This window comes from Malaya genurostris, chromosome 1 (genome assembly GCF_030247185.1).
Source record: "Malaya genurostris strain Urasoe2022 chromosome 1, Malgen_1.1, whole genome shotgun sequence".
In the NCBI taxonomy this organism is placed as follows: Eukaryota; Metazoa; Arthropoda; class Insecta; order Diptera; family Culicidae; genus Malaya; species Malaya genurostris.
This window is the reverse complement of record NC_080570.1, coordinates 89,041,304-89,154,053: the sequence shown is the minus strand read 5'-3', so window position 1 is coordinate 89,154,053 and position 112,750 is coordinate 89,041,304. Positions and strand designations below refer to the sequence as shown.

Below are 112,750 nucleotides of genomic sequence, written 5' to 3'. Positions count from 1 at the left end.
TTTGTTTAGGGTAGGGAGAGATTAAGTGTTTTCTATGTTTGTCTGTCCCCTGTGTGTAGGTAGTAACTTAAAGAGACAGGAAGACCTATTTCCTTGGTCTCTGTTTAGTGAAGAAGTGGAATTGTGTTTGAAAATTTCCAGACTTTCTGCCGAATCTAATTTCCATGGGTTGGAAATTTGTCTGTTTCACAGAATGCTAACATTACCCCTCAGAGATGCATCGGTAGTGAAAGAGAAAAATTTTATCTTCGAAATTGGAAAGCTCAATGGATATCCGGAGCGCTCAATCCAAACAATCCTCGATGAGAAATTAAGATCATTGAAAAAATTATCACTCACAACTTTGACCCCCCTATCAGAAACCTTGAAAAGAATATCGGTAGACTTCAACTCTAACATGGCATATCCACTTAAATCAAAATTAAAACCCATTTGGCTTGGATTTAGTGTTCAGTAGTACTAGCAACCAGTTGAAAACTTTACTAGGATCTACTAAAGATCCTACTGACAAATTGAAAAAATCGGGGGTATACAAAATTTCATGTTCTCATTGTGATAAATTATACATTGGACAAACAAAGAGATCATTAGATATCCGTTTCAAGGAACACATAGCGGAAATAGGGAAAGCATCCAAGGACCTGGAACGGGGTTTATCACACCATTTTAAGTCGAAAGTAGCTGAGCATGCCTTTTCCGAAAACCATGATTTCACTACAAATGACATAAAAATTTTAAGACAAATTTCCAACCCATGGAAATTAGATTCGGCAGAAAGTCTGGAAATTTTCAAACACAATTCCACTTCTTTACTAAACAGAGACCAAGGAAATAGGTCTTCCTGGCTCTTTAAGTTACTACCTACACACAGGGGACAGACAAACATAGAAAACACTTAATCTCTCCCTACCCTAAACAAATTAGATAATTTTTTCGAGGTGTTTATACCTGTTGTAGGAATCTACCTACTTCCGTTTCATATAAAAGGAACAACATTACAGCATTCTTTCAATAACTAAACAAAACTATCACACTGAAGATGAATATAAATTGTATTCGAAATGTGCATATGTGATGTGACGTTTATTATACAAGATTTATAGTGTCGTGAGATACATAGTGAATTTGTATAGTGACGTGATATACTTATAACAGAATTAAATGGTAATATTTAAAAATTTATCCTTGTAGTATTATGTTGCTTTATTTACCCTCGGTTTTAACCTTACGGTCATTCGCCGAAGTATAGAAAATATAAGTTATAGTAAAGAGACTTAATAAATATTTTCAAACAAGATATTTGGCAGCAATGGCAAGAAAATTATAGAGATCTCAACTGAAAAGGGAGTTTTCCACTATAAACATTAAAAAACAGTCAAGTCGACACCTTGGTTCAAATCAATGAACATTCAAACACTCGACGTTATAATCCTATCCAGAATTAGATCAGGGCATACTATTACAAAAGATAGACAAAAACACATACATACCTACATGTATTTCACAAGTATCATAACATTAGTAGAGTCGACATGTTATTTTACCGATTACTCGACTTTCAATAAATGAATCGTGATAAAATCAAATACAAAATCTTTGCTTCGTCTCTAAGAAGCAATAGCGCACAAAAGTAGTTCGGAAATGGCTCAACACTGCTGTTTTTGCCACGCAAAATGCTCCAAATTTCATGTTACTCTTGAAGTTAATCTATCAAACAGAGATAACAGATCTAACTATAACTAATGGATTTCGTATATGAAATGACTAATAGATTTGAGATGAATGGGGGTACCTTTACCCAACTTCTATCTCTTCTATTCGTGCATGCACTTACTCTTACATATCACTCACACATCATCTCACCCATCATATCCCAAACAACACATCCTCACAATATAAACTGGATGAACATCGTTTGACAACTATCAGTGGTTTGCTCATTGGTTCAGTCATTATTATTTTATTCTATTCTACAATATTCTATCTCATTCCACAGTATTCCATGGTACACAAACCAAATATAAACATCAAAGATGGACTCGATTCACCGTTCATTTTTTGTCATCGTATGAAACTCAACTGGGATACGTTCACTCCACTTAATTTCCACTTCACACTGGTAACAAGGGCCGGTAGTATCAAAATAAAACACAAAAACGTGTTTAATCCACCTAGCAGTGAGATGATACCTATTTTTATCAATCCGCATGTGTTTTGTTTGCATGAATATTCTTCTGTGTTTAAGTTTTCATGACATTATTTTAATGACCGTCGTTTTAAGCGACAATTTGAGATTTTAATCACTCATTACTCTGTAATGTCGAAACTGCAAATCGGATCGAATTTGAATCTAGAAGTGTGATAATCGATTAAACATGCCATGATATGTAAGTTCCACTCTAGAGTTTACGGTAATTTAAGGTACTTCCAGAGCCGGTATTCAGGAAGCAGCATAACCCAAACCGATTCGTATGGCCATATGACGAATAAATTACAACAGTTTTGAGTCCAACTTTGAAGCTTTTCGGGATTGTCATCTTCTATATCGGTTTGAATTTTAAAAATTCATCATCATGTAATTCGAGAACCGGAAGTCATAATTGGATAAAATTAATTAATTTTTGTATGTAAGTTTGTTTTAATTTGAATTTTTGTTTCTGAAATTTGATTAGGCTTATTTTGAGAAAACGATTGAGCTTTGAGAAACGATTTTATACTGGAACCGGAATTCTAAAAGCGGTATGACCGAAGTCAGATAAATTCACCTGAGTAGCTGTACAGTTTACATTTGTTTCAAAATATTTGAAAATCAGTTAAGACATCTTTGAGAGATCATAGCACGAATTAAATTTTTAGGTGCCTTCTGATCGACAACTGAATACCTCTAAAACTGAAAAAAGTTAATTTTTTTATCGACTATCCAAATCTGCTAACCCGATAAACCTGATTAATTTATGTGAAATAGACATTTTTATACTATCCCCGAAACCGGAAGTTGGATCTGACTGAAAAGCAAGATGTTTTATAGAATCTTGAAACTTTTCATTTGAATATTAGATGATTCTTAGATTTCATTTGAATCTTAGATCGGTTCAGCCATCTACGAGAAAAATGAGTTACACAATTTTGATTTCGTTTCACGTATCATCCTGTAGTTCCAGAATCAGAGGTCGGAACCAAACATAATGCAGGAACTTTGTTTGGGAGCATACGACTTTTCGTATGAATCTGAAGTTGTAGAAAAGAAATTTGCCGAGAAAATTAAGTGAAATTCTTTGTCACACACGCATTTGCTGATCTCGACGAACTGATTCGCTTTTATTTTTATCGTGAATGTAAGGATAAAAATAAGAATTATAACTAATCGCCTCGAAATAAATGCGGTTTTTGCGAAAGTCTCCATGATTTATGAAAATTATTTTTTTGTGATTTATCGTCATTTTTGTATAAAACTATTCTGTGGCGATAAAACTTGTGCATACGATCTGAAAATGAATCATGAAAGTCCAACATATTTCCTCGTTTTTGCATTTCAAAGTTTATTTGATGTCAATAAATGCTACGGTATAGAACATCATAATGGCGGCCATGAAATTCCTTTTAATGCAAATTACACTTAACCTAAGAAGCAATAAATCAAATAGCCTACAACTAATGTGTCATAAATGTACTTTAGAACCCTCAAATTTACTCTGAGTGAAATTGTCATAGAATGAACACGCATACACACAAAACTAGATTTATGAAAGAATTTAACTGGCAATAATGTTTTAAAGAAAATGTTTGAAAGCAATATTTAGAGTGTTTGCATGGTTTTATTCTAGTGCAAATTGTTTTATTTTTATTTTATTTTTAGTGCAGGTGAAGGGTTTTATAGAAGCTTTGAAAACTATGATATTACTGGTTAAAAGAGACACTTATTATAGTTGGCATAAAACAGGTAGTGATTGAAAAATCAATTACAAAACTCCTATAAATTATAATCAAAACCATAAGGCATTCGAATTGTTACTTGGGATAACACCACCACCGCTTTTTTAATGCTATTCTATTCGTTTCGATCTTGCCTGTAAACCGAATAACCACCTCCAAATATTTGTTTCGATAGAGTATTGTCATTCAGCCAAGTTTCGGTAAATATGTATAAATCGTATACACTATCTGCGCAAGAGAGACGATATTGATCAAGATTGCTATTCATTCCTCCGATGTTTCGATAAAAAATTTCTAAACCAAAGTCTGACTTTGTTGTGTTTGATAACGCAACGGCATTTGTTGGTGCATCACTAGGGAGCGAGGGTACGGGCGACGAATAGATAGAGGCATCGTTGCTCACGATCGTGGCGATTGAACTTGAGTGTTGCTGTAAAAGTTCTGCAGTCGAGATGAGGGATGAGACGGGTTCGGTTTGCGGAAGACCGGTTGCTCTAAAGGAGCAATTGTCACTCCGGATGGCCAGAAGTCGGGCGAAGAAAATAAATTTTCGAATTCACTAGGAACACTCAGTTTGAACGATACAAAAGAGAGCGGCCGATCGTTATTCTGGCGTACGAGCTTTGCACAATGGATCGAATTGCTGTCACATCTAATTCTAGTTTGTACATAGTGTGTAATATTCTGAACTGTTTCGCTAGGGAAGAATCTAGTGATATAATAACAATTTCGACTATCATGTATTTGATCTACTACGTACTAACAGAGGAGTGAATTGATTGTAAGGCTCGTTATTGGTGAAAGAAGAATTAAAAATCCTAAGCTGGCTAGGTCCTACATATGGTACATTAGAGAGTACAGATATAGTATTGGCTTGCCTGTTGGTGTTCATCAAAGCAGGTAATGGCTGGAGTGTTGCCGTTGTTCTAGACTCGGTTTGTGTGAAGTTGATGGGATGAGATGTAGCGTATGGAACTTTTACAGATTGATTGTTGAAGGCGGCACAGCTGGTACGATTGTCAGTGTAGAGTTGATTGCCGTTGATCTACTGTAGTAACATTTGGCAGTGGAGGGCTTGTAATTATGTTGCTAATAATGTTGGTGGCAATGGATGGTGGTGCATCAACATTAGCGGTGGTACCGATTGTTGGCGAGCGAGTGGAGTTAATAGCAGCATTTTCATCAATAACAGCAGTGATGTTTATCGGATTGTGTTATTCGGTTGGTCTGAAACGAGCGGAGCTATAGAGTTTGGAGTATTCTGAGTACATACTGGAACGTCAACTCTCGGAATTTTGTCAGGTTGAGATAAAGATGGTCTACTGGTGCTGCTTGTACGTGGCCGTTTGTTGTTGTCTTCAAGTGTCGATTCGAAGAGGTTAGTAAGATGAAGCTGAAGGTCGTCTAGTCGTTCGAAAAACCGAGCACCATCGTTGATAGAGCGCTCAATGTGATCTCGTTTTCCTGAATGATGAGTGCAGTTGCATAGTATCCGTCAGAGAACTGCTCAATTTTAAAGCTGAAGTGGTACGTTGAAGAATCAACTGTATAATTGCATCAGTTGAATCGTTTTGTTGCGATAATTCCCAGCACTGAGAGCATAACCAGTAAACTCCCGGATAATCCCGGATAGATTTGATTATCGAGCTGTTCAAATTAGCGCACTTAACATGGAAGCTTCCAGAGCAAACCCGGCAACCAATTTAGGTGCCTCGCGAACCGGACGAACCAAAACAAACATTGGCATCGCATTTACTACATTGTGCTAGTAGTTGGATGACAGATGTGAGAAACTTCGTGAGTGCCTGTGAGTGGTATCGTATTCGATGAGCGTCGCGCGAATGGTGGCTATTTGTTGTACGGAACGAATAACTTTCACTACGAAAAATATGCTTATCGTCGAAGAGAAATAATATGTCACCATTATGAAATGCACGTTTGCTAACTTAGCACGATTTGATTTAATAAGATTGTAAAAGTTTATCACTATTTATAATTGATTATTTGAAGAGCGAAAAGTAGAACTTTCTATTGACTCCGTATACACTGAACCAAAAAGTTTGTGTTGTTTACATCTTGTCTTTAATTCGAGTGATTCTTTTCAACTGTTTTGCACAGTTCTCTTTTGTTGTCAATCTACTTGATTTCCTTGATTATAAGACTTAGTTGTACACGCAGAGAAATGGAGCATGTTTAAAATAACAGAACAGAATTTTTAATATGATTTATGTTCATTTCAAGCTAGAATATGATTGTTTTGAACCAATTCCTTACTTAAATATAAAAAATGCTCACTGCTTGATTTGAATCTAAACTTTGGTTTAACCAAACAAAAAATTTATTTGCTCCCGATGAATTTTATTGTAGAAATAAATTAAATATTTATTACATGTCAACCAAAGTTGAATTGACGTTATCGAAATGTCCGTGCTGACTCAATCCTGCTGTATCTTTATTTCAAGAAAGAAACAGGCTCAATTTATCTATGATCTTATTTGTGTACTGATATAACTAAGTTTACTCTTCAAATGAACCGTAAAAGTTTTATTTCCAATAGACAAGAGCATTTTTCCCGTGAGAATAATCCAGGGCATTTTTTATCTCCCGCGGATAAAGTTTTTTACAAGTTTATCTGTTTATCTGCTTTTTTAATTTTCTAAAGGATTTTCAAGCATTCAAGCAAATGTATCGATTATTGGGAATATTTTGAAAATTGCATACCATTACAAAACACATTTTCTTTGCAAAAAAAATATTTCATGCAGGATCTCTATTTTGACTGATGGAGCACCGAATCGTTGGATGCTATAAAAATTAAAAAATCAGGGCTTAATAGTGGGGTATGTAAATAATTCGATCGCCTAGCGACAAAATGGCTAATAGTCTAAATATTGTATATTAGGAAATTGAAAACAAATAAAAGTAGTATCCAAAATTACTTTGTTAAATTAATTTGAAAGAAATCATTTTATTCCTGAAATCAAACAAAAATGTATTGTTTCAACAATCAAAAGCGTTAGTTAAAATAACTAATTTCAAGGAAATTTATTTAAACTAAAAGATTTCGTGAATTTAAAGCGTTACAATTATTGACTTTAACTAGAGTTCGTTTCATCGAAAACTATTTTTTTAAGTTGAATTTACTGCGAAATTGTTTGTCAAGAGATTTACAGGAACGCACAAGTAAAATTTTATCAAACTATTTATTGAAACAAACTAATCCACCGAGAAATATAATCGATCATGTTTTGTAGTTTCAAGTAGCAATATTTGCAATATTTTCTTTTGTCACTATTTCAACAAAAAAATTCGTTGGGTGAAACACAAATTTGGTTATTTTTACAATTTTTTTCTCTGTGTATATGTAGTATTTTTATCTGTATTCCATTCCGTGTCTGTTATATACAGGGCCCGCCATGTATTTTTTTAAACATGCAATAAAACACAAACGGTTCATCCGATTTCAAAATCTATTTTTTTCATATTAAAGTACAATCCTTTCGGTTAATTGTGGAATATAATTTCATTCAAATGGCTGCCTCGGCTGGCCTTGCAGTACGCCGTACGGTCGGTCCAGTTTTTTAGTACATTTTCGATTGTATACAGCTTTATTTCAGCTATGGCTGTACGAATGTTGTCCTTCAAGGCTTGAATTGTATCTGGTTTGTACACATAACACTTATCTTTGACAGCTCCCCAAAGATAATAGTCTAACGCCGTCAAATCACAGCTCCGAGGCAGCCAAACGACATCCGAATTTCGACTGATAATTCGATCTTCGAAGACTGTGCGCAGAAGATCGATCGTAGCGTTGGCTGTGTGGCACGGAGCGCCGTCTTGTTGGAACCAAATGGTGTCCAAGCCTTCCTCTTAAAGTAACGGGAAGAACTAATCGCTAATCATGGCGCGGTAGCGCTCGCCATTGACCGTGGCGGCGGCTCCTGCCTCATTTTCGAAAAGAAATGGCCCAATGATGCCGCCAGACAAAATTCGTCACTCTCTGAGGATGCATCGGCTTCTGCATGATAACGTGCGGGTTTTCCGTCTCCCAGATGCGACAATTTTGCTTATTAACATACCCGCCGAGATGAAAATGTGCCTCATCCGAGAAGATGATTTTTTTGGTAAAAATCGGCGTCCTCTTCAAGCAGATCGCAAGCCCAGTTGGCGAAGCGATAACGCATCGGGTGGTTTCGTGAGTTCAACTCCAGAACCAATTGAACTTTGTACGGTGTCATACCAAGGTCTTTATGCAATATTCGTATCAGCGATGTCTCCGAAATGTTCAATTGTTGATATCGACGCTTCACTGCTATTCCTGGCGTCTCACGCATACTCTTGGCAACAGCAGCGATATTCTCGGTTATGCGCACTGTTTTTGGCTTATCACGCGTTGGTTTGTCAATAATAGTGCCAGTTTCTCTCAATCTTTTCAAAAGAAAACGCACATACGGAGCTGATGGCGCCTCTTCTCTTCCCACTTTCATACGTAATTTTCGCACACATTCCGCAACATTACCATGATTTTCAAAATAAAACTGCACTATTTGCACGCGTTTCTCAAGCGTATACACAACCATTTTCGTTCGGCGGAACACGCAGAGAAAAATATAGTAATACAGTAACTAAATTTTGGTTTCTCGCAACGATTTATTTTTTTGACATAATGACAAAAGAAAATATGGTCTAATATAGCAAACATTGTTGCTTGAAATTACAAAACTAGAAGTTTTCTTTTGTCTCAGTGAATTAGTTTATTTCAATAAATATTTTGTTAAAAATAGCAAATATTTGACTTGTGCATTCCTTAACAAACAGTTTCATAGTAAATTTAACTTGCAAAATCAGTTTACAATGAAATAACTTCAGATGAAGGTAATCTTTATAGTGCTTGAAATAAATGATAAAATATAAACCTAAAATAATTATTCTTCCTACTTACACTTTTTGTTTCTTAAAATCCTTTTTTTTTTGTTGTTAAGAGTAAAATAATATTTTCAAAATAATTTAGAGGGTTATTTTTGATACATTCTTTCTCGATTTATCTTATTTTAGCAACTCTAATTACTTACATTAATGAAATTACAATTATTTCCAAACCACAATCATGGCGCGATGCCATTGCAGATCAGTTAAAAAACGGATATCCTGTAACAATAACAATACATAACAGAAAACGTGTTATGTAATATGAGGTTTCTAATATCATTGATTATCAATACTTACGCTTGGATTGTTGAAATGCTCCACGGAAAAGAAATGAGCAGATGAAATTTCACTTTTTGAAACACGTGCTAACTATTTTGTTTATTCACAGTTGAAAAAGTTTCTCTGGTTTGAAAGAAATATAACTGACACCGAGGGAGACGACACATAAAAACTTTATTCCTGATTCAAAAGGATTATTCCGAGGGGGAACGACAGATCCGGATAATGCCAAGAAAAACTTTTAGTCAATAGAAACTAATCAAATTGCATTTATCCTCATTATTACATTTAACCATTCAAAAGCGCATCCAACTGTTGATAAGAAAGTCGAAACACATGCGGTCTCTCCTAAAGTATTCTTGTATTTTCCTTAATGACATTTAACGAGTTGTCAACACAACGCAACCAATCAGGAAAATAAATTGCTGGATAAGAAAATACGTTTCTGTCGATACGGGACTGTAAGTGAATACCGTGGTGGCTAAGTACAGCGAAGCATGCTTAGTTTCGTCCAATCAATTGGACTTTCTCTTCATGTGTTTTCATATGCAGGGTAGTTTAATTGGTAAACCAATTTCCCCGGTTAGGAGTTAGCTACGGGTTCGAGTCCCGTTTCTGCGGTAACACTTTCGCGGTTTTCATTACATCATTGTGTTCATATGTCAGTTTTCCAATCTGTTTCCCCGTTAGATACTGATCATACTAAAAACTAGCTCGAACGGCTCTACGTCTCAACAAAGACTAAAACAAATTGTTGAACTATATTTGTGTTAATGAAGCTGCAGAATTGGCACTAGAAGAATGAGGACCGGAAGATATCCTAATTGTTTTATTATAGAGGATGTATATTTCAATCAGTTCTTTGTCTAAAGTAGAGAACAGCTACGGGTTCGAGTCCCGTTTCTGCGGTAACACTTTCGCGGTTTTCATTACATCATTGTGTTCATATGTCAGTTTTCCAATCTGTTTCCCCGTTAGATACTGATCATACTAAAAACTAGCTCGAACGGCTCTACGTCTTAACTAAGACTAAAACAAATTGTTGAACTATATTTGTGTTAATGAAGCTGCAGAATTGTCACTAGAAGAATGAGGACCGGAAGATATCCTAATTGATTTATTATAGAGGATGTATATTTCAATCAGTTCTTTGTCTAAAGTAGAGAACAATATCACATAATAGAGTGATAAATACTTCCGAGATTATCTGTTAAAATTTCTTTTCAGCCAAGAAGTCGATCGCTATCAAACCAGCTATAATCTCGACGCGAAGCTCTTCTGATGATCTTTTGAACAAACATCACAGTTAGCACAATCGAATTTAAGTCCTGTTGATTCAGACAACGCGAAGAGGACCATCCGGTATATATACGGTGGAAAAAATGCTCGCTAAAATTAATATGTCAACCTTCAAACAGTTCCATACTCTCTCAATTGTAATTGTAATTGTATTCAATACAAGTATTTTTATTGTACTACTATTTTTACGTTTCAATATTCATTGCAGAATTTAGTTGCGAAACATTGCTGATGTGGTACTCTACAGCTATGCGTAAAGACAAATAGACATACAAAAATCAAATTTAAAAAAGTACGGGTGTGTAATGTCAGAGACATAACTGGATGTGGTGAATACGAATATGACACGCTTTATTTATGCTTCCGGATTCGAAATGGTAGTTGATCGATTATTTGGATTGTGCAACTTTCCCCTCTTCCATTACTAGAAATTTAAACGATGCGCCTAGACTAAATTACAGATCAGTTACATTAAACATTCTGAAACGCAATTAAATATTATGAAATAAGCAGTATAGTTCTTTACAATAAAAAATGGTGGCTCTGAAAAGAACTTTTTATGAAAGCGTTCGTGATGAAGAGTGAACTGATATCTGAAATTTGAAATTCTCGTTACGACTACCGAAAAGCAAATGAGAGTTGCGACCTGAGCGTTTGAGGTTTTAACCACGCAGAAGGTGCACTCTCCGTCGCTGCTGGTTGATGGTTTAACTCCCGCGATGGTAGTCTGCTCACCTTGATGGCCAGCAAGAGAATGAGAGTCGCGGCCTGAGCGTTTGAGGTTTTAACCACGCAGAAGGTGCACTCTCCGAAACTCCTGGTCACACGACGTCTGCTTGCATCCAACGCACAAGAAGAAATGATCGAATTTCGACCACGGTTTCCCTTTTATATGCATTCAGTTGAAGATATGTGCCTGACTACCTCAAAATCGTCGTCCTTGCGCGAAAAACCCAAGCGAAAGTAAAGAGTTTTCCGCATCATTTTCAAATTTCGAGAAAACTTAATTTTTGAGTGGTTTGTGGTTATCTCACATTGTTCAAAATATTATCCTAAATTCCTGATCATATTTTTGATGAAATGGTGAAAGAATTATGTTGCTACCATTAATACAAGTCGAGATATTCACGATTAAGTTCTGCCCATTCTTCCATATGGCAAATTTTGAAAAGGCACCCCATAGTAAAGTAAGTCGTATTCACGACAAAATCTACTAATTGTTTTGTTCGTTCAAACAAGCTCCATTTATCTGCGTGAAGGATAAAACTAAGTTTCTGTCAAATCAAAAGTGACATTAAGGTTACCAATGTTGAAAAAACCGTTAGTTACAAAACTACAAGGATCAGTCCCATGGGGTTGTTCGAGCCATTGATGTGGAACAAGGCAACCAAAATTTCTAATGATCGACATTTTCAATTAATCGTAACACTTTTGAATCCGCAAATGCACGAGTCTGCTTAGTCTTTATTATAAACCAACACCGAACACGCGAACCCAGAATATAGACCATATTTGTCATGATTTGTATTTGTTTTTAGCCGACGAAATTACATCAATAGCCCAAATGTATGCAATTATATGTTTATACAAGCTTGAGATACATATATCGATATTTAAGCTTCTTTTCGCCAAGCTTGTGTTCAAGTTTTGTATGTAAGTAGTTATTTTTATAGCGTTTCTTTACCATTACTACCATTCTGTGATTTCGGTTGAAGCGATAAACTTTTTCTCATTATCAATCGAGTTCATCTTATATAAATAAGAAATTAATCTTATGCACTCAAAATTTACCCTGGGGTAGTTGTCAATTTCTCATGCGAAGCAACAACCTACCTCTAGCATGCTACGTGTAGGACTGAAAACGTTAACTATAATTTTGCTTATATTTATAGCTTTGCGTGCTTCCAACAGCTTCGCTTTTGCATCGATTGACCAATCAGAGCGATGTTTTCCTTTTGATATATCGCTTACTCCTTTAAATCCGTCGACTATGGCAGGGAAATCCGCCCAAGTAACATTTTTAATATTAATAAATATTTGTAGCTGTCTTCAATGCTACATAATACATCTTGCAATAAAACTTTAAACTCCACGAAAGCCTACTGAAAACATCTATAAGAGCATGTTCCTGCCAAGTGGACCATTCTTCATAAGGTTTAGTATAAATAAAAATGAAGAATCAGCATAAACCTGCTTTAAAACTCCAAATTCAAGAAAATTTTGAAACCAGCTTTACGATCAACATTAAATTTATTTGGATGGAATGAATTCCGCTATGAATAAACTGACGTTTTGATAATATTTTTCATGACTATGTGTGTGTCATGTCTACTTTGAATGCAATCAGTAAGAATATATTATACTTTTTTACGAGTTTGAAGCTTTTTCCGAAAGTACAAATTTCATGCGCATTAATTTTTATCGTGAATGTAGGGATAAAAATAAGAATTATAACTAATCGCCTTGAAATAAATGCGGTTTTAGCTAAAGTCTTCATGATTTATGAAAATTATTTTTTGTGATTCATCGTCATTTTTGTATAAAACTATTTCGTGGCGTTAAAACTTGTGCATACATTCTGAAAACGAATCTTGAAAGTCCATCATATTCCCTCGTTTTTGCATTTCGAAATTTATTTGATGTCAATAAATGCTACGGTATAGAACATCATAATGGCGGCCATGAAATTTCCTTTAATGCAAATTACACTTAACCTAATAAGTAATAAATCAAATAGCCTACAACTAATGTGTCATAAATGTACTTTAAAACCCTCAAATTTGCTCTGAGTGAAATTGTCATCCAATGAACACGCACACACACAAAACTAGATTTATGAAAGAATTGAACGGACAATAATGTTTTAAAGAAAATGTTTGAAAGCAATATTAAGAGTGTTTGCATGGTTTTATGCTAGTACAAATTGTTTTATTTTTAGTTCTGTTGTTAGTGTAGATAAAGGGTTTTATAGAAGTTTTGAAAACTATGATATTACTGATTAAAAGTGACACTTATTATAGTTGTCATAAAACAGGTAGCGATTGAAAAATCAATTACAAAACTCCTATAAATTATAATCAAAACCATAAGGCATTCGAATTGTTACTTGGGCGGTATGCCGGAGATTTTTTGCAGACAAAATAGGACACTGATAGCTATTAATCAACATTTCAATGATATACAATTAAAAATACATGGCTATGAACATTCAAATCAATACGTAGAAATATTTCCAATCAAATGGTGACATGATATTAATAATTGATACAAAATTAACTGAGCTGTAATTGTTCAAAACCTGACCACATTTCTACGTGTATTTTTCTTGTGTTTCTAGTTTGCACCCCTATATAGAAAACAAAAATGTGTTCCACATAAAAAAAGTTAGATGGCGGACCCTGTATTTCCTAGTGTTTATCATCCTTCTCATTTCGCTTTCCATCCGATTAACAGTGTTTATATGTGATATTATTCAAATGCATTTAGAAAAAACTTAAACACAAGATTGAACAATTAATAAAACCAAATGTAAGTTTCCACTTACAATTCCAAAAAAAAACTGCTGAAAACACAAAAGCAGCCGTTGAGCAAAAGTTCAAAAAGAAAATAGCAGTTCATGTAATATTGTTGTCGTGAATACGATTTACTTTACTATGGGGCCCCTTTTCAAATTTTACCCAGTACGAGATAATGGGTATTAGGGGCTGTTCATAAAAGACGTCACGCCGTAAGGGGGAGGGGGGTATTTCATAAAACGTGACCTTTTGTGACAGGTGGGAGAGGGGGAGGTTTTTGGAATGTGACGTCCAATATTTTCAATGAGCGCATTTTTGAAATACCTAATTATATTACTGCTTTGTCCTATTTCCAGAAAAAATCTCTACAAAAAACGTTTACATTCTATAGGAAAACGTGTATTTGTTGATGTAAAAGCTTCTTCTAGTAAATTCGGAAATAAGTGATGCAGGAAATCATTTCTGTTGTGATCAGCAAAAGTGCACGGAGGAGCGAGTAAATTAGCGAAATTAATAAATTTTGCCTAATATGAGTAAAAAAGAAAAAGATGCCTTCAAACTGTTTAACTTAAGTTATGCACTGACAATCTTTTCAGTAATTTGATTTTCTAGCATTGATAATAATATATCATAAGAATTTCTCTTATCTGATTCTGATGAAGTTTATTCAATTGTACTCCATTCGAAAAACGGCGGGAGATCAACGATTTCAGACGTAGATCATGTTATGTCTCATCTTGATCATATGTGATTTTCCTCCACCAACATCAAAGCTTATCGAATCATCCAATGATTGAACTTACATAAATCAGGCATCATTTTAGCTCAAAATCACTACCCATTGTGTGACGAAAGATCAGTACCGATATTGATCGAAGTGATTTAAAATTCACTGATCAACTGATCTTGAAAAAATTCTTCGGCAGTGATCTCGTTTTGATGAAGTTTTGGTCTTTATTTTCTCAGCCCTGTATGCTACACTAAGGAAATATTATTCTTTACCTAAAACAATAATATATCTGTGTACCCCTAGGAGAAATAAAACAGATGGTTTAATTGTTTCATCAATTCCAAACAAACACTTTTGTTAATTTATATAATTGATATTAATAAAATAATTCCGATGATTTTGTAGTTTTAGGGATATTTTTTAATCTGATGACAGCATGTAATAAATCGATTTTTCCCTCATATTTGTATGGTTTGAGAATGAATTGAGATGAATTTTATTTATTTTGAATTCGTGACATGTGACATAGGGGGGGGGGGGGGGGGGTGGGGGGTCTTTTCTTATGTGACAATTTGTGACAAAGGGGGGATGGGGAGTCTAAAATCGTCAAAAAAAGCGTGACGTCTTTTATGGACAGCCCCTTAGTAATCGTGAAAATCTCTTATACTTAACCCAACAATATAATATTTTTCTGCAAGCTATCAAATCAGGAAAATGTAATTAAATTTCCAGCAGTATGAGATTAGAATGAGAAAAAATCATCACACTTGCTTGCCTTTCTCGAAGGCGCAAAAATTTGAAAGAAAAGCGCGTCATTCACAATATTGACACTGTTTTAGCAAATTCTGAGAACGAAGTACTCTGTTGTTCATGGAACTTAATGTTTAAAAAATCTCCCATGGAGGGAGTTAAAGCCCCCAAAACGCTCCCTGTGCACGGCCCTGATGTGGAGTTTTAATCACAGCTGACATGGGCTTACTTAACCAGAATATTGTCGAAATAAACACAAATTACCACACTGAATTGAGTAAATAATTTTAAAAATACCACAAAGGCTGCAAATAGATATATTTGATATAAACAAATGATTACTTTAGCAGATGAAATTTTATTCTTAAGCAAGCTGGAATCGATAAATACTTGTTTTAATATAATTAACCGTGTGTTGTATCATCCTCTACAAAATCGCTAGCAATTTCGCGTGATACGCAATCAACATGGCTCACTTTGTTTCGGAAACGCACACCATAGAACTTGTGAGCATTCTCAAGTAACTCTGGTCTGAATGTCGTTGTGATAAATTGTGCTTTATCACTTAATTCGTGGATCATATCGGCCACAGCCTTTCTGTGTTGAGCATCTAGAGCCTGATCGATCTCATCAAATAGATAGAATGGTGCCGGATCACATTTCTGAATAGCAAATATCAAAGCAAGAGCTACTAAAGATTTTTGACCACCTGATAGTTGATTCATTTCTCGCATTTCTGCATCCACTCCAGTAAAAGATACTCTTATCCCTATTCCAGTAAAATCATCCGAAGTTTCGACTTCCTTTTCCATATCATTTCCTTCAGAATCGTTATGCGTTCTGAGAATCAAATGACCTGCTCCCTGAGGTACTAACTTTTTGAAAACATCTGTAAAATTTGCCGCTACCTGTCTGAATGTAAACTGAATAGCTTCAACCTTACGCATTTCCAAATTTTGCATAAGCTCGCGAATCTTTTCTCCACCAATATCAAGTTCTTCTTTTCTCTTGTATAATTTTTCTTTTTGTTCAGAGAAACTTAAGAACTGGTCCAACGCTTTTTTGTTGACATGGTTGTACTTTTTCAAATGATGATTTGCTTTCTCCAATTCTTTGAACAGCTGAAACAAAATAAAAAGTTACATTTTAAATTCAATTGATAAAATAAGGAACTCTAAAACAGCAATGGTGAAAATCATTCAATCTCCTGGAATTTAATTTTATTTTGACTATAGAGGTAATTCTAAGGAAATAATGTTACATAAAATATTCATTCAAACATGTACGTTTGAATTTATTAGCAATTTACCAAATGAACAAAAGGCTTCGCAAAAATCAGTAGCTAACGCAGGGTGGCAAGTGAAATAGCGATTTCAATTTTCCGTTTTTGCCGTTTTTTTTAAACAAAAATTCCAGGTTTTTAGAACAGGCCCAAATAGCCTATGTTTAGCATTTTTTCTCAATCTTTCTCTCATTCAAGCTTTAAGTATAAATTCCATGTCCAGTCGATGTTCTTTTGGCTAGCTGAGAAATGAAGTATTTTTATTCCTTGGAACTACGTTTAAAAATCTCATCTAGAGTTTGTCCAAACGTTCATCTTCTTGTAATGAAAACCCTATCTATCATTTAGTGGTGAATTCGATGTTTTTATGATTTACATTCGATGAAATTAAAGAAGGCTCATTCGAGTTTCAGCCGTTGATACAGACGGAGTCCATAAGTGCATGTGTCTTTATAATTGAAAGAAAGTTCTTGGTAACAACTATTTTAAAAAGTAATAAGCATTGGCTTATTACAGTGGCAACGGGAAAATAAGTGATAAAAGTAAACCTAATATTTTGTAAGATAAGCTCAAACGGAGAATAGTCAAGAGTGAGCAAGCGTAAGTAAAAAAAATAGAGTTTTTCGAATTAGCATTTCGAACAACTTGAAACTGAACAGGCAGATAATGCTTGATAATGCTTAGTATATAGTATGCAGGCATAATTAGAGCATCTAGGGGCTGGGGTCCACTTGATATTACCTATTAGCTCTCTCCGGACAGTACCAGCCTAGATGCCTAACAGTGGTCCAAAACTGGAAAAAGACGGTCAAAAGTTTGTACTGACTTTCACTGATTTTTAAGAGCTAACGTGTCTTCGAAGAAGTTTTACAAGATTATATTACGCTTCTTTTGAAAGTGGCACCTTAATTTTTGTTAAGGAGGTAGCACCAATTTCGACTAAAATTTTTTTTTTTCACGAAAAAATTTTTTTTCTATCTCATTTTGAAGAAAAAAACATTTGAAGTACTTTTGCTGAAGACATAAATAGTGTAAAAATGTTATGTTTTGAGATATATTCACTTTATTTTAAAAACATTTTTTTTGGATTTATCTACGTAGAATCTACTTCTATTACCTAAGTATCTACTATAAAGTGCGCGTAAACACGCATAAACATGCTTATGCTTGCACGCGCAACTTAAGCAAATTGTTGGGATTTTTATTTTGTTTACTTTTTGACAATTAACAATATTATAAAAAATCTAAGTGGAACTCGATGCATTTTTTTTTTGGCCTTTTCAAAGTGGGTTTTAAATATTGAAAATTCGAAAAATTATCATCACATATTAAAAAAAAGGAAAAATGTTTTCCAATCAAAATATGAAAAAGTATTGCAAAAGTACAAACCTTTACGAAGAGATTTCATTTTTAAATGTGTAAATAAATTGAGTTATTGCGAAGCAACACGTTTTTTAAGATGATATATTGATCGTGCGACGCTCACTTAGAGATGTGCAAAGCAGCTCATACCAGTGAGCAGCTCCGAACCGATCAGTTCACTAAAGATAATCTATTCAATGTATCAGCTGATCAGCTCATTTAAATTGAACTGAAGGTTTGTTTTGAGCGACGTTTTTTTTGCGCCGTTTTTCTTTCATGATGAAATCATTGATGCACAAAGAACAATGCTATGCGAACTAACTTGTTTGCGAATTATTCTTATGTCATGTATGAGAATATCAGCAAAAGTGGCATCCCTGAATGTACCTTAGCCTACTGAGTGAGAGGTAAGATTTCTTATTGATAATGGCTCATTCAATCTGTTAAAGAAGGATAGATACACATTTGGAAGAACGAACAAAAGCTCATGCACACATTTCTTCTCATTTATAACTCGCTCCTCAAGGGCCGAAGATCCGTTCAGCTCGTAGCTTGTTTCCACCTTACCAGCAGGGATGCGAGGTCATTTTTTTAAAAATCTGTGATCAAGCAAAAAACCTGTATGTGCAAAATCTGTGCACGTTTCCCCGTTTCCATAACAGCTGATCGGAATCATTTTGGTAATCAAAAACAAGGTCTCACTATTTCCTACAGCTCTGTAATTTTTGGTGCTAAACTGTGATCAATTTCAAAATTCTGTGATCGATTTCAGAATCTGTGTAAATCTGTGACCATTTTCAGAAATCTGTGAAAATCTGTGCAAAAGGTTGATAATCTGTGGAACACAGATCAATCTGTGAACCTGGCATCCCTGCTTACCAGTGCGGTGAACTGGTGAGCTGCGGTTCTTTTAAAAAGAGCTGTGAGCTGTCAGCTCTTTTTAAAGATTCGATTCACTGGAATAGCTCAGGAACGAATTGCCCATCTCTACGCTCACTGCAAAAGTGAGTTACAGAAATAGCAGACGCGTGACAACCTCCGTTTCTTAATCATGCATGGTTTCAGCACGGCCATAGTGAAAATGAGTCACACGAGTAGTACTCAGTATATTCTTATTATAAAATAAATTGGATTAGGAATATATTTTCCTATAAGTATTGTAAAAGTTTGCTGCATTAAGTTGCATATTTCCCTTCGGTACAAGGTTTCCTAGGTAAAAATAGGTAAAATGATGTATAACTTTTCCAGTAAAGAATAAACCTATGCATTACCTTCTATAAAATTATGGAATTTTATATTTTCTACAATTATTCCAAACAAAATACGTAAAATAAATAACTTGAAACAAGTTATGATTAGAAAACTCGTTTTAAGGGGGTTGTCATAATTCAATAACTAAAACTAACTTTGGAATGGCCTAAAAAAAAAGTTCCATCGAGTTCCACTTAGATTTTTTTTATAGTATAGGGCATATCATTTCCTAAAAATTCTGTAAAAATCAGCTGCATAAAGTTGCATATTTCGCTTCGGTGTAAGGTTTTGTCATAGGCAAAAAAAGGTAAAATGTTGTATAACTTTGCCAGGAAACAACAAACCTATGCACTACCTTCAACAAAAATATGGGATTTTTTATTTTCTTCAATTATTCCAAACAAAGTATGCATAAAAAGATAACTTGAAACAAGTTATGAATAAAAATTTGATTTTAAGGGGGTTGCCACAAAAACGCTTTGTATATCCAAAACGGTGCGACCTACACTTTTGGTATATTTGACAAAGTAAATTATTTTCAATAGTTCTAAAAGTTTGTCGAAGAAAAATTTTCTATCTGTTCATTAAAAAAAGTTATGGTTATATTTTTTGTCGAAGTAGGCCATGAACAATTAGGGATAGAATCAAATTACGCGGTATATATTTGTAAAAAATTTCTTCAAAGCAACTATATGCATAAAAAGAATCCGGCGGAAAAAAATTAACCAAGAATAGATCCACTGGGTTCCTGCTTCCATGTCGTAAAAGGCGACAATTGCTGGAGTTTCTTTTTCCTTTCAGTTATCAGAAATTTTCAATGTTTCACTTCTGATTACTCTATTTTACTAAATTATCTCTTCATTCAATCTATCAATTTCCGTCTAGCTTCGTTAGTTTCAATCTGTCAATTTCCGTCTAGTTTTATTTGGAATGTTTTCTTCTTCCATGTTATTGATTGTCTTTCAGGATTATAAATTGAATTGATAACTATTGCGCAAATCCGTTGATATTACAAAGTTAATAACAGAGATAACATATATCGGTATATTGAATACATAGTAAAAAACACTTGATATTAATATCAAATATTAATATCAAACAACAAATTAATATTTTTCTCGGTAGCCGGCTGCCCAGATCAACCAATATAACCAATTAATAATTTTATTAAATAATTAAAATAATAAAGCTGAAATAATAAATACGCGCGTGAAATCTTTTTACCTTTATTTGGTGATTTAGAATGACTTAATAACAACTGTTTAGAATATGTCAATGCAATGAATCAACTATTTTGTCTAAATCCTATTCACTCGTTTATTTTGTATCACGTAATTTCATTTAAAAAAATGGGGAAGTTTTTATTCTTTACGCGATAGTATTGCAAATTTTTCTTTAGTTTCCTCGAATAAGATCTGTGAATCAAGACTTCCCGGGACTTCAATATCGGATATTGTTGAAACGTTCACTCGGGAAGTCAGTGAGTTTAGTGGTGCATCCGAGCATCTTGAAACCGGAACATGCTGAGTCGCGCGCGAAACCAATACTGAAATTTTTACTAACAAATATCCTTCTCCCGTGACACTTGTGGAGTGCGCAGTAGTATATACGGCCTCTAGTAACAACAAGTGTTGGACTAACATCCCTTCCCATTCCTTAGACGATCTACGTTCGGGCCTGGCCGGCGCCGGTACTGATCAATGATTTCTGGGATTACCAGAAGATGTACATTGAAGGATGATTTACCAGTCCCAGGTCGGATCATCTAGAAACTTCCTGTACAATTTCAGCTAATCCCGATCAGTAACGGAGTAGCAACCAGAGGTGGTCGCTCAAGCTCAAGTATGCAGGCATAATTAGAGCATCTGTTGAAACATTATTAAATTTATCAGTTCATATATTCACGTGGCGTGGCGCTAACTCCATTTTGTTTTTCCTTTCATCTAGCATTTCAGAATCAACGCCATATTGGCTATAACCTATTCAATAGATTTATCTGGGAAGTATTTGCTAAGAAGTACACGCTTGGTACTCACACAAGAGCGTGCTGTTTTTTCTAATACCGCCATCTTGACAGTCCATCTGGCCATTCCTTTGAATTATCATTTAAATTTCATTGGCGGCTAACTAGGAAAAGGAAACCGATCAAATTGAAAGGGTACTGAACGAAAGCATTGGTGAGATAGAACTTCATTGGACGTGAGTAGCTGATTATTATTAGATAATATTGATTGCATACTGTAAATTCTACAATAAGGCCATACAGTGAATGCGCCTGGTATGATTGGGTCAATAGACCAGTATCAGCGGCACAAATCTTTTACACACTATGTTGAGAGATTTGAGGTTATGTGCAAATTAAATAAAGTAAATGCAGAGACTAAACAGTCTTGGTTCATTTCTGTTAGTGGAGATGAGGTATTTGAAGAGATTAAATTGATTTTCCCAAAAAAGGATGTTGTGAAATTTCTTATGATGAAATGATAAAAAAGTTAAAAGAGAGGTTCGATAAAGTAGAACCTGCTTTAATGAACAGATATGAATTTTATAACCGAGTGCAGAAGCCTAATGAATCAGCTGAAAATTTTGTGCTGGCTTTTAAATTGCTAGCTGAAACTTTCGTGAATTCAAAGATGAAGCCATCGGTCATAGGAAAAAAAACTTCTCATGGACGATGATGTTAATCTTGAAACTGTTGAAAAGACAATTATAACTAGTGGGAAGGCGGAAAACAGAGCAGATCAAATAGAGGATTTAGGCGAATCAAGTCGGGTTTTATCAATAAAAGAGCGGTTAGGAAGACGAAATTATGAAAATGAACGTAGAGATAGAAGAAATAATGGTAAGCCTCGTTATCGTAGTTGGAGTCGTGACAGTAGTAGAAGTTTCGAAAGAAGTGTTGATAACAAAGACTGGAATAAGGAACGTCATGATAATCGTTCAAAGCATATTCATAGCAGTGCAGTTTGCAACTACTGTAAGCGTAGGGGACATATTCGCAAAAATTGCTGCTTTTTGCAAAATAATAAGCGTGGTAAAATTGTTAATTTTATTGATGAAAAAGAAGACACTACCGAACCCACAGTTACCGATAAATTCGACAGAACTCGTGTTAATGATTCTAGTGATGAATCAGTAATTAGTTGCATGATGATTGGTAGTGTTGGTAAAATTTCTGAATCGTGCATCATAGAGGCATTAGTACAAAATTGCAAACTCTCTATGGAAATTGATACTGGCTCGGCAGTAGCTGTAATTAGTGAACGTATATACAGACGATTATTTAGCGAAGTTCAGATTTTAAAGTGTAATAAGAAACTAATAGTTGTAAACGGTTCTAGTGTAGCTGTTGTTAGGACAGCTTGTAGTCGAGGTTAAATTGAATGGTCGTTGTGCTACGAGGAAATTAATTATATTGAAAACCACCGAAGATTTCACACCGCTTTTGGGAAGAGATTGGCTAAAAGTTTTCTACCCAAATTGGAAGGATTGCTTCATGCAGATTCAATCAGTAAAAAATATAAATATTGCTGAAACCCCTGAAGAAGTATTGGGTACGATAAAAAAAATATGCTAAAGTTTTTGAAAAAGACTTCACTGTACCAATTGCAAGTTATGAGGCTGAGCTTACCTTCAAATCAGCACAACCGATTTTCAGAAAAGCCTACCAAAAACCGTATAAAATTAAAGACAAATTTTGTGAGCATTTGGATATGCTAGAGAGACAGGAAGTGATAACACCTATATCTGCGAGTGAATGGGCTTCACCTGTAATAGCAGTGATAAAGAAAGATGGAGGTCTAAGAATGGTAATCGACTGCAAAGTTTCTTTAAATAAGATATTAATAGCAAATAGTTATCCTCTTCCACTAGCAGAGGACATTTTTTCGTCTTTATCGGGATGCAAAGTTTTCTACTCTCTCGATTTAGCTGGTGCATACACCCAATTGAAAATCTCTCAAAGATCAAAAAAATATGTGGTAATTAAGGGTCTTTACTCATATAACCGTTTACCACAGGGGGCAAGTTCAAGTTCTGCAGTATTTGAAAAAGTCATGGACCAAATTCTCAAAGGATTAGATGGTACTTGTTGTTATTTGGACGATGTGCTCATAGCTGGAAAAAACTTTAAAGAATGCTTAGACAATTTGGAAAAAGTCCTCTAAAGATTATCCAAAGCTAACATACATGTAAATTTCAAGAAGTGCAAATTTTTCGTGTCCTCTTTGCAATATTTGGGACACTTGATAACAAATAATGGGTTATTACCAGCACCCGACAAAATCTCAACAATTCAGAAGGCAAAAACTCCTGAAAACGTGACCGAATTAAAAAGCATACCTTGGATTAATTAATTATTATAATAAGTTTGTACCAAATATTTCCAAAAAGCTTAAATGTTTTTACAATCTTTTGAGAATGGATGTTTCTTTTGAATGGACTAAGAACTGTGACGATGCATTTAAACAAAGCAAATCTAACCTATTGAACGCTAATTTGTTGGCTTATTATGACCCAAAATGGCCATTAATCGTTATTACAGATGCTTGCACTTACGGATTAGGCGGTGTGTTAGCACAAATGGAAGGAAAAACGGAAAGACCTATATGCTTCACTTCATTTTCCTTAAACGCTGCACAACAAAAATATCCGATATTACACCTTGAAGCTTTGGCTTTAGTATGTGTGACAGAAAAGTTCCACAAATTCCTCTTTGGTCAAGCATTTACGGTATACACTGATCATAAGCCATTAATTGGCATTTTTGGGAAGGAGGGGAGAAATTCCATATATGTTACGAGATTGCAGCGTTACATTATGGAACTATCTATTTATAATTTTAAAATTGAGTACCGCCCTGATTCCAAATTGGGAAATGCAGACTTTTGCAGCAGGTTCCCTTTAGATCAAAGCACCAGCACGACCATTCAACAGAGAACCGTACGTATAACAAACTATGTGTTCATCAAGCTGTCGTTCCAAATAACCAGTCAACCTTTCCTTTCGAAGAGGATAGCTCACATTGAATGTTTTGAAAGGAAAACTGCATGTGAGATTTAGGTCACTAGGAGCGAGTAAATACTCATCCCAGGTAACCATTTGAGACCACAAGCGAGTGTGGCTAGTAGTATAATCTATAGGGTCTCTGTTCCAAAGCCCTGTTATCTTAAGACGGTATTCACAAGATAATGCTTCCTGTTTTAAAAATACATGTAGTGGTTTAATTCATAGTAGCGCCTCTATAGCAGCAGTAGGAGTTGTCGTGAATGCTCCTATCATCGCCATCAGGACCATCCTTTGGAGATGATTTAGCTTTGACTGAACTGTCGCAACTTCTTGCCACCATAAAAAACATCCGTATGCTAAAATTAGTCTAACAATAGTTGTGTAGATTCAATGAATATACATTTGTAAACAACTTACCGCCATTGTTGCTGTGCCGTGAGCTCTAGTAAATTATTGTTTTTTTTTTGTTATTGAACGTTTATATTCTGTTTGTGGTGCGCTACTCGGTTGCTAATTTGATTGGCTTCTATCTGGTTCTGGAGTGCAGTGCTTGGAGAGTGTTTTTCGATCAGTTTTTTTGCAGCTGTTGGTGATTCATTGAGTGCACAATATAACTGATCTGGAATCGGTGTGTGCTGAGCTAAAGGTCGAAATTTCGAAAAATAGCCAGCAAATATCTCGTCTTACCCGCAAAGTATCTGTTTCCACACCGGGACGAAAAAACGATAAGAGTGTTACAAACTCTGATTTATCTCATCCCACTGCTAAGCGTCGTCGCGAAGACGGATACGAACCCGCCAATTCTTTATTTTCTGGGCGGAAACACGTTGATAACTGCAACATTCAAACGGTTTCATCATCTCCGTTAGTGTGGATATATTTGTCCCGGTTTCATCCTAGCGTTACCAAAGAAATGGTAGAACAGATCACTAGAGACGGTCTCAATTGTAAAGACGAGATTAAGGTTGTACCGTTGGTGAAAAAAGGAATCGACGTCAATAGCCTGAATTTCGTTTCTTTCAAAGTCGGGCTGCTTCCTAAATTTCGCGACGCTGCACTTGATCCAGATTCGTGGCCCCAAGGTGTACTTTTCCGTGAGTTTGAGGACAATCGCAACCAGAACATCTAGTGCCCGCCAATCAGTGTCCTACCGTCAACTCCCGACGATGCTACAGCCGCAGAAATGGTGCCCGGTTCTTCGCCATCGATGTCGTTGTTGCGAACACCACCTAGAATAACAAATGATTTGTGATCGTACGATAAGGAGAGTTTACTGGGACGCGATGTAGTTGCTACTGTGGAAGTTCTCGAGCCCCTCGCCACAGTCGAGCTATTCCAGCCAGCGTACTCCAGTCGTCCCGGTCCTGTGTGCGAGTGTGGTGAGAGAATCTTCCGAACATCACTTCATGGAAAGTATAGTTACGACGAGCCGCTTTCCAGTGTTGACCTGCTTCGCATTTCCAGTTGTCATCCTCCGGTACCTAATCTGCTGCCGTCTTGCTCTAGTGTTGAGCGTGCCGCACAAATAGATGTTGCACTGGAACGCACTGAAATCTGCTTCATGGAAGCCCCTGATACGCCCTCCACAGTCGAGCCTCTGCAGCCTGCGTTCACCAGTCGTCCCGGTCCTGTGCCTGGGAGCGTGGAAGGGGTCTTCCAAACCACTCTTGACTGCAAGTATGAGCCTGGTGTGAACGCTTCCAGCACTGACCCGCTTTCCGTTTTCAGTCGTTCTTCCAATTTGTATGTTTACTACCAAAATGTAGGTGGCGTTAATACATGCATTGACGATTACCGATTTGCATGCGCGGATGATTGTTACGACATCATTGCTCTTTCGCAAACGTGGCTCAACGAAAATACGATATCCGTCCTGGGATATGGATCAAATTATGAAGTTTTTCGTACCGATCGCAGCTCCCATAACAGTTCAAAGAGCATAGGAGGCGGAGTGCTCATCGCGGTTCACCGTCGTTTAAAAGCTCAACTGCTTGAGAGCACACCGGGACGTTGTGTCGAGCAGGTGTGGGTTCGTGTTCAACTGGCTGATTTCTCGCTTTTCATTTGCGTGATTTACATTCCTCCGGTCGATGTCGTGATGTGTCGCTGATTACGGCACATATCGAGTCATTGCATGAAATTGCATCTAATCAAGCGCTGCCCATCGACGAAATCCTGGTTGTTGGAGACTTTAACTTCCCTAGTTTGAATTGGTGTGCCACTTCTGATGGATTTTTATTTGTCGATCCCGCACTTTCAGCATTTCACGCTAGCATAACTATCTTGCTCGATGGTTATAACGACGACACGACCAGACACTCCGAAGAAAAATTACCATTAAATTTGTCCGTTGACGATTTACCACCAGTTACCATAAATTTTGCGACCCCTTGATAACGGTGAAAATGAATTTATCGTGCAACACTGTTTAGGTTGCTACGAGCTAGTTACCAAGGGACACCAGACTAAATAAACAAATAGTCTGCAAAAGAGACCACGGAATATGGGAAAGGCCTTGTATCAGGTATATTAAGTCTGATTGGACTAAAGTTGAATAAAAAGTACAACTAATTTTTAATCGGTAGAAACAACGTAGCAAATCTGGAAGGTTCTCCATTCGAATCTTGGCGAGAGATGTATATTAACCGACCACGCGTTTATTGCACGAATGCAACATCAGTCGCACCAGTAACTTGTACTTGGCAGAAAATAGCTTTCAGAATTTCAAATCAATCGATCAGTACAATTTGTGGATTTTTACAACAACTGATTTTTCGACGTTGAAAAAGTACTATTGCTGACTGGTCCTGAGGAACCGAAAAGTTCACTTACTAAGCTGAAAGCTGGATCTCCCGCACAAAATGAAATATTCAAAGGTCACAGGTACAACGAAAAATCATCACTACATTTCATTATTTTGTTCGTCATTCTGAAGGCTGCACAACGACGAAGCGAAATCGATCCAATGTACAAATTAACGACCAGGTCGAAAGAAAGAAATTGCATCAGAAAAATTACAATGAGAAATTGCATGAGCAAAGCGCAGCTTTAGCATTGTGCAACAATGGCCATTTTTCTAATACTGTTAATTACCCTTTAAACATGTAATAAAATTTATTCTTTCGTTTCAATACTTAACATAAAATAATTAGTTTTCCATTAGTATCATCTTGCCAAAAATATTCACAGTTTTTGTAAAACCACGAATAAATATGAAAGTGGGAATGTATATTCACTCGGTAAATAGTGTAAATTTATACCAAAATTTACCCCCATGTTCAAACTAAATGTAACACTATTAAACTGGCCATACTATTCATTTAATACTATTCAGAATAGTTCCGTTTTCTACATGATCTTTGACCCGACCAACTGCTGGGATATCTCTCCAATAGTACAATAACTGTTGTCACTGCAGTTGAGGTCTGGAAAACGCAAGCAGCGATAATCGTTTTTATCACGTTCATTGGCGAATAAAGCGCGACATCTTATATCCCACGTCGCACGTGATAATAATGATTGTCGCTGGAAGTATTTTCCAGTTTTCAACTGTAACGAGAATAAGCTGCCAATTCCAAGAATGCTTGCTGGCTTCCACAGGTAAAAAACCAACTTCGGACGAGCGCAAATCTTTCGGATAATTCCATGTAACATTAATCACATCACTCCACATGTATTTACATTCTACATGCCTTCAATAAATAGTAACCATGGTAGCTGTTATAAAAAATCAATAATTGTGTTGCCAGTTTCAACATTTTTATTTGTGATTTCGTTTTGACAGTACGAGTTACTGAGGGGTACTTAAATTTGCGATACAGTTTTGATAGACGAGTGGCAGGTCGTGTCGTCGGTTATAATCTCAACTTGCTGCGGCAATTCAACCACATCGTTAATGAGAATGACCGAATGCTCGACCTTTGCTTCTCCAGTAAAACCGATATCGCACCCACAGAGATGGCATTTCACCAGATTGATAAACGCTAGAGTCAGATTTCTGCCACACCGAGGATGAAAAAAACGAAGCACCGCACAAAGAGGAAAGCGCACTTCTTCTCAGTGTCGAATAGACAGCATTTGAGTGTGTGCTTGTGGTTAAAGCAGCTGGCGCGAGTGAAACACATTCTCTTCGCATGAATCGCTCACACGCGCTCTCGTCTAAATACACCCAAGTGACCACTGGCGCGTGATTGTGAGCGAACACTTCTGTGAACTTCAATTAATAGAGAGTAGATCTGGCCTTGCTATGAAAAATTTGCAAGGAAAACCGAAAATTTTACGATAAATTGTTTCATTTTGCTGATTTTGCGTGTCCACGCTTCATCTACGAAAACCATACAGCAGAGTGCTCACCGGCGTGTACACCTCTGTGAAAGTATCTGCATACACCTCAGAGAATTTATTAGCTAATGCTCTAGCACTTTGGTGCGATTCAGTGGAAGAGATAAAAGGAAATAAACAAACGCACTCATGATGCGTGCACACTTTACACAACAGTGGTGTATAAATGTGAAAGAGAAGAGCTCTCGTTGAAGTTGTCAGTGCGAGGGGAGAAATTTTGCTTGCTCTTCGTCACACAGAGGAGATAGACATCTCTGCGCACCCAACATTTGCGTTGCGTCGTCTCCTCTAGTGAAATGTGTTCGACATCATCCTCCGCTACACATCGTACTCGAGACTAAACGTTTACCTCATGACAGCGCCCCCTCCAGCATCATCAGCTATAATTTTAATAGAGCCAACTATAATAGCATGACTGCCTTCCTAATGAGTATCGATTGGGATGACATTCTCGACAATTATGATGTTAACGCAGCTGTACAGACCTTCTCCAATGTACTAATCTACGCGATTGATTACTTTGTTCCGAAACGATTCGTCCGACATTCCAAACATCCGCCGTGGCTAACCGCTGAATTGAAACATCTGAAAACATCCAAAAGAACCGCTCTGACACGATACTCCAAGTATGGAGGTTACGTTTTGCGCAATAATTATATTCAGATAAATAAGTTATACAAGAAAGCCGTGAAGCGCTGCCATGCCAATTATTCAAAGAAGGTACAGCATAGGATAAAGTCTAACCCAAAAGCTTTCTGGAAGCACGTGAATGAGCAAAGGAAGGAATTTGGATTACCATCGTTAATGCGATTCGTCGAGCGTACCGGTTCGAGTACTCAAGAAATTTGTCAACTCTTTTCGGAACAATTCGCTCTCGTTTTCTCTACTGAAGCATTATCCCCACAGCAAATCGAACGAGCGGCAATCAACGTTCCGGTATCTAATTGCTTTTTGCACTCCATTGACATAGACGTGAATTCGGTACAGATGACTATCGCTGGATTGAAGTCTTCGAGTTATGCAGGACCAGATGGCATACCGGCAGTTATTTTGAAGAAATGTTCGGCTGGAATAATATCACCACTTTATCGTTTATTCAGAACCTTATTAACTACAGCAGTGTTTCCGGATTTATGGAAAGTTTTGTTTATGTATCCGGTTTACAAGAAAGGCGACAAAAGCGATATGAAAAATTACCGCGGTATCACTTCTCTTAGCGCAATTCCTAAATTATTCGAAAAAGTCATTCTGACTCAAATTTTTAACCATTGCAAGCAGTACATTGATGATACTCAACACTGGTTTATGCCGAAGCGTTCAACAGATACTAACCTCGTATCTTTCACATCTTACATAACAAACGCTATGTCAGACGGGTTGCAGACGGACGTTATCTATACAGATCTCTCTTCCGCTTTCGATAAAATCAATCATGACATCACAATTGCAAAATTAAATCGACTCGGCTTTGGTGCAAACGTCATTCAATAGATACAATTATATCTCAGCAATCGACGTCTTACTATCAAAATTGATGATAGTGTTTCCGAAAAATTTGTTGCAACGTCTGGAATTCCACAGGGGAGTCATCTTGGCCCTTTGATTTTCTTACTGTACTTCAATGATGTAAATCTTTATCTGGATGGACCACGAGTTTCTTTCGCTGATGACCTCAAGATCTATAATACCATCCGCAGCTCAGAAGATGCGGCATTCCTTCAACGGCAATTGGAAATCTTTGCGAATTGGTGCAAAACCAATCATATGACAGTGAATCCCGAGAAGTGCTCAATCATTACGTTCACAAGGAAAAAGTTACCGTTTAAATTCGAATATTATCTTGAAGGATTTATGATTAGTAGATCGTCATGCGTAAAAGATCTTGGTGTCTTTCTCGATGAGCAGTAGGGTGGGACAAAACATTGATATCAGCTCCACCAAACTTTTCGTGTTCCTTTTGGGTCCCATAAGCATCATGCAAAATTTTAGCTCGATCGGAGAAACTATATTTTCGCGCCCAAGGTTTAAAGTTTGTATGGGATTTATAATGGAGAAATTTACTTTTAACAAAAAAATTAGCTGGAGATCAACCAATGAACTTTAAAAATCAGTCCATGTGTTATTTTAGTAGTAAATTTATCGAGGAGGAAAACTTTAGAAGACAGCAAAACAATACGACATTTGTAGAAAAAGTTATTAAAGGAAATCCGACTCAAGGTCCGAACAATGGCTGACTCCTTAATATATCTAGCACCACTGCTACTAGCGGTGGTAATATGATTGTGCTCTCTTTTATTATGTTATAACGGTTGATTTTAGTTGTTTGATGTCTTCACAAAAGTTTTTCAGCTGAGTATGAGGATTATTTTTAAGTGACAAGTCATGTTCCAAAACTCACTGTAAAGACACAAAAAAGTCTAACTTTCTAATTTGAAGAAATAGGGTTTTAGAATCTTCTACAATATTTTAGATAAACTAAAATCCAATAACTTTGGTGAATATATAAACTCTCTATCTCTTATAGTTTAGAAGATATAGATGGTACTATTTTATGCAAACAGAAACACAATTTACATGACTAGTTGTGTCTTTCCAGTAAGGTTTGGAGCATGTTTTGTCACTTAAAAATAATCTTTATACTCTGCTGAGTAACTATCATGAAGACATCAAACAACTCGGATCAACCGTTATAGCACATTAAAGGGAAGTCACATTATGTTACTTTCACTAGCAGCAGTGGTGCTAGATATATTAAGGAATGAGCCATTGTTCAGACCTTGTGTCGGTTTTCCTTTAATAACTTTTTCTACACATGTCGGATTGTTTTGCGGTCTTCTAAAGCTTTCTTCCTCGTTGAATTCCCTACGAAAATATCACATGCATTGATTTTTAGAGTTCATAGGTTGATCTCCAGCCGATTTTTTTGTTAAAAGTAAATTTCTCCTTACTAAATCCCATACAAACTTTAAACCTCGGGCGCGAAAATATAGTTTTTTCCGATCGAGCTAAGATTTTGCTTGGAGCTTATGGGACCCAAAAGGAAAACGAAAAGTTTGGTTGAGCGAGAAAATAAAGATTCTAATATTTTTCCCATACAACCTTGTCCCACCCTAATGAGCAGTTATCATTCAAACAGCACATTAACTACATTGTTGCGAAAGCTTCACGCTGTTTGGGATTCATATTTAGAATGGCTAAGCACTTCAATGATATTTATTGCCTGAAGACTCTATACTGTACACTCGTTCGTTCTACTTTGGAATATTGCTCAGTAGTCTGGAACCCTCTTTACCTCAATGGAGCTCATAGAATAGAATCTATACAACGTAGATTCGTACGTTTTGTTCTTCGACGATTACCTTGGAATAATCCACATCAACTGCCGAGTTATGAAAGTCGCGGATTGCTGATTGGTCTTGACACACTACAAGTACGACGAGAGCTGTCGCGTGCTTTGATGATAGCTGATATTTTGAATGATATGATTGACTGCCCCGCTTTGTTCCGTGAGGTTAATATCAATGTTCGTCCCCGTGCTCTCCGTAACAACGCCTTTCTTCGAATACCTCTACGTCGCACCAACTATGGAACAAACGGTGCCGTTATAGACTTGCAAAGATCGTTCAATCGTGTATTATCTGAATTTGACTTCAACCTTTCGGAAAACAATTCAAGTAAATTTTTTACTTGGTATTAGAAACTATCATTAGGACCACAATGTGTCTGTTGATTTTACAATAATAATAATAATACCTGGAATATAACTTGATCAACCACAGTAACAGTTACAGTTCTTTGGTCTGTAACTCCTGTGCTCCTGTGATTATCCTACGATGGTCCTGTGATTATTCTACGATGAGTGAAAAGCACCATTGATGTTCTGACCGGATTTACAGATAATCCAACCTGACAACACCATTGCTCAACATATCGCAGGACTTGCTGCATTTAATCAAAGAGAGTGTTAATGATTATACCGGTCATCAATATATGATAATCGTCGGCAAAACCGTAAGTCGGAAATCCAAGGTTATTAAGTTTCCTTAACAAACCATCAGCAACTAGGTACTATAAAAGTGGGAATAGTACATCTGCAACAGCCCTAATTTTATCATAGATCAAGATCAGGCCGAAATCATATCAAAAGATCTTCCAAAAACATAATTCGGTATACCTTAGCTAGTACAGTTAGTATATTACTGAAGCTTTTACGTTGCTCACGGTAGCCTATTTCAACATATTGCATCAGTGATTAAAAACAGTACCACGGTGCGAGGAAAGCATGTTCAACAATCGCATATAACCCTAGCAATGAAAACATGTAACATGTAACATAAACGTCAGTAAAGACATAGCACTTCGGTGTGATAATTGTATATGTGAACAGCATTACCTTTACGCCTGCTTAGCGGTTTATGTTGAACCGTTAGGTGGCGTTAGCAGTTCAACATAAACTGCTGACGCACTGATGAGCTGAAAGCGAAACATAAAAAATGAACTTAAGGTTGTCGGCAAATGATAATCGTGGAACTCTCAGAGACTATTAAAGTAAGACATGAAATAGAGTTTTAGTTTGAACATTAAGTTGTTAAGAGTTTAAATGGATAAATGGTTATCATAAGCTTACAATACTAGTGACCGAGGATAGAATCTTATACATGTTTACATAAGACAATTTAAATGGTAAGAGAAAGACATTATCACACCATTTCTTGGATATATATTGACAATGAAACCGTAGCCATGACTGGTAATAATTTTCTTCACTCGTTTCATTGAGAAATATTTAAAACCGAAAACCATAATCATAAAATTGTATTTGTATTGTTTTGTGGAATCCGAAAATCCATTTGAATCCATAATTGCGACTCTAAATTAATATATATCATCACTCACCTGCTTCAGTGACATTCGTTGAAACGACGGATCAACTTGTGGTAGTGCTCCGAGACTGGCAATTTTTTCAGTAGATTCCTCTATCTTTTGGTGCAATAAGTTCTCTTTTGCGGCCCATTTCTCCATGCGCTTTGAGTCCTCTTCAATTTTATCTTGAATTTCCTTTTCTTTACGCATCCATGTTTCTAGTTCTCTCTGCAAGTTCTTTTGTTGTTTGACTGCATCAGAAACCCTGTTAAAAATATACAGTATAATTTATTTAGTAACAATATTTAAATTATTAGTACTTCTTGTCAATCTCATCCAAGTCAGCCAATACTTTTTTTATTCTTTTCTCAGTCGATCCAAGTTCATTGCGACAGTTATTTAGTTGACGTTTACGATCTTCTACAGATATTTCCTGCAGAGCCTGTACAAGCTCGTCTTTACGCCGAAAAAGATTATTTGTCAACAAATTTTCCAACTTGTTTTTGGTAACTTCTAAACTCATACGCGCTGTAAACGCTTCTTTATTTTCTTGATTAAGCTTGCGTATTTCATCATTTAACTGATCTACTTCACGTTGATCTTGCACGGACAACTGTGACATAAGTTCCTGGTGTAACTCATTTTCTAATCCATCCTTTGTACTGTTCATAGCCTCTAGATTAGCTTTACATTGCGCCAAAGATCGTTCTTTTGGATTCCGAAATCTTTCGATTCTAGTTAATTCGTCTTTCATTAGTCGTACATCAGCCTGAATTTTTTCAAACGCATCTTTAGATTTTCCTTGTTTAGTTTCGGTTTTTTGCATTTCTGAAACTACACTATTTATGCTAGTTTCTGTCTGCTTCAAATCTGTTTTAAAGACGTTAAGTTCTTTCTCCAAGTCGTCAATCATTTGTAAATACTCAGATCGCTTTTTCTGCATTTCCAATCTGGATCGTGAAGTGTTGAAGTACCCTAAAATTATTCAATACGTTTTAATACTATACATCAATAATACACATCGTGTCTAAAAATAGCAAATTTGTATGAGATCTACAGAGGGAATGCAATGCTTCCAGGATTGTTCAAATTTTCAATGTTTAAAGTATAATGCTTTAGAACAGGGGTTCCCAAAGTGGTCGATATAGACCCTTTGGGGTCGATATCCTTTTTGCGGGGGTCGACGTAAATGAAAACTGACTATGGGGGTCGACGAGGTCTAGAAATCGACCTCCTTTTGTTTAATATAAGTTGTTATTTGAAATATTTACGCTAAAAAAGTTGTGTTTATTTGACCATCCACAGAAATTGGTAAGTATTTTACATCAATATCAAAAAAGCAAGAAATTGATTTTTCAAAGGAGTTTGTTGATGGGGGTCTGAGGCCTAAGTTAATTTAAGTAAAGGGGTCCATGACCCCAAATAGTTTGGGAACCCATGCTTTAGAAGATGAGCTTATCCTCAGATAACCCTCACAAATTTAGCAATTAATCAAAAACCAGCTAAAGTTGCACCGACCATAATATTTTGGAATAGTGTAAAGCTACATTAAAGCTTTGACTAAAATTTCTTATAATTTTCCTGCCCTTTTGCTCAGAGAGGGGAATGGGCGCGTTGTAATTTGGTCGTGATACAGTTCGATTGGGAGTCTAGGTTTACCTGATGCTCAAAAGAGCCTGAGTTTATGGTAAACACAGACAATGAACAATCGAAGATAACGAAATGGAAACATGTACTAAAAGTAATAGCTAAAGAATTAAAGAGTAAAAGTATAATTTCGTAGTACAATATTCCTAAACGTTAGCTTCATGTTCACATTTCCTTATCCGTTGAACCATTCTGAGTGGCAAAACATACATAATTTAAATAAAGTCCACTAACCCTTGACCTTTCTATTACACTTACTTTCATAACCCATCAACGATGAGGAGGACAAACGGAATGAAGCAGGAGCGCTTAAAAAAACAAGTACACAGGAGAAAAAGAGAGGATGAACATAACTATTCAGTACAATCAAAAACACTTTACAAGCTATATATTAGGAATAGCAGGACCCAAACAGGAAAGAAAACCATTCAAGGTATGGATTATTACCATCTATATGATGGGTTCAACAGTGCTGGTATGTTATATTGAAATAATTAACATATTTGGTAAATATTTCAGCAACACATATCCTAATTTACAAATGGGGAAAGGATCAATGCACAATTCCGGGCTAACGCCAGTGTTCAGTTGGTCAACATAGATTAGTTCGTCAGGCGTGGAATTGATATTGTATATCCTGGATCCATGAATGGGCCCGGTTCAGAATTTGCGCTATTTAGCTGCCAGACCGGTAAACCCATAAAAAGAAGACTAAAATTTCTTATAATTTCATTATATAACATTTTGGTGAGAAAAGGGTTTCGATCAGCTTTGTAGCCCTACCCAAAATGCTTTCCCTCTCCATTTTCCCTGTATATCAGACCAAATTAGCGCATGGAAATAATAAAAATAATAATAGGAAATAATCACTTTTTTTTGTAACACTTTTTATTTCTCATCTATATTTCATTTTGGTTGGTAAACGACTGGACAATGCGTAATTCAGGCCCCTGTGTGGCTCTTAGCCTCTTGTCCAGTAACTCCTATCCCTACCTCCCCGCGGTGTCTGCTGGGGTACGAGCAACCATAGGAAAGATCGGGTAACCAACCCCGGTGGGACCTTGGTCGTATGCTGACAGGGAAGGGGGTCCTCTTTAGAGGATGTCGGAGCGTCTGTACTCCATGTTAGGAGCGGCTTCAAACAACGTCTGTTCTGGTATCCAGCGGCTGAGTATGAAATGCTGCATCCGTCCAGCTAAATCCAAGGTGGCAACCCCACCAATGGGATCGTCCTAGTGGTAGTTGGGACGTTAAACAGAGCAAGCACGATGATCCTCCGGCGAGACAGGTGGTTGGCGTAGGCCTAATAAGCCGCCCATAAAACATTTATTACGAAAAATACAGGAGAGAATACGATCCGGAACAATCGGCACAGACCCACGCGACGAAATAAGGACTACGATTGGAAACTTGGAACATGGAACTGCAAGTCGCTAGGTTCCGCAGGATGCAACAGGATACTATAAGACGAGCTAAATCCTCGCAACTTCGACGTCGTATCGCTGCAGGAGCTTTGTTGGATGGGACAGAAGGTGTGGAAAAGCGGACATCGAGCTACCTTCTACCAAAGCTGTGGCAAAACGAACGAGCTAGGAACTGGTTTTATAGTGCTGGGCAAGATGCGTCAGCGAGTGATTGGGTGGCAGCCGATCAACGCTAGGATGTGTAAGTTGAGAATTAAAGGCCGTTTTTTCAATTACAGCATTATTAACGTGCACTGCCCACATGAAGGGATACCCGATGATGAGAAAGAAGCGTACTACGTGCAGCTGGAACAAGCCTATGACGGCTGCCCACGCAGAGACGCAAAAATTGTCATCGGTGACATGAATGTCCAGGTAGGAAGGGAGGCAATGTACCGACCGGTAATCGGGCCTAACAGCCTGCATGCCGCATCATATAACAACGGCCAACGGTGTGTCAACTTTGCGGCCTCCCGAGGAATGGCAGTCAGAAGCACCTTCTTTTCCCGCAAGGATATCCACAAAGCTACCTGGAGATCATCTGACCAACAGACCGAAAACCAAATCGACCACGTTTTGATCGACCGTAAGCCGGTTGCAAAATAATAAGGCCGCTGGCGTTGACCAACTACCAAGCGAGCTACTAAAACACGGTGGTAATGAACTAGTGAAAGCACTGCACTGGGTCGTTACCAAGATCTGGGAGGACGAGATTTTACCAGAGGAACGGATGGAAGGAATCGTGCGTCCCATCTACAAAAAAGGCGATAATCCAGCTTGCAATTACCGCGCGATAACTCTGCTGAACTCTGCTGAAAATCATGCACGACTACGGATTCCCGGACAAACTGATACGACTGGTCAAGGCTACGATGGATCGAGTGATGTGCGTTGTTCGAGTATCGGGGATTAACTCGAGTCCCTTCGAAACTCGCAGAGGACTACGGCAAGGTGATGGCCTTTCGTGTCTGCTATTCAACATTGCTTTGGAGGATGTGATAAAAAGAACGAGGATAGACACGAGTGGCACGATTTTCAGAAAGTCCATCCAGCTACTTGGTTTCGCTGATGATATTGATATTATAGAGCAAAATTCGCCGTCGTGCGAAGTTAACTATCTACAAAACGCTGATTAGACCGGTTATCCTCTACGGGCACGGGTCCTGGACAATGCTTGCAGAGGATCAACACGCACTAGGTGTTTTTGTACGGAAGGTGTTGCGAACCATCTTCGGCGGAATGCGGATGGAAGACGGTACGTGGAAAAGGCGAATGAACCATGAACTGCACCAGTTGCTGGGAGGACCAAACCTCGTCCAAACGGCCAAGGTCCGGTGGGCCGGGCATGTTGTTAGAATGTCGGAGAACAACCCGGTTAAAATGATTCTCGATAATGATCCGACCGGTATAAGACGAAGAGGCGCGCAGCGGGCGAGATGGATCGACCTGCGGACCCTTCGCAGCTACCGAGGCTGGCGGCAAACAGCCATGAACCAAGTTGAATGGAGACGCCTCCTGTATACAGCAGAGACCCGCGTGATCTACGACTGAGAGAGTAAGAGTAAGAGTAATATTTCATTTTGTGCCAGTTGCTTGCAATTTGTTCGTGAAAATTGAGAGCTGGGTATCTTGATAATATAATGCCGTTGATATTTCTTAGTGTGTATAATCCTCCCTAATCCGCATTTCACCAGTGCGGTGTTTATATGTGAGGATCATTCATGTGCAGTGTTTATATGTGAGGATCATTCATATACATTTAGAAAAACATAGTCTGAAATAAGAGCTTTGGTGAAATGACGTTCGCAGTAATGTGCCCATTAATGATTGGACCATGAATAAAAACAAAGTTAAGTTTTCACTTACAATTCTATGAAAACATCCAATGCTGGAAAAAGCAACTCTCCCTGCCGTCGTCGACTGGAAGTTCAAAAAGAAAACAGTTCATCTAGATTTTTTTCTTCAACAAACTGATGGTTTTTTCACGAAGAATAATCTAGCGGTTGAAAAAAGCGACTCCTGCGCCCCTCAACAACAATCGCTTTTCCAAGGTAGTAAGTAGAGCTTAAAGGAAGAGATAGAAACGCCTTATCTTGTGGGATCAGACTATGGGATGACAGTGACAGTTTCTTCCTGCTATTTCTTCGTTGTTTCTAATATATTCTTTGTGAATTGTATGATTCATTCATGATTTCTCCGTGAGTTCAGACATTAATTTTTGCCGGTAAAGAAATAATATGAATTAGTAGCTTTCCCACCCAAGTAGAAAATGTAACTTATCGAAATTTCAAGATGTTCTTCAATTGTTTTATAATTGTTATTTGTGTTAGATATGATTTTTTATTTGTGTTAGAAAGATTTTCAAACATATTAGATTCGGTTGAGCAACTTATCACTGTTAAGTTTCACAGTACTACCGAAAAAATCATTGCAGAACAATGTTGAACATCAAAAACAATTGTACATTGTTACTCTGCAAAATGAAAAATGATAGTCCGGATTGAGAACCATGCTGTAAAGCCAAAGCACCTCAAAATGTTACGGAGCTCAAATCCTTTTTGGGGCAGCATGCCTTTCTGCAGCAACAAGGCCAACAGCAGCAAGTTCCTCCAGATACTGATGATCTCCTTCGTCAGTGTTTGCACCTGATGACACAAGTTCTCCAGCAACAGCAGCACAGTCAGCAGTCACAAGAGAACTTCATCAGGCAAGTCGTTTCGGAAGTGCATGCGGGCGCAGCACCCAGTCCGGAACAAATTCTCGATTCTCTTGCTGGGAATATCAAGGAGTTCCGCTACGACGCGGACAGTAGCATCACGTTTGCAGCCTGGTTCACGAGGTACGACGAGTTGTTTGAAAAGGATGCTCCTCGGTTGGACGACCAAGCGAAGGTCAGATTGCTGCTCAGAAAGCTGGGATCATCTGAACACGAAAGGTACGTCTCTTTTATACTGCCGAGAACACCGAAGGAGCATACTTTTGCAGACACGGTCGCAAAATTGAAAAGTTTGTTCTGGGCGAAAGAGTCGGTGATCAGCAGGCGATACAGAACCCTTCAGATCGCTAAAAACCGACCGAAGACCACATCGCTTACGCCTGCCGTGTGAATAAGCTCTGCATTAAGTTGGATCTGGGAAAGCTCTCAGAATAACAGTTCAAGTGCTTGATGTTTGTGTGCGGACTAAGTTCTGAGCGTGATTCAGAGACTCGGACCCGACTTCAATCACGGGTTGAGGAGAACAATAACCTAACTTTGGGGCAGTTATCAAACGAATGCCACCATCTCATCAATCTCGAATCTGCTGTATCTTTCGATCAGGTTAATCAGCTTAAACAGAAACATGACGGTAATCGTAACAGACGTCCGTTGTCTCCCAGGTCAGATGCGAACAACACAAAGCGGGAACCCGATACACCGTGCTGGTATAGTGGTGCATTCCATTATGTTCGTGACTGCCCATACAAGAACCGCCAATGTCCCGATTATAGTCGGTACGGTCATCGTCAAGGATACTGTGCAAGTTCCAGGAAGAGAAGTGGATCTGATTCTCGGATCTGATTTGGTCGATAGCTTCGATTTATGGTTCGTGCCAATGGATACTTTTTGCTGCCAGGTATCTAGTTCTTCGTCTTCCATCGCAGCGCTCAGTTCTGCATTTACAGAAGTTTTCAGTGAGAAACTCGGGATCTGCAGTAAGGTAAAGGAGCGGTGGAAGCCCGTTTTCTGTCCCAAACGCCCGGTTGCGTACTCTATGTACAACGCAGTCGATCAAGAGTTGGACCGGTTACAGCAGCTGAACATCATTACACCGGTCGACTACTCAAAGTGGGCAGCACCAATCGTCGTAATGCGAAAAGCAAATTGTGACATTCGTGTTTGCGAAGATTACTCTACAGGACTCAACTTCGCTCTGCAACCTCACCAATACCTGCTCCCTCTTCTGGAAGACATCTTCGCTAAGCTGGTTAACTGCAAAGTCTTCAGCTAGATCGATCTTCTTTCGGATGCATTTATGCAAGTTGAGGTCGACGAGCAGTTTCGTCATCTGCTCACCATCAACACGTACCGTGGTTTGTTTCATTACAATCGTCTTCCACCTGGTGTAAAGGTAGCACCGGATATCTAGCCGGCACCATGCTAGCCGGGTTGGAAAAAGTTTCCGGTTATCTCGATGACGTTATCGTTGGCGGTGAAGACAAAGTAGCTCACAACCACAACCTCAAAGCAGTTCTTCCGCGAATCCAGGATTTTGGGTTCACCATTCGAGCCGAAAAATGTACTTTCGGCAAGAAACAGATACCATATCTGAGCTATACTGTTGACCACCGGGGTGTGTCAAGATCCAGCCAAAATCAAGTCAATAGTGTAGTTTCCGCCTCCCACTGACGTTCACGGTGTACGTTCTTTCCTCGGGCGATCAATTATTACGGAAAGTTTATTTTGAACATGCGAATGCTTCGCTTCCCGCTGGACAATCTACTGAAATCGCAGTCGAAGTTCTCGTGAACAACGGAGTGCCAGCAGGCATTTTAGCGTTTCAAACAGATTCTCACCTCAGATATTCTACTAAAGCACTACGATCCGAAAAAGGAGATCATCGTTTCTGCTGACATATCGTCAGTTGGTGTTGGAACCACAATCAGTCACAGGTTCCCAGATGGCTCCATCAAAACAGTACAGCATGCTTCCAGAGCACTTATGAAGGCAGAGCAGAACTATAGTCATCCGGAACGTGAAGGTCTAGCTATCATCTTTACCGTCACCAAGTGATGATCACAAAATGATCTTCGGACGGCGCTTCTTGCTGCAGACTGACTACGCTCCGCTGCTCCGAATCTTCGGGTCCAAGAAGGGCATACCGGTATACACAGCCAACCGACTACAGCGCTTTGCCCTCACTCTACTGCTGTACGATGTCACCATCGAGTACGTTCCCATCGATAAGTTCGGTAACGCCGATGTGCTGTTCCGGTTGATAAACCGATACGCGCGACCAGATGAAGACTACGTTATCGACAGCATCATTGTCGAACAGGATGTTAGGTCAGTAGCAGTTGATACATTAGATGCGTTGCCCTTTTACTTTCAGAAACGTCGCTAGAAGTACTCAAGCTGACCGAGTTCTCCGAAAGGTCTACCGTTTTATAACCGATGGTTGGCCTCAAACGAAAGCAATCGATCCGGAGCTAAAACGATTCCAAGTCAGTCAGGAATCCCTCACTACCGTTGAAGGATGCATACTGTTCGCTGAATGGCTCGTCATCCCAGCTCAGTATACCAAGCATTGTTTAGATCAGCTTCACAATGGTCATCCTGGTTCGAAGCGTATGAAGACCATCGCCAGGAGCTACATATATTAGCCATTTATCGACGAAGACATCGCCGGTTATGTGAAAACCTGTCGACACTGTGCATCGGTTGCCAAGTCACCGCCTCACGTCGTCTCAGTGCCATGGCCGATGGCATCGGGACCTTGGAAGCGTGTTCACGTAGACTTGCCCGTCCCATCGACGGTGAGTACTGCTTGCTAGCGGTCGACTCCTTCTCCAAGTGGCCGCAGATTGTGCAAACCAGACGAATCACTTCAGTAGCAACCTTCAGTATTCTTCGAAGTCTATTTGCAAGACTCGGTATGCCTGTAATGCTAGTATCGGATAGCGGCACTCGTCTAATCCCCGATGAAAGATCTAGACTACACCGACGCAGAGTTCCCCGGCGAAAGAGGCTCTCCCGACACCGAGTCCCCTGTTGCACCACACGGGATACACGAGAGAGTGTCGAGGTCGGTCCGGCGATTTCAATGGAGCATAGCTTCTGCTTCGCTGGCACCTCGAAGATACAAGTCGGTGTTGTGGTGGCTACTCGACTAGTCCCCGCCGAAGGATCTAGCCTACCGCGACAGAGAGTTCCCTGACGCTGGAAGTTCTCTCGAAACCGACGTTCCGAAACCGGTTTACGACGCGCTTACTCAACTAGCCCCCGGCGGTGGGTCTAGCCTACCCGACGGAGAGTTTCCCGGTGTTTGTTATCCCCCGTGGCAGCGCAAATTAAGCATTTCGGAGGCTTCGTGCAATCCTTTGCCTTGTGACCTTCCTCGCCACACCTTCTGCATAGTTTGCTCCTATCCGGCCCTTGACAATTCCGTGGGAAGTGACCAAAGCCCAGACACTTGAAGCACACGTCCGGTAGCTGGGAAACGCTCGGCGGGCACACAGACCAGCCCACACATACTTTCTCCACTTTCAACGCTTTATTAGCTGCATCTACTGGCAGCTTAATTGAGGCTACCTTGGTGCCGTCAGGTCCATTCCTGATACGGATGGTCATCTGGACCTCTCCTAGCTCGCATTGCTCCTTCAGGGCTAATTTTACATCCTCCTCCGTAGTAACCTCGTTCAGATCTTTACACCGGTGTCGCTTCCGGGCACAAGGCTCTTACTTCCACCTTGTTTCCGAGAGCTTTCTAGGTAAGCTCCTTGTACGAGATGCTGCCTGCTTTTTCTTTCAGCTCGAGGAGCATTTCACCATTACGAGTGCGCCTGACCTTTTGCACGTCTTCCCCTAGCTCCTTAAGATCCGGGTTCATCCGCATAGCGCGTAGGACTTCGGCGTACAAGTCGTCGCTCGCTTCAACTATGAGAGCCTCGCTCTTGTTCCTCGTCCTGACGACCTTGTTTTTTGGGCGGTTTTTTCTTGCTCGCTTTCTCCTTCTTTTTGTTCTTTTTGCCGACGACCTGCCATTCAGTGTGGCTGTTTACCGCATCGGTTGCTTCTGGTGGTGGTTTAGCTCTAGTGACACGGGCATCCTTGTGTCTCTTGGGACCACCTGGTCTGACATCTCCAGGCGATGCCCTTGGCCTCTTCGGTGTGAAGAAGAGCGTGGACTGCACCCCAGGTGGGATACTACTCGCCGTGTTGACCTTCCTTGTAGCTGTTGCGGCTTCTGCCTTTGCATTTCCGCTGCGCGACATGCCTCTAAGACAGTTTTCGCCGCTAACAACTCCTTCTCTCCAGCTTCTGCTCTCTGCACTACGTTTTTCCACTCCTTTACAGCTGAACCAAGAGCGCCTTGGAGCTTAATCACCAACGCCTTGATGTCTTTGTACACGTTACTTCTCTTATCCACATACTCGTGCAGCTCGTTCAAAAACTTTTTTGCTGCCTCTACCCTCGGTGGTTGTGGTGGTTTCGTCCACGCGCTATACTGCTGCTGAGCCTGCTGCTCGTTCGTGTCCTCACCAAGCCACTCTTGACAAACGGATTTGTCACCTCTTCCTCAATTTCAATTTCGCTTACTTCCATTCTTCAGGGTCCCCACTCCGGGTTGCTATCTCCACTCGTTGCAGTAGTCGCTTATGATCCCTAGGTTATCTTTGCGAGCAGGGAGGCCTAGCGAGGGTTGAACACGTACCTTCATCGGGTTCGTGTCTAGTGCTCTCAACTGGGCCTACTACCCACCTTAATTGGTGCGAGTATTGAACGTACCCGAAGGCCTGCCAAGGTTTTAACGGGACGGAGACAGACGTACTGTTGGCCCGCTCGCCGTTTCAAGTCGGTATCACCCATCCTTACTCAGGGAACAGAACAGCACGAATGTCAGCCCATCATCGTCATCCAATCCGTTATCCGCATCATGTCCGTTGTTGTTCGCCGTGGCCAGTATATAATAATCAGGGTCTTACTGGTATCGAAACCTGATGTACCGGTTAGCACTCCTGCTGGGCTTGTGTGCTTTGAGCGGTTTGAGCTTTTTATAGAAGTTCAACAGAGCCCACTGACGAACCCCACCACATCCTAGGCAGGCCCCCTAACTCGTAGAGGCCATGGGGAGGGGTCGTTAAGCCCTTGGAGTAGTCCCTGCTGCCCCGATGTGTGTGTGTGTGTATGTGTCAAATAATCTCACTAGGTTTCCTCGGAGATGGTTTGACCGATTTCTACAAACTTAGATTCAAATGAAAGGTCTCACGGTCACAAACGGAATTCCTGAATTTCACTCGGTTACTTGTTCCGGAGTTATAGGGTAAAGTCTGTGCAATATTGTGCACCGTCACTTAAACCGACAAAACAAGATAAGTAAAAAAAATTCAAAACTGGTCTTAAAACTACACAAAACGGTTCCGGAAGTACCGGAAATAGTGGTCATACATTCCAATAGGACCTCACTCACTTTTCTCAGCGATGGTTTGACCGGTTTCCACAAACTTAGATTCAAATGCAAGGTCTTAGTCTCACGGTCCCATACGGAGTTCCTGAATTTCATATGGATCCGACTTCCGGTTCCGGAGTTATAGGGTAAACTGTGTTCAATATTATACACCGTCATTTAAACAGGCAAAACAGAAAGCGTAAAAAATTCTAAACTGAACTCAAAACCGTTATTCCCAATCTTAGGGTCAAATGAAAGGTCTTATGGTTCGTCCAAAAATTACTGCATATATTTGAATACAACGAAAATTTCAATCGTCGTTTAGAGTACGATGGCAAAATCGTATAAAATCTTCAAAACTTGATAAAAACTAGTAGAGTTTGTACGTCATGTTAGTTGGTGGCCGTACGAACCGACTTCGATTACACCGGTACTAGTGTTCCGGTGCTGGAAGTACATATAATAGTGAACCCACTTCGTTTTCTAATGGATGGTCTAACCGATCAGCGAACAGTTTCATTCTTCATGTTATACTAGTTAATGCACAAACAATCCCTTGGTTTCTTTAAAAAATCGAAGAGAAACATTTTGAATAGAATATCGCAGTATTAATTTGAGAAAGGCATCACTACACCACTATGTGGATTAAACAGATTTTTTACCAAATTATAGAAATAACAGCATGACGTAGGACGGTAAATTTCCGTCAGAGAAAATTTTCTCATACTCACCAAAGACTTTATTGGATTTTTGCATCCAAAAAAGCATTTCAAGCAAAGAGACAACAAATATCTGTATTTGGTCGAATGTAAGCTAAATGAAATAACAATCGATTTGAATTCATTTGTAAATGTTCGATAACTTTCCTTTTAAAGGGGGAAGAGCTACACTCTTACCAGACGCTACCTAATTTTGGGTCAAAACCTACCCAAAATCAACTAAAGGCCATCTCCCCAATTTTGGGTAACTCAAAATTTAGGTAAATGTAAGTTTAGTACAAGTGTTATACCATAACAAAGCACGTTACCCATTTTTTACGATCAAGTCAAAGTTTGAGGAGATATCGACCAAATTTTTGGGTAGGTTATAGAAGAGCTCAACAATGAGTGGTTTCTCCTCAAAAAATAGGTAAAACAGATTTTCAGTGTATAGAACATAACAGATGTAAATCTGTATAAAATGTTCATTACGACCTAAGTAACAAAAGTAAACAAACCGAGATTTTTATTGCATTTTGTTAGGAATGTCCTAATACACGCACTACCCGAAAACCGTTTCTCGATTCACTATAGATTCACTAAAAAATCTGTCAACACATTTAACGTATGTCGAAATCAATGAAAAATAATCATTAACAAAAGTGTATGCGCGGACTTACGACAAAATAATTTTTCACGAAAAAGCAGATCTTGCTGTAGAGTTGGAGATATTTATTGGGATGAGTTGCTATTAAGCTTGTTGAAAAATACGCTGATTAATTTGGAAAGAAACTGTTTTGTTTCCAATCGTAGAAACCGTTATGAATCCTTCGTCAAACAAAAGCGAAAATTACCAAAACACACTAAAAACGAGTCGACTGTCATTTTTTCCACTTGATATACAAAACTAACTCTTGTTTTCGAACAAAACTGGCTTTCACACAAGTGCGAGTAACAAAACGACGAATGAACACTGTGACTTTCGCAAAACGACGTAACTAACAGAAGCAAAACGACTTATGTGTCAAGTCAACCAGGATAAAACGACCTATGCTACTGTCCAATGTACATGATCAAATTACAAAATGACGTAAGTGTCGTTTTTGCCTAAAAGTTATCTTTGCAGTTGAAAATTGTGAATTAGTCACTATGATACGTTGCACGCATACAAATTGGACGATTTAGTGAAGAGATGAAGTTGTTTCAATTACTCATTTTTAAATAGGATTTCAAATTGTGCGATTATTTTTCAACATCGCTTTTCTCGGTTCAGCTGAAATGTCACATACGTCGTTTTAAACATTTTATGCAGAAATTTAACGTGCTGTTTACTTCAGTGTAAGTTGCACACGGTACAATTTTAATACAATCGAAACATAACAACTAGAGCATAGATAAACATTAACCTCTTGTAGAAGAGCCATTAGAGTTTCGAACGTTAAACAGTAAAGTTATATATTTTTATAAGCCGATTTAGAAAACCCTTAAACTCCCAGAACTGGTTCAACTGGTATTCTGCTGGGAGTAGTTATTATTCGCCTGGTGAAAGATTCGTTGACGCTCTGCTAAAGTGAGACGATTGGATCGCTGTGACTTTACAGCTTAAGGTAGCGCTTCGCCGTGGTCAGGTCGAAGCTAGACAACTCACTGCTTCCTCTTGCTTTGTCGCCGAAATTTCACCTTAAATTTCAAACTTCTAAAATACTAACCCGATTCACGAGAAATCAAAAACATACGATTGTAGGGAAATGATTTTACTATGCATTTGGCGAAAAATATCAGTTAGAAAGCTTTTCTTTCGCGAGATTTCGTGCGAGTTTTGTTAAAATTTGGTTTTCTTTTTTCCTTTTCTCGCTATAAACAACTCGCATATGTAGGGATGTGCTACGTTTTCAACAAAGCGTCAAAGCTAGTAGCGATGAAAATCATTACTGATTCCTGGTTCTACTGAAACATGAATAGAAATTATTTTACAAAGTAGTAACACTTACTTACATTTTCTACTCATCTATATTCAACGTTTACGCAGAGAGAACGGACAACGAAAACAAAAGAAATGTTGTTAGCGTCTACCGCATGTAGCATTTTGCACACCCCAATGCATGCGTTGACATTGTGTGCGTGCGAAAGAATAAGGAAAAACTCATTTATTTTTATAACTCGCACGAAATCTTTCGATAAAAACGTTTATCAGGCACAATTTATATACGAATCGATAGAAAAATTAATTATCTAGAATCGTATGTTCTTGGAATTTCCGTTTTCTTCCCCGTTTTCTCACAATTTTGGGTAAAGTGCGTGAAACCCCGGGATAGGCAGCGAACTCCCGTGACCACGGCGAAGCGCTACCTTAATATATATTTCCATTTCCCTAAAAGTGAGTCTGTGAAATCTATAGTGAACTAACTGGTTTTAACACTGCTAAGATGGGTAACGCGGATTTTTGTTCGAGGTTCCGATTAGGGCAGATGGTACCTGAAGAACTTGACACAGAGTTAATTAGAAGCATCAATTTTAGTTAAGAATTACCAATATACTCTGTCTAACATTCTTTGAACAATACAAAATATAACAATTATTGTTATTATCATTACATTAACTTCAACCTCATAGGTCGTTCACCATGGTGATTAATATAAAAAAAATTCTCTGCTTACCTCCAGTCAAACATCCTTTAGAAGAAACTTGGTCACCTTCTAATGTTACACAATCCAATCCTGTACTTTTAGCTAGTTCGGTAGCCCTCTCCAAATTCCGGCATATTAAGGTTTTACCGAAAATATATCTTAACGCTTTGTCATACTGTTCTTCATATTTCAACTTTGAAATCATTGGAATTGAATCTGGATCTTCTGGATAGTCATGTATACGAACTTGTAAGCGATTCAGCGGCATAAATGTTACTTCTCCTGGAAGCTTCAATTTATTCATTTCTTTCAGAATCTGTGTTCCAACTCGGTCTGATTCTACTATATGATGAAATAACCTATTACCAGCAGTTACCTCTACAGCTGTATATATCGATTTATCGCAATTGAAATTTTCAATCACTGGACCGTAATATGCATTTGCGATTTCAGCATACTGACCACCACGTTGTGAGAAACTTTCTAGAACCTTCCGAACAGAATCACGTCCATTGAGGATTGGCTTACCAGCCATCGATCGCAATGCTTGATCTGCCTTGGCTAGTTCTTCCTTGTTTCCTGATAAAGTTTGTGTTACTTGAGTTTCTTTTTTCCATATATCGTTCCGAATAGTTTGGAAATGATCTTTTCGTTTCTTTAATTCATAATAATGCTTGTTATGTTCGTCGATCTGAACCCGTAGCTGCTCAAAAGCTTCGTTATGTTCTTCAATTTTTTTTTCTAACTCCTTTTGCTTGGTTGCATCTCGTTTTAAATCTTCCTGTAATTTACTTTGATGCGTGATTTTATCTTTTATTTGCTTAATTAATGATTTTAATTCCCCTTGAATCCATTTGTCTCGCTCTTCTTTGGATGAAAATTGAGATCCTCTACCCTGCTTCGCATAGAGCTCTTTTCGTTTTTGTTCTTTCAGATTAAGTTCACGGGAACATTCTTCTTCTTTCCTACGCATCGCTTCATAGCGAGGACGAACAGATTCCAGCTCCTTCTCTTTTTCGGCAATTGTAATCTTCAGTCGCTCTAATTCTTGTTCAGCTCTCTCTTTCGATTTATTATCTCCTTGCACTTCATCTGTGAGATCAGAAATTGTTAAATCAAGTTTTGTTTTTTCTCGTAGCAGCTGTTGATGCTCAGTTGTAAGTACTGATTTTTCATCTTTTGTCGTTGAAACATCTTTTTTTGCATCTTTGAGAAGCTTTTGTATATTTTTCGTTTTCTCTTGGGCTTTCTGGATATCCTGAGCAAATAGCTTTTGTTTGTCACCAGAACATTTTCTTTGCGATTCAAGTTCATCGAGCATTTTCTTGTTTTCTTTCATTTCGGTTTCATGTATGATGAACTCAAGTGTGCGACGAGCTTTGTCCCATTTTTGATATTCCTTCAACTCTTCTTTTTCTTCTTCCAAAGTTTTTAGTCTGTCTTCAATAGTTTTCAAGAACTCGGTGATTTTTTCAACTTTTCCTTCCGTCTCTTTCAAAATATTCATGGACTCTTCTTTGCGTTCATCGTAAACTCTAGTTCCGGCAACCTCACGAAGTAATTTCAGTCGATGCGAATCAGGAGCGGTAGCCATTTGATTGATTTTTCCTTGTTTGACAATGTAGTACGGGTTTGAATTAGAAAATCCTGCCGATTCGAGTAAATTAACTACTTCAGATCGAGGTACAACTTTTTTGTTAAGAAAGTATTGATCTTTTTTAGCGCCAATAACACGACGGAGGAAAATTTCATCCTTGTCAATCTGGAAATATAAACATTTTTAATATATATATATATATATATATATATATATATATATATATATATATATATATATATATATATATATATATATATATATATATATATATATATATATATATATATATATATATATATATATATATATATATATATATATATATATATATATATATATATATATATATATACATATATATATATATATATATATATATATATATATATATATATATATATATATATATATATATATATATATCTATATATATATATATATATATATATATATATATATATATATATATATATATATATATATATATATATATATATATATATATATATATATATATATATAAATATTGCTCTCTTTTGGATTACATTGTAGTATGCTTGGTGCTTGCTCAGGCATTTATTACTTTTACTTTGTACCATACTAATGGTCAACTAACTCATCAACCATCACCCATATTCTACTATGCAAATGCAAAACATACGTTCATTTCCACTCCCAAGATTATAGATTAAGTACACCATAAAGTCAAAGTATAATTTCTATTTAATATCTTCTTTAAATATTTCAGCAACGCATTTGCACATGGTGAAAGGATCAGTGCACAGTTCCTGGCCAACGCCAGTGTTCAGTTGGTTCGTCTGGTGAGGAATTGAAATTGTATATCCTGAATATATAAATGAGCCCGGTTTAGAATTTGCGCTATTCAGCCAACCCACGAAAAAAACCTTTTTAATCCACCTAGTGGTGTGATAATGCCTTTCTCTTTCTTCAATATGTTACAACACAGAAGAGGCTCTTTGAATGCATTTCTCTTTCTTCAATAACTGTAACACAGAAGAGGCTCTTTGAAGAAAGAGAAAGACATTATCACACCACTAGGTGATAATGCCTTTCTCTTTCTCTTATGGGGTATTCCACGTAAAATCAGCCCCCCAACATTATTTTTTTCATCTAACTATTTACTATCTATACTCGAAAATATTCGACACGTATTTTTTTATTTCAATATGGTACGTGGGATTTTCGAGATATCATTTTTTGAAATTTCGCGTTTTCAAAAAAGATCCTTTTTTTAACAGCCTATACTGTAAAATCTAATAAAGATACAAAAATTCATCCATGACATGAAATGTGCGTCTTGTCCTTAGCTTTCAAATAAGCGATTCCATAAAACAAGCTTTCAAGTTAATATATAGAAAAAAATGAAATCAAAAATTGTTGCTGCAATCCATTTAATTTTGAGACTTATGTTAGCAAAAATCAAAAAGATTCGTTGCGTCGGGTTTCTTTTTCCCTTCTTGAGAAATTCGATTTTTTTTTCAGGCAAATGATGTTTTGTGTGCACCGTGTAGGCAGAAACCCGGGTTGGCGGTCCAATGCATAGGGCGCTGGTCTTACAAACCAGTTGTCGTATGTTCGTGCCCCGACCTGGAAGGATTCGTAGTGTCAGTAGAATCATAGCACTAGCCATGCAATGGTTCTGTACACTCTGAATCGGCTGCGAAGTCTGTTGAAACAGAAGGTCAAATTCCACTACAGGAATGTAATACCAAGGCTTCGTGTAGGCAGAAAGCGAATAAAATTGGGGCGAAGGATTTACGTGAGTATTAAAATAATGATGACATACAATTTTTGAAAACTTGCAAAAATGATGCATTTTTTTCTATTCAGCTGTGAGGAAAAATTCTGCTGATGCAATAATGATCACAGATTCTGAATCCTCTGAGACTGATGACAATGATGACAATGTGCCTATATTCAGCGACTATATAGGAGTAATTCTTAAATTATAACATTGCATTTTAAAATATTGATTGCCTTTTTAAAATGAATCACATTTGCCTTTCGGTTATCTTACCGAATTGAAATAAAAATTCCATGCTAAAGATGCAACTAAATCGGAAAGAATGAGAATTTTGACTGTTTTGCCAAAAAACTAAGGTATTCGTAAGATAGCGCATACGATGAACACATCAAGATATTTTGTTACGAAAGTAGAGAATCTCGAGGGAAAAAAGAATTTTCGCGATTTTTTGGGAACAAAAAGAAAAAAACTTATTATTTAATCAAACTCTTGATGTCTTGATGATCATGAATATTTATATTTTACGGAAAAAACAATTTTCCCCTGAAATAGTAATTAAAGTCAAACAATTTTACGAACGTGATGATGTAGGTGTTATGATGCCAGGTCAAAAGGACACGAAATCTGTAAAAATTGATGGGAAAAATACATAATTCAATAATTTTTGGAAATCTTAAAGACGTTTATCAATGATCAGGGTGGCAAGTGAATTGCCGATTTCAATTTCCCGGTTTTTTGAGAAAAATTCCCGGTTTTTGAAATAGGCTCAAATCGCTCCTGTTTAGTTTTTTTTAAATAATTTTTAATTCAAACTTTAAACAGATATCCCATGTCCAAGAAGGATCATTGTAATAGGCCCGCTAATTGAGGTTTCTCATACTTTCCAGGCATTTAGATGTATAAATAGAAAATATTCACTATAACATGTGCATATAAGAAAAGTATAAAGCCTTTTTAAAGTCATTCAGGGGTAACCGATTTCTTCCGAGTGCACATGACTGTTTTTATTATTTTTTTGATATACATATGACTGAAATCAATAAGGAACAACAATCCCAAAAACGGACGCTTGCCACTCAGAAAAAACAACAACAATCTATGCTTGCAACTTCAAATCATTTTGAACATTTTTTTTCTTCGCTCCTTCCGGAAGTGAAAGTGGAAATCTCAGTTTGGCGGGAAAATTATAAACGGAATGATGGCCGAGGATGGCTTTTATCGTATCAAAGAACGCTTGCTAGCAACTCTTCACACGATTCAATCAGTGCCATCAAAGAGAGATGGATATCATCTCAGCAACAAAACACCGTCATGGTTCATATAACATAGAATGGACACCAGTGCGAAAGCGAATTTCTCTCGATGACCTGTCTGAGAATCAAAGGTTAGTTCGCTGCTGTGGGGATTCTCTCTGAAGCAACAAACGGTCGCTTATTCTCGTTTTGCGATCCGATTCTATACGGGCAGTGGATAATTGCGATAGAATCATTTTACTATTGCCGCTTATTCTAACTATGTGCATATAACCTTTGTATAAGTTGTATCTATGAAAATAGCTGCGAATGCTCCAGACCAGGGTTTTGAAATATTGTATATTGTGACCTAGTATGAGAATCACGTCGAATTATCTGCGATAATTATCAACTTGCGATTCTGTCTTGGTAAACTCCTCACCGCGTCGATCGTTACCGGACTGTACATATTTTGTTAAGGGCTGCGAAATACTCAGAGTATGAAGTGGAGTGGTTCATGCATTGAGAGACATCGAGTTCTTGTAGCATCTTCTACCAGATTGAAGATGTTGTATGCAATGTAGAGCAATATCGAGCCACTTTCTGCTAAATTATCGGCAATAACAAACACTGATGATGGCACAGCGAATCTAACATAATATCGTCATTGCCAATGCCATAGTACAATAAATTTTTATATGGACATATACTGTTTAAAGTATGTCGCTTGCAAGTATATTCAATGAACAATATCATCAGATGAATTATCATGCTGTGATTGTGATGAAAATCATAAAACCAATTATTAACAAAGTCCTGTCAGACCAAAGAATTGAAATTAAAATCATTAGATGTATTAGATGTGTGTATTAGAAGATTTCGCAAAACCGTTCGGCTGCCACGACTTGCTCTTTTAAAACACCAATTTTTTCTAATGTATCTGTTAGTCAATAAACAATGTTTACGATTTCAATGCGTTGATGGGCAAATAAATCAAATGATAGTAGTTAAAATGCACAATAACACATGGATCAATAAGTCCCGAGACTAACAATGGAAACAACATTTTTTTTGCAAATTTTTTTTTATTCATCAACATAATCACCTTTTAGGGTGATACAATGGTTCCAACGTTTTTCCAATTTTTCAATACCATGTTTATAAAAAAAATTATCTTTCGCTTTAAAATAAGCTTCAGTTTCAGCGATGACCTCCTCATTTGAGCCAAATCTTTTTCCCTGGAGCATTTTTTAAGATCAGCAAAGAGCCAGTAGTCTCTGGGGGCTAAATCTGGCGAGTATGGGGGAAGTAGATCAAAGCCCAATTCGTTCAATTTCGCCATTGTTTTCATCGACTTGTGGCAGGGTGCATTGTCTTGATGAAAAAGGATTTTTTTCTCTGCATGTGCGGTCCTCCTTCAAACGCACCAGTAAGTCAATATAAAAATCACTGTTGATCGATTTACCTTTTTCGAGGTAGTCAATGAAAATCACGCCATGCGTATCCCAAAAAACTGACGCCATGACTTTGCCAGCTGACTACTGCGTTTTCGGACGCTTCGGACGGTTTTCGCCAGCTGTGCGCCACTCAGATGACTGCCGCTTCGACTCTGGAGTGTAGTGATGTATCCATGTTTCGTCCATGGTCACGTAACGACGCAAGAAATCTTTTTTGTTGCAAGTAAATAGCGATAAACTGCTTTCTGAATCATCGACTCGTTGCTGTTTTTGTTCCATCGAAAGCAATCGCGGCACCCACTTGGAAAAAGCCTACCCGAACGTTCCGCGTCATTTGTGTCAGTACAACCACGTTTGAACTCGGTGAACCACCGACAAATCGTTGCTTTTGATGGACAAGAGTCCGGATAACATTTTTCAATCCATTGTTTCGCTTGCCAGTGTTTTTACCCATTAAAAAACAATGTTTCATCAAAACACGAAACTCGGTTTTTTACATTTTTTAAACAAACTACAAAACGACTTTACTCCAACCTCGATAACTCAGCTGTTTCTGGTCGGATCGACTTAAAATTTTGACCCGTTTCAAGCAAAGGTTAGTACTCTAGAAAGACGTGGTTACTGGTTTACTACGAGCGCCATCTCTGCTTTAGTCTCGGGACTTATTGATCCATGTGTTATATCGATCTGTTTTTTTTTTCAAATATGATTCTAAATGCTCGTAGAGTAATCAGAAAGAACGAGTTCTTCATGATAAACTCTCCGCTGGTTTTAAACCAGTTTTGTTTCCTATAGCTCAACTAATTTATCTATATGAGAAATTTTTCTACAATTGATCTGATTCTAGCAGATCAATCAATAACATTCAGGGTCTCAAATTAAGAAATTATTAGCTCAATTAGTTATACATTTTACCAGCTTAGAACTAATCGACAAGAATACTATCGAATGTAAACCCTGAAATTGTTTTGGAAAAAATAGATATGGCCGTATATAATTTAAATCATTACCTTATTGAAGTTCCAAAAGCTCAAACTAAATTTAATTCACCTTTATCTACATCAATATCAACGTTCTTGGGAAACTACTATGGAATAGTTGAGGACCTATAAAAGAAAATTAAACATAGATTCACTGAACAAATCAATCCATTTTCTAAATCTTTCTAAGATTCTAGTCCTCAGAAACCAGTTTCAACTCTCAAAAAGGAACTCAAATACTTCCTGTAAACGGTGAATACGGTTTGACGGTTTTGACATCTCACAGAAAAATAAGCATAACACAAAAAAGCAAAGTCCTGGCATTACATTCCTTTTGTGGAATTTGGCCTTTCTGTTTCAACAGACTTCGCAGCCGATTCTTAGTGTACAGAATCATTGCATGGCTAGTACTATGGATCCTACTGACACTAAGAATCCTTCCAGGTCGGGGCTCGAACATACGACAACTGGCTTGTAAGACCAGCGTCCTATGCATTGAACCGCCAACCCGGGACCCGGCATAACACAAGTATTGCCTAAAGATGACATTACTGAGACAAATTATGATGAAACTTAAAAACATGAAGGCTCCTAAAAATGTTCAATAATTTTATTAAAAATTTTCCCTATGTTACCCTGAGATTTTGTCATAAATTTTGCAAGTGTGTTGAATACTTATTCAAAAATTCAATAAAAATCCAACAGAAGCATCCAAATTATCCTTATTTTTCAAAATGAGCTTTCATTATGTTGTTATTGATAACAACTAAAAAAATCTGATGCTTCCTGTTTGATTTAAAACTGCCTGCAAGCCTCTAAAAATCGTTGGACGAAACATGGGGTGTTTCCCCAATTTCCAATGGACAATAAGTTATTCCAACACTTGTACTGAACATTTCGCTCAAACGCAAACTTGGGTATTGTCTCCTACTTTTGAATTGTTGAAAAAAATCATTATGCTAACAACTGTTACTCATAGGTGAGCTAGTAATACTTTTCCCGGGTTTTCACTAAAATTCCCGACTTTTTCCCGGTAAAATCAAATTCCCGACTTTTTCCCGGTTTTCCCGATTTTCCCGGTCACTTGCCACCCTGAATGATTCAAATGAAGGGATCAAAATAAGCTTTTCAAATTCTGCTCACTCCGACCAGAGCACTGTGTTTTTGCTGGTACTGGTGAGACGCACAATGTTTGTTTGTGTCCCATTCACGAAAACATGAGACTGATGACTTCTGGTAAAAAACGGAAACATCTCAGTTTGTTTCCTGTAACGTTACTATTCCCGTTGTTTTCAGGCAGTCAACTGGTCAAATTAATGATCAGCAACGATTATCGTGTTTGCCACTACCAAGATATACAGTTTTTATGTGAAAAATGCTTTTTAGGGCAACCCTAGTGAAAAATGTTATTGGAATTTATTGGAATATGAGTTAAAATTAAATTATTAAGATTTATATTGGGTTTTCAGCCACAAGTGATGACTTTTCAGCCCTATTATATAATTGATTTGGTCATTACCATGATGACATCATTTGCTTCCGCATTTCTGTGATTTTTGTGTAGGGAAAATTGTAAACCTACTTGTATTGTGTAATGGGGAAAAGGAACTTATATACTAACTTACTAACTAATATAGAGAGCGAATCAATTCAATTGAAGATTGCATCGATTTTTGTCGGAATTTGCTTATAATATTATATGACATTACATCTAATGGTTTTACATTTGTGAGTCTGTGTAACTTATTTGTACTAAACCAAGGAGGACGCTTCAAAATCATTTTCAAAATGTTTATTCTGAACTCTTTGAAGCGTTTTCTTCCTGGTGGAACAATAACTTGACCAAATTGGTAATGCATAAATCATGGCTGGTCTGAAAATTTGTTCATAAATTAATAGTTTGTTTTTTTTTAGACAGAGCTTAGAATTTCTGTTTATGAGAGAATATAAATATTTAATATATTTTTTACACTTTGCCTGGGTTCATCTCGGACCACTAATTTTCCTCCTGTATTTCAACGACGTGAACTTTTTACTGAGAGTTCCACGATTATCATTTGCCGACGACCTTAAGTTATTTAAAAATATTAGGACAACAGAAAATGCCATTTCCCTCCAGAGTCAACTCGAAATTATTTCGGAGAGGTGCGAGATTAACCGAACGACATAAAATATCAGTAAATGCTCGATTATCACGCCCACTTAGAAAAAAAAACGTTCAACGGTGGTCCTTCATTGGTCCAATACGTTGGATCATTGGTCCAATGAAAGTCCAATCAATCGTTCAACGGTAGGCCAACACGGGACCTTCGTTTGCCGATTTTGAAACAGACCGTTGAACCGAATGCCATTTTTTTCGTTCAACAAACCTGGCAGACAGAGGTCCATTGTTGAGCCATTTTTAACTTGAGGAGTTGGAGCCCCGTTAGACTAGTTTTACTGAAGAATTTCGGAAGTTTTTTCCACTTGTTTGTTTAAACTAACAATACATACCTGCACAATACTTCTACTTCACGTTGAATAACAACAAATTTTCTTTCTATGTAAAGGTAACACTTAATTTTCACACTATTTTTGCAAGACAAAAAACAACAACAAACCGTTCCAGCAAATTGAACGAATATTTCGTGCAATATGTCGTTCAACAAGCGCTCAAAAACCAACAAAATTGAACGGCCTGCTGAGAGGGCGTTCACACAGAATAGAATACTTGTACGTTTCGACTATTGTCTCCGAGGATCCGAGGAGTCGTTCTTTTATCAACTTCCTGGTAGCCCGGATGCCTGGATGTGAGACTGTGTGTAAAATTTCCATGATCCTATTGCGATTTTTTTCTGGTACGTACGGACGAATCCGATCACTAGGCGATACATCGCAATGAATCCCTGTTTGTGTGCTTGTCAATGCTTTCAATACCAACTGAATCGATGTTGGTCGGTCGGACGCCAATAACCTTTTTAACTCCGCATCATGGATTTGTTCAGAGCTAACTCCTCAAAATTCAGCGATTGCGGAAAGGAAATCGTTGCTATGCGGGATGGAGCGTCTGCTATCTCGTTTTTACTACTACTATTATGCTGGATGTCGGATGTGAATTGACAAATATAACCGAGAATTTCCTAGCTTCCACCAAGTGTCGAAAGTATTGTACTGCTAATTTTATGACGGTCAATTCTCACCCGAACGTTGAGTATATTGTTTGAGCCTAAGAGCATTTCTGTAAGAAAAAACCCAGCGGATGCCAGTGACCGTCGTTGTACTGCTGAAGTCCTGCCCCGGCCGATATATATTCGACGCATCTACCATCAAACTTAAACAGTTGGTTGGATTGGGATAATGCAAAAGAGTTGCATCGCGATGCTTTGCTTACAGTTTACGAAAGCTTTTTCAGTGTTGTCGCACCAGTCTAATTTTCTTGTATCATTGTTCCGGTTCCCTTGTATTAGATTGCAAAGGGGAGCTTGTTGATCTGTATCGTGCAGGAGAAAAAGTTTATAACCGTTTTTCAGAGCTAAAAATGGCGCAGCTCTTTGATTTATTCGTAGTTTTGGAGCGCTTGTATCCTGTCCGGCAGTGGTCGAATTCCGTAGTGATTCACGAGATAGCCGAGAAATTCCACTTCGCGCTGTGCAAATCGACTCTTCGAGAGATTTATAATCAATCCATGCTGGTGTAGACGCTGTAGCACGCACCGAATGTGATCACGGTGCTGTTCTTCGTTAGCGGAGGCGATACAAATGTCATCCACAAAAATAATGACGAAATCGAGATCGCCTAGAATCTCTAACATCGTCTCGAATCCTTGTTCAGCGGTTTTCAATACGTATCCCCCAGGGATTAGCATCTGCTTCTCGGCACAGCTCATTGTAGCAATTCGATTACGTTTGATCTCGCGATTAAAAGCAGCCCTAGTTTCCCGAAACGCCACCAAACGCTCCTCTCTGTCTGGCTCCATTCTTGCTCTCTGAAACCGCCTCCTAGCTCTGAGACAAGCACCGCGTAGCGTGCTGAGCGTCTTGTTAGCTCACCTGCATCAGTGTTCTCTAATCCGCTATCCGGCCAAAGTGCTTCAACGAAGAGATCCTTGTCGAATGTGTTCGTTTTCCATATTCGCTTACCGGTCATGCTTCTCCGAATCATCACAGTATGTATGTATGTATGTACGTATGTATGTATGCATGTATGTATGTGTATTTGTATAAATGCATGTATTTACAATATACATTGTATAAAAAACAACTAAATCCATAAGTCGCAAACATGAACACCCATTATAACAACAATTTTATAATATCTGTTTGAATCAGTACAAAAAAACAGTGACCAAGTGGGTACCATAGGTAGGAACGTAAAAAGCAAAGCCTTAGTATTACATTTCTGTAGTGGAATTTGACCTTCTATTTCACCAGACTTCGCAATCGATACAGAGTGTACAGAACCATTGCATGGCTGGTGCTATGTTCCTACTGACACTACGAATTCTTCCAGGTCGGGGCTCGAACATACCGCAACTGGCTTTTATGACATTTTTCATTACTCATTACATCATAAATATTACTGTGGAATTCGCAAAAAACAACTATTCATTGAATAGAAATAGTAAAGTTTGTCCGAACGTAATCTAGCAAAATCTACGAACAAAACACCCTACAGTTCTGAAATCGAAAGTATTATACAACAATCTTGCACATATTCTTCGTGTAACTAATCCATTGATCCTTCTTCGATGCGAACATACTTATATTACACACGCCCGTCTTGAAGAACGAAATAGAGAAGGGTGAAAATGAATAAGCTATAATCGTAGAGAACCCGATTCTACCAATGCATTCTCCGGTGCAGGTACACATCGTGCATGTTCGTTTTATACATTCACGCATACTCAGCAAAAACCCAATGTGTCGTTACAATTTAGTAGGCATATATATATATATATATATATATATATATATATATATATATATATATATATATATATATATATATATATATATATATATATATATATATATATATATATATATATATATATATATATATATATATATATATATATATATATATATATATATATATATATATATATATATATATATATATATATATATATATATATATATATATATCAAGAAATGGACCGGTAAGTTGGCCACCAAGATCATGCGATTTGACGCCTTTAGACTATTTTTTGTGGGGCTACGTCAAGTCTAAAGTCTACAGAAATAAGCCAGTAACTATTCCAGCTTTGGAAGACAACATTTCCGAAGAAATTCGGGCTATTCCGGCCGAAATGCTCGAAAAAGTTGCCCAAAATTGGACTTTCCGAATGGACCACCTAAGACGCAGCCGCGGTCAACATTTAAATGAAATTATCTCCAAAAAGTAAATGTCATGTACCAATCTAACGTTTAAAATAAAGAACCGATGAGATTTTGCAAATTTTATGCGTTTTATTGTTTAAAAAAGTTCTCAAGCTCTTAAAAAATCACCCTTATATATATATATATATATATATATATATATATATATATATATATATATATATATATATATATATATATATATATATATATATATATATATGTGTATATATATATATATATATCTATATATATATATCTATATATATATATATATATATATATATATATATATATATATATATATATATATATATATATATATATATATATACTTATTAATAATAAACCCTGTTATTTACCGGTACTCTGTTATCAGCATTATCAAAAATAATTTCCACGTAGGCAGACATAGCACGAGCACCGGTTCCTTCGTGCAACAATGCTTGTCGTTGTTCTGGCCTTAGGTGAGTAAATTCATCGCTTAGAACGAATTGTATGGCTGGAAATACAAAAGAGTAAAAAGGTATAAATCGTTTTTCAGTTTCTGTACCATTCAAGGTTCTATAGTTATTGTTACGTTTCAGTATTTTGGTCATACATAAGATATGTATGTGCTGAATATAAATTAAGCGAAAATGGATCAAATGTTCGAGAATGCAACAACTAATGTACAACTAAAAACCGCTTCCTTGTCGAATACACACTGAAACTAAACAGACACCAAATTTGGAAAACTGTCAAAGGCAAGAACATGGTTGAAAAAGGAAAAGTCACGGTTGTTTACATCAACGATGGAAAATGATTGTTCTATGTGTGAGTGCGGTTTTCATATTTTTCTGGAAAAATAGGAACATGAGAGAAAGTAAAATGTAAACATCTGCCGTTGCCGGATCATCCGTCGAATCACATCCTGTTATCATCACCGAGCACAAAGTTGTATTCCAAAATTTCCAAGAAACAAATACTTGATAACATATAAATTACAACTACATACACTGAGGTCTTTTTTACGCGACTTTTTTTTATGCGAATTTTCAGAGTTATGCGGTTTTTTTTATGCTAAGTTTCAGAGTTATGCGTTTTTTTTATGCGAATTTTCAGAGTTATGCGGTTTCCCTTCTGCGGTTTTTTTATGCGAAGTTTCAGAGTTATGCGGTTTTTTATGCGAATTTTCAGAGTTATGCGGTTTATTTTTATGCGAATTTTCAGAGTTATGCGGTTTTTAGGCTGTACTGACAAGCGAATTTCGACTGATAATTCGATCTTCGAAGACTGTGCGCAGATGATCGATCGTAGCGTTGGCTGTGTGGCACGGAGCGCCGTCTTGTTGGAACCAAATGGTGTCCAAGTCTTCCTCTTCAAGTAACGGGAAGAACCAATCGCTAATCATGACGCGGTAGCGCTCGCCATTGACCGTGGCGGCGGCTCCTGTCTCATTTTCGAAGAAAAATGGCCCAATGATGCCGCCAGAACAAAATCCGCACCAAACCTCTCTAAGGATGCATCGGCTTCTCCATGATAACGTGCGGGTTTTCCGTCCCCCAGATGCGACAATTTTGTTTATTAACATACCCGCCGAGATGAAAATGTGCCTCATCCGAGAAGATGATTTTTTAGCAAAAATCGGTCAAGCTGATCGCAAGCCCAGTTGGCAATATTTTCACGCGTTACTTAAGCGTATACACAACCATTTTTGTTCAGCGGAAGAATAAAACTAAGTTTCTGTCAAATCAGAAGTGACATTAACCCTTTGCGGACGAGCGGCGGATATATCCGCCCAAGCCTTTTTACCGTTGCGGACGAGCGGCGGATATATCCGCCCAAGCCTTTTTACCGTTGCGGACGAGTGTCGGATATATCCGCCCAACTCTCGCGCTGCGGCTAGCGTACGTCTGCCGTCGTAGGCGATAAGATACACATGGGTATACTAGCCTAAGACGTCAAGTGGCCTCTCAATGAAATTAGAGACTTTTGAACGATGAAGTCTTATCACAGACTAACAGACAGGACACTCAAATTAGATTCTTCAATCATTTTAACGGTCATTTCGAATATTCCTTTATTTGGGACAGTACTCACATGTGTCATAATGGCGCCACGTTACCCTATCAAAAACATGCTGTCTGTCATCTAGACTGTGTTTATTTTTTTCATTTACCAACAGAGTTGCCATTCATACAGAATTACCTGTAATGTATTGATTTGTATACGTCCATGCGAATTTCATGCAGGATACAAATTTAATACATATTGCCAAAACTATATACATAATTGTGCCTACTTCTCATCCTCCAACGCAATTCAAAATCGAACCCGTTTTGTTACAATATTTACTTGTTTCTGGTCTGCCGCCACTTAATTTCGGGTGACAATTACCAACACAACAAAAAATTGTCTAGATGAACAACGTTGAGAAAAATAAATGGTAACCTTCCAACATCGCGGAAAAGTTAAATATATTATCAACGTAATCCAATAATTTATTGTGGCGATTCATTTTCAAATATTTTGATGAAATCAGGCATCCCTGCAAGCAGCTGATCGGTGTTGACAAAAGAGGGGAAACCGACTAGTAAAAAAACTTGTACATAACACAAGGGGTGTACATATAGTAAATTTTCAGTGTACATATAGTAAAATTCAGTGTCACTGCCAGAGCAACCAGCAAAGTTTTCCGCATATTTTATATTTTATAACATCCTACACACGATGGCGAAAAGATCCAGAGATAGTACGTTCAATAGTGACAGTGATGATGAGTTCCAGTTTGACTCTGACAACACAGGTGTCATTAGTTCATCCAGTGGAAGTGAAATCCTTGCAACAAGCAATGCACCCAGGCGCTTCAATGTGGGCAGTGATAGCAGCAGTAATGAAGACATGATTATTCAGGAAAATGATGGCCGTAGTGATAATGAATGGACGAATGTTACAAATCACGATATCATTCCGCAAAAAATACAGTTTAGTTCTGGATCACGAACCCCTGGTTCACAACTACAATCAACTTATAAGGAACCGTTAGATTTCTTCAACTCGTTCTTTACGGAAGAGTTGATCAAGAAAATAGTTGAGGAGACTAATCGGTACGCAAATGATACGATACAAAGAAAACATGTAAAAAAGCGGTCCACATGGCGTACATGGACTAATGTCACACTAAAAGAAATGCGAGCATTTCTCGGGATAATATTGCTTATGGGAACAATGCCACTTCCGAGCCTGAAGGATTATTGGAGCACCGACAGGAAATGCAGGATCCCGTACTTTGCCGAAGTATTCAGGAGGGATCGATTTCTACAAGTATTCTGGATGCTTCATACAAATGAAAATACTGAAGGTAGACAAAACATGACAACAAGGACGCAGAAAATTAGCAATTTTTTGGATTACATTGATAGTAGATGTCGAGAAAATTTTGTACCCGGGGTGCAATTATCAGTGGATGAATCCATCGTCAAATTCAAAGGGCGAATAACTTTTATTACGTACAACCCACAGAAACCAACCAAGTGGGGTATCCGCGTTTACGTTCTTGCAGACGCTAATACTGGTTATATACAGACTATTTTACCATATTATGGCAGTTTTACTACAGAGAAATTACTTAGACCAGATCTGCCAATAAGTACAAGAATAGTCTTACAACTATACCACAATTTCTTGCAATCCAATCCTGGCGCTGTAGGATACCATATTTTCAACGACCGATATTTCACAAGCAGATGCACTACTAGAACTGAAATGTCATCTGACTGGAACTATCCAGACAAATAGGAAAGACCAGTACACAGGCACGTACTGTTTTATGAGAAAGTCCCAAAAATGGTGGCGAAAATTATTTTTTTGGGGATTGGACGTTTCTGTGATAAATTCCTATTTATTGTATCAGGAACATCACAAGAAACACAACTTAAAAAAGTTAAGCCATTTGGAATTTGTACGTCGCTTGGTAGATCAATTGGTTGGAGATTTTCGAGATACTGATCCCAAGCCTCCTTCGACTTCTACAACAGCGGAAAGGCTCAACGGCCTTCTACATATTATTCGGCGAAACGAGACAGGAAGAAGCAAAGATTGTGTCGTATGCTCGAATCGGAAGGTAAAGCATGGAAGGAGAGAATCGATGTACTATTGTGCTACTTGTTCAGCTAAGCCGACCTTGCACATAGGTGATTGTTTTGAGCGATACCACACAAAGGAACAATATAAAACGTATAATATGTAAACACAACTACATTTGTTTGTTTATGGTTTTGTTAGATTTTCATAAAAAAAGTTATTTGTTAGTAAATTTGTTTGTTTATAATTTTTACGATTTTTTGGATAATTTATTTGAATAAAGCCTTAATTTGTAAAACGCAAATATGCGACGTGAAAATTTTCTTTACTGCACGCTCCAATACCTGTCGTCCACAGCGACGCTCGCCCGTCGAGCGTCTCCGTCCGCAAAGGGTTAATGCAATGTTAGAGTAAGATTTCACTCCACACTTAATTTTTCTGAAATTTCACTAAATTTGATTACACTATATACTTAGGCTATAAAAAGCCCGCGCGCGATGTTTGACTACGCGTGCGAAAAATAAAATAAATAAATTATTACTTGCGGAGTGCTCGAAGAAGCGAATCGCGCCTGATGACTGTTCGAGGCGAAAAAAAGTTATTATTGATGATTAGATCATTAACCCAGATAACATAAAAGGTGAGCGTTCAAATAATAATTAATATATTATAAGAAACTTCACTTTTATCAATTGCCATAATTAATCGCAGAAGAGGACCACGATCCAGAATTGCGAAAATTAATATCGGAGTAGGGTTTGAGTTCGTCCATTTATGCAAGTTCTCTTGATGGATCTCCAATACATGTGTATAATGTAAATCTAAAAAAATTGTTAGACTTAATAAATTTTTCATTTGAATTGTATATGTATGTATGTATGTATATGTGAAGCCACCATCAGTTCAAGGCATTACCAATGTATGCGGGTAGACTTACAGTAGATCCGAATTTAATTATCAGATAGCTTTCATATTATTACTGTTAAGAAGGCCAAAATGGGTTATTTGGACCCGGCGCCTTCCAGCAATAACATCCAGCCATATAATAAAGATTTTCGCTGTACCAGCTTAAACCCGCCTGATGGTTTGTTTGTTAGAAGGGCGCGTCTTACTCATTTCAGACCTTCAGGGAGAAACACGAAGTTTCTCCCATGTGACTCAGGTTGGCAATCCACTCCATCATCCAGTCATTCACTTGTAAGATACCCTGATGCACTCCCTGCCCCTCACCATTGTAATAAAATAATATAATATTTGTGACGAAGTACAATATAGTAAAATAATAAGACATAATATAATATCATTTAATATAATACAATACAACAAATCGTCATACAATATAACATAATAAAATATAACATAGAGCAATATAATATCACATAATATAACATATATACTACAATATATTATCCTATAGAAGGGTTCCGTCATCATCCGTCATCTCCGTTCCGCTAGCCACTCATGTTCGAAAACTGACAATTATAGTAAAATCTGCTATCTCTTATCGATATGTTGACTATAGTGTTTGTCCGAAGAAAAGATGCCTACATTCCGTATCTCCTCGAAGTAATGACAGCAACATTATTATATAAGTAAAATCAAATAATATAACTCATTATAATATAATATAATATAATACAATATTATATAATATAATACAATACATATAGTATAACATAATACAATATAATACAATATAATATAATATAACATAATATAATATAACATAGTATAATATAATATAATATAATACAATATACCATACTATAGAAGGGTTTCCGTTATCATCCTTCATCTCCCTCCGCTAGTCAACTCATGCGCTAAAACTGACAATTATAGTGACATAAGCTATCTCTTATCAATATGTTGACTATAGTGGTTGGACGAACAAAGATGCCTACATTCCGTACCTCCGCGATGATATAACAGCAACAGTATTATATAATTAAAATCAAATAATATAACTCATTATAATATCATAAAATATAATACAATATTATATACTATAATACAATACATATAGTATAATATAATACAACATAACATAATATAATACAGTACATATAGTATAACATAATACATATAGTATAACATAATACAACGGAGAATTAGGTGGTAACCCTATTTATGTCTTATTTAAATAACATTTCCATTAGATTACCAAATTTTTCGAAATTGTGGGTCGTCCCCCTCGGCACGAAAAATTACCCTCTTGGGTTTAACGGGTTTGACATGTTTCACTGTTTCACTGGCCCTGCTACACACCTGTCTCTTAGTTTATCTATTACATCATCAATCTTTCCTTTCGCTTGCATACGATGTGTGATGTGATGTGATGTGAAGTTAAGCCACCATCAGTTCAAGGTCTTGCCAGTGGATGCGGGTAGACTTATAGTAGCCCCGATATGGTTCACCCATTCACCTTCTTACTATAGCTGTTATCGAAAAGCGAACAAAAAGGGGTGGGCGAATATGTCAGCAGAGTCACTTACACGTATTCCGCGGGAATAAAAGATGCTCTTCCAACCATAATATCCAATGCATGGGTGAAGCATATCGCTTTACATGCTTGAACCCTCCTGATGGTTTGTTTGAGAAGGGCGCGTCAGGCTCATGTCAAACCTTCAGAAGGAAATAAGATTCCTTCAAGTGACTTGGGCTGGCTATCCACAATCCCTCGTCCAGTCATATAATACATATATAATACAATATGATAAAATATAATTAAATATGATGTACTAAAATATATGATAAAGTAATGCAATTCAATATGCTATAATAAATAATATTATATAATAATATATTATAATACAACATGAGATCACATATTTCAATAATATACAATATGGTATAATATATTATATTATAACCTAGACGAACCTGCCTCCGGTCGAAAGTCAAGAAAACTGAACTAAACTATATTATAATATAATACAATATAATACAATATGATATAATATAATATAATACACTATAATATAATATAATACAATATAACATAATATAATATAATATAATATAATATAATACAATATAATATAATATAATATAATATAATATAATACAATATAATACAATATAATATAATATAACATAACATAATATAATATAATATAATATAATATAATATAACATAACATAATATAATATAATACAATATAATATAATACAATATAATATAATATAATATAATAATATATAACAAAATATAATTTAATATGATATAATGCAACACATTTTCATATCCTCTAAAATATAATGATATAACATGGTGCAGTTTAAAATAATACCACATAACATAATACACTAAAGTCTCTTTTAAATGCGCGTGTATGTACCGCATAACTCTGAAAATTCGCATAAAAGACCGCATAACTCTGAAACTTTAGAAAAAAGCGCATAACTCTGAAAATTCGCATAAAAAACCGCATAAAGAAGACCGCATAAAAAAGACCTTCGTGTATAACAGTATTATGTAATGTTTAAATTATACATATTTTGAAAGCACACATTTCTGTGTCCGAAGAGTATTACTTTCGTCAAGTAAATAATATGAAACGATCTCACCGGTATCCCGCATTTTCATCAATGCGCTCAGGTTCTTCCAGTACGTTTGCCAAAGTTGCCATCAGTCCTATTAATGAAATCTGCATCTAAATGGCGCAGCTATAACTTTTATCACGGTGTTTGCTACCCGCCACTAGATGGCGCACTACTACCGAAAAGGGATATTCACTCGAGATGGTCTTCTCTAATTTAGTAGGTAGAAACGATAGTGTCTCTTCTTGCTGTATTTACAAATAAAGAAAAACATACAAAAATGAATCCTAGACATTTTGCCATCTGCGCGGCGATTGTTCTAATCACTATCCGCTTCGCTCAACTAAAATCCTCGGACACTCGGAATGCAAGACCGAGTACAAGTAGAATTCCGGATGGCGTAGCCCGAACATAACACGCAATAAAACAACAAGGAGCAACTGCCCGCAACGAGTATTCTTTGCAATCTGGACTACTTCGATCTCTCCTCTACACACACAAAATCTTCCTTCATAACATAAACACTTGAACTTTCAAGAATCCGGGTGGCGGAAACCTAGCGCAAAAATTCGTCCGGTTGACGCAACCCAAGCGAAACACAACATAGGCGCACAGAGCGAGAGAAAAACACAACCGTGCGCGACGAATGTTATACACGAACTGCTTAATAAATTTTTCATTTGAATTAGTGAATAAATATGGTTGTTTAAAAGATAATCGCTGCTCCACCCTATCACAATTATACAATCATATGGTAAAAAGCATATCAAAAAGGATTAAATATACCTTGGACGAACAAAATCATAGGAACAGATAATTTTTTTAATTTGACTATGGTCAGATTTTAAAATAACTACCAAATAAGATGACTACAATACCACTTCGTTGTTTCGATGAATTCGAAACGTTGTCAGCTGAAAAACGTGAATAATTTGTGTTTATTTAAACCTCTGAAATAGAAATTTCGACCCGTAATCCTTTTTGAGTGTAGGGCATACGGTTATTAGGCATACAGTCAATAGGCATAACGAAATTTGACATAAACACCATTTGGCAAAAAACTCATTTCGCATACGGTGTAGAACAAGCGAGGGGCCGCCCCTTCCGATAATCGGAAACGCCGGCCCCTCTCAAAGCAAGGTCTTGGAATTACATAACTTGTGTGGAATTTGGACTTCGCAGCCGATTCTGAGTGTACAGAATTATTGCATGGCTAGTACTACGATCCTATTGACACTATGAATCCTTCCAGGTTGGAGCTATTTTCAAAGTGGTTTTACCCCGTTGGACTATTATTACTAGAATTTAATCACAACCTATTTTAGAATTTACTCACAACCTAGTTTCTTGTTAGCAACACTACATATCTTTAGAATACTTTTACTTCGGATAGAATAACGAAGCATTTTCTTTTTATATGGGGCGAACACCATATTTTTACATAACAACGAATATTTAGTTAGTTAGTTCAAATTTTTGAGATTTTTTATTTTTTTACGTATTACGAAGATTGTATTTTTTTGTTTATATATATTATTGTGAGACGTATTAAGTTAATATGTTCGGTATGATGATGATGGATTTTTAGTATGCTTGAGAGTTAAAAATAATGAGCAGTCTACAAACGTTTGAGCCTCGCGCGCGAAGCAGGTAGTGACTATTTGGAAAGCGAACAGGACTGGCCGAAGAGCCTTAGCATTCAGTGCGTTAAGTTTGCTCTTGACCTTGATCGCAAGGTTTGATTAATAAATTAAGGAATAGATTCGGGAAACTAATTGGGATCGACAGTTGTTGATGGAATTGGGCTTGGCTCTGCTCATCCGCAGTCTCGTTACTCCATCGTAGCTGATGTGTGTAGCGATGAACTTGTCCGGCGAGAAGGGCCAGGTGAATTACTGTCTGATACTGGTAACGATATCGGGTTCGATTCCTGATGTGATCAAGGATCTTCCCGGGTTGGAAATTTTCTTGATTAACCCTGGATAGTAAATCCGAAATATTTGAAAGTTATTTTGTTTGTCAGTCGTTCTTTTGAAGAAGAATCTATACCTGCCAGTTTAATCAGATCGTTTCCTTTTGTTTACTGGTTAAGATATGTGCAAAAATATTAATTATCATTTAGATAACTCGTTCTGCTCACACCTTTGTAGAGGTATGAGGTGAGACCATCTTCATCATCATCACTTAATAATCATAAAAAAATGACATTAATGTACGATTTCAACCTCTGTCACCGTCAACATTAATTACATGCATCCTTATGGAGACATTCACACGTTACGTCGCCGTCACGGAACGTCTTGATGGACGGAGCGTGTGAACGCTCCGGAAAAAAAGTATTCACCCTCTTTCTTGTTTACGGCCGTATGCGATACGATCGAAAGTATATCAAATTCGTATTCCCGTTTACGTTCGAATCAATCACGCTTTTAAACATCGTATATGCATAAAAACAACGCCCATTAAACTTTAAACTATCTACGCGACTCCTGTGCAAAAGAAGGATCGACATCGCAGGTAGTTTTTTTTAAGAAGATTCCAAGCATCAAGAAAGTGACGAATTCTACATAATAAATAAATATCGTACTCAGGACCAATTTTATTCAAGTCGGTAAATGAAATTTTCAAATTAAACTTCATGCAAAGTAAAAAACGCATTTAAAATGCAGTCCGATCAGTAGTATCTGCGAAAAATATGTTCCTTTTTTCGTGCAATTTTGTCATGTTTTTGATAGTCTACATATTTTTTATATTGGTAAAATCATGCATTTAATGTAAAATAAAACATGTTTGCTTATGGCGTATTTTCCATAAAGTACCTAATAGATGTATAAAATTTGATGCGTAAAAACTTGGAACCGCGCATATATTCGTCAGAAAAAAACAGCATTTTACTATACTGTTATGTTTCAAAATGTTTTTTTTAAATAAAATTTTATTGGGCTCATTTGCTTTAGCTTAACGTGGCCGATTGTCTTGTTGTTAGGGAGAGAGGAAGGGATGCCGTATTACGGGGCGGCATACTCCCCTAGAGTTAGTAAAGGGACATAGGGAGGGTGGGACCTACACAGTATTGAACGGAGATGCGCTCTGAGCATGTAATGATTAGACATAAGCCTTACACGAATAAAGTCTCGGCTCACGTCTAACCCACGGAACCAAGTTTTCGTCAATACCTGTGGAATTATAGAGTGTAACCATCGTCCCAGAGTTCTACTATTCAATGTATTTTACCACCTGACTAGAGTTTTCTGACGACAGCAACTGAAAAATTCATTGAAGCAGATTGGTCTTTCATAGATATCACCTTCTAGTGCGCCCACCTTGGCTAACGAGTCCCGTATGGAACAATGTGAGGGGACCAGGTAATCTGGTATACTTTTGCAGATAAAGCACTCAATTGTTCCCGTATTTTCCCCAGGAAATACGGTGAGTGCTTTCCAGGCTTCACTGAACGGAGAGCCTCAATGGAGCTGAGACTGTCCGATACAATGAAGTAGTGATCTGTAGGCAGAGTGTCAATGATCTCAAGGGTATACTGAATTGCAGTATCAATCAGTATCAGTATCTATTGCTAGTTCTGGGACGTAAACTGATATTTTTGAATATACCGAAGCCAGTGGTCCCGTCGAGATGTGATCCGTCAGTGTAAAACATTTTATTAGACTTCTTTAAATTTAATATTAAAAATTTTCGGGATCTCTTGAGGGCGTACAGGTTCCGGGATTTCACGAATTTCTGCTTTCATGGATGTGTCGAAAAACACAGTAGAATTAGAAGTATCCACAAAATGAGCATGGTTGGGAACAAACGAAGAAGGATTTATTTTCTGAGCCATGTAGTCATAATACAAGGACATAAAACGGTTCTGTGAATCAAGCTCGACAAGGTTTTCAAAGTTTTTTTCACTATCGGATTCAACATGTCGCATCGGATAAGCAATCGATATGAGAGATCCCAGAATCTGTTTTCAACGGTAGGACACCCACCAGCACTTCAAGGCTCACCGTATTAGTTGATTGCATGCAACCCAAGGCAATACGCAAACAACGATACTGAATTCTTTCCAGTTTAATGCAATGAATATTCGCAGCAGAGCGGAAACAGAAACATCCATATTCCATTACTGACAATATCGTCGTTTTGTACAACCTGACCAGGTCTCCTGGGTGAGAGCCCCACCAAGTTCCGGTTATTGTACGAAGTAAATTGATTCTCTGTAGGCATTTTCGTTTCAGATACCTAATGTGACATCCCCAGGTAGCTTTGGAATCGAACCAGACCCCGAGATATTTAAATGTGAAGGCCTGACCTATGGTTTCACCCCTTAGTTGAAGCTGTAGTTGTGCTAGTTCTCGCTTCCTTGAAAATACAATCAGCTCAGTTTTCTACGTAGAGAACTCGATACCCATTTGGAGAGCTCATGTCGACAAGTTGTCGAGGGTATCTTGCAATGGTCCCTGGAGATCGGCAGCTGTGGGTCTTACAATAGACACAACGCTGTCGTCGGCAAGTTGTCTTAGCGTGCAGGATGTGTTAATACATTCATCAAGGTTGTTTACGTAAAAATTGTATAATAGGGGGCATAAGCAAATACAAATAATTTGTATTTGGCTTGAACATGAACCCTGAGGAAGACCCATGTAGCTGAATCGCTTTGCCATCAAATCACCATGCTCAAAATGCATGTGTTTCTCGGACAATAGATTATATAAAAAGTTGTTCAAAACTGGTGAAAGACCATGCTGATGCAACTTCTCAGATGAAACGTTAATGGAAACTGAATCAAATACCACCTTGATGTCGAGGAAAACTGATGCCATTTGTTCTTTAAGAGCAAATGCCATTTGAATTTCTGTTGAGAGCAACGCTAGACAATCGTTCGTTCCTTTGCCCCTGCGGAACCCAAATTGTGTACCTGAAAGCAATCCATTTGTTTCGACCCAATTGTCTAGACGTAAGAGAATCATTTTTTCGAACAATTTCCGAATACAGGAAAGCATAGCAATCGGCCGATACAGAATGTCATCGGAGGATGGTTTCCCAGGTTTTCGAATAGTGATAACTCACTTCTCTCCATTCGTGTGGAACAATATTATCCTCGAGGAACTTGTTGAATAAATTCAACAAGCACCTTTTGGCAGAGTCGGGCAGATTTTTCAACAAATTGAATTTAATTCTATCTAACCCCGGGGCTCTATTGTTACACGACAAGAGCGCAAGTGAGAACCATCGAAAACGGTGTTTTGTTTGTATTCAATGTCGTGACGCGGGATATCATTTGTTCCGGAACAGAATCGAGACATACTTTCTTAGCGACATCAAATATCCAGCGGTTAGAATATTCCTCGCTTCCGCTCGCACGATTTCGGTTGCGCATGCGACGGGCCGTATTCCAAAGAGAGCTCATTGCTGTTCCTCTCGTTAATCCGTCAACAAACCTTCGTTAGTAACCGCGTTTCTTAGCTTTAATCGGACTTTTCATTTGAAATTCTAACGCCGCGTATTTCCGATAATTATCTGGGGTTCCGTTCCTTCTAAATGAGATGAAGGCTGAAGCTTTTTTCGTTTTTAGCTCTGAGCACTCTTTGTCCCATCATGGGTTTCGTCTGAGCTTGAATTGCGGTGTCGGTTTGGAATGATACTTCTGCAATTCCACTGAAGCACAATGATCATATTTTCGATTCTCAGTGGTAAATTATCCATCAAAAGATACGATTGCTGCAAGGAGGGCCATTGTTCAGTCAACTGTTTTAAAAATGTCTTTACTGTTGGCAGTAGAGCAGTTAGGAAGAGGATCAGTAATATTGAAGGCTGTTAATATCCAGTCCACGATATCAGAAAATTTCAATAATCCAGCGTTTGTTTGATGTTCTGGTTGTGCTTTGGGGTTATTCGGGTTTTTTGATGCTTGGTACTTTTTGTCATCCCTAAGTTTTTTTAACTTAGGAGCAATGTTGCTCGAATATCAAAAATACAACGAATGTCAATGATCATCGCTCGCTTTCCTTCGCCTTTGTTCGATAATCGTTCTGGTATTCGGACTTGTCCGTACATTCGGGCGCGAACGAAGCCGACGCTGCTTCGTTACTTGCACGAATATCTATTCCTTGCAGTTGTTATTCGCATTGGACATACCCCCGAATGACTTAACACGAATATCGAACGAATATTCATACAGCGATCATCGCCAAACCTAATTCGCGATGATCGTTCGTGATGTCTTTGAAACATGCAAATTAAGATGTTTCCCCCCGCACTATTAACATAGTCTTATGTGTATGTGATGAACCATATTCCAGTATTCTCCCCTTGCTGCTACCCAACGAGATATGATGAATTTATTAGATGAAGAATGCTTCGCGAAGAATGGAAACCAACGATCTTCGCCGTGACATTATTCGATCCAACTCGAAGAATAAAATAAATGAACGAATGACAAACGAATGTATAAAACGAACATGCACGATGTATACCAGCAGCGAAGAATGTATTAGTATATTCGGGTTCTCTACGATTATTGCTTATTCCTTTTGCACCCTTCTCTCTTTCGAGCAGTGAATAGTTCAACGTTGTTCGAGACTGGCATATTCGAAGGCAGTATAATCACAGCGAGGATGCGTGAATGAATTAGTTACACGAAGAATATTTGCAACATTGCTTAGGAGGTGTTTGCTTCGGTTTTGAGTCAGCACTTTTCGTTTCCGTTTGGTTCAGTCTGAGGCCTTTACGAGGAAGTTTGGGAGAAACCAGATTTGGCTTCCTGCTTCCTTCAACACACGCTGGAAGGTTCTTTGCCAGGGTCGTCAGAGGTATCCTCTTCAACTGGCAAGATTGCAAACGGGTTCTCAGGGGTCGATGGAGTGGTTCTTTTTAAGATTTCCGCATAAGAACGTTTGGAACGTTCTTTCACGGATCGCTTCAATTTCTCCGCACGCTGTATGTACGTAGGGCACACCGAAAGATCATGAGGATTCTCCCCGTAGTAGCAACACTTTTCCGCTGCTCTTCTGTAGAGATCGTCCTTATGGGCCTCTCCACATTTACCGCATCGCAGTTTGTTGCAACAATAGGTTGCCGAATGCCCTAGCTGTTTGCAGCTTGTACAATGCATTACCCGCAGTACATACAGCTAAACAGGTAGACGTATTCCACACACTACCAAATAATTTGGAAGTGCAGATCCGGCAAAAGTCACGCGAAACGATTCCGATTGGTAAAATTTACCATCTATCGATTTCGAGTGCAATTGCTTGCACTTCAAAATGTTCACTGGCTGAAGGTCGGGGTTTTTGAAACGGCCTACCCCGTCCTTCATCAGATCTTCGATCATCAGACTTTCGTCACGTACCACACCGTCGATCTCCGCCACGGGACGTACATGCGGTACTACCTCGTGAACAACTCGCTGGTAGCAATCTCGTTTGCTTACTTCAGGTCGGACACAACAACGCGTAACTTGTTTGGCGAAACCTTATCTATTGTTTTTATTTCTGAGTAATGTTTTGTCGGGTCCCGAGCAATATTCAAAACTCTGAGAGTTTGATTTGGGCCGGAAATATGCCACCCACGGACCCCCCGAGTCATCGTCCTTGTTAACTTTTTGGCGAGCAGGCAATATCTTAGAGGGAGTTGATGGCATCGGAGGGGGAGATGGTATCGGAGGGGGAGATGGTATCGGAGGGGTAGATGGTATCTCGCAATCAGACTCAGCTTCTAAATGTTCTTCGTTCATTGAAGCTTCGCCTTTTTCCGAGACACCCCCACTGTCATCAATATTCATATTTTTAGTGCGGGAGTAAAGAAGTCTCCCGCACTTGAAATGAGAATGAAAGAAATAAAATTAAAAGAAAATATATGAATAGTAAAAGTAGAAAGAAAAAGTTTGAGAAAATACTTAACAGTATGTCACAGTGAACTGTTAGGAGAGTTGCTCCTTCACTCCTTCGTTGTGTCTCAGCGTGACCTTGACTCAGGATTTGGCTGCTGCGATGCGGGTAGCAAACAATAGAAATAATTGTTGCCCGAGGATAGCACAATAGCGTCTACTATCGATACCAATACGAAACCGATGCACAGACAGAACTCACATGCGGGGATGCTACTTTTTATCACTTCTATTTAATGCCTATACTACAGCCTCTGCTGTGATAGGCACCTTCGTTTTACCGATGTCGATTGTTAAAAAAACGCGTGTGTTCACTTCGAACATTCGGTTACGAATGATTCTGAATGTTTTCTGCAAAATACAAATTTATGATTTGATTACAAATCACCTTTAAATTTGAAAATAAATTTGTTGGAAATCGGTTAAACTTTGTTTTATGTGTTCGAACGATTGATTCGCAACATAAAACTGACGAATCGAATATCTCCCCGGTGAAAGACCAATATGGTTAAAGCCGGGGTAAAATAAATGATAAAAAAGACGAATTGAAACCACGGCATTTCGTCTATTCCGTAAACGAGAATGGGACTTTTCGTTCGTACGAATGATGTTCGAATACACGTATCGTTTCAAGCTAAACTGGCATACATTATAGCGTTTCGCATATGGTTAATCACAAGAATTGGACTGATTTCATCGATGACGTTCCGGTAACGGTGACGGAAGGAGACGGATCGTCTGAATCGTACATAATAATTCTCGTGTAAGGGCATCTAACCGCTTTCACAGTGGGTTGGAGAAACTCAAAGCGAGATATTGATTTACAGAGTCAAGAATAAAAGTCGAACATTCAATGTACTTCCTAATCCGGTGGACATGAAAATTTTGAACATCTATTACGGAGACTTTTTCACTATTATTTTGTGCGTTGTACATGCAAATGAAAAATTTTATCCCATATTTAAAAAAATGAAATGGACAAGATCACACACGCCTGTCTTCAAACCGCATGAGAACATGTATTTATTCGGAATCTATATACGAAAATAATATTATAAGAAGATAATAATATAAACATACCATAAAAGAAGTTACTTTTTCCTGATCCATTCCTGCCGACGACGACATTATGGCGCTTATCAAATGGCTCCACAACAGTTTGCTCGCGATAACTTTTGAAGCCTTGTATAATAACCTGAAAAAAAATTTAATGTATAGAACGTATTTCACGATCATCTAAACCAAATTACCTGTTTTATGTGCATTTCGAAATATATGGAGTCAATTGAGAGTCTTAGCTTAAGATCTAAACAACAAATAATACCATCAGCGTTGCCAAGTCATTTTTCCAAAATTTGCATTCGGCGCAAAAATCTATCTGTACCAGGGATGCCATTTATACAGATTTATCTGTATTATACAGATTTTTACATGCTCATACAGATTTAATACAGAGTACACATTTTATATAGATTTCCTCAATTTAATACAGATTTATACAGATCTCTCAAAAAGTAAAAAAGAAAATAATGAATTTTGCTGTCTGTGCTATGTTTTAGTATTTGATTTCAGTGATGAGATAAAAGTCTTTCAATCAACGGACAAATCACAAATTTATATGTAAATCGGTTGTGAGATCCATATATATTCTATGTTGAACCAATTTGAACTGACATTCAAGGAAGTAATGGCATCATGAAACTTTACTGTTAAACTGAGTTGCATGACCCGACTTGACGTTGCGTATTGTGCGTTGAAATTCCATGTCAAATTATGAAGTCAACAATTTAACACTAGATAAATATATGGAGTTACAATTCAATTGTTGTGGATAAAAGAAATAAAAACAAAACTATGAAGTTTCGTCATTGAATATTCTTGTGAGCACTTCTGTGAAGTTACCGACTAAAAAGCTCACCGACCAAAAAGCTCACCGACCAAAATTCTCATCTTTGAAAAACTCTCTCTCAGAAAAATGCTCAGTGGGAAAAAGCTCATCTCAAATAAATCCCTATAAGAAATATACCCAATGCAGTGCCTCGCACCCTAGTGGTGGGAATCGTAAAAACTGGAAATTAACGACCAAAACGGAAATTCTATTAAAACCATTATTTCTGAAAATAAAGTAATCTATAGCATGATACCAAGTATTTTCATTTAAACTAGAAAGAAACTTAGTTATGTTAATATGTCTGAATTATATTTATTATTTCAAATAAATTAATTATATTTTTTATTTCTAATCAATTAATCAAATAAAATGCCCAAGCTGGCATACTGCTGAAAAGATTACTGATATATTCAGCTATCTTCAGGTACAGTGGTTCCTCTGAGAAAAGGGTCAGAGTCGAGTAATATGCTGAAGAGTATGAGTAACTATAGATTCACTCAATTATTTCGTCTAGATGATATATGGGAACACAAAAATAGCCAAGCTGGCATACTGCTGAGCAGGTTGCTGATATATTCAGCTATCTTCAGGTACAGTGGTTCCTCTGGGAAAAGGGTCAGAGTCGAGTAATATGCTGAAGAGTATGAGTAACTATGAATTCACACAATTATTTCGTCTAGATGATATATGGGAACACAAAAATAGCCAAGCTGGCATACTGCTGAGCAGGTTGCTGATATATTCAGCTATCTTCAGGTACAGTGGTTCCTCTGAGAAAAGGGTCAGAGTCGAGTAATATGCTGAAGAGTATGAGTAACTATAGATTCACTCAATTATTTCGTCTAGATGATATATGGGAACACAAAAATAGCCAAGCTGGCATACTGCTGAGCAGGTTGCTGATATATTCAGCTATCTTCAGGTACAGTGGTTCCTCTGGGAAAAGGGTCAGAGTCGAGTAATATGCTGAAGAGTATGAGTAACTATGAATTCACACAATTATTTCGTCTAGATGATATATGGGAACACAAAAATAGCCAAGCTGGCATACTGCTGAGCAGGTTGCTGATATATTCAGCTATCTTCAGGTACAGTGGTTCCTCTGGGAAAAGGGTCAGAGTCGAGTAATATGCTGAAGAGTATGAGTAACTATGGATGCACACAATTATTTCATCTAGATGATATATGGGAACACAAAAATAGCCAAGCTGGCATACTGCTGAGCAGGTTGCTGATATATTCAGCTATCTTCAGGTACAGTGGTTCCTCTGGGAAAAGGGTCAGAGTCGAGTAATATGCTGAAGAGTATGAGTAACTATGAATTCACACAATTATTTCGTCTAGATGATATATGGGAACACAAAAATAGCCAAGCTGGCATACTGCTGAGCAGGTTGCTGATATATTCAGCTATCTTCAGGTACAGTGGTTCCTCTGAGAAAAGGGTCAGAGTCGAGTAATATGCTGAAGAGTATGAGTAACTATAGATTCACTCAATTATTTCGTCTAGATGATATATGGGAACACAAAAATAGCAAAGCTGGCATACTGCTGAGCAGGTTGCTGATATATTCAGCTATCTTCAGGTACAGTGGTTTCTCTGGGAAAAGGGTCAGAGTCGAGTAATATGCTGAAGAGTATGAGTAACTATGGATTCACTCATTTATTTCGTCTAGATGATATATGGGAACACAAAAATAGCCAAGCTGGCATACTGCTGAGCAGGTTGCTGATATATTCAGCTATCTTCAGGTACAGTGGTTCCTCTGGGAAAAGGGTCAGAGTCGAGTAATATGCTGAAGAGTATGAGTAACTATGGATGCACACAATTATTTCATCTAGATGATATATGGGAACACAAAAATAGCCAAGCTGGCATACTGCTGGAATGGTTACTGATATATTCAGCTATCTTCAGGCATAATGGTTCCTCTGGGAAAAGGGTCAGAGTCGAGTAATATGCTGAAGAGTATGAGTAACTATAGATTCACTCAATTATTTCGTCTAGATGATATATGGGAACACAAAAATAGCCAAGCTGGCATACTGCTGAGCAGGTTGCTGATATATTCAGCTATCTTCAGGTACAGTGGTTCCTCTGGGAAAAGGGTCAGAGTCGAGTAATATGCTGAAGAGTATGAGTAACTATGAATTCACACAATTATTTCGTCTAGATGATATATGGGAACACAAAAATAGCCAAGCTGGCATACTGCTGAGCAGGTTGCTGATATATTCAGCTATCTTCAGGTACAGTGGTTCCTCTGAGAAAAGGGTCAGAGTCGAGTAATATGCTGAAGAGTATGAGTAACTATAGATTCACTCAATTATTTCGTCTAGATGATATATGGGAACACAAAAATAGCCAAGCTGGCATACTGCTGAGCAGGTTGCTGATATATTCAGCTATCTTCAGGTACAGTGGTTCCTCTGGGAAAAGGGTCAGAGTCGAGTAATATGCTGAAGAGTATGAGTAACTATGAATTCACACAATTATTTCGTCTAGATGATATATGGGAACACAAAAATAGCCAAGCTGGCATACTGCTGAGCAGGTTGCTGATATATTCAGCTATCTTCAGGTACAGTGGTTCCTCTGGGAAAAGGGTCAGAGTCGAGTAATATGCTGAAGAGTATGAGTAACTATGGATGCACACAATTATTTCATCTAGATGATATATGGGAACACAAAAATAGCCAAGCTGGCATACTGCTGAGCAGGTTGCTGATATATTCAGCTATCTTCAGGTACAGTGGTTCCTCTGGGAAAAGGGTCAGAGTCGAGTAATATGCTGAAGAGTATGAGTAACTATGAATTCACACAATTATTTCGTCTAGATGATATATGGGAACACAAAAATAGCCAAGCTGGCATACTGCTGAGCAGGTTGCTGATATATTCAGCTATCTTCAGGTACAGTGGTTCCTCTGAGAAAAGGGTCAGAGTCGAGTAATATGCTGAAGAGTATGAGTAACTATAGATTCACTCAATTATTTCGTCTAGATGATATATGGGAACACAAAAATAGCAAAGCTGGCATACTGCTGAGCAGGTTGCTGATATATTCAGCTATCTTCAAGTACAGTGGTTTCTCTGGGAAAAGGGTCAGAGTCGAGTAATATGCTGAAGAGTATGAGTAACTATGGATTCACTCATTTATTTCGTCTAGATGATATATGGGAACACAAAAATAGCCAAGCTGGCATACTGCTGAGCAGGTTGCTGATATATTCAGCTATCTTCAGGTACAGTGGTTTCTCTGGGAAAAGGGTCAGAGTCGAGTAATATGCTGAAGAGTATGAGTAACTATGGATTCACTCATTTATTTCGTCTAGATGATATATGGGAACACAAAAATAGCCAAGCTGGCATACTGCTGAGCAGGTTGCTGATATATTCAGCTATCTTCAGGTACAGTGGTTCCTCTGGGAAAAGGGTCAGAGTCGAGTAATATGCTGAAGAGTATGAGTAACTATGAATTCACACAATTATTTCGTCTAGATGATATATGGGAACACAAAAATAGCCAAGCTGGCATACTGCTGAGCAGGTTGCTGATATATTCAGCTATCTTCAGGTACAGTGGTTCCTCTGAGAAAAGGGTCAGAGTCGAGTAATATGCTGAAGAGTATGAGTAACTATAGATTCACTCAATTATTTCGTCTAGATGATATATGGGAACACAAAAATAGCCAAGCTGGCATACTGCTGAGCAGGTTGCTGATATATTCAGCTATCTTCAGGTACAGTGGTTCCTCTGGGAAAAGGGTCAGAGTCGAGTAATATGCTGAAGAGTATGAGTAACTATGAATTCACACAATTATTTCGTCTAGATGATATATGGGAACACAAAAATAGCCAAGCTGGCATACTGCTGAGCAGGTTGCTGATATATTCAGCTATCTTCAGGTACAGTGGTTCCTCTGGGAAAAGGGTCAGAGTCGAGTAATATGCTGAAGAGTATGAGTAACTATGGATGCACACAATTATTTCATCTAGATGATATATGGGAACACAAAAATAGCCAAGCTGGCATACTGCTGAGCAGGTTGCTGATATATTCAGCTATCTTCAGGTACAGTGGTTCCTCTGGGAAAAGGGTCAGAGTCGAGTAATATGCTGAAGAGTATGAGTAACTATGAATTCACACAATTATTTCGTCTAGATGATATATGGGAACACAAAAATAGCCAAGCTGGCATACTGCTGAGCAGGTTGCTGATATATTCAGCTATCTTCAGGTACAGTGGTTCCTCTGAGAAAAGGGTCAGAGTCGAGTAATATGCTGAAGAGTATGAGTAACTATAGATTCACTCAATTATTTCGTCTAGATGATATATGGGAACACAAAAATAGCAAAGCTGGCATACTGCTGAGCAGGTTGCTGATATATTCAGCTATCTTCAGGTACAGTGGTTTCTCTGGGAAAAGGGTCAGAGTCGAGTAATATGCTGAAGAGTATGAGTAACTATGGATTCACTCATTTATTTCGTCTAGATGATATATGGGAACACAAAAATAGCCAAGCTGGCATACTGCTGAGCAGGTTGCTGATATATTCAGCTATCTTCAGGTACAGTGGTTTCTCTGGGAAAAGGGTCAGAGTCGAGTAATATGCTGAAGAGTATGAGTAACTATGGATTCACTCATTTATTTCGTCTAGATGATATATGGGAACACAAAAATAGCCAAGCTGGCATACTGCTGAGCAGGTTGCTGATATATTCAGCTATCTTCAGGTACAGTGGTTCCTCTGGGAAAAGGGTCAGAGTCGAGTAATATGCTGAAGAGTATGAGTAACTATGAATTCACACAATTATTTCGTCTAGATGATATATGGGAACACAAAAATAGCCAAGCTGGCATACTGCTGAGCAGGTTGCTGATATATTCAGCTATCTTCAGGTACAGTGGTTCCTCTGAGAAAAGGGTCAGAGTCGAGTAATATGCTGAAGAGTATGAGTAACTATAGATTCACTCAATTATTTCGTCTAGATGATATATGGGAACACAAAAATAGCCAAGCTGGCATACTGCTGAGCAGGTTGCTGATATATTCAGCTATCTTCAGGTACAGTGGTTCCTCTGGGAAAAGGGTCAGAGTCGAGTAATATGCTGAAGAGTATGAGTAACTATGAATTCACACAATTATTTCGTCTAGATGATATATGGGAACACAAAAATAGCCAAGCTGGCATACTGCTGAGCAGGTTGCTGATATATTCAGCTATCTTCAGGTACAGTGGTTCCTCTGAGAAAAGGGTCAGAGTCGAGTAATATGCTGAAGAGTATGAGTAACTATAGATTCACTCAATTATTTCGTCTAGATGATATATGGGAACACAAAAATAGCAAAGCTGGCATACTGCTGAGCAGGTTGCTGATATATTCAGCTATCTTCAGGTACAGTGGTTTCTCTGGGAAAAGGGTCAGAGTCGAGTAATATGCTGAAGAGTATGAGTAACTATGGATTCACTCATTTATTTCGTCTAGATGATATATGGGAACACAAAAATAGCCAAGCTGGCATACTGCTGAGCAGGTTGCTGATATATTCAGCTATCTTCAGGTACAGTGGTTCCTCTGGGAAAAGGGTCAGAGTCGAGTAATATGCTGAAGAGTATGAGTAACTATGGATTCACTCATTTATTTCGTCTAGATGATATATGGGAACACAAAAATAGCCAAGCTGGCATACTGCTGAGCAGGTTGCTGATATATTCAGCTATCTTCAGGTACAGTGGTTCCTCTGGGAAAAGGGTCAGAGTCGAGTAATATGCTGAAGAGTATGAGTAACTATGGATGCACACAATTATTTCATCTAGATGATATATGGGAACACAAAAATAGCCAAGCTGGCATACTGCTGGAATGGTTACTGATATATTCAGCTATCTTCAGGCATAATGGTTCCTCTGGGAAAAGGGTCAGAGTCGAGTAATATGCTGAAGAGTATGAGTAACTATAGATTCACTCAATTATTTCGTCTAGATGATATATGGGAACACAAAAATAGCCAAGCTGGCATACTGCTGAGCAGGTTGCTGATATATTCAGCTATCTTCAGGTACAGTGGTTCCTCTGGGAAAAGGGTCAGAGTCGAGTAATATGCTGAAGAGTATGAGTAACTATGAATTCACACAATTATTTCGTCTAGATGATATATGGGAACACAAAAATAGCCAAGCTGGCATACTGCTGAGCAGGTTGCTGATATATTCAGCTATCTTCAGGTACAGTGGTTCCTCTGAGAAAAGGGTCAGAGTCGAGTAATATGCTGAAGAGTATGAGTAACTATAGATTCACTCAATTATTTCGTCTAGATGATATATGGGAACACAAAAATAGCCAAGCTGGCATACTGCTGAGCAGGTTGCTGATATATTCAGCTATCTTCAGGTACAGTGGTTCCTCTGGGAAAAGGGTCAGAGTCGAGTAATATGCTGAAGAGTATGAGTAACTATGAATTCACACAATTATTTCGTCTAGATGATATATGGGAACACAAAAATAGCCAAGCTGGCATACTGCTGAGCAGGTTGCTGATATATTCAGCTATCTTCAGGTACAGTGGTTCCTCTGGGAAAAGGGTCAGAGTCGAGTAATATGCTGAAGAGTATGAGTAACTATGGATGCACACAATTATTTCATCTAGATGATATATGGGAACACAAAAATAGCCAAGCTGGCATACTGCTGAGCAGGTTGCTGATATATTCAGCTATCTTCAGGTACAGTGGTTCCTCTGGGAAAAGGGTCAGAGTCGAGTAATATGCTGAAGAGTATGAGTAACTATGAATTCACACAATTATTTCGTCTAGATGATATATGGGAACACAAAAATAGCCAAGCTGGCATACTGCTGAGCAGGTTGCTGATATATTCAGCTATCTTCAGGTACAGTGGTTTCTCTGAGAAAAGGGTCAGAGTCGAGTAATATGCTGAAGAGTATGAGTAACTATAGATTCACTCAATTATTTCGTCTAGATGATATATGGGAACACAAAAATAGCCAAGCTGGCATACTGCTGAGCAGGTTGCTGATATATTCAGCTATCTTCAGGTACAGTGGTTCCTCTGGGAAAAGGGTCAGAGTCGAGTAATATGCTGAAGAGTATGAGTAACTATGAATTCACACAATTATTTCGTCTAGATGATATATGGGAACACAAAAATAGCCAAGCTGGCATACTGCTGAGCAGGTTGCTGATATATTCAGCTATCTTCAGGTACAGTGGTTCCTCTGAGAAAAGGGTCAGAGTCGAGTAATATGCTGAAGAGTATGAGTAACTATAGATTCACTCAATTATTTCGTCTAGATGATATATGGGAACACAAAAATAGCCAAGCTGGCATACTGCTGAGCAGGTTGCTGATATATTCAGCTATCTTCAGGTACAGTGGTTCCTCTGGGAAAAGGGTCAGAGTCGAGTAATATGCTGAAGAGTATGAGTAACTATGAATTCACACAATTATTTCGTCTAGATGATATATGGGAACACAAAAATAGCCAAGCTGGCATACTGCTGAGCAGGTTGCTGATATATTCAGCTATCTTCAGGTACAGTGGTTCCTCTGAGAAAAGGGTCAGAGTCGAGTAATATGCTGAAGAGTATGAGTAACTATAGATTCACTCAATTATTTCGTCTAGATGATATATGAGAACACAAAAATAGCCAAGCTGGCATACTGCTGAGCAGGTTGCTGATATATTCAGCTATCTTCAGGTACAGTGGTTCCTCTGGGAAAAGGGTCAGAGTCGAGTAATATGCTGAAGAGTATGAGTAACTATGGATTCACTCAATTATTTCGTCTAGATGATATATGGGAACACAAAAATAGCCAAGCTGGCATACTGCTGGAAAGGTTGCTGATATATTCAGCTATCTTCAGGTATAGTGGTTTCTCTGGGAAAAGGGTCAGAGTCGAGTAATATGCTGAAGAGTATGAGTAACTATGGATTCACACAATTATTTCGTTTAGATGATATATGGGAACACAAAAATAGCCAAGCTGGCATACTACTGGAAAGGTTGCTGATATAATCAGCTATCTTCAGGCATAATGGTTGCTCTGAGAAAAGGGTCAGAGTCGAGTAATATGCTGAAGAGTATGAGTAACTATGGATTCACACAATTATTTCGTCTAGATGATATATGGGAACACAAAAATAGCCAAGCTGGCATACTGCTGGAAAGGTTGCTAATATATTCAGCTATCTTCAGGTATAGTGGTTCCTCTGGGAAAAGGGTCAGAGTCGAGTAATATGCTGAAGAGTATGAGTAACTATGGATTCACACAATTATTTCGTCTAGATGATATATGGGAACACAAAAATAGCCAAGCTGGCATACTGCTGGAAAGGTTGCTGATATATTCAGCTATCTTCAGGTATAGTGGTTCCTCTGGGAAAAGGGTCAGAGTCGAGTAATATGCTGAAGAGTATGAGTAACTATGGATGCACACAATTATTTCGTCTAGATGATATATGGGAACACAAAAATAGCCAAGCTGGCATACTGCTGGAAAGGTTACTGATATATTCAGCTATCTTCAGGTACAGTGGTTCCTCTGGGAAAAGGGTCAGAGTCGAGTAATATGCTGAAGAGTATGAGTAACTATAGATTCACTCAATTATTTCGTCTAGATGATATATGGGAACACAAAAATAGCCAAGCTGGCATACTGCTGAGCAGGTTGCTGATATATTCAGCTATCTTCAGGTACAGTGGTTCCTCTGGGAAAAGGGTCAGAGTCGAGTAATATGCTGAAGAGTATGAGTAACTATGAATTCACACAATTATTTCGTCTAGATGATATATGGGAACACAAAAATAGCCAAGCTGGCATACTGCTGAGCAGGTTGCTGATATATTCAGCTATCTTCAGGTACAGTGGTTCCTCTGGGAAAAGGGTCAGAGTCGAGTAATATGCTGAAGAGTATGAGTAACTATGGATGCACACAATTATTTCATCTAGATGATATATGGGAACACAAAAATAGCCAAGCTGGCATACTGCTGAGCAGGTTGCTGATATATTCAGCTATCTTCAGGTACAGTGGTTCCTCTGGGAAAAGGGTCAGAGTCGAGTAATATGCTGAAGAGTATGAGTAACTATGAATTCACACAATTATTTCGTCTAGATGATATATGGGAACACAAAAATAGCCAAGCTGGCATACTGCTGAGCAGGTTGCTGATATATTCAGCTATCTTCAGGTACAGTGGTTTCTCTGAGAAAAGGGTCAGAGTCGAGTAATATGCTGAAGAGTATGAGTAACTATAGATTCACTCAATTATTTCGTCTAGATGATATATGGGAACACAAAAATAGCCAAGCTGGCATACTGCTGAGCAGGTTGCTGATATATTCAGCTATCTTCAGGTACAGTGGTTCCTCTGGGAAAAGGGTCAGAGTCGAGTAATATGCTGAAGAGTATGAGTAACTATGAATTCACACAATTATTTCGTCTAGATGATATATGGGAACACAAAAATAGCCAAGCTGGCATACTGCTGAGCAGGTTGCTGATATATTCAGCTATCTTCAGGTACAGTGGTTCCTCTGAGAAAAGGGTCAGAGTCGAGTAATATGCTGAAGAGTATGAGTAACTATAGATTCACTCAATTATTTCGTCTAGATGATATATGGGAACACAAAAATAGCCAAGCTGGCATACTGCTGAGCAGGTTGCTGATATATTCAGCTATCTTCAGGTACAGTGGTTCCTCTGGGAAAAGGGTCAGAGTCGAGTAATATGCTGAAGAGTATGAGTAACTATGAATTCACACAATTATTTCGTCTAGATGATATATGGGAACACAAAAATAGCCAAGCTGGCATACTGCTGAGCAGGTTGCTGATATATTCAGCTATCTTCAGGTACAGTGGTTCCTCTGAGAAAAGGGTCAGAGTCGAGTAATATGCTGAAGAGTATGAGTAACTATAGATTCACTCAATTATTTCGTCTAGATGATATATGAGAACACAAAAATAGCCAAGCTGGCATACTGCTGAGCAGGTTGCTGATATATTCAGCTATCTTCAGGTACAGTGGTTCCTCTGGGAAAAGGGTCAGAGTCGAGTAATATGCTGAAGAGTATGAGTAACTATGGATTCACTCAATTATTTCGTCTAGATGATATATGGGAACACAAAAATAGCCAAGCTGGCATACTGCTGGAAAGGTTGCTGATATATTCAGCTATCTTCAGGTATAGTGGTTTCTCTGGGAAAAGGGTCAGAGTCGAGTAATATGCTGAAGAGTATGAGTAACTATGGATTCACACAATTATTTCGTTTAGATGATATATGGGAACACAAAAATAGCCAAGCTGGCATACTACTGGAAAGGTTGCTGATATAATCAGCTATCTTCAGGCATAATGGTTGCTCTGAGAAAAGGGTCAGAGTCGAGTAATATGCTGAAGAGTATGAGTAACTATGGATTCACACAATTATTTCGTCTAGATGATATATGGGAACACAAAAATAGCCAAGCTGGCATACTGCTGGAAAGGTTGCTAATATATTCAGCTATCTTCAGGTATAGTGGTTCCTCTGGGAAAAGGGTCAGAGTCGAGTAATATGCTGAAGAGTATGAGTAACTATGGATTCACACAATTATTTCGTCTAGATGATATATGGGAACACAAAAATAGCCAAGCTGGCATACTGCTGGAAAGGTTGCTGATATATTCAGCTATCTTCAGGTATAGTGGTTCCTCTGGGAAAAGGGTCAGAGTCGAGTAATATGCTGAAGAGTATGAGTAACTATGGATGCACACAATTATTTCGTCTAGATGATATATGGGAACACAAAAATAGCCAAGCTGGCATACTGCTGGAAAGGTTACTGATATATTCAGCTATCTTCAGGTACAGTGGTTCCTCTGAGAAAAGGGTCAGAGTCGAGTAATATGCTGAAGAGTATGAGTAACTATAGATTCACTCAATTATTTCGTCTAGATGATATATGGGAACACAAAAATAGCCAAGCTGGCATACTGCTGAGCAGGTTGCTGATATATTCAGCTATCTTCAGGTACAGTGGTTCCTCTGGGAAAAGGGTCAGAGTCGAGTAATATGCTGAAGAGTATGAGTAACTATAGATTCACTCAATTATTTCGTCTAGATGATATATGAGAACACAAAAATAGCCAAGCTGGCATACTGCTGAGCAGGTTGCTGATATATTCAGCTATCTTCAGGTACAGTGGTTCCTCTGGGAAAAGGGTCAGAGTCGAGTAATATGCTGAAGAGTATGAGTAACTATGGATGCACACAATTATTTCATCTAGATGATATATGGGAACACAAAAATAGCCAAGCTGGCATACTGCTGGAATGGTTACTGATATATTCAGCTATCTTCAGGCATAATGGTTCCTCTGGGAAAAGGGTCAGAGTCGAGTAATATGCTGAAGAGTATGAGTAACTATAGATTCACTCAATTATTTCGTCTAGATGATATATGGGAACACAAAAATAGCCAAGCTGGCATACTGCTGAGCAGGTTGCTGATATATTCAGCTATCTTCAGGTACAGTGGTTCCTCTGGGAAAAGGGTCAGAGTCGAGTAATATGCTGAAGAGTATGAGTAACTATGAATTCACACAATTATTTCGTCTAGATGATATATGGGAACACAAAAATAGCCAAGCTGGCATACTGCTGAGCAGGTTGCTGATATATTCAGCTATCTTCAGGTACAGTGGTTTCTCTGGGAAAAGGGTCAGAGTCGAGTAATATGCTGAAGAGTATGAGTAACTATGGATTCACTCATTTATTTCGTTTAGATGATATATGGGAACACAAAAATAGCCAAGCTGGCATACTGCTGAGCAGGTTGCTGATATATTCAGCTATCTTCAGGTACAGTGGTTCCTCTGGGAAAAGGGTCAGAGTCGAGTAATATGCTGAAGAGTATGAGTAACTATGGATGCACACAATTATTTCATCTAGATGATATATGGGAACACAAAAATAGCCAAGCTGGCATACTGCTGGAATGGTTACTGATATATTCAGCTATCTTCAGGCATAATGGTTCCTCTGGGAAAAGGGTCAGAGTCGAGTAATATGCTGAAGAGTATGAGTAACTATAGATTCACTCAATTATTTCGTCTAGATGATATATGGGAACACAAAAATAGCCAAGCTGGCATACTGCTGAGCAGGTTGCTGATATATTCAGCTATCTTCAGGTACAGTGGTTTCTCTGGGAAAAGGGTCAGAGTCGAGTAATATGCTGAAGAGTATGAGTAACTATGGATTCACTCATTTATTTCGTCTAGATGATATATGGGAACACAAAAATAGCCAAGCTGGCATACTGCTGAGCAGGTTGCTGATATATTCAGCTATCTTCAGGTACAGTGGTTTCTCTGGGAAAAGGGTCAGAGTCGAGTAATATGCTGAAGAGTATGAGTAACTATGGATTCACTCATTTATTTCGTCTAGATGATATATGGGAACACAAAAATAGCCAAGCTGGCATACTGCTGAGCAGGTTGCTGATATATTCAGCTATCTTCAGGTATAGTGGTTCCTCTGGGAAAAGGGTCAGAGTCGAGTAATATGCTGAAGAGTATGAGTAACTATGGATTCACTCAATTATTTCGTCTAGATGATATATGGGAACACAAAAATAGCCAAGCTGGCATACTGCTGAGCAGGTTGCTGATATATTCAGCTATCTTCAGGTACAGTGGTTCCTCTGGGAAAAGGGTCAGAGTCGAGTAATATGCTGAAGAGTATGAGTAACTATGGATTCACTCAATTATTTCGTCTAGATGATATATGGGAACACAAAAATAGCCAAGCTGGCATACTGCTGAGCAGGTTGCTGATATATTCAGCTATCTTCAGGTACAGTGGTTCCTCTGGGAAAAGGGTCAGAGTCGAGTAATATGCTGAAGAGTATGAGTAACTATAGATTCACTCAATTATTTCGTCTGGATGATATATGGGAACACAAAAATAGCAAAGCTGGCATACTGCTGAGCAGGTTGCTGATATATTCAGCTATCTTCAGGTACAGTGGTTCCTCTGGGAAAAGGGTCAGAGTCGAGTAATATGCTGAAGAGTATGAGTAACTATGGATGCACACAATTATTTCATCTAGATGATATATGGGAACACAAAAATAGCCAAGCTGGCATACTGCTGGAATGGTTACTGATATATTCAGCTATCTTCAGGCATAATGGTTCCTCTGGGAAAAGGGTCAGAGTCGAGTAATATGCTGAAGAGTATGAGTAACTATAGATTCACTCAATTATTTCGTCTAGATGATATATGGGAACACAAAAATAGCAAAGCTGGCATACTGCTGAGCAGGTTGCTGATATATTCAGCTATCTTCAGGTACAGTGGTTCCTCTGGGAAAAGGGTCAGAGTCGAGTAATATGCTGAAGAGTATGAGTAACTATGGATTCACTCAATTATTTCGTCTAGATGATATATGGGAACACAAAAATAGCCAAGCTGGCATACTGCTGAGCAGGTTGCTGATATATTCAGCTATCTTCAGGTACAGTGGTTCCTCTGGGAAAAGGGTCAGAGTCGAGTAATATGCTGAAGAGTATGAGTAACTATAGATTCACTCAATTATTTCGTCTAGATGATATATGGGAACACAAAAATAGCCAAGCTGGCATACTGCTGAGCAGGTTGCTGATATATTCAGCTATCTTCAGGTACAGTGGTTCCTCTGGAAAAAGGGTCAGAGTCGAGTAATATGCTGAAGAGTATGAGTAACTATGGATGCACACAATTATTTCATCTAGATGATATATGGGAACACAAAAATAGCCAAGCTGGCATACTGCTGGAATGGTTACTGATATATTCAGCTATCTTCAGGCATAATGGTTCCTCTGGGAAAAGGGTCAGAGTCGAGTAATATGCTGAAGAGTATGAGTAACTATGGATTCACACAATTATTTCGTTTAGATGATATATGGGAACACAAAAATAGCCAAGCTGGCATACTACTGGAAAGGTTGCTGATATAATCAGCTATCTTCAGGCATAATGGTTGTTCTGAGAAAAGGGTCAGAGTCGAGTAATATGCTGAAGAGTATGAGTAACTATGGATTCACACAATTATTTCGTCTAGATGATATATGGGAACACAAAAATAGCCAAGACAGAAAATGAAAATCAAGATCCGTGGAACAGCCTGTGTTTGGATATCGGCACAGTATTGACTTGGACGTGTTGCTGCAGCAGCAAACAGCGCAGAGGCGTCTAGCGTTGATTTTTCCGGATTCGATTGGATCGTTACCTCTTCGGACCATTGCTGTTATCGTTTCTGATCATTTGGATGAGGGTTAACAAAGCTAACTCTCCGTGACTGGAGGACGAATCAATTACAATATAGTGTTATCTTTAATGCAGTATTCTTTGTTTTCTTATTTTTGTGTTATCTTCAAGTTTAGTATTTGCTCTTTACTTTCATTTTATTTATTTCACGTGAAAAGTAATTCATTTTATTTATTTTACGTGCATCTATCTAAAACCATGCTGAAATCATTATAATGGATTTAGATTCAATGGAACCGTCCGAGGCTCCGTTCGAAAGTCGGTTTTTCCAGCAATTCTAATACCTTTCTATAGAGAAAGGCAAAACCCTTCTTAGTCCACTTAGTGGAATTTTCATATATCTTGAAAAATCACCACATGAAATTTTCGAAATCGAAAAAAAATTTTTGATGCCAAAAGGCTTAGAATTGCATGAAACGTCGAGATTTAGTGTCATCTCGAAAAAAAATTTTTTTGAAAAAGTCGACTTTTTGGGACTTAGAAAAAATATGAAAATTTTTCTAAGTCCCAGAAAGTTGATTTTTTCAAAAAAATTTTTTTTCGGGATAACACTAAATTTCGATGTTTCATGCAGTTTTAAGAGTTTCGGCATCAAAAAAAATTTCGATTTTGGAAATTTCATGTACTCCCCCCTATGGTGCTTTTTCAAGGTCGAAAATTGTCAAACCTTTACCACCGGGCTTTTTTCGAGGTGCTTAAACTTTTGAGCACTAGAACTTAACGAAAATAGAGTTGATCCTAAAATTTTGGCACCCATATATATATAAGAGCGGTAAAAATCAATGTGTTTTGTCGGTTACGTCACTTATACCATCATATATTTGGAACCAAAAGTCACAACCATTTGATCTTCGAACTTGATCAATGGCCCGACAGTAGCTTTCAAACGAGCCCAAGTTTGTTAAAATCGGTTCAGTTATCTCTGAGAAAATTGAGCGCGTTCAAATACAACGCTTTTTGTCGGTTACGTCACTTATACAATCATATCTCCGGAACCAAAAGTCACAGCCATTTGATCTTCGAACTTGATCAATGGCCCGATAGTACCTTTCAAACGAGCTCAAGTTTGTTAAAATCGGTTCAGCCATCTCTGAGAAAATTGAGCGCGTTCAAATTCAACGCCTTTTGTCGGTTACGTCACTTATACAATCATATCTCCGAAACTAAAAGTCACAGCCATTTGATCTTCGAACTTGATCAATGGCCCGACAGTAGCTTTCAAACGAGCCCAAGTTTGTTAAAATCGGTTCAGCCATCTCTGAGAAAATTGAGCGCGTTCAAATATGTTCTAAAAGTGCACACACACACATACACACACACACACACACATACACACAGACATTTTCCGATCTCGTCGAACTGAGTCGAATGGTATATAACACTATGGGTCTTCGAGGCTCCGTTCGAAAGTCGGTTTTTCCAGCAATTCTAATATCTTTCTATAGAGAAAGGCAAAACGATTTTTTTCGTCGATATATAACAATGGACGAAACATGGCTCCATCACATCACTCCGGAGTCCAATCGACAGTCAGCTGAGTGGACTGCACGCAATGAACCGAACCCAAAGCGTGGAAAGACTCATCAATCTTCCGGTAAGGTTATGGCGTCTGTATTTTGGGATTCGCATGGTATAATTTTCATCGACTACTTTGAAAAGGGAAAAACCATCAACAGTGACTATTATATAGCGTTATTAGAGCGTTTGAAGGACGAAATTTCAAAAAACGGCCTCATTTGAAGAAGAAAAAAGTTTTGTTTCATCAAGACAATGCACCATGTCACAAGTCGATGAAAACCATGCTGAAATTTAACGAATTGGGCTTCGAATTGCTCACTTTTCCACCGTATTCTCCAGATTTTGCCCCCAGTGACTTTTTCCTGTTCTCAGACCTCAATAGAATGCTCGCTGGTAAAAAATTTAGAAGCAATGAAGAGGTAATCGCTGAAACTGAGGCCCATTTTGAGGCAAAGGACAAATCGTACTACAAAAATGGTATCGAAAAGTTGGAAGATCGCTATAATCGCTGTATCGCCTCTGATGGCAATTATGTTGAATAATAAAAACGAATTTTGGCAAAAAAAAAATGTGTGTTTCTATTAAACGATACGAACTTTTCAGCCGAACTGTTATTTATAGAACGGTGTTTTAAATCTTCCTAACAAAAGGGTTCAAATATAAAACTGACCCAATTTGTCGAGAATACCATGAAAATTATGATTATTGTGAGATCTGAGATGGGACACTGATCATTCGCAATCTGAACATTAACGGAGTATTGCTCGATCGGGTTTCCGTCTAATTTATGTTTCACTACAAGAGTATTTCACTAAACAGGACAACTTCAAGAATTTTTTTGGCATTCCCTTCATTTCCAAGCAACGCAGGGTAATTCAGCTAATATATATATATATATATATATATATATATATATATATATATATATATATATATATATATATATATATATATATATATATATATATATATATATATATATATATATATATATATATATATATATATATATATATATATATATATATATATATATATATATATATATATATATATATATATATATATATATATATATATATATATATATATATATATATATATATATATATATATATATATATATATATATATATATATATATATATATATATATATATATATATATATATATATATATATATATATATATATATATATATATATATACGTTACGGAAAATCCATCCAGTACCCTAACTCGATATCGCGACCACACCACAAAAACAGCTGACCAGCCAATATTCATAACCGACACGCGGACAGAAGATACCACGTACACCACGGACAAATCGATGACCCAACAAACCAATCAAGCTACCAGTAACCAACCGGATGAGGAATGCTGACACAACAGGATCGACAAACAAATCCATTTGGAATGAGCCAGTTTAGTCAGTTCTAGTGAAGAAGTCGTCTTGTGCATTTGTAAATCTTTTTATTGTGTTAAATAAAGTTTATATTTTTTTCAAACTCGGACCACCCGAAATATAACTTATATATATATATATATATATATATATATATATATATATATATATATATATATATATATATATATATATATATATATATATATATATATATATATATATATATATATATATATATATATATATATATATACTCTACAGTAACTTAATCGATAATACTTCAAATTTTTATTTCGCAGGTTATATTCCCTCCTCTTTTTATGGGCTTGGGACCATCAGACGTAACTGAAACATTGATAGATTAAAGCACATTCATTATCGCCAAAAACGTTTAAGGAATAATTGAAACATCTCCAATAATTAATCCAATAATCCAATAATGAATTGCTTTATTCTACAGAATTTCTGTTAGTTCTGGCAGAGTTAAATTTAACCACTTTTTTCTACAAGCTTATTTCCGTACATAGCATTGTGTCCGAAGACATTTACTCTTCAAGAGTTATCCAACAAATCTTTGTTGTTGATTGTTTATTTATATGATTGGATTGGTATCATGGAGTCAGATTTTACACAAAAGCAAAAAAAATGCATACAAAACTAACGTTACTTTGAACATGAACTCTTTAAAATATTCTTCAAACTAATAAATAAACATATGCATATACACTATATGAATCAATCGTTGAAAAACTATTTTAAGTATTTTTATAGAGAATGATGTGAAAAGAACTTGGCGAAAAAATTACACACAACGTAAACCTCTTATTTTGAGTAATGGTTTTTTCACCAGTTACGTTGAACCTTGAACACGAAGGAAAGGAAAAAAGAAAATACGCTTTTCGAGAATAGAATTTATTTTTCTACGTCTGATAATCTTCCACAGCCATGATAACCACTTCCTCTTTTTACTATGTACAGTATGCAGAACGTTTTATTTTCGTTGGAAAAGTTCAGTGAACGTAGTTATTTTTTTTTCATTTTTTGTAATTTAACTGTTTAGATTTTTGTATGTGGTTAATACTATGAGATTTTCAATTAATATTCCAACATTTTTCTACGATACACTTTGCAGAATGATTTGTTTTCTCAAAAAGGTTCAGTGAATATTTCTATTTTGTGCTATGTTAATTTATACACATTCCGCAAACAAATTTTTTGATTCTCCAATCTATTCTAGAATCGCTATTCACACATACTGTGTGATACCATCTGGTGCACGCGTCACAAGCGACCCAGTCTTGAGGGTTTGTGGTTTCAACCCTATTATCGCCACAATTGGGGCACAAGTTGGCAACGTTATCAGATCGCTCGATGAGAGTATTGAATATATACTTCCTGTATATAACTGGATCAAAGTTATTATCGTAAAGGGCTTCGCCTAAAAGATAACGTTCAATGTTGTTTATCATTCCTTTCGTGACCGTCGTATCGATCGGATGGTAGTTTGCATTAGAGCAGCTGTGCGTTAATCCATTCTAATCCGTTTCAAGGTCATTTAATATCAGATCTTTTGTCGTGAGCTTGTGCGGTAGATCAATACAGTATAAACAATAAATACCGTTAGACAGTGCCGGGTGCTATTGTGTTAAAACAATAAGAACAGTGAACCGACGTTTAGTGTGGTGCCGTGAACCGGTGCTGTGTGCATATTTATTCTCGGAGGTCGTTGTAACTAACGCTTGGCCTCAGCGACCGAGTTGCTACGGATCATTAGCTAAGTATAATATTTTTTCCCTTCGTGTCCCTTTATCGTCTTATATTTTGACTCCCCCTATAATTTGCGCGGAACCTCAACCGCGCTATGGCAAGTCCATTAAATCCTCCCCTGTCCCCCGAAGATAAAATGGAAACAGATTTTAAATCTGCCCCAAATAGTAAAACTCACCGGGTTAAACAGTATCCCGAAGAGCCTTCACCCTCGGCCGGCCTTTATGTGGTTTATTTTCGGACCAAAGAGAAGAATAAACCGCTTAATATTTTGAAAATATCTAAAGACTTGGAGTCGAAATATGCAACATTGAAATCTATTTCAAAAATTCGTCCCGATAAGCTCAGGGTCTCGTTGACCAGTCTGAAACATGCTAATGAGATCGCTCGAAACGACCACTTTACGCGGGACTACCGCGTCTACATACCAGCTCGCGAAGTCGAGATAGACGGAGTGATCACGGATCCAAGTCTGACATGCGAGGACATTCTCAAACATGGGGTCGGATGTTTTAAAGATCCCTTGCTTAAGAATGTCAAGATACTGGACTGCAAACGTTTGCATTCAGTATCGATCGCCGCGGATGGGACAAAGTCTTATCCCCACTCGGACTCGTATCGGGTGACCTTCTCCGGCTCGGCTTTGCCGAAATTCGTTCTCCTGGCCAGGGTTCGTCTACCTGTACGACTTTTCGTACCACGGGTAATGAATTGCACTAGTTGTCAACAACTAGGACACACAGCTTCCCATTGTGGAAATCGGCCCCGCTGCTCGAAGTGTGGAGAGAGTCATGCGGATGGCGTTTGCGACAGAAACATTGAAAAGTGTCTTTATTGTGGGGCGGCCCCGCATGACCTCACAGCATGTTCTGCGTATAAATTGCGTGGAGATCATTTGAAACGATCTCTCAAGCAACGATCAAACCGCTCGTTCGCAGAAATGCTGAAAATCGCCACACCACCTGAACAGAACCCCTACACCTGTTTGTCTACGGACGATTGCGACTCTGACGATCCTCAAGAAGGTACATCTTCAACTGTCCCTCGTAGTTTTAGGAAGAGGAAAAATATATCATCTCCTAAACTCCCTAGAAAGGGTTCGAAGATATCTCTTGAAGGCCCTCCAAAAGTAACAGCAGAAGGAAGTGTTGGTAAAAAAAACGAAAAGAAGAAGCCAAAAGCTCCTAGTTCCGGAGACTTGAAATCGGAGAAAGAATATCCAACACTTCCGGGGACACCCAAAACCCCGAAAGTCCCCAAGGAACCAGAAAACACATCAAGTGCTGGACTTGTAAAATTCAGTGACATTGTGGACTTTATATTTTCCGTCTTCAACATTTCTGACCCCCTAAAAGGTATTTTGATGACTTTCCTGCCAAAAGTTAAAATGTTTTTGATGCAGCTGACTGCAAAATGGCCCCTCCTCTCAGCAATCGTTTCCTTCGATGGCTAATTTTTCGAACGAGGTCAAGGATTCGATCACTGTTTTACAGTGGAACTGTAGAAGTATCATCCCGAAAATAGATCCTTTTAAATACTTAGTAAATAATCTGAAATGTGACGCATTTGCATTGTGCGAAACTTGGTTAACTTCTGATGTATCACTAAACTTCCACGATTTTAACATTATTCGCCTGGATCGAGATAATCCCTACGGAGGAGTACTTTTGGGGATCAAAAAGTGCTATTCCTTCTTTCGAATTAACCTCCCCTCGATATCAGGTATTGAAGTTGTCGCATGTCATGTCACAATTAAAGGCAAGGACCTTTGTATTGCTTCCATCTATATTCCCCCTAGAGCCTCAGTTGGGTACCACTGGCTCAGCAGTATCATGCAACTTCTTCCCGCACCGACGTTAGTTTTAGGAGACTTTAACTCTCACGGTACGGGATGGGGTTGTCTTCATGATGATAACAGATCAGCTATGATCCATGATATTTGCGACAACTTCAATATGACAATCTTGAATACGGGAGAAATGACACGAATTCCCGCACCACCAGCAAGACCAAGTGCGCTGGACTTATCCCTCTGCTCGACATCGCTACGGTTGGATTGCACGTGGAAGGTAATCCCTGATCCCCACGGTAGCGATCATCTGCCTATCGTAATTTCAATCGCCAGCGGATTAAGACCATCGGAAACAATCAATGTTTTGTATGACCTCACACGAAATATTGATTGGAAATGCTACGCAATATCGATATCTGAGAAACTAGAAACAACACAAGAACTTCCTCCGGAGGAAGAGTATACGTTTATGGCTGGCTTGATTCTCGACACTGCGATTCAAGCTCAGACGAAACGTATACCCGGCGCGAATACTAACATTCGTCCTCCCAACCCGTGGTGGGACAAAGAGTGCTCATCAATGAATGCGGAAAGATCTTTAGCATTCAAAAAGTTCAGAAAATATGGAACACCTGATAATTATAGAAATTACGCAGCGCTAGATAAGCAAATGAAGAACTTAGTTAAAGCAAAGAAACTAGGTTACTGGCGACGGTTTGTTGACGGATTAACAAAAGAAACATCGATGAGCACTCTTTGGAACACAGCCCGACGAATGCGCAACCAAAACACAACGAACGAAAGCGAGGAATATTCTAACCGCTGGATATTCGATTTCGCTAAAAAAGTATGTCCTGATTCTGTTCCGGAACAGAAGATATCCCGCGCCGCGACTTCGAATACAAACGAAACACCGTTTTCGATGGTAGAGTTCTCACTTGCGCTCTTGTCGTGTAACAATAAGGCCCCGGGGTTAGACAGAATTAAATTCAACTTGTTGAAAAATCTTCCTGACTCTGCCAAAAGGCGCTTGCTGAATTTGTTTAACAAGTTCCTCGAGGGTAATATTGTTCCACACGACTGGAGACAAGTGAGAGTTATCGCCATTCAAAAACCTGGGAAACCAGCCTCCGATCACAATTCGTATCGGCCGATTGCTATGCTTTCCTGTATCCGGAAGTTGTTCGAAAAAATGATTCTCTTCCGTCTAGACAATTGGGTCGAGACTAATGGTTTACTTTCAGATACACAATTCGGCTTCCGCAGGGGTAAAGGAACGAACGATTGTCTTGCGTTGCTCTCAACCGAAATTCAAATGGCATTTGCTCGTAAAGAACAGATGGCATCAGTATTTCTAGACATCAAGGGGGCTTTTGATTCAGTTTCTATAAATATCCTATCTAAGAAGCTGCACCAGCATGGTCTTTCGCCGGTTTTGAACACCTTTTTACATAATCTATTGTCCGAGAAACACATGTATTTTGCACATGGTGATTTGTCGACAATACGATTCAGTTACATGGGTCTTCCTCAGGGCTCATGCTTAAGCCCCCTTTTATACAACTTTTACGTAAACAACATTGATGAATGTATCAACACATCTTGCACGCTAAGACAACTTGCCGACGACAGCGTTGTGTCCATTATAGGACCCAAAGCTACCGATCTCCAAGGACCATTACAAGATACCCTCGACAACTTGTCGACATGGGCTCTTCAAATGGGTATCGAGTTCTCTACGGAGAAAACTGAGCTGGTCGTATTTTCAAGAAAGCGAAAACCAGCACAATTACAGCTTCAACTAGGGGGTGAAACCATAGCTCAGGCCTTCACATTTAAATATCTCGGGGTCTGGTTCGACTCCAAAGGCACCTGGGGATGTCACATTAGATATCTGAAACAAAAATGCCAGCAGAGAATCAATTTTCTTCGCACAATAACCGGAACTTGGTGGGGTGCAAACCCAGGAGACCTGATCAGGCTGTACCAAACAACGATATTGTCCGTAATGGAATATGGATGCTTCTGCTTCCGATCCGCCGCGAACACCCATTTCATTAAACTGGAAAGAATTCAGTATCGTTGTTTGCGTATTGCCTTAGGTTGCATGCAGTCGACTCATACGATGAGTCTCGAAGTGCTCGCGGGCGTCTTACCGTTGAAAAACCGATTCTGGGATCTCTCATATCGATTGCTAATCCGATGCGATATCTTGAATCCGATGGTGATTGAAAACTTCGAAAGGCTTGTCGAACTCAATTCTCAGACCCGTTTTATGTCCTTGTATTTTGATTACATGGCTCAGAATATTAATCCTTCTTCGTTTGTTTCCAACCGTGCTCATTTCTTGGATACTACTAATTCTACTGTGTTTTTCGACACATCCATGAGAGAAGAAATTCGTGGAATTCCGGATCACGTGCGCCCTCAAGTGGCCCCAAATATTTTTTATAATAAATTTAGAACAGTCAACTGTGAAAAGATGTTTTACACTGACGGATCAAACATCAACAGGTCCACAGGCTTCGGAATCTTCAATCAGAACATCACCGCTTCGTACAAACTCAGTGATCCGGCTTCAGTCTACGTCGCAGAATTAGCTGCTATTCAGTACACCCTCGAGATCATTGAAACCTTGCCCAAAGACCATTACTTCATTGTCACGGACAGTCTAAGTTCAATAGAAGCTCTCCGCGCAGTGAAGCCAGGAAAGTATCCCCCATATTTCCTGGGGAAAATACGGGAACATTTGAGAACTTTATCTGAACGGTCTTATTTAATATCGTTAGTCTGGGTCCCTTCGCATTGTTCCATTCCAGGCAATGAAAAGGCAGACTCATTGGCTAAGGTGGGCGCATTAGAAGGTGATATTTATGAAAGACCAATCTGCTTCAATGAATTTTTCAGTATCTCTCGTCAGAAAACTCTCGAAAGTTGGCAAACTTCATGGAGCAATGGCGAACTGGGACGATGGCTGCATTCCATTATCCCTAGGGTATCGACGAAACCTTGGTTCAGGGGGATGAACGTGAGTCGTGACTTCATTCGTGTAATGTCTCGGCTCATGTCAAACCATTACACCTTCAACGCGCATCTCCGGCGTATTGGAATCGTGGAGAGCGGTCTCTGCGCTTGTGGTGACGGTTATCAGGACATCGAGCATGTCGTATGGACGTGTACGGAGTATCGTGACGCCAGGTCTTTATTAAAGGACTCCCTAAGGGCCCGAGGTAGACCACCTGAAGTTCCGGTCCGAGATGTGTTGGCTAGTCGGGATATCTCTTATATGCTTCTTATATACCAGTACCTCAAACACATTAATATCCAAGTGTAATCTGTTATACCTCGCTCAGAAAGTATAATCTCCACCTACAGGTTCGACACTAACATCCGCCCGATTCTCTCGATCACCGTCCCTGTCCACCATCTTCATTGGAACTAACAAGATCTTTTTTTGTCACTAACTTTTCGTTCCCCCCTTCCATGTCTCTTCACCATCTCGATGGCAACTAATTAGATCTCTGTAGTTTTCAGACATTTTGTTTCCATACCCCCTATTTACCTCGGTTTTCACAATATTTACTTTTTTATTTTCTCATCTCTTCGTAACATCACCATCACCGCCTACGGTCCTACGCTCCAGACGATGACCAGCATGCGGGACACCCGCCGGGCCTTCGTAGCCTGGGGGTGTTTCCCGCGGACCCACACGGACCGAAGGATGCGGCCAACATGGACATTTGCAAACGCCATATGGGAGACCCTCATGCAATATCCAATTCACCGGCATTACATAATGATACTATTCTAGTTTTAATATAGTCGTAATTAAGATTAGTAAATACCCTTGGCATCTTAGAGCTTAAGCAGTGTGCCTTAAAATTGTATTATAATATTGAATAAAAAAAAAAAAAAAAAATGTTGTTTATCACATTTGGACCACAATTATTTCCATCACGTTGAGGGTTTATTTTCATCTCTCCAATTTTCAAAGTTTTAAAATTATTAAAAATATTTATCAGTTGTTGATCTTTCAATCCAGTTTTTACTTTTTTTATTGTATCAAGTAACTTATGGTACATAAATTGAGGTGAATGGTTGAACTGTGAATCAAAGTAATGGAAATATTTGCTTTTTGAATCAACTATTGCAACAGTGAAATGATTCCGATATAGGAGAGGTAATAAAACCAACGAATGGTTTAAATTCTTAATAATTATGTCTTTCATATCTATTAGAGACATATTTTTACATTGATTTTGTATATTGATATCAACCATGGTGAATAATAAACTGGTTTGTACGTGTGATACCACTTTAGTTGGAGTATCATGGTGGATGCTCAAAAACTTGAGAACAAACTCAATTAGATAATTTGAAACCCAACTGGTCCAGTTGGATTTCCAAATTGTTTTGAAATCTCCGTACTGGAGTTTGTATTTTCCTTTAAGTACGATCCACAGATCATCACAATTACTAGATCGCTCTCTAGTATAATATAATGGATCAGAAATAAGATTATTTTCTAAAATGCTCTCAAATCCTTTGAATCCAGTGGAATGGAAACCTTTCAATTCTTTATCAAAAGAAATTGTACTTTTTTCGTAAATGGATTCTGTATGAGTAATTTTTGTATTGACATTGTTTTGCTCACATTTTTCTATTGATTTGATAGATTCATCCTTTGAGATTTGTTGACTGCTTTCCTCAACTATTGTAGACAGTCTAGATTTTGTCGTTTCGTCGGACAACTTCTTTAATTGACAAGGAGATAGCTCGTTTCGTTTGCGAATAAGAGTGATTGGCGTTGACACGGCAATCGGGCTTATTCCTGCTATGCCATAGTCATATTTATTTGTACATTTTTCTGGTGTTACTTTTGCTTCCAGATATTTTTCCATATCTTTCGCTGCAAACAGATCACACCTATATTTAGTTATTTTGTTTTTTGGACCATCTAATTCACTTTTCAGTGAACGTTTTCTGAAAGTTTCCCGCGTTTTTTTTATTTGCGAAATACGCATATTCGTTATTTTGTCATTACTCCAAGAGGATGATGAACGAGCGGAAGAAGATGATCGGGTAGAACAATTTTCTTTGATATTACTCCGTTGGGAGTTCGGAGTTTCAATTTTCGGTATCGATTCGGTGGGACTGTTTTGAGACTCGCCTTTTTTGTTATTGTGTCTAATACATTTAAATTTCGACTGCCGAACGTTACGTGATGATCTATTCTTAGCAATTTTAAGTTTCAACGATATGATCTTTGGTTCAATTTCATTTTTAAAAATAAATTGTATATAATCATCAATACGAATCGGTACTTTTCCAACTGCTTTTGACAATTTAATGTCTTCCTTGAGATTTTTGTGATGTGCTTCAATGACACCGTTATTTGCCCTATTTGCCGTTTTATTATCTACATCATTCAACTCATTATATCTTTCATACCAAAGAGTTGGAACTAACATGGGTAAATATGTGATAATACGGCGTAAGAAAGTGATGATAAAACTATACGTTTCTGGTTGTTTGAGACTAAAGTCCAACAAGCTCACATATTTTTCTTCGATAAGCATTAGAAACTCTTTGTAGGCTCTTTGGTAGAATGGACTTTGAGAGTATATTGTGTTAGAACATTGTTCGATTTCAGGTACTGTGTTTTTTATAGCTTCAACTAATCCACTAGGTTTTTCTGAAGCTTCTGTTTCGCAACCGGTTTTGTAATAGTTTTCTAGTCTTGAGTACATTCTTTTCCTTTCATCAACGTTGTCTGCTATGAGATAACGCCACACATATGAAAGAAGACTGAAAACTTCGTTATAATCTTTGATGTCATGAATAGCTGACAAAAGACACCTTAGATTAGTTCTGTCAGGACTAGTTTTATCAGTGATATAATTATCAATGATTTGATATATAATTTTAGCCACATGCGATGTGCAAAGGCGAATTATAACTAGTTTTATCTCGACTTTCGGATCAGAAGCTTTTTTATCAATATATTGAGAACAAGCGATCAAATATTGAACAATGTTCATGGAATTAAATGACAAGCAAAGAGCGTTTATTCCAGCCATTGCGAAGTCAGAAGTTATAGTACGTACTATTGTATACATATTTCTGCTTGTTCTCATTTTAATTTGGTTAACAATTTTTTGCAAAAATATACTAATATTTGCAGTGGTATGCTCAGTTGTAAACACTTCCGCTATCGGAAATGTTATTAAATTATTGTCATTATCATGACATTTTATTCTAGTAACTAGACTGTATAAAAACACTGACTTGTTCTTGAAATCCTTTAAAGGATTCTTCCAAGCTCCTCCTGTAGCATCGAAATAACAGTCTAATGCTTTCTTATTTCGATTTGTAGTGTCCAAAATAACTTTAATTTGAGATTCACTTATTAGGCCTGCATTGAACGGGCCGTAATCTAAGAACCCCAATAATTTGTTATCTGCATACATTTTTGTTAGAGCAGTCCACTGGTCAGTGTCTCTCCTTAGTTCGTTACGAATTTCGGAACCAAGTTTTCTCACAACATCTTCAGATGTGCAAGTTTTAAGGTCTTTATTTCCCAAGAACTCATGAGATCTTTTTCCAACCTTTCTTATTTCAGCACGAATTATATCTTTGGGTCGATCTTTGAGTATTTTTTGTTTCATACGAGCACGATTTTTTCCTCGTATTTCATTACACATATTGTGTGGATGGTTAATATCGTCCATGTCATGAAGTATGTCGAATGTTATGTCACTCGATCCTTTTGTCATAAACGTAGCTTTGAGTATGAACCTCTTACACTGCATGTATTTACATACAGTGTAGATAAGTATAGTTCTTTCCTGTTTGATCTCAGGTATCTTGTCTTTTTTACAAACAACGTACATATGACATGGTGAAGCAACATATCGAATAACGTCATGGTAACTTGTTATGTAAGTTTTATCTTCCAGCTTTGCTTTTTTTCTAGAAGCGTTAATTGCGTTGTAATCGATTAACCGTTTCGATAAAGGATCGGTCATACTGTTAAATTGTTTTCTGGTAAGAGTGAATTTTTTCCCGGAATCATGAAAATCCTTTAGATAAAACTTCAGGTCTCGATTATCACGTGAAGTTATATTTACAACATTAGCTAAATCTTCTAGTTTAGTTACATCATCAAGAGAAAGAGAGGCGAGTGCCATGTCGTAGTCATCACTTAAAAGAGTATGTAAACTTTCATTATCAATATTATTTTGCTGATCTTTATCTAACTGATATGTTAATTGATCTGTAGATTTTTTATTGGAATTGCGTTCTTGAGTGAACTCATCATCGAAATCCTGTTCGTGTAGAATATCGAAATGATGTCCAAGATTACTATCATTGAACAGATCAATATCGTTAACATCAGATATATATTTAATTTTTTCAAAACTGTCGTTTACAAAATTTTGCTCTGTAAGAGCAACTGATGGTATAGTTGAAGCCGAATTTTCCAATTCTTCTGCTTTTTTATAGTTCTTTTGAAAATTTTCAATCGCAATGATATTATCACATTTTATATCATAACTTCTCGAAATCTGTTCAGTGTATATAGTATCATGTTGTTTTGAAACAAATGAACTGTTGTTCGAGGTAATATTATCACAATTCTGAATATTTAAGTTTTGTAAAAAAAGGGAAGCATCTTTTTTAAGTTTATTCGTCAGATTGTACACCTTGATACGATTTTGACGATTGAATTTTATACCAAGAACTTTGTATGCTTCCATATTATTTTGGTAATCAATACTCAGCCATTCCTTTCCAAATTTCTTGGAAAAGTGGCTTATAAAATTTTGGTTTTTGCTTTCATTAAATTTTCGTGACTTCGTCATCCTGAAAGTTAGGATAATAGTGCACGTATATTTTAAGAAACCTGAAAAGACAAGAAAAAAAAATAAATAAGAATAACACAGCAGATTGTGGAGGTACGAATTTTCGGATGAATAGGTAACCATTTTACCAGAGGTGTAAGTTTAGAATGAGCTTTTGCTGTCAATAGATGCGGCATCAATTCAGTTTAAGAATGTTTCAAATCTAAAGTGCTATTTCAATGGTTGGATCCTCCTCTTCAAAACGTCATATTTGTCTACTTGATTTCTATTTACAAATTATTTATTTATTGATTTTATTATGCTTCGTACGACTTCTAATGCTTCCCATAAAATGTGGGATGAAGAAAGCACACTTAAGGGTCACCTAGGATAAATCTCAAGTTGGCGTAAAACGTTCGCTTCCACAAATTGTGCAAAATAATTACAATCCATTACAAAATTACATAGTTATGCAACTAAAACGTATTACAATGTACGTCAGTTGCTTAAGCCTATTTTGTCGTGAATACGATTTACTATGGGGCGCCTACTGGGTTGTTACTATGGAGAGGCTACTGGGTTGTTTATATGTATGTTTATATAGCAGAGTTCATTATAGTTTGAGTGTAATCGTCACATTATCTCCAAACCATTATTTTATCTACACAGATAGTCTAAGTGCAAGTGAAGCCATTCGCTCAAATGCTGCTGGTAAAAATGAACCGTTTTTCTTGGGCAAAATAAAACAGTGAATAATAATTATCAAATCACAATAGTTCATTGTTCCATTCCAGGCAATAGAAGAGCCGATATTTTAGACAAACGATGTGCTATTGATGGTGAAATTTATGAGAGACTGATTGCTTTCAACGAATTCTATAGCGCGTCTCGCCAACGAACACTTGCCAGCTGGCAAGCTTCTTGGGATGACCTGGGTCAGTGGATGCACGCAATTATTCACAAAAATCTGGACAAAGGCATGGTTCAGGGGACTGGATGTGAGTAAGGATTTCATTCGTGTGATGTCCAAACTCATGTCCAATCACTACACGTTAGACGCACATCTCCTTCGAATTGGATTTTCCGAGACTAATCATTGTGCTTGTGGCGTAGGTTACCGGGATATTTATCACGTCGTTTGGACATGCGTGGAGTATCGTGATGTCAGATCTGAACTAATACATTTTTTTGCGCACCCAAGATAAACTACCCAATGTCGCAGTTCGCGACATCCTTGCTTGACGAGACCTTCCATACATGAAACTTCTTTATGATTTCATTAAAACCATTGGAGTTCTAATTGTATTATATTATATCAGGTGTACAACTTTGCTTCCGCCGTTTTCCGATAGGTTTCTGTACCGGCTGAGGCTGGTCAAAATACATAGATGATAATGCCTTTAAAGTGAGTGTGTACAGTGCCTAACGAATTGTTATCGCCGTTTCAGTGACAGTTGTTTATTTGTTTGGAGCCGGGAAAAGCCCGCTGGAGCTGAGGTTCTTTAAACCTCTTTCTCCAACAGGCATAAAACCTTCTCGATTACAGATATCCAACAGATACATTATTTGACTTAAAAATACAACTATCGCTAATCTCTATCTCAACATAACAAATTTAAAAAAAATAAATAAATAAAGTAACATGAAAACTATAACTGTGCCTGTCTCTGAGATCGTAGATAGAATTAAAGCTAACTAGAGAGAGTATTCAGGAAACGTTTTTTGCAGTAGTACGCGACAAGTGGAAATCGAAAACATCAGAACAGTGATTGAAAAGGCGACACATGCTGAGGAAAGGTTCGCTATATGCATAATTTGTTCTAGCACGAGGTAACCTCAGAAATGGCTGGTATCGAAGACTGCGTTGATGGATGTCGAAATTCAATTTTTGTAACAGATCTGGACAATCAATTCGTGATAATATTAAATCAGAAACAAAGACTGAGTTGTTCTTGTTTTCGTATTATTCACGCTCGAAAATGTCTGTTTATGTGTCCAATTCTCGCCATTTGCGGAAAGTTTTACTTTTCTGTTACAATTCGAAAAAAATGCAGCTGAAGCGCATCGAATGCTCTCAGAAACTTACAGTGATGTTGCTCTGAGTAAACGAACGTTTCGGGAGTGGTTTCAACGTTTTAAAAATTGTTATTTCGATGTCGAAGACAAACGTGGTGGTGGAAGAGAAAAAACCTTCGAAGATGAACAACTAGAAGCATTGCTTGATGAAGATTCGTACCAAACCTAAGAAGAGCTTGCCGAATCGTTGGGAGTGAGTCAGCAAGCCATTTCAAAACGTCTCAAGGCCCTGGGCATGATTCAGAAAGAAGGAAACTGGGTGCCGTACGAGTTGAAACCGAGGGACATCGAGCGCCATGTGTTTGTATGTGAGCAACTGCTTCAAAGACAAAATCGTAAGGGGTTTTTACATCGAACGGTGATGAAAAGTGGGTTCGATACGATAATCCTAAAAGCAAAAAATCATGGGGAAACCCCGGGCATGCTACTTCGTCGAAGGCAAAACCGAATATTCACGGCGCCAAGATTATGATTTGTATTTGGTGAAACCATCATAGGAGATCGCTACCGAACGCAACTGATGCGCCTTAGTCGCGCGCTAAAAGAAAAGCGGCCACAATATCAAGAGTGACGTGACAAAGTCATCCTCCAACACGACAATGCTCGGCCTCACGTCGCAAAAGTGGTCAAAAAGTACCTGGAAACGCTGAAATTGGAAGTCTTGCCCCACGCGCCGACGGACAATACTTTGAATAATACATCTGTAAGCACTTTCCGCAATAAAGCTTTTAATTTGCGAAAAAAACGGCGGAAGCATAGTTTAGTTCAATTTCCTATATTTGAGAGATTTTCAACAGGAGGCTGATTCGTCTATGTTATGTTATATTATAATATATTATATTATATTATATTGTATTGTAATATTATGTTATTATATTATAGTATACTGTATTGTATTTTAATGACATATTGAATTATATTATATTACCATATATTGTATCATATCATATTGTAGTACATTATATTTTATTATATTTTTATATTATATCATATTGCATTACATTGTATTATACTGATATAGAGCATTTATCATTGGGACGTAATGAGAGGGAGCATCAGGGCATCGGACGAATTGATAACTGGCGAGGGATTGTGGATAGCTAGCCCAAGTTACTTGAAGGAAACTTGTTTTCTCTGAAGATTCGATATTAGCCTGATGCGCCCTTCTCAAACAAACCATCAGGCGAATTCAAACATGTAAAGCGATATGCTTCACCCGTGCACTGGATATTATTGTTGGAAGAGCATTTTTTATTCCCGCGGAATACGTGTAAGTGACTTTGCTGACAAATCCACCTATCAGAATCAGGAATCAGAACAAATTGGCTCAAATGGCACGTTCCCCTTGATATTTGGAGATTTGTGCCTTGCCATCAATTTGTTTTTAGCATCATTTTCCCGATATATAAGAGGGAAGGATTGAAAGGAAATGGTAAGGGTTGAACTAGGAGGATGGGAAAAATTGACGACACAAAAACACATAAAAGCAGAAGTAAATTCTGCACCCCTAAGGGATGCTGAACAATCTGCTGAGGATCACATTTAGTGGAAGCAGAAGGAAATTCTGAACCTCTACGAGGTCCCGAACAGTCTGCTGTTAATAAAACCTCCAACCCCCGAGAGGATTTAGAGATCTTACAAAAGCGACACCATTCTGCACTCCCGGAAGAATGCAGAACGACTCGCAGTATGTACGAGCAGAAGTAAATGCGGTACCCCCCAGAGGATGCCAAACAATCTGCCAAACCCTATTTAAGGTGAATACAGAAGGGATTCATTCACTCCAGGAAGAACGATGAACCCTTCTGACTATAGCTCCTTACCACATTGGGTGAGAAACGAGAGAATATCCTTCAATTTTAGCTCCGCATACACAGACTCAACCATGTATGGAGAACCAAAAACCCGGATACGTAGCTGCGTCAATGCGGGACAGTTACATATCAGATGATATGAAGTACCATAATCGCATTCACACAAATCACACGAATAATACTCAGCACGTTGAATAGTAGCCATGTGATAATTGAGTTTGCAATGTCCAGTCAGAGCTCTGACCAGAATACTGCAATGTTGCTTGGAGAAATGAGCGCAAGTTTGCAAGCTGCGCCAGTAGCTGGCATGTTTGGATGCAGCCCAAGAACGTATCTTGTGCTTTATCCAACTAGTTGAAAGTGGTAAAGCTGGTTCAGGACCAACGAAATCATTCGTTGCACCAGCTCTAGCCAACTCATCAGCCCATTCATTTCCAGTAATACCAGAATGGCCGGGTACCCATATGAAGTAAACAGCATTTGAAATGCTGAGGTCTTCAATTTGAGTTCGACATGCGATCACTAGATTCGACCGTGAGTCATTCGAACTGAGTGCTTTTAAGGCTGCCTGACTGTCGGAACAAAAATAAATACGTTTACCACAGATCCTCTGCTGAAGTGCCGATTGTACTCCACACAGAATTGCGTAGATTTCTGCTTGGAACACAGTACATTATCTACCAAGTGAATGAGACTGCTCCAGCCTATTTCACGACAGTAGATACCAGCACCAGCACGACCATTCAACAGAGAACCGTCCGTAAAACAAACTATGTGTTCATCAAGTTGTCGTTCCAGACAACCAGACAATCATTCCTAACGAAGAGGATAGCTCACTTTGAATGTTTTAAAAGGAAAACTGCATGTGAGAGTTAGGTCACTAGGAGCGAGTAAATACTCATCCCACGGAACCATTTGAGACCACAAGCGAGTGTGACTGGTAGCATATTCTAATGGGTTACTGTTCCAAAGCCCTGTAACCCTAAGACGGTATGCACAAGATAATGCTTCTTGTTTTAGGAACACATATAGTGGTTTAATGCACAGTAGCGCCTCTAGAGCAGCAGTAGGAGTTGTCGTGAATGCTCCTGTCATCGCCATTAGGACCATCCTTTGGAGATGATTTAGCTTTGACTGAACTGTCGCGACTTCTCCTTTCTGCCACCATACAAGACATCCATATGCTAAAATTGGTCTAACGGTGCGATGATTTATTCAATACATGCTACTGAAATTTTACGTGCCCTTTTTAATCCTGAATTTTACCTAAATACTCGTGCATATAAAACATTTTAGAAACCTCCAATTTAAAGTTATTTGTGTTTATATCATACTATTGCAAATTTTATCATAAACTGTCGACCATATATCCGAAGATATGGTGAAAAAATTGTGTTGCAAGGGGTGATAGGTAAGGTTAATACTATATTTTTCTTTACGACAAATTTCGCACATCGAGAGCGTTACTAAATTAATCTAGATTTGATTTCTTCATAACGTTTTCCTAGATCGTGTTAAATTTGATATTAATACTAATATGGAGGTGATATTCACTAGTAAATGACTATGCGAGGTGTAAGCTATAACGTTCAACTATCGACTGTATTGTCACTGTAGTGCTGGGTATGTACCCCAGCTCGATAGTTTGCTAATATTGTACTAAAAAAGTGAACTGTACAATTTTTACCAATAACACGTTTATTACGTGATTGTTTAATGTGAAAAATGCGTATGTTCGAGCCCCGACCTGGAAGGATTCGTAGTGTTAGTAGGATCGTAGCACCAGCCATGCACTGGTTCTGTTGAAACAGAAGGTCAAATTACACTACAGTAATGTAATACCAAGGCTTTACTTAATGTGAAAAATAGACTTAAACATAAAACTTAAAAATCAATCGAATCAAAAACGTTTATCAGCATCCATCAATGTTGATTCATGAACGGTGACACAATTGCACGGTCTGCCATCCGCGTCAAAAGAGTAAAACTATATCCTGCATTATTCAATTGATACTTCACATTCAAGGAGAATGCCTTCGACAATAGAGAAATAGACAAATCGGCCATTCCTAGGGCCATGAATGAGTTATTAAGAGCTATACGATATATCACTAATATATGTAAATTCGAAAAAATAGTTTTGCTAAAATCCAAAACTAAATAATTAGTTTACGTCGACACGTAAAGAACTTATTTAGAATATTTGAAGTTTCAGGCAGGGAATATCATTTACTTGTTTATTCATTCCTTGTCAGCATATAGAATCATTGCATGGCTAGTATTACGATCCTACTA

The 112,750-nt window shown here is 37.9% G+C and overlaps 1 protein-coding gene across 2 annotated transcripts; it reads right to left on the bottom strand.

Moving 5' to 3' along the window:
- Nucleotides 1–15,773: 15,773 nt before the first annotated feature.
- Nucleotides 15,774–77,414, bottom strand: LOC131440676 (structural maintenance of chromosomes protein 3). 2 transcript variants are annotated; one of them, XM_058612171.1, is made up of 7 exons: nucleotides 77,261–77,414; nucleotides 77,091–77,205; nucleotides 60,880–61,019; nucleotides 48,154–49,885; nucleotides 33,862–34,516; nucleotides 33,575–33,806; nucleotides 15,774–16,556 (listed from the first exon to the last, which is right to left on the bottom strand). In XM_058612171.1, exons 1-7 carry the CDS (start codon nucleotides 77,273–77,275, stop codon nucleotides 15,840–15,842), a joined length of 3,606 nt encoding a protein of 1,201 aa, XP_058468154.1. In that variant the 5' UTR covers nucleotides 77,276–77,414; the 3' UTR covers nucleotides 15,774–15,839. The 2 variants fall into 2 exon arrangements, with proteins under 2 accessions (XP_058468154.1, XP_058468155.1); XM_058612172.1 differs by lacking the exons at nucleotides 77,091–77,205; nucleotides 77,261–77,414 and adding an exon at nucleotides 76,025–76,044.
- Between the last annotated feature and the right edge of the window lie 35,336 nt (nucleotides 77,415–112,750).

What these genes read in the sequence shown, in the direction of transcription:
- LOC131440676 (XM_058612171.1), bottom strand. An exon ending in ATGCTGATAACAGAGTACCG is followed by an intron (nt 49,886 to 60,879) that starts GTAAATAACAGG and finishes TTATATTTCCAG; the next exon opens with ATTGACAAGGATGAAATTTT. An exon ending in TAAAGGATGTTTGACTGGAG is followed by an intron (nt 34,517 to 48,153) that starts GTAAGCAGAGAA and finishes GAATAATTTTAG; the next exon opens with GGTACTTCAACACTTCACGA.